Genomic DNA, 140192 nt, shown 5'->3' with positions numbered 1-140192 from the left:
CAACGACAATATTAAAGCGGTCATTGCTTACTGGCCAACACTTGACCTTTTTACTATTACACACATGGATTGACAATGTTCAATTCTTGAATAGACAAGACAAAGGATTATGGCGATGCTGGAGGACAAACTTACCTGTCTACGAGTGTATGTCTTCTGCTTTCTCTCCCGTCAACACTCATGATTGTGTTATAAGCGTAGTAGGAATACGTGAATGTGCATCTTTGCGTATGCAAGTTGTTTTCCGAGATTTTTCCTCCTACGTATATTTGTAGGAATTTATGACTCATTTGAAATTTTGGATTCAAAAAGCACTTAAAGTGCTTTTTGAAAGAAGCATCAAGTATTTGCTTCTTACAAGAAGCATTTAAGTACGTTTCCAGAATTTACTTAAATTTTTAGTAAGAATTAATTTTAAAACATTTTTTATTATTTTAAAAACATTACCAAACAAGTTCTAGTTAATCTCTACTTTAGTCCAGCTTTCTCCGTCGAACCATGATTATGGTCATGGTGGTGGGTGGGAAGTCTTAAGAGTTTTGAGGGCCATGAATTCCACTTAGGTTTCACTCCCCACGTGGATGCACATAATATATATATTTGTGAAGGGATCCCAGGAGGATTGATGATGCCTTGGCATTGGACGACATAGTTTTGATTTCTATTTCTAGTCAGCCTACTAATCAACCAAATGGCACCATCTGCCTCACCAAACCGAGCTCCACCACCGGCCACCACCACGACAATATTAAAGCGGCCAGTGCTTATTGGCCAACACATTTACCTTTTTACTTTCACACACATGGATGGACACCGACAGGCTACAAAAGCACAAATGTATTGTTAGATCCTTGAATAGACAAGACAAAGGATCATGGCGATGCCAAGTCTTTGAGAAAAGAAACTTACCCGTCTTCAGTGGTGGATTTAGAATGCGAATTTTGGAGGCTTTCAATGTTAAATACAAGTTATTAGATAGAAAGCGTGTAAAAAAAGATTCAATTTATTGGCAGAAACATTTCGTCACATACTCGGTAGACTTGTTGTCATCAGCCAAACCATGTTGCACACATGCCAATAGATATCGACATACGCTAAAACAATCTGATGAGTGATATAGAGAGAATTTGTCAAGTGATGTCGACACAACTTGTTGTGAAACTTGGGGCGAAAAGACATGAAGATGGCTAATGTGGGTTGGGTGTTTAGGCGCTTACGTGGCCCAGCAAATGTTTATGATGTGGTCTTTGCTAGTGGTCCAGTTAGTTGCTGGGCCGGCCCTAATGGTCCAACCACTTATTCAATCACAATCAAATCAAATGGGCTGGGCTCAAAGGTCCAAGCACCTCTAAGAAACCATCTTCCTTTATCTTGTGGCTTTTTAATCCAATCAAATTGCAAAGTTTACTTGTGGCTTTTTAATCCAATCAAATACCAAATCAAATTGCAAAGTTTACTTGTGGCTTTTTAATCCAATCAAATACCAAATCAAATTGCAAAGTTTACTTGTACCGTATTACGCAGTGAGAGTTTTCTTGTCAAAGATCCTTAACATGATTTTAATTGATTCGTTTACTTATATGATCAACAATTTCTCAAGTATTCTTCTATGGACTCAAATACGTTTGATAAAAACATGATAGCGAAATAATAATGTAGAATTTTTGTGCTCACTTGATGAATGTCCATATAAGCTCTTACTTATATAAGTAACATAAGTATCATGATCTCATTACTTATAAAATTAATTTTGCATTTGCTTTAGGGAATTCTGTAGAGTCAATAAGACGTACATTAAATTACCCATCCTATAAACATCTTGTTATTCGATCGTGTTGAATAAATGTTTGCTATATTTCTACCGCTGAAGAACAACTTATGGACACGAACAAATATATTTTCTTTATCGACTTGCTCTTTTACATTACAATCCTTCAAGGATATTTATTTCCTTTCTCAGGTGTGAATATAAGATACCCAATTGACATTTTTCATAGCAAATCAGATGAGATTGATAAACTTACTGTCAATTCATGTTTGACCATTTCAACACCACGCTTCGTATAATATTTCTTTTCCAAAACTAACTTGGAGTACAAATTTTCTCTCAAATAGTTTCAATGGTTCATCATAAATAATAAAGTCTTGGACTTCAAGTTCATATTATTTGAATCCATGAAATGTTATAAATTTCAGGTTCATATTAATATATATCAAAACTTTGAATTCGAGAAAGTGTATCAAACTAAGAGTATTTGGGTTTGAACTTCGGGTTCAAATTTCTACTGAAATGATATTGTACAAAGAAACAGAATTCATATAATAATACAATTGAAGAACTCAAAATCCAAATTTTCAGATAAGTTTTAGAAATTGTCTTATGTGTCCTAAATTCTTTAGATTAGGTACAATTTGAACCACAAGTTCTCCGATTGTTGAAATGTGTGTAGGACTTTAAGCCTTTGGCTATAAAATATTGAAAATTGTAACAATCAAAGTAAAACATTACCCATATCCAACGCCAAGCAAATGGGATCCGGCTTCCCTTTCAATTCTCATACACTCCTTTCTCCTCCTATTTTGTACGATTACGGTTAAATCACGTCAACATTTTATAGAGATAATAAGATAAAAAACAATAATTATATAAAATGTTGTCGTGGCTTAATCGTGACCATACAAATAGAAGGGAATGAGAATGTATGAGAACTGGAAGGGCAGAAAAGCCAAGTCCAAGCAAATGAGGTTGCGCACCGCCTTGTCCGCTTCGGCCTTTCTTCCAACACCCACTGCTTATGGTTTAAAGAACTACCAGATTTGATTGTAGATGTTTTGTTTGAAGATTGGCTCTCTGAGCGGTAATTGCTCATCTTTTGTAATTTTCCCCTATCAATGAAATGTATCTATCACTTTGGTTCAAGAAAAAAAAGAAGTGAGCTTCTTAATTTCATTCAGTTGGACTAGAAATTGAGAGGAATATATGAGAGGTAAAAATAAGTGAGTAGATATCACTACCAAAATACCAAAATAAAAAATAAATTATTGGAATGCTCGGTTCCAATATTGTTTTTTAAACAACATTATCTATACTAATGGGCCAACAATAATATATGAGAATCGAACTTAAGACCTCTAACTCACAAATAAAAATGAATACCGCTAGACCGTAGTATTAAGTGGCAATCATATGTTTTTGATATGAAGATTTTATAGCCATCATGTATGATAATTGGGTCATTCTGGTCCTCTAATAAATTAAATTAAATTAAATTAAATATAAAAAAAATATCTCCCTATGCTAGGCCCCAATGCCCAATGGTCATCTCCTTTATGAGAACTCCCTTTCTCTGTGAGCTTCTTCATGCGGTTCCTTTTCCCGGTGAGCCCTCAACCCTTCTCCTTATCTCCTTCAGATATGCCTTCTCGATCCAACATGTTCTCATGACTCTCCCTTTTTAGTCATTTCTCCTCTTATTCTTTCTAGTTCCTGCTTTCTATACAGTGCTCTTGTCCCCTCTAAAAATCTCCTCCCCGGATCCCTAGTCAAATCATCAATCTCTTCTACCTTTTCAAGCACATCTTCATATTAAAATATTTCCTTTTTGCTTGTGGAGATTTTTCTCCTCTCTCCCCTGCAATAAATTCTCTCTCCTCAGTGAAAGCAAGTCGAACCTCCTGCTAATCGAAGGAAAATTTCTTTCGATCCTTGTTGTTGTTGCCTTAGTTGTTGATGCAGATGATTGTAGCCTAGTGAGCCATCTAAGTTAATTTGGTAATTTGTCCCAAATTTCTGTAATTTTCCACAATTTTGCTAATTTTTACTTGCAAATTTCTAGGGTTTTATGTGTGATTGATTTTTTGGGTATCCTGGCCTTTGATATGTCAGGAGATAGTGTCGGAATTTTATGATGGGTATGCGTTTTGTCAACATTTTTAGAGTTATAGTGCTTGGTATTGGATGATGTTGACTCTTTGCTTACTCAATCCATATTAATTTTAAGCAATAATATAGTTGTGTGGAATTCTAAAGGATCTGACTGTACCAAATTTTAGAATAATGTTACTTATTTAAAGCAGAACCACAAAATGGAGATCCTTGCGATTTGTGAGCCTAGAATTACTAGTATAAGAGCCTTTTCTGTGGTCAAATCACTAGGCATTCCTTCATTTGAAATAGTGGATGCTAATGGGTTATCTAGAAGGCTGTGGCTTCTTTGTGATAACAACAAGAGTCATATTGATGTCATTGGCACCACTGATCAATCCATCTAGGCTTATGAGCTAGTTTTAACCCTTGGTTGTTTACGTTCATTTATGTTAGCCCTTGTACTGTGAAGAGAAGAAAATTATGGGATTATCTTAATGGTGTAGCTAACTGCCACCAAATGTCATGGATGCTAGCAAGGGATTTTAATGAAGTGTTAAAGGTAGGTGATAAACTAGGTGGTGTTTCTCTTTGTAGGATCAATGACTTTAAATCTTGGGTGGATACAAATGGTTTGCTGGACTTGGGATATGTTGGTCATAATTTCACTTGGACTAATAAAATGACTCTAGAAATAATTGATATAGGCTTATGTAATATGGCTTGGAGAAACTTGTTCATAGAAGCATGTGTTTTCCACTTACCATGTACTAAATTTGATCACTGTCCTTTCAAAATCAGTCTTCAATCTACTCATGTCTCCAATCCTCTTCAAAGACCTTTTAGATTTGAGGCTATGTGGCTTAGGCATGACACATTTGATGAGCTTATTGCAGATAATTAGGGTCATTCTCATGGTTCTACCATGGACAAAACTTGTGCTCTAGTTGAGCCTCTGAAAATATGGAACATTCATGTCTTTGGGCACCTAAAGTAAAGCAAAAGAAGAACAAGAAAAAGAAGCTCATTGGACGCATTACTGGTATCCAGGAAGCACTGTGTAGAGGCCCAAACAATTTTCTTCTTAACTTGGAGCGGGAACTAATTTCAAAGTTCAACGAAATTTTAAATCAGGAAGCTGCATTAAAAGTCTAGATTGAAATGCTTACAAGACGGTGATTATAATACCAAAATTTTTCATCTTACCACGATTGTGAGAAGAATGAGAAATCGAATTGAGGGACTGAAGAATGACCAAGGTGAATGGATTGTAGACCCTGATGGCCTGAAGAGTCTTGTTGTGAATTACTTTCAATCACTTTTCTCTCATGGGCAATGGTCTAGACATGTTACTTCTCTACCTAAACTCTTTCCGTCTGTTCATTTGGATGATATTAGATCACTTTTAAAGATTGACCTTGCTAAAGTTAAGGATAACCTTTTCAGTATTGGAGGTATTAAAGTACCAAGTATAGATAGGTTTCCTGCTTGCTTTTATCAAGCTCAATGGGGCAGATGTGCAAGTGATATTGTTGATATGGTTAAAACAGCATTTCAAACTCATAGATTGCCTCATGATTTGAACATTACGTTAATTGCTCTTATGCCTAAAATTTAGAACCTTCAAAAGATGCTGAATTTTAGACCAATCAATCTATGTTGCACGTTATATAAGGTCATAACTAAGATTATTGTAGCTAGGCTCAGTCATATTCTCCCTAAATTGATAAGCCCAAATCAAGTTAGTTTTGTGCCTGGCAGACATATAACAGATAATATTCTCATTGCACAAGAGATTCTTTATAAGTTTAGAAAGTTCAAGGGTAATAAAGGTTTTTTGGCATGGAAAATTGATTTATCCAAGGCTTATGATTGCTTAAACTGGAACTTTATCAATGGTGTGCTCTATGAAATTGGCATGCCTGAAAGCTTGATTCATCTTATTATAGACTGCATATCCTCTGTTAAATACCAGGTATGTGTTAATGGTGAATTAACTAAGAGCTTTACGCCTAGTAATGGTATTAGGCAAGGGGATCCCTTATCCCCTTATATTTTTGTACTTTGTATTGAGAAGCTATCTCACATTATTAATAATAAAGTCAATTTTGGTCAGTGGAAACCTATTAAAGCTTTTCAATTTGGTCTCGGCATCTCTTACCTTTTTTCGCAGATGATCTTATGCTCTTTGCATATGCAACACCAAAACAAGTTAGGGTGATGAAGATATGTATTGACAAATTTTGCTTAGCATCTGGCCAAGCAATCAACTTTGAGAAATCTATGTTGTATTGTTATATTAATACTTGTGCAAATGAGGCTAGAGAAATCAATGCTATTTGTGGATCTCCTTTGTCTAATAATCTTGGAAATTATTTGAGGATGCCATTGATCCAATGTAGAGTCTCTAAGTTAACTTACAAGGGTGTGATTGATAAATTTCATAGTAGAATTTCTTCTTGGAACCTTTCAATGGTTGGAAGAGCCATCTTAATCCAAGCAGTCACCTTTGCAATACCGGTGTATGCTATGCAAATCACTAAGCTCCCAGTTAGTGTATGTGAACATTTGGATAATTTAAACATAAACTTCTTTTGGTGGGACTCTCAGCAGAAAAAGAAAATTATTTTATATCAATGGAACCTTCTTTACAGGGCCAAGTGCATTGAAGTTGTGAGATTAAAGAAAGCGATAGAGATGAATCAAGCTTTGTTGGCTAAAATTGGATGGATAATTCATGCTAAGGATACATGTCTCTGGGCAAACATCTATGAGGCGAAATACTTACAAGGGAGCTTTATTTTGGATACTAAATTACATGAGAAGTTTGACTGCTCCTACACTTGGAAAGGAATTCTTTATAAAACTGATTTGTTGCGCAAAGAAATGAAATAGAGAATTGGGAAAAGTGATGGTGTCAAGTTTTGGAAAGACCATTGGGTATTGAATGATCCTTTAGTTAATCATATTGATGCTAATAACATTCCCGATGAGGACTTTCCAATCTCATCTTTCCTTTGGGATGGTTGGTGGGACGTTAGTAAGCTAAGATATGCTTTTCTAGAAAACTTGGTCCAAAAAATAATTAGTCGGCTTGTTGGGACTATTGGTGCTAGAGATGACAAACTTATATGGGGATGCACTTCAAATGGAACTTTCACGGTAAAAACGGCCTATAATGTGTATATGATTGTGAAAGAAGACCTGTTTTTTATTGGCTTGGGATTTGGACTCTCAAAATCCCCCCAAACTTAATTTCTTCCTCTGGCTCATTGGTCAAGGTAAGTTACTCATTAATGAGCAAAGAACCAAAAGAAACTTAACTGTGGATTCCTCTTGCAACCTTTGTTCTTGGCCTTTGGAGACCATCACACATATTTTGAGGGAAAGTAGCAGAGCTGAATGCATTTGGGATATTCTACATATTCCTTCTCAATTGCACAATACTTTTAATTTGGACTTGAAAGCCTGGTTGATGGCTAACATGACGTCCAAGATAATGTGGTCTAACAAGATAACATGAAATTGTTTGTTTGTCTTTGCTTGCTAGTATATCTAGAAATGGAGGAACCACCAGATTTTTGATGTGGATTTCTCCCTCCCTAGTGATCCTTAAAAGGTTATTATTGGAGGAACATATGAATGGATGGAATCCCTTCAAAAAATTGATAAACCACATTCTCGGGTGCACGTTATGTTGAAGTGGGAGCCTCCTGTTTGTGGTTGGCACAAGTTGAATGTGGATGGATCTAAGAAAATGGTTTCGAGCAATATCGGTGCTGGAGGAATTCTCCGTGATCATAATGGTGATTGCTTAGGAGGTTTCTCTATTAATCTAGGGCAATGGCAGATTAGCTGAAGTTTGGGGATTGTATTTCAGACTTCAGCTTGCTATTGAAAAAAGCATATCTAAGTTAATCATCGAGATGGACTCTTCCGCTGCTGTATTATTGTTGAACCATCCCGTGCACGATACTTTTCACCTCCTTGCTACCCTTTTGAAGAGTTGCAAGGATTTGATGAGACAAATTGAGCATTATGAGCTAAAGCATAATTTCAGGGAAGTGAATAATGTTGCAGATCAACTAACTAAGTAGAGCTACAATTTGGACCTTGGGTTGTGTTCTTTTCAGTCCCCTCCCCAATGGCTTATGCAACATCTAATGGATGATATTGTAGGTGCCCCTATGGGCTGCTCTATTGTTATTAATTATATGTTTTAGTTCATCTAGGGTGTTTTCGCCCCCTCTATTAACCAAAAAAGAAAAAATGATAATTAAATATATAATGTATGAAGATCTTCTAGTCCTCTCTTAATTTTGACAATCTATTTAAGAATGATCGATAAACTTAGAGTTTGGGTCGTTTTTATTTTCTTTCATTTTTTGTCTCTCATAATCATAATTGACGAAGTTCAAGTCGTAGCCAGATGCGGATCCAGTACTTTAGGTCATGGTTTCTTTTGTTATCTATATATATGGAGGGAGAAGGCAAAAATGGTGAAACATTTTATAAAGTCATAACTACAGGTTTGAGTTGAATTAGGTTTTAGAACTTCGGGTTCTAGATTACTACAATTTTTCAAATTAGAACTTTGGGTCTAATATGGTATTGAACTTCAACTTCAGATAATGAAATGGAGTAAAACCGTATATTCAACATTAAAAGGCAAAAACATAAATTATAGTAATTATAATATGCGAATTGAAATAGAAACATCAAACCATTAACGTATAAACCCAAAAAAATAAAGGAAAAAAAGAGAAGAAAAAAGAGAATTTTCATAAAAAGGGTTTAGACTAAGTTTATTTTAATAAAAAATTATGCTATAATTTTATTTAATGAAAAAAACTTAAATTTTAATGAAAATTATTAAATTTTAATAAAAAAGATAAAAAAACTTAAATTTCAATATTTAAAAAAAAAACTGATGCATGGACCCGCGCGCGCCCTCACATAAACTGTTTATGAAACTTACTACACAGTTTATGAAACTTATTACACTTACTACACTGTTTATGAAACTTACTATACTGTTTATGAAACTTAACGGTACTACACTTGTTAGATCCCACATCGCTTAAGGGAAAGGATCCTCTATGCCTTATATAGACATGCCCATCTCCATATAACACGAGGCTTTTTGGGAGCTCACTAACTTCGGAGTTCCAATTCTATGCCTTATATAGACATGCCTATCTCCATATAACACGAGGCTTTTTGGGAGCTCACTAACTTCGGAGTTCATTGGAACTCCGAAGTTAAGCGAGTTCGCGCGAGAACAATCCCAGGATGGGTGATCCACTGGGAAGTTTTCGTGTGAGTTCCCAGAAACAAAATCGTGAGGGCGTGGTTGGGATCCAAAGTGGACAATATCGTGCTACGGCGAAGTCGAGCCCGAGATGTGGTGTAGCCCGGGTCAGGATGTGACAACATTGTTTATGAAACTTAACGGTAAATGCTCGTCTCAGGTTTTCAAGTTCTTTCACCAGAATGCAATAAAAAGATTAAAAAAAAAACACGATAGAGATCAACGTCTACGTCATTAAAGTCATTCATGGCTAATAGCTCAATACCATTACTAGAAAAATGGGTGATGAGTCTAATGATGTTGCCCTACCTCTACCCCTAACCATCCCAACCCACACCTGACCGATTCCCTCCCAACCATACTGCCCTAGATGTGGTTCTAAATCGAAAGGAACCCACTTCAATTTGAAATTTTAATTTTAGAGAAATAAAATATGCTTGGATTAAGTCAAAGTGTTATGCAACTGAAGAATTGGTTGGGTGCTCTTTGCATGTGCCTTTAGTTAGGTTTTTTGTTTTTGTTTTTTGTCTTCTTTCTCTTGTCCTTATCATTAAATAAAGTTATATGATGATTTTTGGTTAAAACTCAAAGTTTTGAAGTTATTTTCATTAGTTTTCCTAAGAAAATATACCAAGTAAAAAACCCACCAGAGTCTCGTCTTATATTTTGTTTTTGTTTTTTGAACAAACGATGAGTGCGGGAGTGAACTAAGCCTCACAATGGACTAGTATCAAATTCTTCTTTGGCGAGAATTAAACCTAAGATCTCTCACTTATAAATAAGGAGAAATACAACTAAACCGTAATACTAAATGATCTCATTTAGTTTTAAATATTCTTACTTTTATTCAATCAGATTTGGACACATATCCATATAATTGAAATTGTAAACATAAATTAGACACGTATCCACGTCTGATTAGGTGAAAGCGGGAGTGGAGCCAAGTATTGCTCATGTGCTTACGAAAAAAGAAAAAAAAAAGTATTGCTAATGTGCTTACGAAAAAAAAAAAAGTATTGCTCATGTGATCATGGAGAGAGTAGAGAGACAATAAAATAATGAGGTCATCCACCAATTAATAGAATTATGAAAATAATTTTATTTGTAAAAAAAAAACAATTTTTTTATTTAATATATAATTAGTTTCGTGTGGCGAAGAGTAAATAGGAGAAAATGAGTCTCTGACTCACTCCCTATTATGACCCGACGAATCTCCGAGAAGCTCCGACTCTCTCTCTTCCCCTACAAGTCGACCCTTCCCTTTCTCTGCCCTCCTCCCCATCCCTCTCTCTCCTCCACGCTCCACCTCTGCAAGTCCCTCGCACGCGCCCTCGCCGCCAAAACCCTAGCCCTCTTCTCCCTCCCTTTTTCCGACCACGACCACGACCGCGACGCTATGGCCGATTCCTTCGGCGACGACTCCTTCTGGGACCTCGACTTCCGCCCCCATTTCCGCTCCCAGCGCCCCCGCCTCCACGACGACTACGACGACAACGGCGACAACGACGAGGTTTTGGGAAATGCCGTTGATAAGGTGTACCTCGTTCCTTACAGGTACGCTTTGGAACGACTACTCCCGCCGAAATTCTGTCTTTTGGGGATTTTTCCAATTGGGTTTTGGTGTCGTTTTGGTTCGGTTTCAGGTGGTGGAAGGAGGCTCGGACGGAGGATGATCGCAATGGAGGGGTCCTTTACACTGCTACGACGGAGGACGACAACGCTGGCGCTGAAATTGTATTGAATTTGAAGAAGAACGACGTCGTTGAAGAAGGGTTTTCGGGGCGCGAATACGCCTTGGTCTCTGAATCAACGTGGTGTCGCGCTCTCATACGGTGAGGATAACTTTGCGGTTCTGATTTCTCATTGAAATGCTCTGAATTATTATGGTATTTTTAAGTCGTATTGGTTAGGGCAGGAGTAGGCTAGTTTCGGGGTTCCCAAAACCCTCGAAATGTAATTAGGGCAGGTCTTAATGGAGGCTTTAATTGGGTTTTAAGGGAAGGATAGTGTGTCATTTCTCTCTTGGTGTAAGGTGTTAACTATTACTATGCTGGATAATATTTTTAGGAACTGCTAAATACACCTTAGTTCAATTGTTACAGTGGCGTACGCAAATCTTTGATTGCCCGTTTCATAAATGATTGAGCTTGGATGATATTAATAGCACATCTCCGGGAAGATGACGGCAGTTTTCTGAGTTTATATGGTGGAAAGGAAAAAGAGGGTTTATTTGGGCATCACCAATGGAGAGATGCGACTTTGAAGTGAAAAAACCCCATTTACATCCCATTTACATTTCCTGGAGATGTCAATGTGGTTTTTGCTCCAATGGGAGATGTAGTAAATTTGGCCCTCGCCTCTTTTTGAAGTCATAGGACTTTTGCTTTCATTTCTCCCTTGAGATGTATAAAAAAATGCCAATTTAAATAAGTACTTGCATCTACCGGTCAAGATCGGTATTTTGCATTCCCTTAAAATTAACCATCGGTGAGCTTCACTACCTGCTAGGGATGTATATATGTTATACATCTCCATATACACCATTGACTAGAGATGCTCTGAGAATGGATAGGGTTTGGTTATAGGCTCTTTCATGGAGTATATAGCTTTGAGGTTAGTATTCAAGGGACTAGGCAAATAAAAAATCCCCTCCAATCATACTAGTCAAATGGTCAGGCAAACAAGCCTTGTTCACTATCTTGTTCTGTTATTTATCACACTTGAAAGCAGCTGCCCAGTCCTTGTTCACTATTTTTGTACATTTTTTCAATGCGAGGAACAGTTTTATTTCTCATTAAAGAAAAAGTTGGTAAAGTGTAAACGGTGTTGATTTCGTTGTTTTGGTACTGGGCTGTCTGGGATTGCGGGAGGAAATAGAAAAATGCTTTAATATGTTTTCAGGGATTTCTTTCTTTCTTCTCCGCCTCCTCCTGAAGTATTTTAATAGATATTTATTTTTTTCTCTACATGGTTGAACAGTGATTTATGCGACCAGTGCTTTCTGTCTTTCTTATCCACAACCTTCTGGCTGCCATTTGTCTGCCACTATCTTTCTATTCTTTTCTAAGCAGTGGATTGCCTATAGTATTGGCTTTGATTTGTCCACTCTTCTTGTAGGCATAATGATTTCAACGCAGCAGCGAAGGATAACGTGAGCTTTTTCGGTGCAGAAAACTTAAACGATATTTATTGTCTACAAATTAGGCTATTTGTTTCCTGGGAAACAAATTCATTGTCCGTAAAGATCACCCAAAAGGTTAGTGACATTAGTTTTGTAGTTGAAGCTTATTTTCTTTTATCCTTTTCCCTCTTGTTATAGTCTTGTAGATGATGAATTTTGAAAACTTTGTTATGGAAGTTAGATGCTTCTTGTTCTTTGGGAAGGAAATTGTTTGAGAATCATGCTCTACGTTATAATTAGCATAATTAGTGTGGAAATTGATTTTTGTTGTTATCATTTTTCTTTTCTTTGTGATATGTATTTGCAGGTTCAAAACATTGTAGGTTTGGAAAGTTGTTAAATCATGCATGCATTCTTCCTAATTAAATTGACGTAAAAATTGACTAATTCTGTGTTGTGGACCGGAGTTCTGTGAAAGTATGGAATGATATGGTTATTGAACAAGATGCTAAGAAGACGAGTGAAAGAGCGAGATCAAGAAGAGGAGTGTGTGTTTTAGCTAGCCAAGGAGCGTAGTCCCAATAAGCGATGAACTGTTTATCATCAGTTTATCAGATATTGTATTGGGACTGTTCTGCTATGTTTCAAGGAATTTTTTCTGAGTATTTATTTGTTCTTGTGGCATGCGTCATATGAAGGAAGGTTATTTGAGTTAAGAGGAGTCAGGCTAAGAAATGCATAAAGAATGAGAATATAAAAAGTATACCGTTTATGGATTATATTGCTTCTAGTAGTTGACATTAAGTGGAAGATTTACCTTTTACGGTAAAATTTCTTGGGATTCTACTGAAATCTGGGGTGTGTCACTTGCATTTTCTTTTCTTAAACCTCTTGTATGCTTGTGACATGCATATGATTCTTACTTTTGTACTTTGATACATTCTTGTGCTCGATAGTAGCACACACTAGTGGATAGCACTTTCAGCCTGAGGTCTGTATTGCAAAACGTGATACTATTTTTCTCTGGCTTATAAGTCGTAATTACAAGTTTATAGTGACAATATGTATATCATCCATAGGTCAAGCCTTGAAACTCATTGTATATTTATGTGTGAGCTTGCTTAATAGAGTTCCTATGCTGACATGTAGACTACAATTACATCATAATTTTTTTTTATTTATTGTTCATTTACTATTCAGTTTATCAATACTCATTTAAATTCTTTAGGTTTGGATTGATTACCTTTGGTATTTGACTATTGACTACTACTTTTAGGATAATGCAATAGTTTCCTACAAAAGGGCCTGTAATGTTTTCAGTTCAGAGTATGTTCCGGTGAGTTACCAAGTGACAACTAGTCATTTAGAATTGCTCTGATAATTAAGTGGTGATATTTACTCATTCAAGAATTGATTGGCCAGTTGCATATTTGGGACTTCTCTGGGCAGACAACCCAATTTTTCATGAACGACAGAGTTAATTTGCCAAGCGATATTCCTGGACAACTGAACAAAGAGGTGAGCGATTAAATGTATGCAACATTTATTGATATATAGATTTCGTTCTCCTTTTTTGTATTTTTTGGGTGACGATCTGATTGGTCTTTTTTGGTTTGGAAACAAGGGCCAGTTTCTCATTAGCATAACTTATTTTTGGGTACTCGTATTTGCACCAAGACAAATGTCAACACGTCCAAGGTTTAAACAATTCCATTTCTTTCCATTTCTCCCCAAGCTATTTCTATGTTTGAAGTTTAAAAGTTCTTTTAAAAAGCACTGATGTGGCTGCCATTGCCCATTTTTGGTGAGGAGGGGGAAGGGGTGATAATGATGCCATTTGTCTGCATTGATTCTTTGTTAGTGTGGAGTGGATTACATCAAGTCCTGTTTTTTTTTTTTAAATAGATTACATCATGCATTCTTCTCAAGTATTCAAATTTTATAGTACAAATATCTACTAAACTTAATTTTCAATGCTCAATGTTGCTCTCTATATAATCTTTCATGCAGATTAAGTTCTACAGTTTAGTTATCCAGCCTTTCTTTTCATATTGTCTTTTCAGATTCTCCTTGAATTGCGACTCCATGGATTTTCAGACTATATGAAATGTTCAGATTGGAGGAGCGAAGAAGTGGCTGATAAAGAGTCAAGTTTGGATGGTTCTACTTATGGTGGCTCTATTAAGATGAATGGAAGCACTGACTATGTGAATCCTTATTTAACTTCAACTAACTCCTTGCAAATTGGTATAATCTATAGAAGAGTTGGGTCCTTAGGCCTTACTGGACTAGAGAATCTTGGGAATACTTGTTTTATGAACAGTGCCATCCAATGCTTGGTGCATACTCCAAAGCTGGTTGATTACTTTCTAGGAGATTACCGGAAGGACATAAATTATGCAAATCCACTAGGACTGAAAGTATGTAATTGGATTATTCCTTTAGTTTTCATTTTAGATGCCTGCCTCTCGCTGGCATCTTTCACTTACTTTGATTATTGCCTCTCCCTTTTGCTATACTTATTTTCCAGGGAGAGCTTGCTTTAGCATTTGGAGAGTTGTTGAGGAGGTTATGGGCTCCAGGTGCAAGGTCAGTGGCTCCAACGATGTTCAAGTTAAAACTTGCTAATTTTGCTCCCCAATTCAGTGGCTATAATCAGCATGATTCCCAGGTTAGTTCTTTTTATGTTTATTCTCCTTTTTTACTTGGTGGGAATGTTTAATCATGTTGTGCGGGAAATAGGTTTATAAATTGTAATTGGTTGAAGTGCCTCTTGTAGGAACTTCTTGCTTTTTTGTTGGATGGTCTCCACGAAGATCTAAATCGTGTAAAATGCAAACCTTACATTGAAGCTAAGGATGTGGAAGGTCGTCCAGATGATGAGGTAGCAGAAGAATATTGGCAAAATCACCTTGCTCGGAATGACTCAATCGTTGTCGATGTGTGCCAAGTAAGTATTCTGGTTTAAATGGATTTGTAATTTGGTGATTTTAGTTTTGCCTATATCTTCTTAAAATAAGTTTGTTGGGATCAACTTCATTCAATTATTTTCACTTTATTGCAATATCTGTTCGCTTTCCAACTGTAGGGTCAGTACCGGTCAAAATTGGTGTGCCCTGTTTGCAACAAGGTGTCTGTTATGTTTGACCCATTTATGTACCTTTCGCTACCGTTACCTTCAACATCAATGCGGACTATGACTTTGACGGTCCTAAGTACAGATGGGACTGCAATGCCATCTACATGTACGGTGACAGTGCCCCAGGGTGGGAGGTTGATGGATCTTACTAATGCCTTAAGCACTGCATGTTTCTTAAGAGATGATGAAACTCTGATGGTAGCTGAGGTATATTTCTAGAGCTAACTTTTGGGGTATTAAAACTTTGTTGCATGTCATTGTTGTGGGAATGGGGTTTTCCATATGGATGGATGACATTTATACTAGCTATGATCATGGGCCAGTTGTGTTGTTCTGCAGACTCTTGATCCTCTAGCACCATTTATTGGCTTTTTGACCATTAGGGGTCCTCTTTATGCCTTTTGCATTCTCTCTAGTAAAGTTATGCCCATGATTGTTTTTGTAACTATTTGTAACCTTGTCAAGAATCATCAGTGAAGGGTTAACAACTTGACCTTTGTTTGTAACTTTGTAGATATACAAGAGTTGTATTTACCTTTCAACTTGACCTTTGTTTGTAACTTTGTAGATATACAAGAGTCGCATTTTTCGTCTACTGGAAGATCCATTTGATTCATTAGCCTTGATCAGAGATGGTGACCTGTTGGTTGCTTATCGGTTACCAAAGGATTGTGAGTCGTCCCTTTTGGTTACGTTTATTCATCAGCAGATGGACGTGTAAGTTTTGTCTCTTAAATATATCACTGCTGCTCTATCAAATTGCTTTACTCAAATTACCTTATCAAAAAACTGAAAGTGATACTGCTGATGATTTTTCTGCTGTATTTGTATGTCAAACACGCTTAGTGAACTCAATAAGCAACCTGAAGAGTTTTATGTGATTGTAAAATAACTTGTGGCTTTTTTATAAAATGTTTGATAGAATAATCTCGTTTACAGGTGTAATGAAGGTACATTGTTTAGCTGATACAAATTTGTATATGAAAGGACACTTTATGCTAACTTCCAAGTATGGCGGTTGGATCTTAAAGTTCACTAGAAACTGCATCGAAAACATACTGTGTGATATTTCCCCATAAAATATTTTTTGCTGGTGTATGTTATCTTTCATGTGATGCAGACGTTGAGTAATGCAATTAGTTGACGTATTGGGAAAAAAGAGCAAGTGATTGATGTGGTGATTTCATATCTGTTTTATATTCATTTAAGTTTGAATTCATGGCATAGAAGAATTTGTCTTATGGGTTTGTTACTGGTCTTCAGGCTGTACAGCTATAGACATTTTTTGTCTCTTTTTATAGCTAATGACATTTTTTAATGAACTCTGTTGTACTAAAGTTGGATATGTCAGTTCCGAATTTGAATCTATGAACACATGATCTTTTAAAAAGATAAACAATTTACAGTTTTATGTTTCCGCCTCTGAAGAATTGTTATTATTGGCATTGCTTCTTTTTTTCGTTAAAAAGCCTAAATACATGTTTTTGTCTGGGATCAGGGGCTTTAATAATGGAGAGATGGGATTAGTCCCACAGGCGTTTGGCGTACCCCTCATAGCAAGGTTGCCTGATGTTTGCAATGGGTCTGATATTCGTAACAAGTTCCTGAAAGTACTAAACCCATACTTGATGCCTACTGGAGATGCATTAGATATGTTTGATTATGATGATATTGGAAATTATGCTACTGAAGATTCTAACAAGGAGGATGCTGCTACTTCTACGATTATGGATAATGATGCTTACGCGGACAGGGAATCAGGGGATGAAGCACATTTGGATAATGATTTCCAGTTTTACTTAACAGATACAAAGGGAGCAATAAGAGACACCTTGATAGACATGAATGAGCCGATAGTGGTCTCAAAGTTGCCTAAGAGGTTGAGTGTACTTGTTTTATGGTCTGATAAAATGACTAAAAAGTACGATACATGCCTTCTAAGCAATTTGCCGGAAATTTTCAAGCCCCAATTTTTGGTGAGGAGGCCTCAAGAATCCGTTTCTCTGTACAAATGCCTTGAAGCCTTTATGAAGGAGGAACCTCTAGGGCCAGAAGATATGTGGTTAGTATCTGCCTTTTATTTGAAATTACGAGAACAAAAATATTATGCATCTTGTGGGCTGTTGTTTCTTGGCATAATCTGGCTAGCGAGTCTATGTGAGAGAAAGCAATTTATTTTGTTAATCACTTATGTTATCTACGCAGTTCGACTCTTAGGTATTTTTTTGACAATTTATTAAATAATGCAGTCAAAGTCATTTTCCCGTTGCCTATATTAATTATAGCTTTTGCAATGATCTGTTATTTACAGGTACTGCCCTACCTGCAAGAAACCTCAACAAGCTAGCAAAAAGTTAGATCTTTGGAGATTGCCTGAGATTTTGGTTATTCATCTGAAAAGATTCTCGTACAGCCGTTATTTTAAGAACAAGCTAGAAACATTTGTTGACTTTCCAATTCATGATCTGGATTTTTCTTGCTACAGTGCCCACCAAAATAGCCAGTTATCCAGCCGATACATGTTGTATGCGATTAGTAATCACTATGGTGGCATGGGCGGTGGTCATTATACCGCATTTGCTCAAGTAAGTGTTTCTTCTATTGTTGGAAATTCCTTGTGTTTTGTCAAAGTATCTCAATTCAAATATTTTAGTTGGTGAAAGTTGGATTGCCGCGTAGAAGCTCCTTTTTTATTTTGTTCATTATATGCATCTATCTCAAGGGTTTTCTCAGTTTAAGGCTTTCTTAAAATATATGTATAATTAGGCATGCCTGTGCTAAAAAAATGTGTAAATGAAAAAGAACGGAAGTCATAAGAGTTAATTGTAACTTTTCAGCTTCTGTTAGTCACCGACTCACCTTGGTTAGGAGTTGTTAAGTTTTCAGACCTGATTGACAGGGCTTCTGCAAGCAAATTTGCGTTTGTTTTGTACACAGACCTTTCGAATGACACGGTTTTAATAAACAATTTTGTTCATGTGCAGCTCGGTAATGGTTTGTGGTATGAGTTTGATGATGACAGGGTTTGTCCTGTTGGGGAAGAGACAATCAAGACATCATCTGCATATGTTCTTTTCTACCGAAGAGTGGCAGATGTATAGACACCTAGGCAGTTGTATAGCTAAGTAACAATTGGGAAGCACGTTGCAGGAGGAGGGGCGACGGGCGTAGATATCGGAGGAGGGATATTTACAGAAAAATGGAGCATATGATTCATGTTGTACAGCTTTTAATGGCGCCGGTGGAAGAGGCGTATAATAGCATCACCTCTTTGATTTTGGGTTCACCTTGTATATATTACTCGACCCAGAAAAGTACTGAAATAGCATCAATTGTTCAAAGAGTTGGATTGCCCTTCCCCCCTTTCTTTGTGGCAGCAACATTTTGTTTGTCATCTCATCTTTTGGTTTTTTATTGCACATTTTAGAATTGGTAATTGTCTCCAATTTATTTGCAGGCTTGCATCTAGTTCATTTGAATTAAAATTAACATCTTCAACAAGTATGAGAGTTTTTTGGTCGTGGTCATGAAATTAAATAGTTAGGAGCGATTATGTGATCAGATTTGCATTTGTGTTATGAATTGTCGTGCGATTGTTACTAATTTACTTTTGTTATAACATGCTATTTATTTATTAATTTATATTTTTTTAACAAACAATATTATTTACGCAAAGGGGAGGGGATGAGCTTAGTCTTACAATGGACTACCAATGATATGATTCAAATTTGTTTTTGGCGAGAATCAAATCTAAGTCTTCTCACTTATAAGTAAAGATGAATATCATTAGGCAATAGTAATAAGTGACATTAATATGACAATTATATTGTCTACTTACGAAGTATCACTTTTATTGTTCAAAAAAGAACAAAAATGAAGTATCACTTTCATATATGTACAAAAAATATATATCAATTTTTATAAGAAAAACTAATGAAAATGGCTTGAAAACTTTGACTTTTAATGTAAAAATGTGATTTTTTGTTAAACTAAACAGTACTGAGGGTTTTTTGATAAAGTTCTCATTTTTACAAGATGGGGACTAATTTTGAAATTGGCAACACCATTTCAACTAGCAACTATTTGGTCCCTATCATGTGAATATATATAATTAGGAGATCATATTTAGTGGTTGAAATGTTTATTTGATAGTTTAATAGACTTGGAGGTAACATATTATTATTATTATTATATATAGTCCATTGAAATGTTGAGTTATAGATCATGATTACGGTGTAGCTAACATAAGTGCAGGTACAGCACGCGCTATCCGGTATCCATCCGTGAGTTGTGTAGAGTTCCAGATTTTCTGAGACTCTGGGTTCTACTCGCATACACATATCTCACCAAACGCAGATTCTCCCGCGACGCACCACCCTTGAAGAAACATTCAGCAAAAGCTGCCGAATACAGAGCTTTAATGGCTGCGCCCACTTCTGGTAAACTCATCTTCTCTATACTCTGCTTACTTTTTCTTACTTCTCCGAAAAAGTTAAATAAAATCCAGAAGCTTTTTTTTGTAATTTTGATATGGAAAAAGGTCTAAATTTTGAGATATGGGTAATGGGTTTTTGGACATTTGTGGTTATGAGCATGTTAGCATTACTGGTTCCTCCTGGATTTACAAAAAAGAAAAAAAGAAAAAGAAAAAAGAAGATGTTTCTTGGTTGGCCATAGGAACTTTTGGATACCCCAACCCCATCACCAATGCATAGGCCTCGTTTGGTGCCGAGGATTAGATTGGATAGGATAACTCACTAGATTGTTTGTATGTTAAATAAAGAATTGGATGCCCGCTTCCAAATTTTGCACAGGTTGAAAGGTGGAAGATGAACTAGTCATGAAGGTAACTTATCCCTCGGCGTCCTACTATTGTAGGGATTAAAAGGATAAGTTCCCGTCATGACTAATATCATCTTCGATATTCAACTCGTACATAGTTTTCAAAATTGGCATACATTTCTTTGTTCAACATTCATTCAAGCTACTTAGTTATCCAATCCAATTCAATCCTAGACAATTGAGGCCGTCATAAAGTGTAAATGAACACGAAAAGCTTCTTCTAACTACCATTGAAACTTATATTAGGAGTTGAGGGATAGTGTACTAGGAAAGTTGTCGTTTTTCCTAATGACAGTCAATTTGCATCCCCCCTCTGCACCCAAGTTCCAATCCGTTCCCCGTAGTATAAATTAGATTAATTAGCATACTGCTCGAATAAAAACAATGAAATAATGACAGTCAATTTGTATAGATTCTTGTTATCTTTTCAGTAATAATTTTATTAGGCCGTGTGTATGTTCCAAGTGAACTGTGAACATTAACATTTTTTGTGCGTCTTTCCTTTAGTGGTTGGTGTTATTGGGCAGCCATTAATGGCTAAGTATGGTTGATTTTCATTAGGAACAATACTGGAAGATGCAGCGGTAAGAGGGGGAGATAAGCTCATATTGAGGGGTTTGAAGTTCCATGGTTTCCATGGGGTGAAGCCAGAGGAAAGGAAGTTGGGTCAGAAGTTTGTGATAGATGTTGATGCTTGGATGGATCTCCGGGAGGCTGGTAAATCTGATCACTTGTCAGATACCGTTAGTTACACCGAAATCTATCGGTTAGTAATAACATAATACCACCTTTTCATTTTTCATTACCTCGAATACTGACATATAACGTCCTAGTTAAGTTCTGCAATTCTAGCATGTGCATTTTACCGGTGAAATGTTCACTTCAGTTTGCAATGGCCTTGAAAAGTTATCTTCGTTATCAGTCTACCCTGAGATCTGTTTTTGTTCTGTTTCTTTTGTCTTATAAATATGATATAATTACTAACAATTACTGAAAGATATTTCAAAATGCAAACCCAAAAGCTAGGCAGTTATGTGCACAAAAGAAAAATTTAAACTACATTCTCGTCCTATATCTAAGATTTTGTCAAACTAATACGAGATCACTTTTGATTTATTGAAATGTACACCGCAGTATTGTAAAGGAAGTTGTAGAAGGGCCTCCTCATAATCTTCTGGAGTCCGTGGCTCAACAAGTTGCGTCTACCACTCTGAAAAATTATCCCCAGATATCTGCTGTCTCTGTGAAAGTTGCGAAGCCGCATGTCGCTGTTCATGGTCCTCTTGACTACCTGGGTGTCGAGATTTTTAGATACAGAAGTATTGATGCGCCAAAGTAATATTTTACCAAGTTAATCATACGTAGGCAATCTATGTCCCCTGTGACTTCCTGACACAGGTTTTTAGTGTGGTTTTCTTTCAGTTTGAAATTTTGGCGCGGATCCTTGTTCTATATCGTGAACCAGTGCTATCACTAATTAATGGCATTGCAGTTTTATCTTGTGATTGTGCACGTTTTGACTATTGTGATTGTTTGATCTTGGTTGCTTTGGTTTTGTACTTAATACCTGTGAACTTTTCTTTTATTGGATTTCTTCATCAAGATTGCAGCAACGGGTCAGTCCCTGAACTTATGCAGCAAACAAGAGATCGGTCAGCTGCAGAGAGGGCTGGTCATGAGTGGAATAGTTAGATCAGTTAGCAAGATTTGTTGGTAGTTCAGTTGCTATGTCGAGAGTGACGCTCTCCATAACCATGTCTAGGGTTTGTCGATAACAAAACTCTCACAAGTGAATGAGTCTTGTTGTAGGGTGGTTGTGTTTCTGAACCCAGTTCTGTAGTTTTGGGTTTGGATCTGCAGAGCATTCCATGGTGTTGGACTCAGTTTTCGTCCATCGAGCGCCTAGCTTGGACCGCAGTTTAATACTACTGTTGGGTTTTGTTAAACAAGCAACCGCTGTGCAGCTTCTTTCATGAATATGATCGACAGGGAGAAATTGTTCCCTTAACTGTCGTAAACAACTGGCCGCTTCCATGCAACCCCTCGCTTTACGATCATGTGAGCCGTTTCGTGGGGTTTGTAGCATCCGGGAAGAGCAGGGAAGAATTCTTCATCGATAAGCCGGCAGCTTACAGGTACCGATTAGTTTGATAGAATGTAATTAGCCAACTGGTAAGCAGCATCTAAAACGATATATTTTCGTGTGCACGCTAAAATCCTCCAGGATTTGCTGTTCCAGATTGGAGTATTTCGACATGCTTAGTATGTGTGCGGTAACAATGTGAATAAATACAAGCGTTACTACGAGGAAAAAAAAATAAAAAAGCACTGTAAAACGAGAATCCTGCATTTCCTTCTAAACTTCAAAATTTTATTCTCTCAACAAAAGCCGACTAAGAAATGACTGAGAAAAAATTTGTAACTGCGAGCAGCCTCTACCAGAAACGAAACAAGGTTTGCTCCTACTGTGGCACTCCGTCTTTCACAATTCAACACGACAATTTGATCCAAATGCAAGGACAGGGGAGGAGTCTCAAAACTTTCTTTTAGAATGTGAATGCAAGGGAAGGAAGCTTTGCTCATGAAGCCTCACCATTTTGTTCACGATCACGACTTCTGCCTTTGCGGCCCCAAATTGGAGTTGTCTCAATAAGTTGGTGAGGAACAAGCTTTCTTTCGCGCTTAGTCATCTTGATGAAATTCTTAACCTTCAGTTTGGCTATCTCTGCCTCCTCGTCAGGGGTAATCTCCCTCACTACGACCGTAAGGCGGCATTCTGGTCTCACTTTCACTCCACATTTGCCTTTAGCATGGTAGGATAGCCTCTTTTTGAAGAATCCCTTTCCAACAAAAGCCTCGGCTACAAATAAGGAGAAAATGCAGAACAAATAAGGTTAAAACTGAAAAACTAAAAAGAAAGATAATAAAAACTAAACTTTGTTTGCAGTATTTACCAACAAGGAGACGGTCTGGATCCAACCCATGATTATGAGTTGCATTTGCTCGGGCTGAATGAATGACCTGCAAGTAGTAGTTTCTTATTTAATGTTCACATTCTGGAGTATACATACATATTTTTTCATGTGAGTATGCCACTCTCGCGCCCACCTTCTCACAAGTCACAATGAAGCATACAGGCAGCTTACCAGCTTAAAACTAATAAAACAAATACTTCTACTTCCAGACTCTACTCAGAGGCATTTTGTAGATGCGTGAATCAAAATAATAATAGTAAATCACCTTAAATGCTAATTCACTTGACTTCAACACAGATGTTTCTACATAGCATAGCATAGCTAACATATATTTATATATATGGGGTGTGCTATCCACACACCCCTTGTTGATTTCTGCCCTTTGATCTTCTTCAATTCACCCGATCCAATGGCCAAAAATTAGAAGGATGTGTAAGAAGTAAAAGGGGGTGTGTGTGTGTGTCATAAAACTGTTCTAATTAAAATAGCTCAACAAAATGCTGAGTGGCTGTATCACCTGGTACACAGTTTTTGAAGCTCGCTTTACTGTCACTTGCAACTGCAACAATGCATCTTCAACACGCATACCACGTACCAGTGCAGCAACCAAGTTGACCTTCTTAGGGCTCTGAGAGTAACAAATGAGTGAGCTAAAATCAATAAAGGTACGTTGACAATAAGGGGTAGAACATGAAATAACATAAAGTATAGAGCAGTCATTTATGCGACCCGAGATCATTCACTTTAATGTCTAAACTGCAAGAACATAAATTATCCAAGATTAAATCCAACTGTTAGGACTATTAGCAATTTAGCATCCAAGATGATCGGAAACGAATATACGTCCGTTTCAACATAAAGACAAGTGTAAAGGAACAGCTAGACTACTGTTTTCAGTACTGTCTTTCCCTAAGTGCATCACACACACCCACATAATCAGCAAAATGACTAGTGTAAAGGAACTTGTTCAACCCCCGGCCTTCTCTACGCCATTAGTTGTCCATCCTACGGTAAATTTGGTAGAACACAGAGATCAATACCCTAATACTAAATTTGCCTATTGGATAGCAAAGGAACATTAATTCAGAAAATGTGCTTCATGGCCCGATATACCTAATAAACTGAATCCGAACAAAGCATAGAATCCATTACAAACCCTTATAACGATATAACAAGAGTGCAATTTTATTACCTGCTTTATTCCCTTTAAGATGGCTTGAACTTTAGCAGGTTTAGTGAGCGATTTCTGCTTGTGCTCCTCATTCGTCGCAGTATTTGATGCCAAAACAGGAGTCAATGGAGATGGAAGAGGTGTTTCCTCAGCTCTCAAGTTTCTCGAACTAGAAATTCCCTGTAAGATGAAAACACAAATATAAATATATATACATTATATATATATATATATATATATATATATATATATATATATGTGTGTGTGTGTGTGTGTGTGTATTATATATAAATATATATGTAAATTTGAGAATTACCAAGTGCTGAAAATATTGATGAAGGGGCCTTGAAATGGTTGGAGAAGATGGTTTGCAAAGAGTTTGGAAATAAGGCAAGAGACCTGCAACATTAAGATTCTGATATTCAACAATTTCCCAAAACACCAAGTGAGAAAATTGGAGGTTTCGAAGAGCTACTGACCCTCTAAACGAGAAGAGGAAGAAGAACAGAAATTGGCTCGAGGGTTGTAACTACATTCAACCCTTTTTCCAATTTGACGGATAGCTGATTGCAGATGCCTCTGCCAGGCCGCCATGGCTGCAAAAGAGAATTGCTTACTACCTACAAAAATGGAGGAAAATACAGACATTTGTTAGTGGATTTGGGCATTTGGGGGAGAATCGGAGGTTGGGATATCTGAAAGTTGAGTTCTTTGTGCGCCACCACCTACCTCAGCCTCGTTTCAACCGCGACGGCCACCGCAAAGTGTCAAAGTGTGAAGAGTTTCAAAGCTCAGTTGCCGCGGCAAACCTAAATAACAGACCCATTTCGCCGTGTTTTTACTGGACTTCTGGAGGCTGAGCCGAAGCTTTTCGGGAAAGAAAAAAATAAAAAAAATAAATACTTTAACTAATAGAACTGTTATTAGAATTTCAAAAATCTTATTATACACGACTCATAAGTGTAATTTTCTTTTTAATTATAGAAAGTTTAGAGTTTAAAATGAGATTTTTAGAGTGTGAATAACAGTTCACTAACTAAATTGTAGCAATAATGCTAATCTACTTTCTGGCACCCTCGAGCATTTCAACCATTTTTGTACAATTTTTTTTATATTTCTCATATCATTACAACAAACTATCATATTCATATTCTTCAAAATATATTTTTCCATGTAAAATCTAATATACACTAAATATACATTTTAACATCTTGATTTAAAAAAAAAATGTACACTAAATATAAATTTTAATATCTTTATATTTTTCACTTATTTTTTTACTTTTCGGCTTAAATATTTCACTAAATCGGCTTCCTAATACATTATAAAGATTTCCTTAATGCTAAAGAAAATTTTCACACCCCAACCCGAAATGTTACTTAGACTCCGAATCGAGCTGTGTCGGCCAACACCTGGAACGTGATGAAGCCATAAAGTATAATGTGGTGGAATATGTGAATAAATTTAAACCTAAAAGTGTCTAAATATACAAGAGTGCGCGGTGAGCAGGAATGAACCCAATTCACACATGATGACAGAGCATAAGTACAATACAGTAAAATAGGGTGAGAAATTATATCATTGAAGGTAACCATCTACCCCAAGATTTGTCAAGAATCCTTGTTGATATGAAAGCTCAACTACTAAAACTTAGAGGGGCAAAAAACAAGGGTGAGTGGGCCTGAAAATAAAATTTTAATAAAAAAACCTTTGAAAACGTTATAACTCATCGCCGTAAAACATGTATAGTATCCAAAATATACATACCATGTATAGTATGAAATACTTACCGTAGCCTACAAAACGTAAATAAGGCATGACATCCAAAAATCTCAACAAGGATATAAGTAAAATCAGGTGCTCAACAACCTATGCTAGCACACCAGTTGGAGTTGCCTAATGCGACCTGTACGATTTCACCTATTGCTCATCAATATATGCTCGCACACGAGTCAAAGTCGCCTAATGCGACCTGTACGACATGACAGGGTGTAATCATAATATACGCTATAGTGCTACGATCACGTGAAGACTGGCGATAATCATAGTCACCTACGTGTCGGAGTCGCCTAATGTGACCTGCACGACAGGACTGGCACCTACTTGGATCCAAGGCGAGTGTGTGGTACATGAGGTGAACATATACATGAAGGACTGGCCTTGGCTCGGGGCGAACACTAACACCAGAATGCAACATGATGAGCAGACTACATGAATATAAGCATGCCATAATGATTCAATAATTCTAATCAACATAATAACATTCATAGCCGTAGATATAATTATGGCATCAAAGATTATAAGCATACATGTGCATCCTGTAGGATGTAGCATATTTCATAAATTTCGTCATTTCATTAATTCTTATAAACTTTAGTCTAATCCAGGCATATGTAAGAAATTCTTTTTCAAATGCATAAATGGAAACTATCAATCATATATATACTATAAAAAGGAAAAGACACACTCACCTGAAGTCCACGCTATAACTCCCAAGCATGAATATGGAGGTGTCACGAACGATCGTCACCTAAAACAATTATCAAATCACGTCTCAGAATTCTTATCTATAGAACACATAACTTACATAAAACACATCCCCAAGGATGTTCTAGAATGATTTTAAACCCATTGACCAAAAGTCAAGCGTTGGTTAAAGGTTGACTGTAGGGTCCACAACACTACGTAACTCAATCTGAAGGATCCACACTTCAGATGTCCGATCCAAAACTTCCAAAGATGCACATTATTCTTCTAGAACATCATATTAAAATTTCATTACGATCCAATGGTTGGATCTCCGCCAATTGCAAATTCAAGTGGCAGCCAACGTTTTATTTTACGAGCTTACAAATCCAATTCGGGAAGATTCGTACGTTGGATTCCCAATTTGTAAGTTTCTAATGTCCTCAAATATTACGTAAAATAATGTATTAAAGTTTGGTGATGATCCAATGGTTGGATCATTGAATCATATAACAACCAAGTGGCTGCCTTTAACGAAAATATAACCAAACGACGAAATTTCGAAAAACAGAGGGCGGATTCAGGTCCGTCATGTCGAGGAACCTAAGAAGGGATCTCGAGTTCCTCCCAACGTCGCTGCACGCGCCGCTGCAAGGTGGTTGCATAGGTAGCTACGCGCTGCATCCTCCAACCATCCACACGTGTTCATGCGCGCCACATGCCTACGAGTACGGCTGTACTCATCTTTATCGCAAAGGTTTTGCATTTTGCAAGTTGAACCTCCGACTTCCAAAGCTCCTAACGAGCTTAAATCTCAGTCATTTTCAGTGATTTTAAAACCAACATGAAGCGAGAAATGTAGGGAAGAGGATTATACAAATTCGAGGCCCAGTCATGGCCGGAGTTGATAGGGGGAACGGCCTGAAAGTGACCAAATGGTCGAGAGTTAACGTATAATGAGCAAAAGCTAACGTCGAGTGCATACTCACAATGAGAAACACCACGAGCCGAGCCGCCTCGCAACTAGCATTGCCTTCAGCTGAGCAACCGCCTGGCCACGAGTATTGCCTCTAGTTGAGCAACCTCGAAACGTGTGCTACCTCTAGCTGAGTATTGCTTCACTTTGAACATCACCTCATGTCGAGCACTGGTTTTGGACGACATCTAGTCACTTCGGCCAACACATGGATTGGATTTGAAGTCTCCAGCCAAAAGACTTTCTTGACTGAAGACTTTGGGGACTCCTGTTGTACCATATATTGGGCCCTAGTATTTGGGCCTCACGACCTAGCCCATGAAGCATGTAAGAGGTGAAGGGAACCCTTATTCTATAAAAGGGATCCTTCACCTCACTTTAGAGGATATAACAAAGAGAGCAAACCCTAGCCTCCATATTGTAACCCTCAATTTACATAGTGAAACTGAATCGACACCAATGTGGACGTAGTCCAACTTGAGGTGAACCACGATATATCTTTGTGTTCTTGTGCGTTTGTGTGATTTACGGTTGGATTTACGTTGGTCCAAGATTGACCCAATTTTGTGCATCAACATAGTACACCTGCGTTTTTTAAAAAGTTTAATTTTTTAAGTTATTAATTTTTTAAACACATATCCTACTATTTGTATAATAACACGTGATATACCATCCCATGTTCTGATCATATTGAAAAAAAATTTCCGCCACCTAGGTCATGTGGGAGGCTGATAGCCTCATCATTTTTTATTAATAAAACAAAAAGGCTTGACTTTCTAAGAAAGTCCACCCCACCCAAATTAACTCCCTAATCCTCCATTTCCTAAATCCCACCATCATCAACACACCACCCAACCGAAGTCCACCATCATCAGCACACCACCAATCTCTTCCCCAAACTTCACGTACCTATTGACACTTCAAGATCGACTTAATTAGGCATTTTATGATTAACTTGATATTTATATTTATTCTATGTGTTTGAGAAATAACTTTTCTCAATTGCAAGGAATTAATGATCTTATTAAAAATGATAGAAAATGGTTAAACTAAATTGTTGTTTGTATAAAGATTATGAATAAAAAGTTGTAATTTATCATTTAATATTTCAATGGTATTTTCATTTAATTTTTTTTTTTAGCTTGAACATAGCAAAAGATTTGGGAAAATATTAAATAGACAAATGTTATAATGTTATTAGGCCACCTGTTATAGTGAGTAAATTGAGTACTGACTAGTCAGTACTCAAATATTGTCCTCTTTTTTTTTTTCTTTTCTGACCCACCATTTTTTGTGGTTTGTTAACCCATTTCTCTCCTCTTCTTTTTTATTTTATTTTATATTATTCTTGTATGTATTTTTTTCCCTCTTTTTAAGACCCCCAGCGTATTTATCTTAAACTCTCACATTATCTATAAATATTGTATTAATTTTTTAAATAATATAAATATTGTTTAATGCTTATTTTACGATAAAAGAAATTTATTTAAATTCATCTAGGCTCCTGCCTAAATCTCAAATAGGCGCCCAGCTGCTAGGCCCCAGTCCACTGCTTGACTAGCGCCTAACGTTTTTTAGAATCTAAACCTAACCAATTTAAGCTTCTTACATGGCTTTGATATTACCGCTTACAACTGCTTTGGTGAAGAGACTGTTTTCTATTATGAATATTGACTCAAAACTTTGCACTCTCCAATGTGAAAGCAACTGCTTCGATTGAACCTTACACACTTTTGAATTTCGCCCCTTCCCTCGGCAAAACCTGACTTCGCAACTGCTGCCACGAGGTGTTACTATTGCACGTTAAATATGAGTGGGCAGCAAAGTTCCTATGTTCCACTTCTAAAGTGAATGAATGAAAAATAAGTATATATATATATATATATTATATTTTAAGTAAAATAATAACATTATATGACCGTGAATTGGGTACATCGAAATTAATCGTGTTTCCTAACTTGTAGGAAACACAAACCAAACAAAATCGTTTTTTTTTTTTTTTTTTGTTCTCCGAACAATCAAATCGTGTTTACGAGTTTGTCTTTCCACATCTTGAAATCTGGAGAACGCGTGATAAGAGAAGAAAAGATTTGGATTTAGAAACGGATGAGGAAACCTTGGGAAAGGGTTAACTGCCTAATCAAGTAGATGTTTTCACCGACTTATTTTCTGTTCATAATGTGTGTCTATACATATCCCACTCTAGGGCTCTCTAATCTCTTCCTTTATATCGTCTTCTACAAGCACAAACCTACTGTAGATCGCAAACTCCATAAACTCGCTCCATTTTTGCTAGAGATATGCCAGGCATTATTAGTACCGCTCTTCCAAATAAAAAACCTGTTCAAAGAAAACTTGTTATCAAGAAAATAGAGAAACCAAATTCCCTGCTGGTCTCGTTTTCGAAGCGGAGGGGCGGTCTTTTCAGGAAGGCTTGTCAACTCAGCCGTCTGTGTGGCGCTGAGGTGGCCGTCATTGTTTTCTCTCCGTGTGGCAGGCTGTACGTCTTTGGCCACCCATCGGCGGATTCTGTTCTCTCTCGCCTTGAACGCGTAAACAATGCCTTGCATGGCCGCCAATACATCTCCATGCATGCTAGTTCTGAGGATGAAGATCATGATACAGACAGCAGTATAAACGAGTCCAATTCAATAGAATCTTGTATGGTGTCCAAAACGAGCATAGATCTTGAAAATCTTGGCTTAGATCTTGAAATAGACACAGAGGAGATGGAGGAGGATGAGGCGAGCAAATTTTGGTGGGACCAGCCAATCGAGACTGTGAAGAAGTTGGATGAACTGAAGCAGTTCAAGAGTTCATTAGAAAAATTGAAGGCTAAAGTAATTACGCAATTGGATGAGATGGAAATGCGTAAATTGGTTGTGAGGCATTATTTGATGTGAGACCATGCGTTGCGATGTATTACTTATTTTGTTACAATTGTTATCGAGTTCTACATTTATTTTCTCAAGGAGGAAAAGGAGAGCTTTCATTGACTAGGGTTACCTCTTGTACAAGTGTCGTTATTAAACGTTTGATTCTTTTTACTGCATATATAGAGTATTTAATCTTTTGTAAACTAACTAGAGTAAGGGATTAAGGAAGAAATTGCATGTACATGTAAAACCCTATTCACAATCTTACCTTGGGATCCTACAGATAGTAATAATATTATGGCAGTCGAATTCTCGGGCAATTCCAACACCAAAAAAGAACTTCGCTTTGTCTTTATACATGCGAATACCGGCCGAGAGTATTTGTAAGACACACAAAATTGAAATTGATATACTACTTGATGCGTATTATAATCCATATACAATATTAGATTCCTCTATTATTGTAGCCAATTCTTAAAAAACGTGTGAATTTTGTATGTGCAAATATAATTATGAATCAAATAAAAAACCAATATATGATCTCTTCCGGGTGTGCTTTTCTTTTACTAATCAGTTAATGAAGTTTACACGATGTTCTTTTTTAGTATCTATTTTGCTTGTTCGTCGTCAAAATATAAATTAACGTTTGTTTTTTTTTAATTATTCTTAGTTGATCTATTTTCCACTTACATGCATGAACGTAATATCGGTACTGCATAAATTAACAAGTACAATAGGGCCAATAAATAAGAACTTTTTTTATAAGTACCAAATAAAATCTCAACATTGTTAATAAAATGACCTACTTGACATCAATATGGCGCCCTATGACCAAAGTTACCGAGTTCCCGTAAATGAATAATTGTTAACTTGATAATTTAATATACGGAAGGACAACTAGTGCAATAATTTGTAAAATCACAGATTATTTCTACCAATTTTAAAGGACGATGACCAAAATGTTCTATGCTCTTAAAACCATTGGGTAATAAGTTTCTATCATATTTTCTACATTATAGATTCCGAGTTTAAACTCTCATGAATATGATGATAGATTCAAGTTAAACGTTATGATTTTAATTTATTTTTGAGTCTACAGATTAGAATGGGCCGGGGATCATCCATTGTGGTGGAAGATCCAAAGGACACTACAATTGCACAAAGGGAATGGGGAATTGTCATTGAAGTGCTTACTAGTAACAACCCCAAATCGAAGTAATAATTAATGTTTGATTATCCTTCCCATTTTTTACTTGTTTACTAACTTCTACGAAACACAAACCGATCTGTTTCTTTCCATATTATTTGTTATTTATTTCTGCTTTCGAAGCGTACGGAGAATGCAAAATAATAGAAGGAATTTACAAGATAAATTCAAATTAGACACTAATCAATTAGAAGTCTTTGTAAGAATTTACAAGAAAATTTCTTTGTTGACCTCCCAATTTTTTGCGACAACAAGGCCGGCAAATTTTGGGTTGCACCGAGGCCTGTGCCGTAGGACTACGAGATCACCCCAAGAACGCATTCTTGATGAAAACGTGGATGGATGTAACTTAGAAGTATCTAAGGGAACTGATAATCGCGAATTCAACTTAGAACTATCTACATACTTTTTAGTTTCTCTCAAACGTTTAAGAACTGAGGCATCGAAAGACCTTTGGTTGTCTGGTCAATCTGTTTAGATAAAAAAATTCATTCTACAAATTGGTGTTTGCATTAAGAGTTCCGTAAATACTCCACCTGTGTTTTACATCTTTTCTACTGCATACAATCTATAAAATTGAGTTCTATAGAATTCGTTCCTGCAAGGGCTTTCTTCATGCACACGAAACATATTTAAACTGCATGCCGATCTCATCCCCTCAATTATCATCAATTTATGGTACGAAGTATCAGTTAATTACGGCTCACAGCCCACCCAAAGATGTTGCATAAAACATGTTAATCATGTAACATGTTATTAATCACAACCTACATCATATTCACGACTTTTACTTGAAGAAAAAGCAAGTATAATTGTCTAGCTAGCAAGGAGCCCTTTCTACAAATATTGCTAGCATTGTTCAATGTGCCCAACTTACGACTTACGAGCTACAAAACTATACCTTGTGAAGGTAATGGGAGGAGGAAGAAAGATGGATCACAGTGGACGAAGATTTCTCAGCAACCACTTCTTTCACAGAGCGGGGTGCAATGCTAAAAATATCCTGGCTCTCTTCTCATCCTCCAAAATGTCAATAGCATTTAGGACATCAGTAAATTTCTCTACGGAGATGCCTCTTTCTTCAGTTTCTTCAACGGTGACTCTGCAACTGCCATATCTCCTAGAGCATTGGCCGCAACTCCATCCGTACTTAGTGGTTTCCTAGACAGTTGTAAGGTTTGTGTGCTTACAGGACGGTGCCTTTCCTTTCGATCTGAAAAATTCTTGACATCACTTGAACCCATTGACTTCTTCTGAGCATCTCCGTCAATTTTCTTGGCACTGGTTCCCTTGTAAAGATTTCGATTGCAGCTTGATGGAACTTTTTCAAAAATCTAGCGTCATTTCCACATATGATGCACAAATCGGAATAATATGACATAGCTTTATTTCTGTACATGTGGAAACTGGGATGTGCCTGCATTTATAACAAAGTAAGGTACGAGCAATAGAATGTCTCCATTAAATTACTAATCAAGAACAATTCAAATATACCTCGACATACTTGTTCCAGACCGGATCATCAGCCACCACTACCTTCTGTTGTGTTTCGTCCCAAGTAAAACCCTTTTCATCAAGCAGAATGTTAACGCTACTGTAATGTTTCCTGAACACATTGTACCGATTTTTCAATTCCGCCCTACCATGCTGACAGTGTACCAATTTTTCAATACCGCCCTACCATGCTGAAACCCGAATTTCTCATTACAGCATGTGATCATGGTAATCCATGATTTCTTGTCGAAAGTGCGACCAACCTTATTGTGCACTCCATCCAACATTAGTTCAAGGAAGAATTGGTCCATAGTCTGTGACCAGTCAATTTTTTTAGGATCACATCTTTCTTTCTCACACATTACATCACAATCATCATGTTTACACCATCTCCGTCTCTATTTCCCCCTCCGTAGACAGAACTGCTACGACTCCACAGCTGCCATCACCATCACCGTGCCGCCCGGCACCACAACTAAATTTTCAAACCAGCTCCACCATCTCCTTATTACATTGCTCCTTTCCCCACCAAGACTGTCTCAACATAACCTTGTTCACCATTTTCTTCTGACACTGCTCCTTTCCTTCCGACTGAATTCTCATTTTTTTTTATTCTTTTCCTTCTTACATGATTCACTTTCAGCCTTACAACTCCTCACGAAATAATAACAAAAAAGCTTAGGCTGCTAAAATATTTTGACCATGGCATCCCGAGAGGTTTGCACACCACAGTTTATATATTTCTGTCCCTCAATTCTCATTTGGTATGTGCAGGAAAAGAAAAATAGTGCACGGATATCACGTCTCATTTCTTTCATTTTCGATGCTTTCTTTATTCTTATCAAAAGGAGGACACAACTAGTTTACCACAAAAAAAAAAAAAAAAAAAAAGGAAAAAAGAAAAAAAAGGGGACACAACTAAGCATATAAGAAATGTGAGTGCGCATATCCTCAAATATTTTACATATTCTTTTCATATAATTTATCCAGTGATTCCAGTCACATGCTCAACAACCAAATTTTTTATTCTAACCGACATATGGAATAATTTTCGAAAAATCCATCTGTTTTGTGTTTTTTTTTCCCTCACCGACTCACAACGACTTCGTTCTTTTGGTTTTATGTACACACCTGGAAACATTCACGCGTATTAGGTAAGAACGTCACCTGATTCACAACATTCTATTACAACATGTTGAGGCCCTTAGATTTCGATATTTTATTAAATAAGAACATCATCAACGATACAATGATGTATTTCTTCCGCAATACAATAACATGTTCAATAGAATTTAAGATAATATTTATCTTCGCCTCATATTCAGCTCTTGCGAACAATGTATGTTTATTGTAGATGTAAAGTTATTTTCCTCATTAATGTGAGATTTATTTTTAACACGACCCGCATATGGTGATTTCCAAGTCAAATGTCTAGACAGTGCAGACAGGAGTAATGTGGAGCATGTGTCACCTTTGAACTTCCTACATAGGACAACTTGCTCCTATATCATGAAAAAAAGTTGAGGTTCCCCATACTCAAAATTGCTTAATTTCTGAATCTTATTTGGAATGTCCTCTACACAAAACATCATTTGAACCAAATGTTGTTTGGTCATATAAAGATATTCAACAAATTGACAGCAAATTACATATTCATAATGAATTGCCAACTTATTTAAAACATTAATAACTAAATAATTTTTTTTTAAATGATAATGAAATAACAATTAAAAAATTACACAATTTAAAATTATCAAATTTATACAATAAAAATACGTTATTACCCAATGATTTTTTTTTAATACATTGATATTTTACATTAAGAGGAATGAAATTTCGGCTAAATCACATAATGAGTAACCTAATTTAGTATCGAATTCATCATTTATAAAATTTGAATCTAAAATCTCTCACTTTCAAATGAAAATGAACAACCTAACTTAACTAGTAAGCAATTCGAAATGTTCCTATTGAATACAGCCATAGTTTGCTTCAATTGCGCGTAGGGGCGCGAATCTAGTAGTGGCTTCCAATTCCTTCCAACCACACCTGACCGCCACGTCAATGAATGGCTAACGTCCATAACTAGTTACGAATAAATCAACGTGTCAAGCACCCTCTTGGCTTTTGGTATAATCACCATCATGTCAAGTGTATTTTATGCATCGCACCCCACGGATTTTGAATATTGACATAAATATTGATAATTGTTACTGCATTTTAAAATTATTATTTTTCACTGCAAAAATTTAATATTTGAAGGAAGAATATACTTGTAAAGAAAGAATGAATTTTTTTTTTTAAAATGTTAATAACAATTTTTTTAAATATATATCAAATAGTTTGCTCTATTTGGGTGAACTGACAAAAAAATAAAAAAAAAACCACTATAAGACTCGTTTACTTATTAGTAATGAAAAACTATAGAATCAGTTCACTTTGGAATGGGAAAGGCGAGGAAAGAGAATTGGATTAACAACTCCCCCTAGTTAATCAAACTGCTAAAATTGAGTTAATTCATTACGGATTTTAAGTAATCTCATTACAGGTTATATATAAGTAAAGGCGAAAGAAATCATGAACGGAATCCATTCCCTTTCTTTTCATTTTCATTACTAATAAGTAAACGAGCTCTGAGTATATTTAGATGTGAATGTGATGCGACAATCTCTAAAATGGTTCAACCATATATGTAACCATTTATTTCTTTTCTCCTTTTATCTAGTACTCTTGTTTGTCTCCCCTAATTCACTTTTTATTTTCTTAGTTTGTCTAAAAATGCTTTTAAAATGTTTGAAAATGCTTTTGATGAAATTATTTTTGAAATCAATTCTTAGTAAAAATAAAAATGAATTCTAAAAAAACGATTAAAATGCTGCATACAAAAGACACATAATTAATGCTTCTTCTTGATAACATTTAAAATACTTTTAAAACCTAAAAATGTTTTTTTTTAAACGCTTTCGATTATTTTGAATTCTAAACGACCACTTAAGATAATAAATTCGATAAAATTGTTACGGATCAAAACCCCTCTACCCAGTATCGTCTTATAAAAAGAAAAACAAATATGATTTTTAATTTATGATATGTATTTTAGCATGTGGTTTTAGACTTGTAGTTAGCTGCTATGCGTCTGCAATCCGTTACGCCCAAAGACCTATTTTTTCCATGTTTGAAATCCGTCTGGGTATAAAAAAATCAGCTGGCCTTGCCTCTTTTTTCAGTGCTCGGAATCATTACTTTTCCATTGAGATCTGCACAAAATCCTCAAGATTTCAGTATTCGAATTCTGGGTTCTCTTCAGACTTCACAGTTGTGAACTGGGCAGTCACTGCAACTGGTTACAGAGCTTCCTGTGAGTTAAAGTCTCAAACTTTTGACTGAAATTTCTTATGGGTTTTTATCGTTTTTGGTATCTCTGCTGCTGTTTTTTTTTTTTTTTTTTTTGATGATATTCATGCGATTTTATATGTGTAGGCACTCGAATTAGTGTTTTCTATATATATTTTTTTATCCCATCTGCCCAAAACTGAAGTTTTGTTGTTGTTGTGAATATTGGAATTTTTTGATACGAGTGATAATCCACACTAAATTCATTTAAACTCCGGGAAAGAGAGAGAGAACACTGTTCTATGCAATAAGAAAAAGCGGTATGGATATTGAACCTGAATACCCAATATGGAATATATTCAAAAGAAGTATTGGAGTTGAATGTTTTTGGTTGCTCAATACGCTTATAAATTTCAATATATAACAGTTTGTTTAATGAAAGGTTAACTGATTGTGTCTTTTTTTTTATTTTTTTTTATGGCACGTGTGATGTTTGAAGCTTTTTCTTGATTATAACAGACTCTAATCTTTGTTTTTATAAATAATTATGTGTTAAGGGAATGAAGTTTGCAAAATATTGGGAATATCTGGCTTGACTGGTAGCATAACTTTCTTAACGAGGGATCTTCGCAGTTTTTTGGAGATACGAAGATGGAGAAACCGCGAAAGATCATTCAGTACAGGGAGAGGCTGGACAGGACACTGGCATCTCCTAGTCTAAGTGATGAGGAAGCATTGAAAACCCTTGTCAAGAATCAGCTGATTCGTTCTTTGGAAAATGAAAATGAAGGTGGCTAGTTCTTAACAAATTCCTTTTTGAGTTTGACATATTTAATCCGGCAACAATCATGCACCCACCACCGATGTCTTAAAGCGGTGTAAGAAATATGTGAACACTTAATAATTTTATATTTATGGCTCCTGTAGGATGCAATGAGAATATGGTTGAAGAAAAGACGGCTGAAGTATCCAATTTACTGGATATGTTAAGGAGTGCTTCCCTTGTTAATGACAAGGGATTGAAAACCTGTGAGACCACAACCCAACCCGAATGGAAAGTATGTTATCGAATCTGCATTATGTTCTTCAAATCTTGCTTTACTCTGTAACTGTCTTCGTAGTTATAATACTTTTCTCCTTCCCTTATATATATATGTGTGTGTGTGTATGTGCGCGCCTCTCCCTCATGGCCTCAACTATAAATTTGCTTCTGTATAATCAATTCTCTTCGCTTTAATAAGGCTGCTGAGTTTCGTTGTTATCATGCACAAAGGGAAAGTGGTTCTGACTCTCTCTTTTCAATACGCACAACTTCTAAAACTTAACATCGTCATGAACATTGTAAAGTTCTAATTTTTGACCTTCGCTTGTTTGAAAAATGGTTTTTATTGTTGTTGAAATCTAATGCTATTCATTTACATCAGTATATTTGAAATTTTAAGGGGGTTTATTCAATTGGGATGTTGATCAGCAGTCATTAAATGTTATTTCATTTATATTAATGATTATTAAGTTTTTCTATTCTTTAATCAACAAGGTGTGGTGACCCCTGTGTGATGACAGTGACACTGACGTACAAAATATTTTTTTTCTTACAGTTAAAACAGGATAATGAAGAGTTCCGTGTGATGTATCGTGAGGGAATTGAAGGCAGTCCCTTTCATACATTACTTGCTGAAGGCTATGTAGATGGGCCTGTGGATGTCTGTAAGTGAAACCAAAATACTTGAAAGTTCATATGCCTCATTAACAAATATTGAACTTTAAAAGAGTGTTTTTGAGACAAACAAGGTTCCTTTTGTTGTAGGTTTATGCATCTCGTGGGAGTCAGACCTTTACAAGAAATGGTAAGTCATTTCAATCACTGCATGTGCACTTGATTTATGCATATATTTTGTAATGAGATATGGTCTGCTTGATGGAATTTATACTGAAAAAGTTGTTTTCTGTGAGAAATGGGCTACAAGTTTGCAACAACAATGTCGTTAAGGAGCTAAAAGACTGTACTGAAGGGATTTAACTCATTTAGACAATAATTGGGTTTATTTTAACTTCCTCCAGGTGGCCTCAGTCTACAGTTCCAACTTTCAAAATCCTCTCTAGCAAATGTTTGCAGAAGGTCAGGATCGGTGAACAGATATCTTTAGTGAGGTTTGTCTAAGATAAAACATAAAACTATATCATGTGTTAAAAAAATTCTTATTTGAATTCTCACGTCCGAGAATATTTCCATATGGAATGCTGAGTTTTGTTTATATTTTTGGAAGAAAGGATGAAAATTCCATGGCCACTTTCAGCTAGGGAGGCAGCTGTACACTATTTTATGTTTGAGTACTTCCAAGATGATCTGATTGTTGTGCTCTTTAAATCGGTTGGTAACCAAAATAGTCATTTGGCTTCAATATTTGTTTTGGTTTCCATAATCCCAATACTCCTGCAATTCCAAAATAGAAACCTGAATAAACTGATTTATTGCAAATGTTGTCTCAGATCTCCGACTTGGAAAGCATTGATGGTACTAATTGTCCCACCAATGAGGCTACTGCTGGAGCAAAGGATGCTGTAAGGATAGATATGGTGGGTGGCTTTGCTTTGCAGAAGGTTACCAACGAAAGAAGTTTCTTTCGGTAAGCCATGGCAACTTGAATGTAATACCTATTGACTTTGTTCTGTGGTTTGTAATTAAAGCTTTGAAGAACGTCTATTGTTGTAGGACAATATCAAGTACGGATATAAAGATGGATTTCATCCCGCCATCCCTTATAAATTTTATCTCGAGGCAGCTCATTGGCAATGGTCTCAAACTCTACCAAAAGGTTATATGTTTCGTATTTAGTATAAAACGATGCAGCTAAAGATACATAGACATGTGCAAAAAATTATATAACCAAAAGAGGTATTTCGAAAAGGAAGGGGAGGGTAGGGAAATTTCTTGAGGTTGCATGTTGGGCGTTCTGCTGAAACTGCATGCAAGCATCCCTTCATTCTAATGTATGAGATTCTATTTTTTTTACGTTTCTTCACATTTTCCAATGCTAACACTCCTACAAACTTACAGGTAGTGTCTTCTAAGCTTAACTGCAACGAAGATTACAGTAAGGCCTTGAGTGGCCCGCTGTACTCTCATATACGTGAAGCTCTTTTTTCACGTAATAAATCAAATGGGGCTTTGGAAGAAAAGAAGCTACATAATGATACATTCAGTCTCTCGGAAGAACATCTGGTAAAAGATAAGACGGATGAGAGTTTGGTAGATGTGGATCATAAAGTCAATAATGATCACCCTACAATTAATGCTTCTCCAGATGATGCACAAGTTCACCTTGCAAGTGAAGTTGCTCCAGAAGTTGCACAAGTTATAGGTGGAAACTCATTTGATGAGATTGAGGAGGTAAAGAGCGAAGAAAGCAGGCGATTTGAGGTTCGAACACCCAACAGAGTTGCTGAAGGGGATCGTGTAAATGGAAAGAGAAATGTTTTGATCAGTTCTGAAGTGGAACAAGCTCTAGGAACATTAGAAAAGGTAATTTATAAGGTTCAGCAAAATAGATTGAATGCTCAAATGCGGTCCTCTTCTGGCTTCACCAATGGAATCCCGCCAAGGGAAAATAATGTAGGTAACCCAAAATCTTTAGAAGGTGGAGTTTGTGGAAGTGGTGAACATGTTCCTGAAGCATCTAAACAAGAGGTTGTCAAGACAACTCAGCCCGTGTCCGCAAGGAATAGCTCTGTCATTCACAACTTAAGGTAATTGTGTCAAGAATACTGATCATACTTCCTTCTTGGCGGTGCAAATAATACACGTCAAAATTAGCTCAGAAACTTATCCTTGAACGTATTTTATCGCTTCATTTAGCATTACAATAAGACACCATGATCAATCTTTTACTTCCTCTCGTGATTTTATCTCGGAGCCAAAAGTTTAACGTTTTTATTTATTCATCTTACGTTGCAGCAATGCAGGTTCGAATTCCTTGTCGAAGGATGTTAACCTTAACAGAGTACTACCTACTTCCCTGGAGCAGGAACTTTCGGTTTCTCATGACAGTAACCAGGTTGCGTTGCTTTCCTTCAAGGACGGAACTACAGAGACACCTGCTGTGGATCATATTATGCATCGTTCCGACCGCATGAACTCCGAGATCAACGGTGATCAAGAAAGTCGCCCTACTAGAACAAAGAAGTCGAGGCAGCAAAAAGCGCTTCGGTTCTGTTGCTTCAGCATCAGTTAAAGACAGATTTTTAAGAGGTGGGAAGAGGCTGAACTGTAACTCTAACATGTTACTCATGAGAAAAACTTATATGATGCTTAAAGATATAGTATACTGCTTTAGGAGACTTTAAGGATGTACGATATTCTGGAATAATAATCTACAATAATAAAGTAAATCTATTTGTCACGTCTTGCGTTTTCGAAAAATAACTTCGACGACAACGAGAATACACACCCTTGACAAGTAAGTTCCCCTCCACGAAGAGTGCATACATCCGTGACATGTAAGTTATCCTCTACATTATTTCAACCTTGAGGAAACCCATGCCAAGTGACTTGTTTTCCTTCATTGCAGGAGTTGCCTTGGTCCCCAAGCCTTTAAACTCTTGTTTGATACGTACATGTAGTGATATACAGATGGTAATATAAGATGAAATCTGATTTTCACACGTATCTTCTGTAGCCTCTTAAACATTCATCTTCATTTCGGGCAATCAAATTGAATAAATAAAACAGAAATAATGGACATGGCTAAACATAGATGTGTAGTAGAAAAAAAAATGATGTGCGTTTATCATTTCTCTATAAAATTGTTTGCGCCAAAATTGTTTAGCTAATAGTAGAATGTTCTTTTACCAGATTGTCTAGCAACATAAGATACTTGCCTAATATATATACGTTGAGAATGTTACAAAATATTTATGTTATTGTCGAATTGTAATATGATCAAGTTGATTCTTTCAAATTATATGGTTACTAGCCTCTTGTCACAGACTCATGTATTTGACAATTTGCCCTTTTACATGTTATTTTTTACTTCTAATTTTATTCCTTTTATTTTTGTTATTTTTACTTGGATTGTTTGTTAAACCAAAGGGAATTTTTTTTGAAATGTCATATGAATTTGTACCAATTTTTCAATTTGTCATATAAACTAAAATTTTAAACAATTTGTCATACTAACTTTCCGAAATCATCAATTTGTCATCTTACCATAACTTTGTTAAGTTTTTCATCCAAAATAAGTCATGTGCCTCTCACATGACTTGTGTTCATGGTTATTTCTATCATTTTAACACCCTACTTCATTCTATTAAGTTGTATTCAATCAAAACAATTCTAGGGTGTTCAACTTAGCATCTCATGAAATCAAATTTTATTTGGGCTCTGTAATATGAGAAACGAGTTTAGGTTTGGTGCCAGAAATAGAGTTATAAATGTATATACGTTGCTTAAACACAACGATCCTCATGAATACCATCCAACACAAAATTTAAGGGCTTTACTAAAGAAAAGTAAAGAACTTGTAAAAAGATCTTAAATGACAGGAATAACCTTGAACACAAGTCATGTACCTCGCACATGACTTATTTTGGATGGAAAACTTATAGAGTTAAGGTGAGATGACAAATTGATGATTTTGAAAGGTTAGTATGATAAATTGCTTAAAATTTTAGTTTATATGACAAATTAAAAAATATGTACAAATTCATATGACATTTCAAAAAATACTAATTAAAAGAGGTATTTTTCGAAATTACAATTAATTCATTTTTTTTGCCGTTGTCGAATTTGTTGAAAATATCCTAAATTCGACTTTATGTATAAAAAACGTGTCAACCTTAAAAACCCCAGGGGCTAGAATCATCTCCGAAACCGAGATTACCATTTCTACCCTTCTCCTTGAGCCAACTTCCTCCTGTGTCCCAATAAACTGCCGCTTCTCACTTCCACGGTTAGAGCCTTGGAAGTTGCATTTGAACAAGTCTGTATGCTCCAACAATGTCGAAGAAGAAACTGCTCACTCCTCTCTCCGCCATTCTCCGGCGAACCCTAACTCCGACTACCGCTCTTTTCTCCTTCAATTCGTCAAGAAATTTCCAATCTCCCGCTTTTTTCACGTCCAATGTAGAAGCGGACCGCCGCCTTTTCCCGTTCGGCGGATTTGGTTTACCCGCGAATCACAGAATTCCCGGGAAATGCTTCGTCAGCTCCCAATCGGCAGAGAAAGCCGACGCTAGGTGCTGGAACTGTAGTGCCTCGCCCGAAGCGGTGCCGTTTCTGTTGTGTTCGTCTTGTCGGTGCATTCAGCCGGTGGATCAGTCGGTGGATTACTTTCAGATATTTGGACTGTAAGCAATTAAGGCTTTAACAATAATGTTTTCTCTCCCTTTGTTATTTCTGTCTGTTTGGTTGCTGAGAAAATGAGAGAGAGGTAGAAAGAAGGTGAAAGTTTTGAACTTTTAATTGTTTCTTTTTGGTATAATATATATTGGGGGTGGGGGAAAAGTCGAATTCGGGATCTCGGGTGTATGCGCGAATGCTCTTAACCAAACGAGCTACAAGTCCAAGGGAAAATTTTGAGTCTTTAATTAGTCACTGTCTGCGTGGTTATAGGAAAACAAAGCTAGTTTCTGTTATACTTATTTGAGCATTTCTCACAAACTAGAAGGATTTGTTTTCAATTTTGTTCAAATTAATATTAACAGGGAGAGAAAGTACGATACCAAAGTGGACGATCTGGAGGGGAAGTATAAGGCCTGGCAGAAAAAACTGCACCCTGATCTTGTTCATACTAAATCAGAGGTATTTGTGATAACATATCTTCATTTTCAACATATGGGAAATGTAAAAGATAACACTTTCCGGATAGAGTAAATTTTTTTTTTTTAATGTTTACCATGGTTTTAGAAAGAAAGAGAGTATGCTGCTGAACAGTCTGCTCGGGTGATTGATGCATATCGCACACTAAACCAGCCCTTGGCGAGGGCAATTTACATTGTAAGTGTGCTTTTTGCGTATGAGGTTATCGTTTGATGCATTTTTATTGTGTTCAAACGAATGTTCTGAGAACTGGACTAGTTTGGCAGAAAAGGGTCTTATTGAATGTGATTACTTGGTAAATAACTAACAATATTCGTATGATACAAATCAATCTTGACCCTAACAGTTATTTATTTACAAAGGCTTCTATGTGTGTGTATGTGGGTGTTGTGACCATGATAGAGAGGTTCTTGACACGCATAGTTAATGTTGAGAATGAGTCCCACATTCATGGGAGGAGGGACCTTGCATGGGCTTATAAGAGGTTGCGCTACTCCTCATATTGCCAGTTGGTTTTATGGTGGAACCTCAACTTTCTTCATGGTATCAGAGCCAGGTTGTCCCACGTGTGAAGCCAAATGGCCACATATGCTCTACGTCACCCCGTTGTGTTGTTCACGTGTTAGGCTGGAAAATTTGACACACGTGAAGGGGCGTGTTGAGAATGAGTCCCACATTGATAGGGGGAGGGACCTTGCATGGGCTTATAAGAGGTTGGGCTACTCCTCATATTGCCAATTGATTTTATAGTGGAATCTCAACTTTCTTCAGTTAAAACATGGATGACTTCACATTCTTCATTTGCAACAGTGTCATGATGAATAATCCTATCATTCAATAGTTCATGATGTGAATTTGTGTGTGTATTATCATTTCCCTCTGTGAGTAGCTTTCCGTACCTGCATTTAGTTTCATGGTCCCATGATTCAAAAGATAAGGGCGAGAAGATCATCTAGGCAAAGTTACTTGATCATCCAATTTATTAGTGTTTGCTATTCATATTCTACAAGTTTTGAAATTAAACTGTTATTTATTTATTTTTTTTCAGCTGAAGCTTGAAGGTGTGGACGTTGATGAAGAAGAGACACTTTCAGAATCAGAGTTGCTAACTGAGGTAATTTGAAGAAGTTGAAATCCTGTCATATTTATACAACCTATTATCTCTTTGCAATTTTACCCATAATCTGATTGTAGTGAAATATTGACTGAAAAAATGGTAAAGATCTTATTTCTGTAAGCTTGATGGATAATTTGACATATTTGGAGTGCGCATATTTGAGACGAATATCATCCATTAGAAAATTTTGTAATCTAGTTGAAGCTTGTGTCGTAAAACTTACAGTTGGGATGGTTTGTAGTTGAAGGGTTTCTTAAATTTCTTATTCTAGAATTCTTTTCCTTCAAGAAATGAAGTTTTGTTATTAATATTGGAGGAAACATTTCCCATAGACGTTTGGAGTCACTGAGTTGTTTTTCTTATGTTTTGATGGATATGCTGAAGTTGATGGGTCATTGAGTGAATATTAATTTGATTTTCTTATACCTTCTGGCTCGGAAAGTTCAGATTTTGGAAATCAGGGAAGCTGTTGAAGAGGCTGCTGACTCTCAGGCTTTGAATGAGATTCAATCTCAGGTATGAACCAAGGGTTTTTACATACATGTAGGAATAATTAGCAGGGAACTCGACAATTCTTGTCACATATCGCTTGCAGTCTAATTTGTAGAGCAATTTCCTAGAGTTTCATAGTTCTCAAAACTATCACACGTAGAAATTGCCAAAAGATAAAAAGTTAAGTGGACTAAGCTACTAAGGGGTCTTCAATGTGACGCTTTAGATTCGACCAAGGTTAATTAGTGTTTCATGATCTTCTGTTCTATTGTAACGGTTCTGTGTTTCCTCAAGGTCCATGAAGAAGAGCTTGCATTTTTACCTTTTTAATTCACCTCTTTTGTTAATAAAACTATGCGTAATGTCGACCTTATTGCCCTTTTATTCGTTTTATTTTTTATCAACTCATCTCTGTTCTTGCTCATCTAGATGAAAGAGAAACTAAAGCATTGGTCCGATGTTTTTACAAACGCATTTCGTAGCCGCAACTTTGGAGAAGCTCTAAAAGCTATCCGGAGAATGACTTACTATGAGCGTGTAAATGAAAGTGTTGTAAAGAAGCAGTAATAAAGGTAAGACTACGCAACTATTTAGCTAAATCATCAATCTTCAATAGAAAAAAAAATGAGTGTAGGAGTCAACATATAGGGCAGAAGGTGCATAATCATATCTGTGTTCATGAACGTGCCCCTGGGGAAAGGGCTCTGTTCTATCCAGTGCACATTTGTTTGGTTTTCTCTTTGGCATGGTAATGTACGAGAACACACACAGACAGAGACCTCATGGATATGGACCCGGAAACCTCACTTCCAACGGGATTATGGGAGAATGGAGGGTACCATTTGCTTTATATGGTCATGCTGTCATCCTGTAATGTCAAGTAGTAAATTGAATATTTATTTGTAAAGATATCTATATGTTTTCATTGTTAACATATTAACAGATGGATAATATGCTAACGAGGCCATCATCCGGCAACTTTCAGGCTCTTAGGATCTCAAACAGTATGGTTCTTGAACAAAGTTTAACTGCACGATTGACAAGAAGATTTTGCAACAAAGTGTGAGTATGTTAAACTTTAGATACGCTTGTTTTTTTTTTTTTCTCATTTGAACGAAAGCTGTGAACTGAGCCTAGATTGTTCATCTTTACAGCCAGGTTTTAATTGAAGACCTGGGTTGAGATTTTTCCCGCGTCCTTTGGATATAAATTAAACATTGGAAATAAGAAGATTGAGCTGAGATTTGTTGGAGCTGCGAATATTTTTCCATCGTATGATTCTGTAATCTTATGAAGATGGGCAGCTCTTAATAATCACTCATGTTTTTGTTACATTTGTAAATTTCGAAACCGCGTCTGTCGAATTACTTGAATTCAGTGGCTGTAAGCGTTGTTGCCTGATTCGGGTGCCCGCAAATTCTGCACAGGTGAAAGAGCAATTGAAACCGGGGTGGACGATGGAGTTGAATGCTTCGGGATTAATTTTTCATTTCGAAAATCCATTTGATCCTCAACGTCGATGAGCCAAAACAATGTACAGAATACGAATCTTGTCCGTGCGAGGAATATACCTGCAGTTCCTGAATCTTAACGATATGAATTCGAGGAAAATTCATGCAGAAACCAGAAAGACAAAATGTCGTTCCTGCGGGCATTCCTTTGAAGTAGGAAAGAAAATTTCTTGTTGCCCAAGCAAGCAGTCAAGTCTATAATTTTCCAACAGAAATTCAATTACATTGGAACCCTTAGAACCACATCGGTCAAGCCTCAGGACCCAATTTCAATTTGTACAGGTATGGAGACACAACCAGTTCTCCAGCAGCAACCGCATTTCGTGAGGGCGATTTTTCCTTTTTTCCCCATTGAAGTTTTCATATCTGTAGCACACAAGCCATGGTTACTACTGGATATATATATCAGATAAACAAACACAGATGAAGCATGATTTTGTAAAACTGAACAAATGGAGAAAACATAAACGTAGCACCTTGAAAATCTGTCAGCATCTTTGTCATCCTCGTCGTCATTAGTCATCATCAGCTTCATCACTGTCTTATTTTTCTTGTTTTCAGTATTATCTAGCCTATTTTCCTTTGCAAAGACATTTTCAAATCCTTTATCTTGAAAAACCGATCCTCCGTCGCAATGTTAGCTTGATGGATAATTTGACATATTTGGAGTGCACATATTTGAGACGAATATCATCCATTAGAAAATTTTGTAATCTAGTTGAAGCTTGTGTCGTAAAACTTACAGTTGGGATGGTTTGTAGTTGAAGGGTTTCTTAAATTTCTTATAGAATTCTTTTCCTTCAAGAAATGAAGTTTTGTTATTAATATTGGAGGAAACATTTCCCATAGACGTTTGGAGTCACTGAGTTGTTTTTCTTTTGTTTTGATGGATATGCTGAAGTTGATGGGTCATTGAGTGAATATTAATTTGATTTTCTTATACCTTCTGGCTCGGAAAGTTCAGATTTTGGAAATCAGGGAAGCTGTTGAAGAGGCTGCTGACTCTCAGGCTTTGAATGAGATTCAATCTCAGGTATGAACCAAGACTTTTTACATACATGTGGGAATTTACCTCCAGTTCCTGAATCTTAACGATATGAATTCGAGGAAAATTCATGCAGAAATCAGAAAGACAAAATGTCGTTCCTGCGGGTATTTCTTGCTGCCCAAGCAAGCAGCCAAGTCTATAATTCTCCAACGGAAATTCAATTACATTGGAACCCTTAGAACCACATCGGTCAAGCCTCGGCAACCAATTTCAATTTGTACAGGTATGGAGACACAACCAGTTCTCCAGCAGCAACCGCAACCGCAACCGCATTACGTGAGGGCGATTTTTCCTTTTTTCCCATTGTGTATTAGATATATATATATATATATATATCTAATACACAAACACAGATGAAGCATGATTTTGTAAAACTGAACAAATGGAGAAAACATAAATGTAGCACCTTGTAAGTCTGTCTGCATCTTTGTCATCCTCCTCCTCGTCGTTAGTCATCATCAGCTTCATCAGCTTCATCACTGTTCTTATTTTTCTTGTTTTCAGTCTTATCTAGCCTATTTTCCTTTGCAATGACTTTTTCAAATCCTTTATCTTGAAAAACCGATCCTCCGTCGCAATGTTAGCTTCACCTTTCACTTTTGGTTTCCTTTGGTCAGAGAAGAGCAAGGGAGAATGAGAAATCTTGAAAGCTAAAGTAGTCAGATCTGAAGCAACGGAGGGAAGAGTGCACACCGTGCTACTCCTACGTCACCACTACCAGCACCTCCAAATTTGAAACGAGGAATAGGAGGAATTATGCTAACACCTTGCGGCTTCTTATTAATGATAGCTTTTGCTCCATTACAGTGCGAGCCAAATCTTGCTTACCTTCTCTGTTAAGCCCGTAAAATATGGTTCGAAAATTCACCACACTCGGAACAATCCCACTTTCCAACATTTCAGTTATAAGCCGCATTGCTTCTTCAGATTTGCCCACCTTACAAAGACAAGTGATGAACATCGAATACGTTCTAAAATCCGGCAATGTTCCTGTAAGTTTCATGTTGTGAAAGACATCCCAAGCTTCGGAAACCATTTCCATGTTCATGTACCCTCGAATAAGCGCAGAATAGGTAATGACTGTTGGTTTACAACCCTTCTGTTGCATTTCCTTAAAAATTTCTAAAGCCTTTCCTATCTGCTTCTCTCTCAAGTGGTGAACTATTAAGGATGTATAAACATGGACGGTTGGATTTACACCCGCCTGCTTCATAGAATCCACCTTGGCCAGTGCTGCTTCTAGTTGTCCACTCCGCAGAAGTCCATGTACAAGGCTCCCATAAGTATACTGATCCAGTTTTGATCGGTCTTCCCCAACATTATCCATCAATGCTGAAGCTTCTTGCAACCTCCCGGCTCGACATAGAGCCCTAATGTACAAGGAATAACTAAGAGGAATCGAAAAACCAACTTTAGGAAGAGAATCTATGCACCTTCTGGCATCTGAGAGCTTACCAACTTCACATAAACAACCAAGATACGTTTCAACCAACTCTTTGTCAGGTACATGACTGGCACGGATCATCTCCTTGAAAATTCTAATTGCTTCGTCTACCTTTCTACCTTTTCTCCCACAAAGAGATATGACTAAATACTTGTAGGTACTAAGAGTTGGGTGGCAATTACTAGACTTCATCTCACCAAAAATCCGCAGAGCAATCTCTGTCATACCTGTTCGACCATATTGCATTATCATTATTGTCCATGTATCTGGTGTGATTGAGAAACCTTTTCTTCTCATTTCGTAAAAGAGGTTTCTCATGTGCTTGAAATCTTTTCCGCGCCCTGCGGTTTTGATAGCCATGTTGTAAGTATCAGTAGTGTGGCTATAACCAGTTCGCTTTCCTACCCACGCAAAAAATTGTAATGCTACGAAACCATGCACGCTGCTATTCCTCAAAATTTCCACAACGAGTCCTGGAGTGAAATCAACAGCAGAATTCTTCAAAGCTTCCCGAACTAAGGGCCAATCTGTTGAAGAGGACAGAATTTTACAAATATCTTGCAAATGATGCTCATCATAAGCCTTTGAAAGCGGCTCCACTAACGTACAATCCATCTTCGCTGGTTGTAAATAATTAAAGTCCGTCCGTGTACTGAGTTCGTCACCCCCGGATGCTTCAATATTAGAAACCTCTTCTCTTTCTCGTGGATGAAGTTTATAGATCCTCTGCAACTGCTTTACTTTTTCAAGGTTATCCATCTCTCCCTTTTTCTCCATATGATACATAGCCAAATTAAATATGTCATCTCGAATGACTATATCAGATGCTCGCATATCATCAAAGACCTTGAGAATCTCATCTGTCCTTGAAATTCTACAAAGCTCCTTAATGAATATAGAATAGGACTTCAATGTGGGCTTGATGTCTTTGTGCTTCATACTATTAAATATTTTCCATGCTTCAGATATATGGTTTTGACGAACCTGACCTGCAACCATGGCTGTGATCGCCACAATATCTGGCTCAACTTCGCTTTCCAGCATCTCATCATACAGATCACTGCCCTTTTGAAATTCATTCAACTTGAAGAGGTGTTGCATCAGTTCTGTGTAGGTAGAAGTTGTAGGCACGTATCCAGATTCTTTCATGCAATGAAACAGATCGAGCGCTTTATCAGCATCATTATTTCTTAAGTACCCATTGATGATGATCCCGTAAACCTTCCCATCAACAATATTTCTCCTCTTCATAATTTCCAAAATTTCCAAAGCATCTGTGATTCTATCAGCCATGCACAATCCTTTCACCAAAGCCTCAAAATACTCAGGGCCAAGCATAACCTCTTTATTCTTGAGCTCACGAATAAATTCCAAAGCTTCTCTGATTCTTCCAGATATGCAGAAACTCTTCAAGACACAACCATAAACAATGTGTTCTGGAATCTGCGAAACTCTAATCATGTCATCTGAAACCAAGGCAATAGAAGCAGTATCGCCGGAGCTAGCTATACCATTCAATAACAGCTTGTATAAATTTATGCTAAGTCCCATGTCCTTCTGTACCATCTCCTTGTAAAATTCCATCGCAACTTCAGGTTTTCTAGTATTACACAGTGCACGTATCATCGACCTGTAAACCACTACATCCGGTTCAAAACCTTCTTTCCTCATCTTTTCGTAGAAGAACAATGCTTTGCCAATAAACTTAGCATTTCCATACTGTGAGATGAGAATAGTCCAAGTCTTAACATCTTTCTCGCACAGATGCTTTTCCATTTCCTCCATCAACTTCTCCACCATCCCGAACTCTTTTGCATCCCCAGCTATAAACAGCATGGTATTATAAGTCTTAGTTGTATGACAGAACCCTTGTTTGAGCTTCACCCAATTGAAGAACCTCAAAGCCAAATGTGGCACTTTAAAGCACCTCTTCAACACTTTGTCAACAATATCTGAATCCAACAGAAAACCCGATTTTTCTAACATCTCCTCCATTGAAACCAAACCACTCTCCGTCCTGACAATCTTTGTAACCTCCTGAACCACGGGGCTAACATCACTTTCAGCCAAATTTTCCACCTGCGCATCCTCCAAACCTGTTATATCTTTCTTTTCTTGCAGTACACTCTCCTCCGCATTTTTACAAACAGTTTGCGTGCAAGGTTGGCAATCTTCTTCCCCAACCTCACCAACCCTCACCTGGGTTTCCTCCGAAATCAAAAACCCAGATGGGGTTTTATCCGCAGTAACGTTTTCAGCTCCCAAAATCTCAGTAATTTCAGTGAAGAGCGAGCCAAATCCGCCGGTTTCTGGTGCTTGTTTGGAGTGGGTTTTCTTATTAGGCTTTGATGGTTGAGCAACCGTTACAAAACGATTAATCTTGTACAAGTTTGAGAAGCGGAAATGGATAATCTTGCAGCTTGAGCTCGAACACAAGCGTTGTAGTTTGATTAAGCTTCTCATGCTTCGCCTTCAAATTGTATTCTGCGCGGGATTTCACAGACTAAAAGCATAGATCGACACGAAAATAAGGAGGAAGAAAGTAGTGGATACGCTGATAATTAAAGGTTAATAATTTAAGATTGTACTTCTTGAATAAAGGCGCTCGTGGCCTAATGGATAAGGCATTTGACTTCTAATCAAAGGATTGTGGGTTCGAGTCCCACCGAGCGTGCGGGAATTTTGATAATTTTTTCTATCCTGTTACAGTTTCATTGCATTATTAATGTGACGTATGTACGTACCGTCAACGGTAATTGCGTGTTGTTTTATTATTAACTTACGTTATTTTTTAAATTATTGTACACACTGAGATTAAAAGAAATTATAATTATAACGGTTTTACAACATTATCAATGCTGTATAAGTACGTATCGTTAATGATAACTACGTGTCGTTTCATTATTAATGTACATTGTTTCTGAAATTACTGTATGTACTTAAAAGAAAGTATAAGAATAACCATGTGTCATTTTATTATTAATGTACATTGTTTCTGACATCACCATACGTACTTATCTTTTTTTCAGTACATCGATATTTGTATACTTAGAGGAGGAGGAGTTCGGCTAAGCCACACAATGGGCAACTTAATTTGGTATCTCATTCACCATCAACGAGATTCGAACCTAAAACCTCTCACTTTCGAGTGAAAAAAAATTACTACCACACCGTAGTACTAAGTGACATATACATACTTTTCTTAAAAGAAAATACTAGAAGATGAGCACACTTTGTGTATGAACAATTTCATTTTCTTTTTTGTTTTTTTATTAAGGAGTGTGATTAGTTTTTAAAATTTTTAAAAAGACTATGAGATAATAATGATGAGATCTTTTAATAAAGTCATATTTTTCTTAATATTACATAATTACCATTTTTCCCTCTTTATGTAAGTATAGTACATCAAAAGTGAGGATAAAATAGGAAAAATAGGGATATGATTGTCATTTTCTCAAAAGATACAAAATTACTATTTTGCCCTCCTAATGTAAGTATTGTGTATCAAAAGTGAGGGTAAAATTGGAAAAAACTTGGTAAAAAGTTAACAATAAGGGTTCTTTTAAAAAAGTTTTAACGAAAAGCCTACGATACTGTTCGCTTTAACGAAAAACCACATTTTTACACTAAAAAGTCAATCATGATACTATTTATTTTATTCTTTATTTTATCCTTATCATTAAAACTCAAAGTTTTCAAACTATTTTCATTAGTTTTTCTTTATTTTAATAGAATAGAATAGATAGATAAGAATAACGGCTTCACTGTATCACCAATGAGAAAAGTCATTCTACATGGCATCCATTTTTGGCGGGCCGAAAACCTCCTCTCCAACTAAGCCCACAACGGCCCAATTATAGCCCAACAAGCAGCCTTGGAGCCGAAGTGAATCGATCTTCCCAAACCTTCCACCGACTTAAGCAAAAATCGCAGAGATTTTCTGAAGTTGGCGCGAACAGAGAGGTACAGAAGAAAGATGGGTTGGGTGTGGAGGGACGACGAAGAAGGCGACAGCAATTCTTCGGCGCTTGACATAAACCCTAGATCGGATGGCGAGCGATGCTCGACGAGAAAGGTGGTGAAGACGCAGTGCAAGACTGAGGAGGTGGAGCCTGGAAAGTTCATGCGGAAGTGCGAAAAGACTGAGCAGCTTCTCAGGGACTGCGCCGGCCGGTAAATCCCAATCTCTTTCTCCATCGATTTCTTCATTCCCCTAAAACCCAATGACAAATTGGGAATATTTTTATCTAGGGTTTCTGTGAATTGATAGAAATTGTCTGATGGTGTCACTTTGATTTAGTCTGGATTTAATTTTTCAGCTGAATTTTGTCATATCTATGCCAAATTTAGTTTTTTTTTTTTTTTTTTTTGAGGATTTTTTGGGGTGTTATTGTTGGGATTTATGCCTTAGGATAGAAAAATGTTGAACGTTATGATATTTGTTGGATTATAGGAATGTTGGGTTTTCTGTAGTTTTATGACAACACAGTACGAAATTGAATCCAATTTGTATGTTGTTTATAATTAAGAAAAATATTTATGGAAATATGAGACGAGAGATGAGAATGGGCCCTAATCTTTATGCCTTCGTGTATAGCTTGTTCGAGTGCCCGAGGTTTACAGTTTAGTGAAGTATAAATAGCGCGTGGTTATTTGCAGGGTTGATTGAATCTTACTCGTGTTAATAAGAGTACACATAAGACTTCTGATTTGATTGTATTTGATTCTGCATACAGAAAGCGTTGTGGCGTTGATTAGATTATGTCAGATGAATATGCTTAGAGGTCGTTTTATGGTCATGCAAAATAGGTCTTTGCGGTTCTTGTTAGAGAATGGTATCAGTTTCAGCAGTTCTTTATGCTGTTTGTTCCGTGATAAATTGTCCGAGTTTAATTTGAAGCGAGTAGAATTGGTTTAGCAGTGGATAAAACGTTTTATGCTCGTGCGAATAAAGTTTCATTGACATTAAAGCTGAACACTATAGTATATTGGTATGAGGATGAGCTACCTATGTAGTGAAACATTTATGAGCACCATGTCTCCAACTGTCTTTTGCAGCTTCTGGGACGTAATTGGAGCTATCTAGCACATGCAAAAAACTTTTCTTTTTCTTCCCTTGTTTGAGTATGGGCAGTTTTTATGTTTGTATAACGTTGACCAATGTAGAACCAATTGCTGAGTACTATGTTTTTGTTAGGCCTGTTGAAGTGGTGCAATCCAACAAAGAGTACACAGAAGATGACGTCACTGACGAGATGCTCAAACGGTCTGTCACCTTTGGATCATCACAGCATGGAGCGTTTGACTTCCCAGGGTTACAAAGTGACATTGAAGACATTGAACGCAACTTTATGGGTGGCCTCAACCGATTCTTTGAAGCAGCGGAGGAGTTGAAGAGTGGCTTCTTCAGTGCTTTTGGGACTCCACACATCTTTGACGAGGGACCTTCCCGCCCTCTACCATCTAGGAGGCGAGAGGTGCCCATGGAAGGTCATCATCAGCAGGAAGCTTTTCCTAAAGCAAGTGATGGCGACTCAGGACAAGTTGATCTCTCTGGGTTGGCGAGAGATGTTTGAAGAAGAGTTGTCCATTGTCCGTGATGTGTTTGAAGAATGACTACATCCGTTTCCCTGTTAGTATCGTTTTTTCCCTTTCTCCTTAATGTAGAATACAACTTGAAATTTCTCGTTTATAGTAGACAAGATCCTATGAAGGATTGTGTCCTGCAAGCCCATCTAAAGAATAATGTGTTCATCTTTATAAAGCAATGGTTTTGCTAATTGGTTTTAGTTTTAAGCATGAATCATCTTCCTGTAATGTTTAGAGAAATCTCATTTGCCGATTGCATTAGCTGATCATATCGTATCGGTCGAAACCATGTGTCGACCTCTTTTATCCGTGATGGGAGAGATAGACATGTGGTTGTATACAAATCGGTTGTGATAGGGCACATTTTCTCGATTCAAGTATATAATTTTATGACATCTGAGCCTAAGGACAATGCCATATTATGCTTTTCTTGTTTCGTTTTCACACGCTTCACATTAATATACAAATTCATATTGAATGAGAATCCTCTGTTTATTTCTAGAACGCGTCAATGCATGCAAAACATTGTCACATGAGCCGCTAGATTTAAATATTTTAGATGAAACCATTATATCCGACTGTCTATTGGACCACAAAACACAATCTAATGTTACTGGTTGTATACAACTACGTGTCTATCTCCCGCTCATCGCATCAATAGGTCGACGTCTGACGCTTTTTATGTTTCGTTGATTCGTTTCACATTATAAATAAACTTTCATGTGGAATGAGACTGGGGGAGTCCTCTGATTGATAGATGCAACTGCCCAAGTCTTGTACGAAGTTTCCATATAACCTACCAACCAGTACCAGAAGGCAGATAGTGGTGCAACACAACTATGTAAGCCATGATTGACCAACGAAAACCAGCCGACCTCGTGGAGTCGGTCAAACATGTTCCTACGACTACGAGATTAAGTAGGCCTATTGCTTATACTATACTCTTCCTCCCCTAAACCCATGTAATTAAGTTATATCTTATCCGCAATCGTGATTTCTTTGGAGTAAGTATGGACCGGTTAAACATGACACGCGGTGGTGGGTTGGTCCAACGAAAACCTATGATGTGTTATAAGCTCTTATTGCGATTAAAATTTACATAACATATCTAGACTCAATCTGCCACATGAAAAGAAATCATGACGTTTTATAAGCTCTTATTGCGATTAAAATTTATATAACATATTTAGACTCAATCTGCCACGTGAAAGGAAATCATCACCTAATTTGTGGCTGGTGTGACGAGCAAAAGTGGTAATTAAATTAATTTTTCTCCACCGGAATAGAGAGAAGAAATCTCACCGGCTACGGCCTGCTGCCGGCGGCGGAGTGCCCAGCCCACGCAATGACCCCCCCAGATGACCAAATCGGCTCCCGGCTGTACTTACAGTTGTCAGACCCCATTGTGGCGTGCCGGTCATATCCTACCGACCTTAAACCCTCCAAATCACAAAGATCCCAGCCGTCCATTCCGCTTCAGTGGCCATCGGGAAGGTGAAAATTTCTGTGGGTGTTTAGTCAAAATTGTTAAAAAAAAAAATTAAAAAGAAAGAAGAAAAAAAAAAAAGAAAAAGAGAGAGAGAGAGAGAGAGAGAGAGGAAACGCATCTTGACACATTCCAACAGAAAAACCTGCCCCCTTTCTCTTTCATACCACAATTTCCTTCCTTCTCCGTTCGTGTGCGGATTGCGATTATATAATATGGAAAAGGGTAGAGAGAAAATCCTAATACTCTTTCTCCACAATCTAAATAACCACACGAAACGACTGTTTTTTTGTCATTCTCTCTCTCTCTCTCTCTCTAATTCTTCCACTGTTTCTCTCTCTTCATACTCTGAAACTTTCTTCCTTGTTGACGCGGAACTTGTCAATATTTTCTGCCCCAAATATTGGGTTTTGTTGAATTTTCGGTTTCAGCCTCGGGCAGTCGTCTTCTCTGTTGGGTATACATTGGAGGGCTGATTGGTTCTGAGGAAATTTCATATTCTTTTCTAACTTGTAGGGGGAGTCCTCCTTTTGGTTAGTTCATTTTGGAGTTTCTGTTTATTTTGAGGCTCTTCCTGGGGTTAAAAGGTTGCACCTTTTTCTCCAGAGAACCTCGACGGTATGAGGGAATTACAACTTTTGTTTGAGAAGATGGTGATATTTCTTTGATTCAAGTATTTATTCTTCTTAAAGTGATTGGGATTGAGTTGGTTAAATTGGTGGATAATGCTCCATTTTTGGTCCTCCCATTTTAATATCCATTTCCTTTTTGGGAGATAAGAGAGGGGATTTTGCCCCTTATATGATATGTGTCTGCATTTGGAATTCTGACAAGAATTGAGACATCGATATCCAGATGGGGAACAACTGCGTCGGATCAACCAAGGACGCACTCATCCATTCAGTCTCGAATTCACTCTGGTGGTCTCGATCAACTGGCAGTTTTTCCAGTAGAGGAATCGATAGTACTGATGAAATGCCGCAATTGAGTAAGAATCCATCAGAAGCTACTCTCTATGTTCAAAACAAGGCCCCAGAAGCAGTTAAGATAGCTGAGGAAGAGTATAAATCCATGCAGGCTACAAGTGGGAAGGAGATGGTTCATCCAGACAAGCCTAAGGAACCGGCACAGCCTCAGAAACACAAGGAGGAGACGTTACTTGCGAGGCAAGTAACACTTCCCAAGGTAGAGGTTAAACTAGCACCACCAACAATTCACATGGGAGAGGCTAGACCGGTACAAGTAGTAGCGAAAAGGGAAGAGACTAACATGGGAGAGGCTAGACTGGTACAAGTAGTAGCGAAAAAGGAACAGACTAAGCCAGCAGTGCCAGCGAAACCCAAGAAGCCCCATAATGTCAAGAGGGTAGCAAGTGCAGGGCTTCAGGCCGAGTCTGTCTTGCAAACAAAAACAGGGCACTTGAAGGAGTACTACAATTTGGGCCAAAAGCTCGGACACGGGCAGTTTGGAATGACTTTTCTCTGTGTGGAGAAAGCCACTGGAAAGGAGTATGCTTGTAAATCCATCGCTAAAAGGAAACTCCTGACTACAGAAGATGTGGAGGATGTGAGGAGAGAAATTCAGATTATGCATCACTTGGCAGGGAATCAAAATGTAATCACAATTAAAGCAACATATGAGGATGCTGTTGCAGTTCATGTTGTCATGGAATTATGTGCAGGGGGTGAGCTTTTCGATAGGATTATCCAGCGAGGGCATTACACCGAAAGAAAGGCAGCTCAACTGACGAAGACTATAGTTGGAGTTGTAGAAGCTTGCCATTCTTTGGGTGTCATGCATCGTGATCTTAAGCCGGAGAACTTTCTTTTTGTCAACGAGCAGGAGGATTCACCGCTTAAGGCTATCGATTTTGGACTATCAATATTCTTTAAGCCAGGTACATCTTACAATTTGTTTTTTCTTTCCTTACTGATCCATCTTATGTTCATTGTTTTTCTTTCGATCCATCTCATTTCCATTTATGATTTTGTCTCTAGTTAATTTAGATCATTTTAAAATCGATACCCTTTGACCTTTCGGTAACTTATCATACGAAACACCAATCGGATTGGTATTAGTATCTGAATGATGTCAAGCACGTCCTGTTATATGTATAATATTTCTTTTACTTTGTCAAAACATTTCCAGCTCTCAGTTATTAGTTGACTTTTAGGTAATTTTCTGGTGCTACATACAAATTTTCTGTGTCTTTTATGTTACTGATACAATTAATTTACAGGGGAGAGATTCCGTGATGTGGTTGGAAGCCCCTATTATGTTGCACCAGAAGTCCTGCGCAAGCACTATGGTCCAGAAGCAGATGTTTGGAGTGCCGGTGTTATCATTTACATTCTATTATGTGGGGTTCCTCCGTTTTGGGGTGGTAAGAGTTTTAATCTGTCTACTGGACAAACTTTTGTCTTCCTGTCTCGAATATGTGTGTAATTTCACAATGCACTCTTGCTCTTTCCCCTCTTCTTATTCTTTCTATTCATTTCAAACAGAAACTGAGCAAGAGATATTTGAAGAGGTGCTGCATGGCGATCTTGACTTCTCATCGGATCCCTGGCCTAGAATTTCTGAAAGTGCCAAAGATCTCGTTAAGAGAATGCTTGTTAGAAACCCCAAAAAGCGGCTAACTGCTCATCAAGTTCTCTGTAAGTTTATATGATTGTACATAGTATGAAGAAAGTGGCACTGTAATCCCCTTGTCAATAGTATGCTTGACACACACATTCGCTCTTCATTTTGCACATTCACTTACGGTTCTCTATATAATCAGATCCTCCGTGCGATACGTTTAACTTAGAACATGGAATGAATTGTACCATTGACATGATTGATTAAAATTAAACTTTAGGGGTGAAACTTTTATAAGCGAAAAGAAATGGTTTCATTCTGTTGGAGGATTAAGTCAGCAGTTCAAACCAATAATGTATGTTCTGATTTCTTGCAGGCCACCCATGGGTTCAGGTTGATGGAGTGGCTCCAGACAAGGCTCTTGATTCCGCTGTTTTAAGTCGCTTGAAGCAGTTTTCTGCAATGAACAAATTTAAGAAAATGGCTCTTAGAGTAAGTCTTGCATTTACCATTTATACTTAAAACTTTATAAATCATTGTGAATACTATCCTATAAAATCGACTTTATTGTGTGCAGATCATTGCAGAGAACCTCTTGGAAGAAGAAATTGCTGGTTTAAAAGAAATTTTCAAGATGATAGATACTGACAATAGCGGTCAAATTACTTTTGATGAACTCAGAGATGGACTCAAAAAATTTGGAGCTAATCTAAATGAGTCCGAAATATATGATCTTATGCAAGCTGTAAGTATTATATCAGGACTATCGTTCGCTGCCTTTAGATCTTCGGAAAATGATCCCTCAGGCATGAGGAAAACTTAAAAATTGTAGATAGTCTATGACCCATCTTGTTAGTAGATTACGAGAATGCTTGCATTATTTTTCCTAGAATCTGTTCGCTATTCTATGATTCCTTATGTGGCCTACGGTGTTAATCCTTAAGTAATGTGAGAGTAAACTAGCATATCAATTTCCTTTCTTCGATTGGAGCAAATTATTTTTGTAACTTTTGAGGATTTATCTCTTGCTGTTCTCGTTTTGTTGTTCTTATATGAACGCTACTTGTTCTGAAATGCAGGCAGATATTGACAATAGCGGCACAATTGATTACGGAGAGTTTATAGCAGCAACATTGCATCTAAACAAAATAGAGAGAGAAGATCACTTATTTACAGCTTTCTCATATTTTGACAAGGATGGCAGTGGCTACATCACTCAAGAAGAACTTCAACAAGCCTGCGAGGAGTTTGGCATTGTCGACATTCAGTTGGAAGAATTGATCCGAGAAGTAGATCAGGACAATGTAAGTACACGGCGTACCCAAATCATAGGATTGATGCTAAAAACAAAATGGAAACTTTTTCAAGTACTTAATGCACTTGTTTGTTTTTTCAGGACGGGCAAATAGACTACAACGAGTTCGTTGCCATGATGAAGAAAGGCAATGCAGATTTTGATAAGAAGGGGATTCACACCAATGCCCTCAGCGTTGGATTTAGGGAGGCAGTCTCTGTTTGTTAACAATGGCTCCCTTTCTCCTTCCACCTTTTGTGAATTTCTGCAGCTTTTGAAGATTTGCAGATCAGAATTAAGGTCTTCGGTAAATACGAATAGGTGCCATCAAACTTCACGTTTGAATTTATTTATCAGTATTCAACTAATTTGTATCAAAACAGATGGTACGTACAATTTTAGGCTATCTTCTCAATGTAGTATATGATAGAAAAAACTGACTGTACATAAACACATGCATAACCTCTCTGGTTATTAGTGTTGTTTTATCTTGTGTTATTGGTTTTTACTTAATCAAAGAGGAAGGTAAGACTCCCAACTTAGTTCAACAAAAGGTTGTACATAGCTTTTATGTTATGGTGTTTGGAAGCGTTCAAAGACAAAACGCATGACGTCAGTGGTGAGGTGAATGTTCGATGAAGTTACAAAACCCCTTGCTTGCAGTTTCATTTTTTTTTCTTTGTGGAATATATTTTCCATTATATGGATGGTTCATCATAAAGATATTATTTGTTATTAAAACTGTTGATTGGTTTGACACGTATAGATGACTAAACGGTCTCCAAATTGAATGATGTTTTACAGACATAATATTTAAATGATGATAAAGATAATGGACAATTCCGATTACAATATTGATTATCGTTTTTGGAACATCTCACTACTTCTGCTTTCCTGTTTCTTAAACTTGGTTTTGCTGATTTTATTATTAACTTTTTTGTGTTGCCACGTAAGTAGATACATCGGTAACATTGAACTAACAGTCAAGCAAACGCAACAACAAACATGTATGTATTTTAGAATTAAAACATAGCCACATGCAAAACATGCCGGTGTTATGTGGCAAGTAAATTATTGCCCATTATAAAACCCTAAATTGATGTTTGAAAACAACACAACAACAGACATATAAACAACAGACATATATTACATGCATTTGGGCTGCAAGTCGCGACGGGCACGATTGCATTATTTATTGAGAGGGAGGGAGTACTGCATCTGATGAAGATATAGAAACCATTGTTATTTTGGTCCGGATGATGGAGAATATCGTTTGTGCATGCATGCATGCATGCATGATTAATTATCAACATCAAGCGGTTCTGTGAGGGAATGGAAGTCGAAGTAATCGTGTCCGGTGTAATCATCAACTTTATAATGTTTTAATAACGGCTCACGCTTTTTTAATGATCTTTTTTATGATTATGCCGGCGATGATAGGTGCCAGTCTGAATGTAGGAGAAGGGTACATCGCATATGTACCCTGCCTCGCTTGGAGGCTCAGTTTTACCTTCTTCTTTGGTGGTATTTCAACCCGGACTTGATAGTTCACCTTATCTTCTGTCGTGATTGAGTCCCCCCAACTGTGCGCATATATAGATACCCTCGACGGAAACTTCGACCCTACCTTCTAAGAGGAAAGGAACCCCCGTTTCAAAGGTGGTCTCCTTGATCGAAAAGCCATTGTCCCATCTGCTGGTCTTGGAGACTTTGTGGCAGAAGCTGACAATTACAGTGACGGGAAGATGGGTTACGTTAGAAAGAGTAATGTTATTCATACCATGTTTTTGTACCATATTTTCATACCATCTTAGGTGGCATTTGATGTAGACAGCTATATCATTTGAATTAATCAGATTTTTAAATTTAGTTCATTATTTAATAAACTAATAATTAAGAAAAACTAGTTAATTAAATGATAATTGTGGTATACAAGGAATCTTTCTTATTCCTTTCCTTGGGTTTTGCAAATTTTTCAAATGATGTGGCTGTCCACATCAGATGCCACCTAAGATGGTATAGAAATGTGGTATAAAAACATGATATGAATAACATTACTCCATTAGAAAACACAAATTCCAATAGAAAAATATAAAACACAAACTAAAAGCTATTTGATCTACAAGATTCACTCTCCACTAAAAGCATTACTGGTTGGAAATTCTACGTTCGAATCTCAGATAAAAATCACAATGATCTTAATTATTTGAAAAAATCATCTATTTCACATTATGCATGAGAAGAGTTCTACGTACTGTAAAGTTAATTTGTTGTTTATCTGTTGTTTTCGTGCACCTCAAGTTTATGGATGTTATGCGTTCATCAAAGGGCAGAACCTGCTCTACTAATTTCCAACCAGTACTATTTGACATGATAAAAGCTCGGTCACCAGTTCAAAAGTAGACATGTAAGCCTTGTCGGTGCCACAAATTTTGAGCTTCACCTCTTAAGTTCAATATTTTTAGAGCAAATGATACAGCCTTGCGGAAATTATGGGATTGGCTTAAGTGGGGCATTCAACTTATTAATTAATTTGCACAACAAGTCTTTGTATAGATCACCACCTAGGATCCAGATTCTCTTCCCTCTATTTTTTTTCCTCCATTCCAATCTTTTTTTATTTGAACGCTCACATTTAAGTTACATTAACATCTTGTGTTCACATTTAAGTTACATTAACATCTTGTGTTATCTTTTCTGTAGAGAGAGAGAAATAAAAAGAGGAAAGATAGAGAATTCTACTCCCCGATATCATGTTTAAGATTGGTCACAAATTCGATAATATAGAATAAGAGTACTACTCAACTTTTCTTTATTCATTTAACTTGGAACCGATTTCAACATTAAAAGACAAATATTAATAGATCAATAGCTAGTTGATAAGTGTTTCTCAATTTAAGACCGAAAAAATGAAGACGAGGAAGAAATAATCTAGGGCTTAAAATGTAATTACCCTTATAAATGTGAACAAATATATACCTCACATAACATACGCCTAAAGTAGAAAATGATGCTTTGGGATGCAAAGGGGGACATGGACCTTGTGGTGGCCAGTGGCCAATAAACAAAGTTGTCGAAAAACTGCAGTTTAGACTACAAACAACTCATGAGCTTCAAATTATGGAGCCAAGGCAAATACTGTGTTAATTTTTGGCCGCAGGGGCCATCCTTCTGAGACTTTATGGTCCTGTTTCTTTTTGTTTTCTTTTGTTTTGGTCTCACTGTGAAATGTGGGTTCTTGTTGTTTGTTTTTCCTTGAGATTGCACATGTTATGTATACTTTTGTTTTTATAAGCTTACGATTGTTTTGCTATTTCGAAAGATTTTTTGTGGTCGTGATTACCACACAAAAAGTTTAGAGGGAGTATATTTGTTCCTTCACTTTTTCTTTCTTTTCTTACCATATTTTTTTTTTTTGGGCTTTCTACTAAACTTCTTTTGTTTTTTTCCCTTTTTTTTTTTTTTACGGAAGCGATAGAACATTTTATAACCAAAAACAAGCAATTACAAGAGGTGCTCTATGATACATTTATCTAGTCACAAATTTCTTGAATTTGATGCACTTTCATCAAACCATTTGTCGCACATACAATAAACGCAACAAACTAGCACGGGAACCCTCACACAAAGCCATCAAAATAATGAGGCCTTACAAATCACCACATGTAGCAACACGAACAACATCTACTACCTAACCCTCACTTTCTTACTCTGTCAAAGTTTCATTTGGTCAAAAATTTATTTACCCTTTTGTTGGTGTTCTTAAATTTGATGCACTTTCATCAAACCATTTTAGTAAATTTAGTTAAAATTAAACAATGGTTGGTTCCTTTCTTATGAATTATGACACATATATGAAAAACAACTCATTCAAAATGTGAAAAAGAAAAATTTATGCTCACGTGTCAAAATGCAATATGTTTATAAAGTAGAAAGACACATTCCATGATAGAAGTCAAATAATTTTCTTTCTAAAAAATTAATGCTTATTTGATTAAATTCTGAACATGATGATAAGCAAATGATTCCATAGTTAGGGGAGATTTGAAAGATGTCAGATGGAGGAAGGGTTTTTGATAGTCGTATCCGATCAATACCAACTGTAACAGTAATATCTTTTAATTAAGTTAAAACAAATGTTACTAGACCAAATAATAATCAGTGCACTCTCTTCGATTGCTAAAATTAAAATAAAAATATTGTCAATGAATCAAATATGTGGAGATTGCATGAAAATGCATTGAGGGCCAAGAGGGGCAAAGTGCCAAATCACAAATGAAGAGGACACTTGAGAATCCAGCCTAGCCGTTGAATGCAACGCACCACCCACAAAATCCCGAGCATAAACCCAAACAATTCCATGTTCTTCCTTGATCGATCCCCAAATGGACGGCCGAGATTATCTGGCGAGTTAAAAGCAGCCGTCGGATGGCCATCTCGCACGCACGTTGTTACAGCTCACGCGCGGTTGGTGGACGTGGTAGGGTGTCCAGGTTGGCCTAACGTGAGACCAATCATGCTGCTCTGCGCTGCCACGTCATCGGGAAAGACAGCACCACCACCTGTGAACGCCACACACAATAAAAACGCAGACCCAACGTTCTCCAACAGTAACTCTCCTCCGGCTGTTTTCAATCATTGGTTGATTTGTCATTTGACCATTTTGCCCCTTCCAGTTTATTCTATTGGATTATGCTGCCTGACCATTTTGCCCTGCTATGTTTGAATCGTAAAGGTTGAACCGATCATTAAATTCTTAAATTATTACCTAAGTAAAAATTAAGTTTGTAAATTACTTTTCGATAAAGGAAGTCTAACATTTCAAAAGCTGTTAATTTCATCCTTATGAATATACTTAAAGTTATTTTATTTAATTTTTCGTCAATTTAAGTCACACTACACATTTTAGATGGTAATACTATCTTTTTTTTTTTTTTTTTTTTTTTGCTTATAAGCTCTTAACGTTGCATATAAATTGTGAATTTAACGTCTAGTTTACTCTCTAAAGTTAACTTCATACAGTAATTCTTCAAAAGGTAAGTCATGAAACTCATGAAAAACTATCAATCTCTCCCAAAGTGTATCGCATGCATGTCACGTGACTTAAATTGACGAAAAATTGAATAGAATAATTTCAAATCTAATATTAGGAATGTAATTGGCTGATTTTAATTAGTTTAAGAACTGATTTTTTTTCAAAAAAAAAATAAAGTTTACAAATTTAATTTTCACTCGGATAATAATTTAAAAATTAAATCAACAATTCTCTCGGTCATGAATAATATGATGAAACTTAATATTCTTGGATTTGATAGTCACATAACATTCAAAGTGTACGCAACGGAAAAGGATAGTTAATTTGTCTTATTATTTTTTAATTACTTTGAGTGGTGATTTGAGTAATCTCCATCTAATATTTTAATAGATGATAATAAAAAACACTCTTCAGCTTTGATTATTTTTTTTCTTTGATTTGTGTTACATTCTAATTAATTAGTATATATTTTTGTTTGTAATCTAACCATCAAGTAATTTTCTTTGTTTGGTATTGACAAGATATATTCATCAGATTGTCTATCATATCACACCCACAATTAGAAGGAGACAGACAATGAAATAAGAAAACCCCCTAATTGATTGACTAATGCTCTTAATCATCCTATTGGGGTCATGGTGAGATAGTCTGCACAATCATGTAAGGTAGACAACTTGCTTATTCACTTCTTCCATTTTAATTAGGTTTTCAATTAAGCTTTCATTTATGGATAAATTGCATTTTACATCCTTGTGGTTTAGGACAAACTATAAGGGTACCTTTGTAATTTGGTTTCTGTCATTTAGAAATTGACACATTATTATCCGGAAGTTACAAATTGTTACATTATTGATCCTTTAATTCATTGAACAAGTGTCGAAGACGATCTGCACTAACTGAAATTGAACTGACGGCTGTTAGAATGACCAAGTTGAAACTAATCTCGACTAAGAACTAATAATAAAATAATGTTGGTGTTGTAGTGGTTTGCTGCCAAACACTCTATGTAGGAAGTTTAGGGTACGAATTGTCAGAATTCGTACTTCTAAGTTTTGACATATTTTCCATAATTTCGGTCGGTTCGGTTGAATCGAATGTTTAAGGTCTTGGAATCTGCTTGATAAATGTTCGAGCTCGTTTAGTACAGAATTGAATTGAAACTGGTTTATAAATGAAAACTATGTAACGATTCAATAGTCAGAAATCCAAAATTCTCAAAAGTAAGTTCACCAAAAATTTCAATATTTCAGTATAAAACAACCGGGAAACTGTGCACTAGCCAAATACTAGAAGTTCATAATGAGTCCCAATATTCAATAACAACTAAAAATCCTCAAATTATTCAATAGTTTGTCATCGAATATAGTTTCAATAGTAAGCAACATCATCATTATAAGTCGTCATAATTTCTAGCACCACCGTCATTCATGGTAAGGAATATCACAAGAATAGAGAATTTCACTATATTTAATGATGTAGGCAACAATACTACCCTAATCAAGATCCACAATATCCTTCTCTAATAACTTTTTAATTAGTATTTTCTGATATAACATAAATTCCTCTAGCAATGTGTCTTCAAATAACATCTAGCAATGTGCCTTCAAGTAACATCTCACTTGCACATACGTAAATCTTATAACCAATTCAACGGTCGAAAAAACTTGTCATCGTTAGAAAACAATTTTTTCCTCCAAAACATAATCGCATTTCCATAAATGGTAAACGAAGTCCTCAACATTTCGCAGAATCCACAACTCAATTGCCATAATCCCAATAGAGAGGAGAGAAATATCCTAATGTGGATTTTCTAACCTTAACAAGATAAACTCTTGACACCCTCGATCTTCTTCACACAACCTCTTTCCCTCCATCACCATTCAGAATTCAAAAACTTGCTAGTAACTTCCGTAGTGGCAGTTTAGTCATTTTCCCTCACTGTTTTCTATCTCTATCCGCTTCATTGACACGGCCATCTCTCTCTCCCTCCCTCGGATTTCTCGAACCCAACCAGAGCGTGCATCACCAACTCCCTCCATAGCTTTCAAGTTCCAACCATCAGAAGCACTTACCATCACAAAGTGCTTCTAATCCAAAAGCACAATCAATATATTCCTCTGCTCTGTTCTTATCTTCTTCTCTCATAATTCAGCAGTGGAATTTTGCTTCCATTGCTATTTGGTCTCGCTATCAATCACTCTTTCAAGTGCTTATTTAAATCGTTTAGTCCCAAATTCAACAAATCAAGTTCGAAAACTGCCTGATAATCTCTGTAAGTGTTTATTTTCTATGATCTTTAAAGATTATACCTTAAATTCTTAACCTTTGAATTGCTTATGTTGTTGGGTTTCTGCGTTTTCTTTTCTGTTGCTTGCCCTTTTCTGGGTATGTTTTGAGACATTGCATATGTTGATAATTTTCTAGAAAATGTGAGTGCGCAAGAACTAAATCATGAGCCTCAGAGAGTTGTTTTGTTTTGTAATTAATTCTTCAAAAAAACTGTAGTGACAATCTCAGTTGACTAATTATACAATTGGTTTAGTTGGTTAGATTTCTTTTGCCTTTGAAGTAATTCCGAGCCGCGTATTTTCTACGAAAGGCTTGATGGGATTTTGGATTTTGTAAACGTGATGGAGTGTTGAGTGTAAAAGGGTTAGCTTCCATTGCTGTGCAGATGTTTGGTTTTTGAACGAATTTCGCAGAACTGTTGGAATGTTGAGGATTATGTGTTGTGGATCTGGAATGATATACATTATGGTCTCGAATTATCAAGCGTTTCATGACTGAAATGATGGGAACTCTTTCCCAGTAGCATGTTAGGATCATTTCATCATAAAACATTTCGTGGTGTTTTTGGTTTGTAGTTTGTCATGCCACAAATTGTGCTTTAAATTTCTCTTTTTGATGGAGGGATAAATCCAGCCAAATAGAAAATGAATATTTCGAGGGTATCTCCTCGTCTTGTTCTTTGGTACACTGGGAAATATCAGAGTAAACCCTTACCTTTCGAGAACCTGAAATGATAAGTGTTGGTTTGGGAGTGCTTATCTAGAAGTGATTTTGATATTTTAAAAGTTTCATCAAAGGCCCTGAGTGATTCTCGCTTGGGAGTGATTTATTCTCATTGAAAGCACTTTTAAATTTTTGCCAAACACTCTAGAAGTGATTTTGGCACTCCTGAAAATGATAGGAATTGTTATGACATATGAGTTCTTCTGGGGAGGATAGGATAACCATTCATGTTCGTTGCCTGCTTAACTATGTAGAATTCGGGATGTCTTAGTATTGTTATTTCCCACATGTCTTGCTGGTATATACTCAAGGTTCTAAAAGACGCCAAGCGCTAGTCAGGCGGTTGGCAGGGCTAGCGCATAGGCGGATTTAATTAAACTTATTATATGTCGTATAAATAAGTGCTTATTTATACTTAAAAAAATACATAATTGTATTGATACATAAATTGCAAAATAAAATGACATATAAATTATAAAGTATTAGAAAAGTGTATATACTAAATGATATGACTTATTTATACATTTATTACTTCAGTATATAACTTCAGTTATATCATTCATGTTAATCAAAATGGTATTAAAGATAAGATTTCTTGGTGATTTTGTTTCCTCAACTTTGCTGTGTCATTGTTCGATATTATTATTAGTTGTGTCACAAATGGAGTCTGAAAATGGGGTTACATTCGACGATGAGAGTTGTGTTATCGAGGAAAAACATGTAGATGTATCAGTACCGAGTTTGAGCAAAGAGGGAAAGAATGCTGATGGTAATGCAGAAGTTCCTGCCGTGAATGGAATATCTGAACCTGTGACAAAAGATGAAGGCATTAACTCTTCTGAAGTTGCAGTTGCAGCCTCTGCGACTGTTCCACCTGGTAAAAATTCAAAAGCTGCAAAGGTACTGCATGCCAGAATTCCTTGTCATTTGAGCTATTTCTCTTATCAATTTTCATGACACACATGTACCAATGCCCTTTCCTACTTGGGTTTTCTATTCAGAATCCTCATGCTCCGAACAATGATTTTTCAAAGAGCAAACCGGCCAAGGATAAACCTACTGTGAAAGGCGCAACTCCATTCCCTCGTAAGGAGAGGGCATTAGTTTCTCAGAGTCTTTCTTTCCCAGCAAGAGGGTCTCGTGCAGATCCTATGAAGAAGAGTATTGATGTGTACCCGGTGAAAACAGAAGTCAAACATGCTCGAGGAGCAACCAAAGCTGAGGCTCCCATTTTGGTTTCTCGTCTGAATAATCCAACTAGGCGGGCATCCACAGGAGTTCATTCAAAGGATGGGAACACAACTGGAGCTTCCATTAAGAGGACTTCTTTAGCATCAATACCCAGCGTTAGATCCTCTTCAGTAAGACTTTTTCAAGTTTTTACTTCTATATTTTACTCCTCTTATTATCCTTCTTAAATGTAGCTAATGCCTGCTCTTAATTGCATCAGTCCGGCAAGTCTGGTTCTGTGGATACATCCGCCAATAACCCATCTAATGGGATCCGGTAGGTTACAACCGCTATTCGGTACGCGAGTGTACTTTACCTTTATATTTTTTGTTCAAACATTATAGATCGTTGTACTGTTTACTTATGCGTAATTTGTGCATAGGAAAAGATTTCTCCACTGGAAACTTATTCTGCTTAATGATATTGATTAGCCATTTTATGATGCTTTATGTGATAACAGATCAGTTGATCAAAGTTTAAATGCTGTAAAAACAACTCTGCCAATCAAAGAGGATGATGATGCTCACTCCATTGCTTCGTATGCCTCATATCTCTGAGCATTAATTGTTTCACATCTCTTAATCTTTACTGCCAGTATCTAAATTATTTAATTTGTTGTACTGATACCTACATGAATTCTGTGTTATGTCAAAAGGACTACACCTAGCGGGCGGAGGATCAGTGCTTCTGGATTTTCCTTTAGGTTGGAAGAACGTGCTGAAAAACGGAAGGAGGTTGGTAGAACATACCTATAGGTTCTTATGAAGTTTATTGCTATTTTCAAGAGCTTAAAAATTCAGGATGCAAGCCAGAAATCGTTTTATATTCTAAAACATGCCCTGTTATGTGGGTCTCTATCCACTATTTGAGCGCTGCCATAGCAATATGTGGAATTCCACCTATTGGCAGGATGCAGGATCTTCTGCTCAACAATTATTTCTTATATTAACAGTTTTATTTTCAACTCGTATCACTAATGAACCTTATTCGTTGTTCATCAGTTTTTTACGAAGCTGGAAGAAAAGATACAGGCTAAGGAAGAAGAAAAAAATAACTCGCAAGCAAAATCAAAGGTGTGGAGACTAGTTTACAGCCCTCCGACGGTTATACTTTTGTTCTTCATAAATCAACTTGTTTATTTCCAACTTCTGTTTCATAATTCCGTTTCAGCATATTCGTTATATTTTCCATATGCTTATTTTGCAGGAAAGCCAGGAAGCTGAGATCAAGCGACTAAGGAAGAGCCTGACGTTTAAGGCGGCGCCCATGCCAAGTTTCTATAAAGAGCCTCCTCCGAAAGTTGAACTCAAGAAGGTAACTGTTAGACTCTTCTCCCACCTGTGCTTCATGTTGTTTGCTTTTGTATAACAACATTGTATGTGACTCTTCTCTGTCCATCAATTTAGATTCCAACCACACGGCCAAAATCTCCAAAACTTGGACGGAACAAGAGCTCCATTTCTTCGCTAAACAGTTCTTCAGAAGGTGCTGGGGCATCTCTTAGCCCACGTCTGAATCGAGAACTGAATAATTCAAAGAAAGGATTACAGTCTAAAAGCGAAAAGGACGTCATAGATCCAAATAAGCCTATTAAAAAGTCTCAAACTAGGCTTCATTCTCAGGAAAATGCTGCTACTAAAACCGAAGCAAAGCCTGCAAAGTCACCACCAAAGGGTATCAAAGAAACAAAAGACCAGAAAGCGCACACCGGAAAAACTGAAGAAGCTCAGGACCAGTCAGGGCATCAATCCGAATTCAAAGATGAGATAGAGCCTGAAGTGAGTGTTGGCCAGATCAAAGAACCAGTCCTCGGTGCACCTATCCCCGAGATCATGCCTCATGAAGTTTCGGTTGGAGTTTAACGACATTTGTGATGCCGAAGCATTGTGTTCATAGAGTCTTGAAAGGTTTAAGTTGCATATTGTTGTGAATACGGAACCATCATGGGATGCTCGTGAAAGTCGTATATCGATATCTCTAAAGGTCAATGTAGTTTGTTTTTTTATCAGTCATCAAATTACTGTGGAAATTTGAAGACAATGATCTGTGGATTATGAGTCTTTCATGTATAATTGATGATTGCTTTTTCTCCCTACATATTAAAAGGCTAAAGACTATGTTTCAAATTGCAATTGTTGGAACTCTGAACAATTTTTTTTATTACCTGCTGACACTCAGTGACGACACATATTTGACAATTGAATCCAATGGTTAACATTGAGTGATCGAGGACCATTGGATCAAATCCAAAACAGTCAAAAACGTGCGTCGACACTATACTTGCAAGTAATAAGCACTCGAGGTAAATAATTTGAAACCATTTTTTAGGTTATTGTTCTCCCCACTTTCCAAATTTGCATTAAATACCATGTCTAAGAACTAAGGATTACATCTATGCCTTTGACCTTGGAAGCCATTCTTAAGACACTGCAAGTTTCTTGAACCAGTGATAAAAGCTCATCAGGAAATGAACAAGCTCCCTCCTCTATGAAACACAACTAAATTGGCTGGGGATTATTGATTAGGCCTCCCACTGCGTAATCGCTAAGCTACACAATGTGTCACACACTAGGTATCAAACTCAACACAATATTATACGTTCTCATCATACGCACGAGTCGAACCGTAGACTTTTCACTTACAAGATAAGTATTACTACACCGTAGGACTAGTTATGAGCAGTTCGATAAGAAACATTCACCGCAATCAAAATACACACAACATAAAAAGTCTATACACTCGCATTAGCATGTGTGGAGAGGCTAGTTTGAGAATGATGCGATTATTTGTTGACAAAAAGCCAAATATTCTGTGCAACATCCAAACCCAAGCTGAAATATAAAGTGTTGAATCATTGCTCAATAACAAGTAAACAAATTCTACTGTAACCAAAAGCGATTCCGAATCGTCATCCTATCTGCTAAAACCAAAACGTAAGCGTACAGAACTTATTAGAGATCAACCTATCTTCGTTAACATTTGAAGTGCTCCTTTTTTTCTCATCTCCTCTTCCTATCAAAACAAAACCAGAACCATCCAGCAGTTCGGGTCCAATGCACGGATCTTACTTCAAAGCAATCTCTGGAGTTTTTCCTTGTCCAAACGGGTCTTGCAAGAAAATCGGAGTTCGTATTGGGCTCCAAATATGCGCTGGCGCTTTAACCAAAAGAACTTCTTTTGCAATTCATGTGTTTCTGTGTTTATGACCAGAAACTGTTTCTTGACATTCATTTCAAACTGTTCTCTGGACTTTTTATCAACATGAGGTGATCGTAACACAGTGTACAAGACTCTTGATTCTGGCAGTGCAATCTTCCGTGTGTAAGGTGGAAGTCCCCAGTTGATGTTTTCCGTCAATGGGCGACCAAATGATCGAATGGCTATGCATATCTTGGCGGCCATTACTTTAGGTGACAGTCTTTCTCCTTGGACGAGGCCCTTAACAATCACTAAACAATCTTAGTCATTGAAATCACCATGACACAAGGTAGATAACAATTCAAATAAAAAAGAACAAAAATATATATCCAATCTGGAAATTTCATGATGAATGTTGGGATATGAAATGAAAATAAACTCACAAATCAGAGCGTATACATATCTATCACACTCTTCAACAGATCATCCTTTGACAACTATCGAAAACAGTGGTGAAACCAAGAATTTAGCTCGGGACATTGCATGCCAAAAATTAAATCTTTACTAACGGTACTTCATTCAAGGATCAAGGTTGAAAACAATGTCACAAGTCATAACTTTCGACGCATTTTCATACTGTGAACGTTGCATCTCACCTCATTGTCTAACAAGAACCAAGAAAAAATGGTTAACATTTGGTAATACAACAACAACAACAACAAAGCCTTTTCCCACTAAGCGGAGTTGGTTATATGAATCCTAGAGCATTTTCCCACTAAGCGGAATCGGTTATATGAATCCTAGAACGACATTGCGCTTGGTACTGTGTCGCGTTAACATTTGGTAACGGCAGTAACTAAAAATCAAGCAATACCAAATTAACTGTTTTGTAATCCTACTCCCTTTTGAGAAGTGATAAACCGAAAATTTAGATTAAAAAGATGATCTTTATATCACATTTGCTCGAATTTTTCCATATGTTTCTACAAATCAAGTTATAAAAATCAGATAAATAAAATTAGCAAGAAAAATGAAAGGAGAAACAGGATATGAATCACTAAATCAGTCGTACAAAATCCAAAACTTGTGATTTTTAATTTCTTATTTAATTCAAAACCCTAACTGAAATTCAAGCCAAATTCTTATAAACAAAAAAACTTTAACAAAGAATTAAGAACTGAAATTAAAAAAATAAATGTAATGACAAGGATAAGCTATCAGGGCGAGAAGTTGCAGAGATGGGCGAGAGAGATAAACCCTAACCTGGATGTGGGAGCTCCAGACGGCGGTCGACAAGAAAATGGCGCCGGGAGGGAGGGGCTCGTTGAATCGGTGAGCACAAGGGAACGGCGCAGGGTAGAAGAACCCGTTAACCAAACGTAAACTTAGTAATGCTTATTCGACCAAAAGAAAAGCTGATGTGGCTCACATGTGAGCCCCACATGTATAATTTAATAAAGCCACGTGGATTAAGAAAAATGAAACTAAAGTTAAGAATTGGTGTCAAAACTTTTGCTCCAATTTAATTTTGAGATTTGGCTAAAATTCTTGTATGTAATTAATATAATCATTATTTGCATATGAGATTTTTGAGTGTACTGAAAATACGGTCAGGTACATTAAGTGTTATAATATAAGCGGTTGAATTTTTTTTTTCAAGTATCCAACCACATGTATTATGACACTTGACGTATCTGTCCGTGTTTCCAACACACTAAAATTGTTCTCCATCTTGATGGTCATATGGTGCTGTATTGAATACATATTTTCTGATGAGACCTTCAGATGGTGATTACATTAAAGCATTCATGTAATCAATAGTAAGGTTTTTATAACCCATGGCGATCTTTTCAGCGTTGATGGAGTGAAATTGAGCGACATTAGAGCGATTAATCGGTTTTGGTGAACCTCCGGAGGAAGGGTTTATGCGTGGTTTTCTGTGGAGCGATCCACAAACTAGGGCTGGAAGAGGTCCGAGCAGGCGAGCTGTAGGTGTTTCTTTTGGTGGCGATGGGATATAAGTTTGAAGCCTCACATTGTTACTTTCTCGGCAGTGCCACAACCAGACATCAAACCAATGGCATATGCAAATGCAAGTAACTTCTTCTGATTCTTTCAGTGATTTTTCGATGTCCGACGACAACTTTCCGGTTGAGTACAACTTTGTCTCCAGAAGGCTGCTAACGGAGAAGATAAGTGTGCTTCTACCATGGCAACCCTTCTAAAAGAATCAGGTGAGTCTCCAAGTAACGATATCCATGGAGGGTTGCCATTATTGAGTGCAAACGATACATCGAAAGTTCGAAACATGTGTAGAGTGTCTATGAGATTGCATAATTTGAATAAGGGATCAAATCAACCGCATCCAACGGTATAAAATTACAGGATCCAAACTAACAGATGACTGGTTTCGTAACATAAAAGGACAAAGACATGTCTCGCATTCAAGGGTATATCCGAAAAATTCTAAATAATGGGCAAAAAACAAATACGGGTACAAAATTCTCCTCCCTGCATAAATTTTTCTCGCAGCCTCTTAACGGTTAGCCTTGGCAACTCTTTCGATCTCATCCTTCTTCTTGATTGCATAACTGCACGTAGAACACCACCAATCGTCATCGAACAAACAATAAAAAAGGGGAAGAAATGAAATCAGACTGCAAATAACTTTGGAGAAAATAACATGTAATAGGCAAATAAGCGCAGTACCTGTTAGAGGAACCTTTGGCAGCATTAATAAGCTCATCAGCCAAACACTCAGCAATAGTTTTGACGTTCCTGAAAGCAGACTCACGAGCACCAGTTGTGAGGAGATAGATAGCCTGATTTACACGTCTCAAAGGTGAGATATCCACAGCTTGACGCCTAACAACTCCAGCAGATCCAATACGAGTTGCATCTTCACGTGGACCACTGATCAGCAGAAAGAAGACATACAGCATGAGGAAAAAAAAACAAGGATATGCAAATACGGAACTGAAAGAAGAAGAAAGGTCACATCCATCGTAATCCCAAGTTCCCAACAGATGTAAAAATCAACATGTAATCAGGAAAACTATACTAAAGGGCACATAAGCTTCCCCTTAAGCATCAAACAAGGGACAGAGGGCAACATATATTATTACTATGAGAAAGATATTAACATATTGGCGTATGTACCTGTTAACGACAGCATCAACAATAACTTGGATTGGGTTCAGATCAGTTAGCAAATGGATAATTTCCATCGCGTGCCTAATAATCCTGACAGCCATAAGTTTCTTTCCATTGTTTCTCCCGTGCATCATGAGTGAGTTTGTAAGCCTCTCCACAATAGGGCACTGAGCTTTCCTGAATCGTTTGACCGAGTATCTTCCAGCAGTGTGAGGTACATAAGTTGCATGCTTGGAAGGTGCAACTCCAATGTAATCTGCCAGTGAAATGTCACTGACCTAAAAGTGGCAATTCATATTATAATTAGCAGCCGTGAGTATAACAAATTAATCAATATATTCAACATAAAAATGAAATTTATCACAGGATTAGGGTCCGAGGACACATGCTTTTAACACACGTTTTGTCACCCAGTTCTAGGGTCCACTTTGTAATGTATTTCAACCATCCGAACCATATATATGTTAGTACATCATTCATAGATCATTCATTTGAAGAAAATAGACAAATCCAAAACCATTAAGACATACATTTGTAGTGAAGAAAATTGACAAATCGAGATCTACAAAGAAACACTAAATTTAAGCCAATGGTCACCTGGTTATGGATTTGGGTACTTTTTGGTAGAAATGATCTTTGAGGTAAGACATAAAAGATAGACAGTTGGATCGTTTAAATACATTACGGAGTGTTCCCCACAAAAATGTGTCAAATGCGTGTGTCACCGGATCCCTACTTGACACATAATTACCAATTAATCGATAGCAACGATTAATGGTCATGAAGAGAATCAACATATATACGAAATTAACTAAAGTGTACGTACACTTTTACGGCATCAAATACACGTGACAAGAACAAACTTGTACGTACGGCGCATCTAAGAAACAAAAGGAGGCCACAAAGATGTCTAAAATTTCTGAAAAGCAAGACAGGAACCAACAAAGATTTGCACGACAAACACAGATCCTCGAGGGCTAACCAACCATCGGTTCACTCTGAAACATTATCTCATACCACAGAGTATATGTCAACATCAAACCTAATGCACCTCTAAATATATGCCATCAATAATAACAATCCACCTAAACTTATTTTTACCAAACTCAACCACATTTCATCAAATTCATCACAGATTCTGGAAAAACAAAGTACACAATTTAAGCAAAAACGCCAGAAACCTGGACATCGTCGAAGCTCCAGCGGTTGAAGAGCTTGACATCATAGTGCGGCTGCGTTGGTTCCAATGCAGGAGCAGCTACATCAGCAGCGGCCATGGTTTCTGCACTATCGCAATTCAAGCTACAAAAGTTAGAAAACTCAATGCTATAAACCCTAGTTTGATTAAAACACCTTCACCCAGAAATGGGATTACAGAAACCTGACAACTATTTGACAATGCCTGCCTCAAATGTTCCAAATGTTCCAAATGTTGAACTAATTAATTAATTACGGGGGCTTAACCCATATATTTATACAAATCAAGTTATAAAAAAATTAGACAAATAAAATTAGGAAGCAAAATAAAAGGATAAATCACAAACTTTCAATCACATTAAGAACAATATTTGTGATTCTTTAATTTCTAATTTCAATTCAGAAACCCAACTGAAAATTGAAGCTTAATTCTCAATAAAACAATGACATAACGAAGCATTAATAAAAATAAAAATAAAAAAAATTAAGAAAATTAAAAAGTTCATAGTAAGTAGCAGATTCCATGAAACTGACCTGGAGGTTGGAGTTTCAGAGGAGGGTAGGAGAGCTTGGAGGAGACAACAAAGCGGCGCAAGATACAAGTGATCTACTAGGATTTTGGTTTTGGTTTTTTTTTTTTTTTTGGTCAAGTACTAGGGTTTGGGTTTTGGTGTTACTATTTTACCCTTCCCTATTGTATATATTTTCACTTCTTTTAATTAATTCTCGAAATTGTTTTTTCCCATCCAAACTCATGAGAGATTTTTCGATGTACCCAGATAAGTTCCATAACAATACACCACATGTCATGTTGTAAGTGGAAGGATATTGAGAAATATACATTAAAATGAGACATATCAATCATGTCGTCTACTTATATTATAACATGTGCATCTCATTTTACACGTTTATTAAACACCGAAAAAGACTATTTAGCATGAGGTGTTTGGTGCCCTTAAGTATTAAACAGGCATCAGTTAAATTAATCTTGTCCCACTTATTTTATACACCTCATGATGACTAACTTATTCGCTCCAAAATCTTTGTATAATTTAGTCAAATTTACATTAAAAAAAAAAAAAAAAAAAAACTTGTTTTGCTCATGCGCATCATTGGCAAATTGGAAATGAATCTAATCAGAGGACTGGCAATGACAGCATAAGAAAAAACAAAGACTCGATTGGCTATACCAGAGATTCCACCACCACCATTCTCTTCTTCATCTTCTTCTTCAATTTGATTCAATGAAATGACTAAGTTTTTCTCCATTTTGTTTCCTATTGGGTGTGTGGTGGTGGATAATAATTTGTATAGTACGAGTTCACCATCACAGTGCTGTCTCGTGCCAATAACAATAGAAGATGTAGATTATTAGCACGGGTGAGTCGGTGACCCAGCTCCCTCATACTCGGCCATAATTAAGTGTTATCATTCCCCAATTATTATGAATGATGTAATGGGTTTTTTCTTTGCTTGCACTTTTCTGGATTTAGAGGTCTATCCGCCTCGGCCTAGGTCCATTTTGGTTACAGCCCAATGCACTAGAATTTTAAGCCATCTTTGTTTTTGGGCTGTGAAGCCCATTCAAAATTCAATATGAATCTGCAAGGCGTTATTTATTGCGTTATGCTTTATACATACTCGTTTTTATTTCTTACATACCTCTCTCAATTTTTTTCTCAAAAAGTTTACATATCTTCATTTTCAAGAAACGATATAGTATTACATTGTAGGTATAGACACTTGAAAGAAAGGTTATTAGACTTTGAGCTTGCGATAGCTGGCTGGTAAAAAATTTCTAGCTTTGCTCTTGTTGATTAGGTACATTAAAATTCTTAATACAATCACCCATTAACAATTTGACACAATCATTGAATGTCATTACAGCATATCTAATTGTTACTAGGTGATTGTACTAGAACATCCAAGCCAAGTCCCTAATAAAAGTTTCAAACAAATTTAGTTTGCATCTTATGACTTTGTCTTCAAATCAACACATTTACATGCATGCATTTTGTTATTTTTAACAAAATGAAATGTTCCATGTAGTTGCCTATTGGGATCTTAACATTTGCTTTACAAAATCTTGGTATTTATACATGTGTGTGTGTGTAATATATTAAAGGGAACTTTAACGAAAATATCTCGATATTGTTCATTTTAACGAAAAATCACATTTTTACACTAAAAAATCAATCATGGTACTATTCACTTTTCTCTTTATTTTGTCTTTATGGTTAAAACTCAAAGTTTTCAAGCATTTTTCATTAGTTTTTCTTATATTAAATCAATGGCTAAGGAATAAGGCTTTGCTTTGACCCTAATCAAAGGAGCCCTAGCTAAAAGCTGGATGAAACGAGATCTTGATTCCATTTCCCACTGCCCTTGCTGCCGGGTACAGCTTGTCGAATTTTGAGAAAATATCTTGGAATTTTTTCTGACAAAAATAGAAGATATTGTCTAAAAGAGGTAAGAATTGATGGTGGCCTTGTCCCATATTAGAAAGTAAAAACTTGTCAAAGTTTATGAGCATGTGTTAAACTGTAAGTAGCAGGTAAGTAGACTACTTTCTACGGAATAAACCAAAGTGTTTTCTTATCATTAAAGAGAGTTCATATCAGAACGTCAAAAAAAAAAAAAAAAAATCGTTTTATCAAATTGTAATTTGTTCTTTATATATTTACAAGGGAAAAGTTTTCAATAGACTTTTGCAGTACTAATAACATCTATCTATGTTAACATCAACACAACACGGGATTTTAACATTTCAAGTCAAAATTGATAGAACAAAATTTATCAAAAGATACGAAAGAGTAGATGGACTCACCAATTTTATTTTGAAAATTGTAGAGCCTACCTTTTATCATTTATGTATAGAAAAAAATCGTTTGACACACCTTAATGAAAAAGATAAAGAAAATAAAATATAAGAGAGTTGCTCTTTTGTTTTTCTGCTTTTGATTTAGTTTAAAAAAAAAAATTGTTTTAACAATATTTGGTCACATGTTGAATAAAGTTTAAGCTTAAAGTCTGGCTAACATGAAACCCTTAACAACTAGTTTGCGACGTCATAAGAAATGCCAAATGTCAAATAATTTAATGTGTTGGCCTGTATTTGGATTCCATCTGGATTCAAATTATAGGAATCCTAAGAATTCTCACATTTTAACCATTTATCGTGTATCGTGCGGTTAGAAGTCATATGACTTTTTTTTATTTAAAATTAAACACAAATAATACCTGACGAAAATTAATCGCACGATTTACAATGAACTGTTAGAATCCTCACAAAGTGAATCTGAAGAGAATCCTTATCCGGATTGGCCTAATGGTCCTATTATAACTTTAACCAAGTACATCTCTAGCTTTGACTTTTTTTTTTTTGGTAATCAAATATATATAAACTAAATTCCAATGTAAATATGATCTTTCTTTTCATTTTCATTTTTTGGTAAAATGGTCTCTAAATTAATTTTTCAAAGTAGGCCTGAAAATTTCTTAAAACATTTCGTTAACTCAACATGAAATGATACAAAAATAATAGATTTCAAATCAATTCGTCAGCGAGTTAGGTTGTTATCAAGGTCTAGACATTAGACATGAAAATTTATTGCATAACCCTGTAACTTGACATAAAATGACACGATTCATTAATGAATCAGGTCGTTATCGAGTCAATTGTTAAGAATCCGTTAAGATCACGGATTTGATACAAAACGACCCGTTATAATAACAAATATAACATAAGAATGATACGAACAAGATAAACACAACCCGTTTTCTAGGTTTATCCCAAAGAAATTAAAACAAAAATTTGTTCCTAGCTTTGACTGTTGCTAAAGGGTCCTACTACCTAATTTGGAAAGGTGACCGGCTGGTAGCAGCTGCCACTGATCAATCAATCATGCTAAAAAGGTTGAATTTATCGGTGCAAAACCGCATTTTGTTGCTCTGAAATTTGGGTTTCTTGTCTTTACATTTTAGGTAGACTTTAGCTTTAAACCATTTTGTGCTCTTTCTTCTTCTTCGTGGGCACGAGTTGAAGGGCATCATACTTTGCTTTCTACTTGCCCTTGAGTAAAGACTAAACCACTTTAAATGTGACATGTGCTGTTAAATACATGTGTTGCAACAGTGTGAACGACGAAGTTGTGTTTTTGCGTTAATATTTACAAATTGAAAAACAAAATCAATTTTTTCAATTGGGTATTTCGTCGAACATTTGGTATGTCTGTCATAATCTATCGAATTATAATGCGTTCATGTCGACTGATATCTATATATATCGAGCTCTTCAGAAAGGCCATGCTGAGTTTTGTATAGATATATTGAGTGTTGCCGACACATCTTGTTGAGAATGTCGACGCGTCCTAAGTGCTATTGAGATATGTTGAACATGCATTCTATTGAACACTTGACGAACACAAATAAATATCGTACTAGACATTTGAAGAATATCTGGAATACCTTTACCATTATTTGTTTCTAGCTTCTGAAGGGTCTTGATGAGCATAAATAAATTACGCACGGGTTGCAATATAGTGAAGGTGGAATTTGAGTTTTAAGGTCGGTATTGATAAATAAAACACATACTGTAACACGAATGAATTAAATAATATTAAAATCATGAACATCATTATATATCGGTCAATTTCCATCTTTAGACAATAAAATGTAAAATTACATGTTCCACGTGGGGACAAGAGAGTGATGATTGCACATCTAAAGGATCTAGGTAATATGCTCCTTTTAAAAATCGAGTTTAATATGCTTATGTTTGATTAGAAAGAACAAAAAGAAATCTTATAATATATAATGAGCATGCAAAGCAGGGGTTTTATTTAATTAAACAACTACCATAATCGACCAAAATCTTTTTATTTATTTTTTCTCAATTGATTACACAGTGACAAATAATACCAACTAATCATACCATGCAACACCACCAACTTGTGATGCCTGGATTTAAATCCTGTAGCCCACCACCACCTCAATATTCTAAATTAATGCAAAAGAAATTTAACAAAAAGATCAATTCATTTATTTCTATTATTTGGAAGAAATATTGGCAAAAAAAAAAGACATATAAATAATGGCAAAATGCTATTTGCACTTGTTTTTGTAGCTAAATTTCAAGTACATAATAACTCCTCAAAGAAATTTGAGTGAAGTTTGGAAATATATATACCAACTAATTAATTCGCAGCCTATTTCTTTTATCGAGGTGTCGAATTTGAATCTTCCTCTTGTATCAAAAAGTTCAATCTCATTATGTTGGAAAATAGTAGCTTAAAATTAGTGGTAGCGCATGAAAATTTCCGGGTAAGCAGTCGGTGAACTAGAGCGACCGGTCGGCGTAGTTAGATTCAAAAAGTGGTGCACGTGTCTTAGGTGATCCGACGCCTAAGTTGTCACATCCCGGTCCGGGCTGAGGCCATTTCCCGGGCCCGCTCCACCACCATAGCACGATATTGTCCGCTTTGGGCCCCGACCACGCCCTCACGGTTTTGTTTTTGGGAACTCACGAGCAACTTCCCAGTGGGTCACCTATCATGGGATTGCTCTAGCCCCCTTCTCGCTTAACTTCGGAGTTCCTACGAAACCCGAACCCAGTGAGCTCCCAAAAAGCCTTGTGCTAGGTAGGGATGAGAATATACATATAAGGATCACTCCCCTGGGCGATGTGGGATATCATAATCCACCCCCCTTAGGGGCCCGACGTCCCCGTCGGCACATGCGCGACCAAGGTTAGGCTCTGATACCAAATTGTCACATCCCCGTCCGGGCCGAGACCACTTCCCGGGCCCACTCCACCACCGTAGCACGATATTGTCCGCTTTGGGCCCTGACCACGCCCTCACAGTTTTGTTTTTGGGAACTCACGAGCAACTTCCCAGTGGGTCACCCATCATGGGATTGTTCTAGCCCCCTTCTTGCTTAACTTCAGAGTTCCTACAAAACCCGAAGCCAGTGAGCTTCCAAAAGACCTCGTGCTAGGTAGGGATGAGAATATACATATAAGGATCACTCCCCTAGGCGATGTGGGATATCATATAAGTCACATTGTTAGTTTCATGTTTCAAGTTCGTGTGGGTTTGATTCTTGTTCATAGACAAAATTATACCGTAAAGGATTATGAGTTTATAATTTGTATTAATGCAAATGGTGGATTGCTACGGTGGCGACACATCGGCAGACAGTGCTAAAAGGACACAAGAACTTTGGTTGTTTGATGCGCAAGCAAACAGGTTGAAGTTTTGATTCACAAGCAAAGCGATGGAACAAAAAGGATGTTGTTTATGCAAACATAGTAACCCAAACAAAAGAATCAGAAAAATAAAGATAATAATTAAAGAATGAGTATGTAAATTACAGTTTTGATAACAAATCAGGGGGGAGAGAAATCAAGAGGGATATGGAGATTCTTTTGTTTGGAAGGGATATCCAAAGAAATCCCGCAAGCCAAACGCTCCCTCTGTTTATACATTCATTCATTCATTATTCCATTTCCCACTGCCCTTGCTGGGTACAGCTTGTCGAATTTTGAGAAAATATCTTGGAATTTTTTCTGACAAAAATAGAAGATATTGTCTAAAAGAGGTAAGAATTGATGGTGGCCTTGTCCTATATTAGAAAGTAAAAACTTGTCCTAAGTTTATGTGCATGTGTTAAACTGTAAGTAACAAGTAAGTGAGAATGACTACTTCAACGGATTAAACTAAAGTGTTTTCTTATCATCAAAGGAAGTTCTTATCAAAACGCCAAAAAAAAAAAAAAATTAAAAAATCATCTTATCAAACTGCAATTTGTTCTTGATACTTTTACAAGGGAAAAGTTTTAAATAGACTTTTGCAGTACTAATAACAACTATCTATGTTAACATCAACACAACACAGAGTTTTAACATTTGAGGTCAAAATTGGTAAAACAAAAGTTATCAAGATATATGAAAGAGGGACTCACCCATTTTACTTTGAAAATTGTAGAGCCTACCGTTTACCATTTTTGTCTGTAAAAAAATCGTCTAACATCACCTTAATGAAAAAGATAAAGAAAAGAAAATATAATAGAATAAGGTTTAACAATGTTTGGCCACATGTTTAATAAGGTTTAGGCGTCCATTAGGTCAAAATCTGGCTTACATGAACCCCTTAACGGAAGGGGATCCTCTCCGGATCCCTTTCACCAAATTCTACCAATTAACAAATTCGGATTTTTGAAATTTTATTCAACAGCTAAAAATCGAGGATCTCTTTAAAAGTTATAATAACTTTAGCCGTTGCATCAAATTTCAAGGATCTAGATTTGTTGATTGGTAGAATTTGGTAAAACAAATATGACACAAAATTAATACTAACATGACAAACACGATTCGTTTACCAGATATATCCCAAAGAAATTAAAACAAGAATTTGTTCCTAACTTTGACTAATGCTACAGGGTCCTACTACATAACTTGGAAGGGTGACCGGTCGGTAGCAGCTGCCACTGATCAATCAATGATGCTAGAAAGGTTGAATTTATCGGTGCAGAACCCCATTTTGTTCCTCTGAAATTTGGGTTTCTTATATTTATTCTTTAGGTGGACTTTAGCTTTAAACCAGTTTTTGTTCTTTCTTCTTTCTTCATTGGCGCGAGTTGAAGGGCATCAAACTTTGCTTTCTACAAGCCCATGAGTAAATGACTAAACCACTTTAAATGTGATACGTGATGTTATTAACACACTGTGTTGCAACAGTGTGAACGATGAATTTGTGTTTTTGCATTAATATTTTACAAAATGAAAAACAAAACCTTTTTTTTTTTTTTTTTTCGGTTGGAAATTTCATCGAGTGTTTGGTGTGCATGTTATATGTTATTGAGCTATGATGCGTGCATGTCGGCAGAACAGAACATTTGTCAAGTTCTGCCGAAAAGCCATGTTGAGTTTTGTCGAGATTCATTACCGAGTGTTGTCGACGCATCTTGTCGTAGGATTTCGACGCGTCATTTCGAGTGATGACAATATGTGTTGATCATACATTCCATCAAACAATTGATGAGCACAAATGAATTTTGTACAAGATATTCGAACAGTCCCTGAAAGACCATTACCATTATTTGTTTCTGGCTTCTTGAGGATTTCGAGAGCATCGGGGTCTCTATATGAATTTCTCCTTGTGTGTCAAGTGGTGTAATTAACACACATGTTGCAATAGAGTGAATGCTGAACTTCCGCTTTCAGGTTGGTGTTGATAAATAAAACATGTGATGTAACCAGTGTTTAAAATATCGATATCGGTGGAAATATCGATAGGTAAATTTATGAAAATATCAACGGATATATCATATATCGATATCGATATTAATTGCTTTCAATAGAAATGATGGAAATTTGCTCAAAAACATGGAAATTTAAAATTATTTGTTAGGCAATGTCATATGAAGCCACAACCAGTGTTTGAAATATCCTGGATATACTCGATATTTCCAAAGAAATATCCAAAAATTCAGGGAACGATATGGAAAGAGGGGATGAAGTCTAAAATTCACCCCATATCCACGATATTTCCAGAAATTAGTCAATTTCCTCGATAGTTTCAAGAAATATCTAGTGTTTGCAAACAATTTACAAAAAGTTTGCATGAAATATCCATGAGCCTATGCATTCTTTATTTTATTTTTTTAAATTTCTTTCTTTGTGATATTAGTTTACTTCCATAAAACTCGTGTTGCTTTTATGATGAAAATTTCAATTAAGTTATGTACAATTTATTCTTTCTAGTGAAATGTTTTATTTTATTACTTGTCATTATAAGGAAGTTTTACTTCTCACATCACATACTTATTGTTTACACAGTCTAGAGCCAAAATAATCAAGAAGAATATAGATGTGACATGTGGATTCTAGGATTAAAAGGACAAAACTACCATCGAGGAACACCGGAACTCCTACGCACGAGCACTGGATAACCATTCCTCAATCAAGTCAAAAGTGCCCAAAATAAGTATGTATTTAAAACCTATTTCATCCATCCTCATCAAATATTCTCCACAAGCTAACCCCCAAATCTTTCCTTTAAAATTATATTAATTAGCTAATTAATTGATTTATTATTTAATTAATTTATTAATTAGCTACAAATCATGAATCTCAAAAAATCATCCAAGTGGCCAGTCCATCTCCTCCCGAAGGGGCTGGCCACACCCCTATATAAACACCTTTATTTTCTCCAAAACCTAAGTTTTACACTCTTACTAAATTCTCTAAATTCTCCAAACACTTTTCCCTCAAAATTCTAATTTGGCATCGGAGGTTCTTCAGCCAAAGCCCCCCCCCCCCCACCAATTCATCGTGGGAGGCTCTTGGCCTTGACCAAATGTGTTATTTGTTTTGTAGGTGCAATTTTGTCCAAGAACAAGGAGGAAGAAATTTGCATCCACACACAGTATCTAATTATTAATTCTTGATTCATACGTGTATTATGGTCAATGTTTAAAATATTGATATTGGTGAATTGAATAATATTACGGCAAGGGATCATCTCCAGATCCCTTCCCCTTAATTCATCAAATCACGGGATCCATGCCGTTGAAATTTGATCTAATGGCTACAAACAAGGGTCCACTTTAAAAGTTATAATAACTTTAACTGTTAGATCAATTTTTGACGACATGAATTTTCTGATTTAATGGATTAAGAGGAATGGATCCTTTTAGGATCCCTTTCCGTTACTGTCACTTCCATTTTTTGACAATAAAATGCAAAATTACATGTCCCACGTGGGGACAAGTGAGTGATGATTCCACATCTAAAGGATCTTGATAATATCTTCCTTATAAAAATCGATTTTTATATGCCTAAGTTTGATTAGAAAGAACAAAAAGAAATCTTATGATATATAATGAGCATGCAAAAAAGGGGTTTTATTTAATTAAGCAACTACCATAATTGACCAAAATCTTTTTATTTATTTTTCCCCCAATTGATTACACAGTGACAAATAATACCAACTAATCATACCATGTAAAACAACCAGCTCAACCACCACCTCAAGATTCTAAATTAATGCAAAAGAAATTTGAGGTCTAAATTCATATAACAAAAAGATCAATTCAGTTATTTCTATTATTTGGAAGAAATATTGGCAAAAAAAGACTATAACACAAATAATGGTAAAATGCTATTTGCACTTTAATGTTTTTGTAGCTAAATTTCAAGTACAATATAACTCCTCAAAGAAATTTCAGTGAAGTTTGGACATATACCAACTAATTAATTCGTAGCCTATTTCTTTTATAGGTAATTTAGCCAAAAAATCAACAAAAATTTTACAATTTAATCATATATCAATGACATATTTTTATTTTGGACTTAATCAATGATATATTTTTATTAATTAGAGATAGGTCAATAATCAATGCCACATATGCTTTATGTCATTACCAATGGGGATGGAGGACATGGTGAGAAGAGCAATCGCCAAAGCAGGGAGGGCAAGCGGAAGAGGAGGAAGAAGAAAAGTGGGAGACGACGACTAAGCCCTCTATGAAGTGCCACCATAGAGGTGGGCCCACTATGTACCTGCCTATGCACATCCCAGCTATCACTAGCACTGCCTTCAATATCGACGGACTCGTCGCCATCTCTCTCCCCTCAGCTTCTGAAATCGAATTGGAATTACCAGAATTGGGAGTCGGCGACGTCGATTCTCAAGGGTTCGACTGCTGGTGTTTAGTTGGGACTTGTGGAGGTCAAAGACATGTGCTTTCTCATCCATGAAAGGCTGTGAAATTCTGTAACGTCGAAAGGTCTTTACATCTGTAAAGCACAATGGGATGATGATATTGTAAAGTCAATGTTTGAAGAAAGAATTCATTAAATTAGGAAAACATTTAGATACCAACGATGAAACTTGAGTAGGATTAAAAACCTCTTCTTTTTTTTTTTTTTTTTTTTTGTAGTCAACTTGATGTATCAGAGAGGAAATAGTTTTGCAAATTCTTGGAGCTTGACAATTTTGATTGCTAATTAAGCAATTGAAACTGTTTGGATTTTATTTCTCCCCTTTCACGAAACTGTTTCAGTACACATTCGCATTTTTTCCACCACCATTTACACACTTACAATGCGAAACTAGAAAACATACACTATGGTCAGCAATTCAAAATCAGAAAACATAGACTTCTATGATCAAAAATTGAAAACCAGGAAACAGACAATGCAATGCAATGTCTGAATTCAAATGTAAAAAATAGAACAGGAGATGAACACTGCATTGTAGTGTCTAAAAGAGTCGTGTGAGGTGTTAAGCATAGAAAGCATATGAGTGATGAAAAAAATAGAATCAGGAAACGGACACTTCAACGCAATGTCTGAATCGAAAAATAAAAAACAATACCAAGAAACAGACACTGCACTACAATGTCTGAATCCAAATATAAAAACAGGCATGTATGAGGCATGTGAGTGATGAAAAAAAACAAAACTATGAAATGGACACTGCAACACAGTGTCTAAATTTAAATGTAAAAAATAGAATTAGGAAATATGAGAAATTGGCTGTCAGTTGAAGTAGATGCCAGCTGTAATGGCAAATTCTGTAATTTTTGTTTATTTTAAATGCATTTAAGTGTCACAAATACATGATTGACCTATTTATAATTAACATAAAAATTGTTGATATAATGTCAATATGGTAACTTTGTATTGATTTTATACAAAATCACCCTTCTTTTATCGAGGTGTCGCGTTTGTATCTTCCTCCGGTATCAAAAGGTTCAACCTCAGTATGTTGGAAACTAGTAGCTTAAAATTAGTGGTACGCATGAAAATTTCCCAATAAGTAGTCGGTGAACTAGAGCGACCGGTCGGCGTAGTTAGATTCAAAAAGTGGTGCACCTATCTCAGGTGATCCGACGCTTAAGTCACTTTATTAGTTTCTTATTTCATGTTCGCGTGGGTTTGATTCTTGTTCATAGACAAAATTACACCGTAGAGGATTCCGAGTTTATAATTTGTATTAATGCAAATGGTGGATTGCTCGGGTGGGGACACATCAGCGGACGGTGCTCAAAGGACACAAGAACTCTGGTTGTTTGATGCGCAAGCAAACAGGTTGAAGTTTTGATTCACAAGCAAAGCGATGGACAAAAAGGATGTTGTTCATGCAAACATGGTCACCCAAACAAAAGAATCAGAAAAATAAAGATAATAATTAAAGAATGAGTATGTAATTACAGTTTTGATAACAAATCAGGGGAGAGAAATCAAGAGGGATATGGAGATTCTTTTGTTTGGGAGGGATATCCAAAGAAATCCCGCAAGCCAAACGCTCCCTCTGTTTATACATTCATTCATTATTCAAATCATTTATATAACATGAAGACTCATATCATCGATCATCCTACACTGCCATGCTTACCAAAACTCTGTTTTACCCCAAAAAATACCGAACGTGTTTCGAAAAACAAATTACAACGAATGCAGAAGAAAGAACGGTATTTACCATTATCGATAACTGTTTACAGTGAAATATTCATCCTTTTTTTTTTTCTTTCGTCGGGGGAGAAATTGTAATTTTGAGAGAGGGAGAGAGACCAGTATCTTCATTGACAAGTAGAGAAGTGTGAATCATGTCCAACAGCTCCAAGCATTCTACAAGCTACTTCCATCAATTTCCCTGAAAATTTAAGTCGAAAACGGAAAAAATATAAGTCAACCGAATAAAACCTGTAATATCACATGCAGATATATAATAAATACCAAGGAATCACCACTTGGAAAAAGGCATGAAATTCAATCCAAAAATATAAAAATTAAAACAAATTAAACAAATAAATAAAAAAAATGGGAAAAATTAAATAAAAATAATATGAAGGTCAGCTACTGAGCTGGGGAGATAATGTGCTTGAAAGACAGAACAAAGCCTGCCAGCTGACTTTTCAATTAGTAGGAGAGATTAGATTAAGGGACAGGCTGTGGTGTGGTGGGTCATATCTCATTAGGTCACCGCTGGGTAATGCTTGGCTGGTGTCAACATGGAAATTCCATGAATGAATAAGACCATTTCATATGATTCGGAACACACACTGGTGGAAGGGTCCCTCTCCTCCCCTGCACTCCAAGGTCCGTGATGTCAAAACTTTTATGCTTTTGCACCGACAGTCTTTGCTGCCTAACCCTACTGTCCAAGCTTCCTCCTTCTACCCCCCCAAGAAAATATTTGTAGCCCTATAATCTTAGGTATGTCCTAATATCGGCACATACAACACGAGTAAAAGCGTCCTACTTTGTGTTGCTCGTGCAAAATTAGGGAATTGATAACCGTTGATTGATGTAAATCTCAAGCTGATAGATGGTTTGAGATGGTTTACATGTTAAGAAATACTACAACTTATATAGGGTTGTTGGGTGTCACCTTCTTGGGTATGCCCAATTGCTCATGCCCATAAATCAAATGATAAATCTTAGAAAACCTCCATTAATCAATCAATGATCGCATCACTCCTAATCATTTGTCGCATTTAACATGTAATAAGCCGCCCCTTTTTTTTATGAATGAATTAGTACCAGCCCAGTTGTAAACTGATTCTCCAGAAACCAACCCACTCCGCTATCAATCAAAAACAAAACAAAATGACTAGTGAAATGTTTACTAGTTCCTAACCTAACCTCAAAAACAAATGCATTTTTATCAGCCCCTCACGACAATAACAAACATGAATTGAATCAATCAATAAAAAACGAAACAAACGAATCGCAGTAAAACAAAGCATGCAACTCCGGGAATTGCTAGCAGCAACCTTAGCAACCGTCGTGAGATGTCCGCGAAAAGCATTGGAACCGAGGATATCAACAGGGGAGGATGGGAGTGTGATCTAATCTAGGGTTCTTAGGTGCCATATCAGAAGGAAAAAGGGTGGAAGAGGGTTTTTTGGCTTTAAAAACACAGCTGCAGATGCCATTAGCCTCTCTGAAACTTCATTGACATTACGCCGATCAAACTACGGAAACTTGGAAAAATGAAGCCGATAATGAGAAAACTAGTGACAAACCATCCATAAATAAATCAATGACCACATCATCCTAATCATTGGTAACATCTAGTATAACATAACTGACCCATTTCTAAACTGTTTCAACCTACTCCACCATGAACATCAATCTCCAGTCCAATTTGACCTAATCTAACCTCAAAGAAAACATATTTTTTCATCAATTATGACACACATTACAAACCTAATTACTAGCAAACACAAATTTAAGCAAGGAATCGAAGATGCAGAGAAAGAAAAAAGTTGCTGAATATACCTCTCCTGGGCTTAGCAGCAACCTTAACAACCGGTGCAGATTTCTTCTCCGCCTTGGCCTCCTCTTCCTCCGTAGGGTAAAGCACCCCGTCGATCCCCTGCACCGATATCCTCCCGTCCGTATAAATATCGGGATCAAACAAATACGCGGAAACGTCCCCCTGCCCAAATTTCACTGACCCATCAGCCTCCTGCGCCACCACCTTATGTGGCAGCCTCAGCGTGTCGTACCGCACTTTCCCAAACCTCTTTACCGAATTATACATACTCTCCTCCGTCTGGTACTCCGGTATGATGTGGTAGTACACAATCTGCTCAGGCGCCCCCGGTTCGCTCAGCTGGTCTGTCGTCAGCTTCGCCATCGCCTCGTCGTTCGGCGCCAGCACCGTCAGCACGTACCCTTCCGAAACCAACCGCCCCATCTCCGTCGCCAAAGACGTCAGATTCACCAGAATGTCCGCCATCTCATTGTATCCGCCGTAGTGGAGGAGAGTGTGGATGAAGTCCTTCACCTGGCTCTCGCCGTCGAAGTGGTGTTTGGGCCCGCCGGGTCCGGGTGCGGGAGCTGGAGCTAGAGACGGGCCGGGAGCCAAGGCGTCGTAAACCGGCAGAACTGGTGGGGCCCCGACTGGAACCGGAGGAGCCGGTTTCTTCAAGCGGTGGGTTCTGGGGTCGACCTCGGGAGCTCCCTCGGGGTGAATGGCGGATATGGTCCGAAGATTCCGTCGCCGGTTGAAGTCGTCCTCGACGGAGCGAGGGATTAAGAGGCGCTCGATCCCGTGGATGACGCCGTCGGGCCGGGTCACATCATCGGGTCCGATGATTTGCGCGGAGTTAACCGATTTGCGGCCGGTTGGCTTGTGGGTTGTCAAATGAATGTGCTCGTGGTTACCGGAGAGGGTCTTGTGGTGGTGACCCGACCCGGAAGGCCACTGGGCCGACCCGATGCGGCTGGGGATAATGTGGAACATGAGCAGCGTCTGGAGGGACTTCAGATTGCCCGGTTCTAGCAGGAACCTCTTGAATTCCGGGTCGAGCTGACGCTCGAGGGCCTCGTTTTTTGGGGCGAAGATGGTGACGTTGTGGTTGCCTACGGCCTCCTCGAGGGTCTGGAGGAGGAGGGCCTTCTCGACGAGCTCGGCCAGCTCGGTGTAATGCGAGTCGAGGAGGGCGACGAGGACGGAGTTGGAGTTGACCGCAGCGGTGGAGGATTTGTTGGATGGCAATGTGGCGGCGGCGGCGGCGGATAGGACGAGAGCTAAGACTAAGAAGAAGCAGCGACCATAGATCTGGGAGTCCATGGCGCCCGAAAGATACGGCGAACAAGTCGGACTTGCTGCTGGGTAGCTGGCGGTGGTAATGTTGGAGTTGAAGTTTTGTAGTGGGATTGTTTGACGGCGGTGGGAAGTGGAAGTAGAGAAGTGGAGGAGGAAGAAGAAGAAGAAGAAGAAGGAATAACAGGAGTTTGGGGTTTGTGAGATTAAGAGGCTTCGGAAGAAGGTGAGAGACATGAGAGTTAATTTTGTTGACAGCTAGAGGTGGGGACCACGCGGAGACTTCCTCTTTCCCTCTCTCTCTTTCTTTCTCTAGCTTTCTCTCTCTTCTAGTACTCACCACCACCACCTGGCACCTGCTGCTGCTGCTTCTCTCTCTAAAAGCTTTGGCTTCGAGACAGTTGAGTTGTGTGGAAGTGAAGCGAAGCTGGTGGAGTTGGAGTTGAAGTCGAAGCCACGCCAGTTGTACTTGTGTTTGATATAAAAATGTTGTAATAAAGAGGGGAGTTCTGTGTTGGGTTGTCAAATGAAACAAGATATAATTTTTTTATTCAGAAAATTATATATGTTTGATGCGATCGTACCAACTCAAATGCACCGCTTCCCATCATATTTGACGTTTTCATTTACTAATATGTCAATTTATAACCAAATTGCATGGTATTAATCCAATTCATATATTGAATTATAGGAAAAAAATTATTTTTATTTTTCGACATACATCATTAGTTTGTCCATTACCTATGAGTATAAGGCAAATTGGATACCAAACATGATATATGTTGATGTGGTGGGTTATGACGACAGAGTCGCATGGTAGTTTTTAAGCGATACACTATGAGAGATTCTCTCATGCAATCAAGATATAATTTTAATAGCATCACCATCTAATAAATGTTTGTTATATATTCAAAATGTGTATTTATTGACAATTAACGCGTGATAAATTGATTACATAATAGTATATCGCATGCACTATGAGTTAAAGGTCAGCTCATGACCATATATAACTCAAATCTACCATAGTTGTAATGCATATATAGAAGTTATTATTGTTACTTGTTAACAATTTATAAACTTCATACATAAATTAAATTTATCATGCAACTAATTACTTTAATGTGCTACTTAACTACAAGTCCGCGATACAAACTTCACACCGCTGCGTTGCCTTATATCTTTTTCATTTTTCATTTCTTTTTGGTAAGGGGTCGTTTGAGGGAGTAAAAAGAGATTACATGTTTTAAGTGCTTAATTAGCTCATTTTATGCTGCAAAAACACAAATTAATTAAAAGTCCTCTATAATAAAAGATTAATTAATTTTTGGAAACTTTTATTTAAACCCATGCAACATCTTTTTACACCTAACTTAAAATTTTAAAATTTTAAATGTTAATTGTCTATTTTACCCTATTGTATAATTACAAAAATGAAACTAATAACAAAAATCAAATTCATTAATAAACTGAAACACTATAATTAAACCCTATGATCACTCTTTACTTATCTTACGTTTATTCTGGCTAAAACCCTAATAGCTCTCATAGAGAAAAATAAGTTTTTCTATTGATGGATGGTGATTTTGAAGTTTTGAATCCTCCAATCAAGGTATGACTCAATTTATGAATTTTTTGTTCATTTGATTTCAATTTTTTAGAGTTTAGAAGTTGAGTATTTTGGTTTTAATTTTTTTTTTCAATCAATCCTGCATAGTTTGTTTATCTTTTTGCAATAGCAAATGGCTGCAGTCGGTCTTCCACTGTCCATCTACACCCCAAAAAACCAAAAAGACTTGCAGATATTGCAAGGACCTTGGATTCCGTTTGCTTCTTCTGTTTTTTTTTTTTTTTTCTTCTTCTTTGTCGGTGTAGTCTGACTACACCCCAAAATCATGGCATCAATGTAGCTATTGGTGCAAATAGTATTGCCTAAAAGTCCTAATACAAAGTCTGCACCCCAAAAAACCAAGAAGACTGGTAGATATCGCCTCTCTTACTCTTAATCCACAACCACACAACAAGTTCATCACCACGAACTTTGGCCATTTGTATCCCCATTTCGTTTCTTCAACGTCATCTTTCACACCTATTCACACATGCCCAAAAATAAATAACCCAATTCCAAAAGTCAGATTCCTCTTGGTTTTTTGTTTCTTGAATTCCAAGTAATTAATTCGATGGCAAATGCCGAGACCTTGAGCCAACCATGGAGAATGTACGCGGCAGCATTTTCTGTGACTTGATCAAGGTTTGGAACATCAGAGACATGAACGCCCTTGAGAGCCATTGATTTTTATCTTGCAAATTTGCAGACTGGCAAAAATGCAAGCTATGGGAATTCAAGAAAAATGAGGACACAAAGAAAATTGGCACTCGGTTTTGAAGAACACAGAGGACAAAGCGTAGGGGTTTTGCACATCTGAAGAGCTGACAGAGGATTTAAACGTTGCATTTCCAGCACCATGCGTGAAAAATTCCTGACATGAGGACCTGAGAAATACAAAATAAGTGAGCAGCCATCATTGGTATTCCAAGATCCAACGACCTCTGATTTGGCGGTAACTATTCTGTAGTCAAGTGGCACAGCCTGCTGCGGCAGCTTTTGAGTTAAAAATCAAATGGGTGTAAAAATAAATCTACATATTGAATTGGGTTTATAGGGGCATATTAGGTATTAAATTTGGATTTAAAGAGATATTAATAATTTTGTTAAAAATCAAATGAATGCAAATAGGAAGTTTGGTAGAGGTTAGACCATCTCCAATGGTTGGGCTAAAAATCAAATTTTTTAGCCCGAAAAAATTAGTTTTTAGTCCAAAAACAGCTTTTCTACTCTAACCGTTATACCCTAAAAATTTAGTTTGGGATTATTAAAGAATGAACTTAGGCTATTTTTTTTGTTAAATTAAAATTTTTTTTAAAATAAATATGTAGACTATCGTAAATTAATTTAATTTAAAAAAATTTAAATTCCGATAAATATTGGATAAAGTCCATCCCGATTTCTGGGCTAAATTTCGGGGGGAATTTGGCATTGGTTTAACATTTAGCATTTAGCTCAAAATTTCCCCTTGGGTTGAAGTGGGTTTGGGGGAAAATTTTGGGAGGTAATTTGGTTTTTAGCCCATCATTGAAGTTGGTCTTATATGAGTGTAAATAAAAATTTTCTTAATTTTTTATTATTTTATAATCTTCCAGAGTGCATGTGAGTAGGTGAGAAGGGAGAAGCCGAAGCCGAAGCCGAAGCCGAAGCCGAAGCTTAAGCTTGTGGATAGCTAAAAAGGCTTCACGGCAAGCCGTCGGTGTCCTCCGATTTTACAAAGAAGAAAATCACGAAGAAGGCCCAAAGTTGTACGCTAAGCAACAAAAACACCCTCCACGTCACTCTCTTAAAGCGCGCGTGTCACACTTTTCTTTCTCTCGTCTCGTTTATTATTAAAGTCCAGGACGGTGACGTTTTCTCCACTGGCAGATTGCTTGTCAGCCTCATCCGGCCATCAAATTCCATTGTCCACATAAACTAAATGTTACAAATACATACGCCCGAGGATTTCATAATGTTTCGGTGTGCTAAATCAAAATTATAAATCATTTAGTATTACGGTTCGATAATATTTTTTTTTTACTTGTAAATATAAGAGGTTTTTAGGTTTAATTCTCATCAAAAACGTATTTAAACCACATTATAATGATAGATTCATTGTAAAGCTTAGCCCACTCATTCTTCCATCGTAGATACTATTGTTGGTTCAAAAAAAAAAATCAAAATTATATAACTAGAGTATGAAAAAACTAATATCATTTTTTAATTAGAGAAAATTTGAAATAAATCCAATTTTATAGGTCATCTCTTGAAATAGATCCAACTTTTAGTGGCTTTTGACTTTTGAAATAGGTCCAATTTTTAATTATTTTGGACCCATATAAAAAAAACCCTGATTGACAAAAACATCGTATGCATTAACTATGTAAAGACTTATTTTATACAAGATATTATTAAGAAATTAGTTGGTACAAAGTACTAATCAGTAGTTAAAAACACAAAAAAGATACGAATGAATTTTGCAAATGATAGTGTTGTTTAGATAATTTTTTTCATTGATATTTTCAATTTATTTAATTTAATAGTTGAAAATTAGAAAAGTATGTGATAAATAAAAATAAATGTGCAGGTAGCACTACTGTTTTGCAATTGTAGAGAGACAATCGGGTTAAAAACAACATTTTAGCCTTTTTAAGCATGAAAGTTACCCAATAAAAACCTTTAATTTTTGAAGAGCGCACATGACACACCAACTATTTTGCTTAATTTGTACCCGACTTTTTCTAACTTTTTCTAGAACGTATCTTTTTCTATTTACCAATTGTTGTGTAACGCATAGTTGGAAAATGATATATAAACTTTTGATGGGTTTCCTACACTTAATTCATATACTATAACTTTGAGGTTGAGTGTCCCCCTAACTTGGAGATAAAGTCTTTTTTCTTTTAGTTCTTTTTAATTTTAGGGGCCTAATGATTTAGGAAAAAGAAGATTGAAGTGGAGTTTGCATGTTATACACCCCTCTTTACTTTGAGAATAAGTTTTCGTCTAAACTTGCAAGCGTTGGATTTCTCTGGTGGATAAAAGATAAGTATTTAATAGTCCGGACTATTCAGTAATTCAGCGTTACATTCATTAGATTAACAAATAAGTAAAAATAGTAATTTCTCAATTCAATCATGATTGTTCATTTACTACTCAATAGTTCGTACTATTGAAGAAAATTGATGGATAAGATATATCTCTTTGTTCAACTGTATCTTGAATTCAAACTCTATTCATTCGCTTAATGCAATTTAGAGTAGAAATATTACTTCTATAAGTTCTATTAAAAAGTTTTCATGACCATTATGTCTTTAATGCTAAACAATATTTGTGGCGAACAACATGTAGACCAATAATTATTTCAAAAACGTATCAAATAAGGTGTATTTATTATGTTTTTGTTTTGTGTTTTTTGTTAGATCATATTGTTTGCGCTTTTAATGCAAAATGGAAATGCATTTCTTGCTTACAAAATTGGTTTAAAATAAAGGGTGATGCTAGGAAGACCACGTAATTATACCGTATTAGTGCACTATCACATGTATAAATCATTCGTCACATGTGATGATACATCAATGTAATACAAAACTATAGTCTCCCTAGCATTTTAACTCAAGATGTAATTTCTATTTATAACTCCTTGTACCCATTTTCTAATTTTTACACATTTTTAGTTATTTGTTACACTAAATTCCACCTTGAAGAGAACCAAATGTCTCCTCTAAACCATCATTTACAAAAGGAGATGACTATCCGTAAAAAGTACGACTACTTAGACTAAATTATACTTAGCGTAAATATATCGTTGTTTAACAAGAAAAACACTTAAATCCCGAAACATTCTCTAAAAACTTAAACATCAAACGTTCTAAATATATCGTTGTTTAAAAAGAAAAACACTTAAATCCCGAAACATTCTCTAAAAACTTAAACATCAAACGCTATGAGTGGCGATGCTAGAGCACGAGTGACAATGAAGATTAGAGATTTGACACTCAGATAGTTGATCCAAATGTAGACATCAACAATTTGCCTCCTGAGACTAATCTCAAGTCTCCGTATGGCCTCATAAACATAAAAAATCGTCACTTTAGCTCCTGAAACTCACAATCCGTCTCACTTTACCTTGTTTTCGTCCACTCGTCTAAGATTCATACGGTCGGGTTACATGCAGGGAGACCGTCAACAATTTCGCACCCGCAACCCTCCCCCACCTCACACATGCTGATGGAACCCACATATTCAATAACAACGTGCAACATGTCTAGCCAACTAAAACTATAAAAAAAAAAAAAAAACACAAAAGTGAGACAGAAGAGCATCCATCTGGACAGACACAACACGCCGACGGAAGAGCATCCATCTGGACAGACATTTTATACATGGAAAAGTGAAACAGAATGAGAGTTTAAACTCCTTTCACGAAGTGAAACAGAATGCGAGTTTCAAGAAGTTAAGTGACGATTTTGCAACGAGACTAAATGAAAGAAAGCAAGAAGAATAGAAGCATTATTTAAATATGGGCTATGTTGTAGCTCAGACCACCTTCTTAAGACCAATACGTGAAGGGGTCAAACATGAGACGTTAGTAAGAAAATGGTAATGGTGAAATTTAAATATATACATATACATTTCTATTATAACAAACGTCTTGAGGAGCGGATCCGGTTTTGTGGGATGTGAGACGGCAAGTCCATCAGCATGCAAAGCCGGAAATCCAGCTAGCTATCTCACATCCCTCAAAACGACATCCCGCTCCTCAAGTTGTCCCTGTATTAGACAAAATAACAGAAGGAACGACAAATCACAATTCGAAAGAACAACCTAGAAAGAATTTTGGCATCTTAACTAAAGGGTGGGTAGACTTTACTTTCCACTAATTTCCATCCTAAAATGTCTAAAGAAAAAAGAACCGGTCCTCATAAGGGTGTTAACGAAAATTTCAGTGCTCAATTCAAACGAATAATGTGTAACACAGCATATCGGAAAGGCTTCCATAACATTCCTCCTTAGCATCCAAACTAATTCAGTGCCAATATAGACCATCCAGACATAATTAAAGCACTATATGTTGGGTATTATATAAAAATATATACACAGATAATACCCGTTTATAATATATCTGTCCAGATCGATGCTCTTCTGTCGAGACCTTCTCTTCTTTATTCGAATTCAGACCGCAATCGAGCTAGTTTCCAAATACCCAAATTCCTTAACTCCAGCCTGAAGTGCAAAGCATCTCATCCTCAGCATCCCATGTCTGGAGAAAAGGGTAACAACCTTAAAGCCATACTAAACTCAGATAACTTGGATCAACATGATAGGTGTACATATATACATTAAGCAAGCAGATTTGTAACTTTGTAAAACTTCAAGCGAATTAGTTGAATTAAGGTCTTTCATTTGATCACAGATTTCTTCATTTCTCACTCACGCGAAAAAGAAATAAAAAACATGGTTGAACAAATGGCAGCGGAAATAACTGTCAACCTAATTGATAAAGCAGCCAGCTAGACGGCATACAGTTAAATCAGGCATGAACACGTGATTAAGAGTAAGGACTCGTTTGGAAGTGCTTCTAAAAGGACTGAAAGAGCTTTTGGTGAAATTGATTTTGGGTTACAAAATCCCTTTTACACTGGTCAGGTGAAGGGCTTACGGCACTGCACACACAAACAAATATTGCATGCAAGCACAGAATTCAAATCAAAATTGTACATTCTCACTACATACAGTGTGCCTAAGAAGTACCAATAGTGATGGAAACAAGTAGTAAATAAGGTGGCATTGGTGATGAAACTTCGATACCAGAATAATAAAACTCAAACCAACATTATTACTCACCTTAATTATGAAATGCTGAGGATAGATGCATTGCTTAAACAATGAATAGCAGATCAATGTGAAGCAGAACCTGTGGCACATGTAGTACCAGGCATATTGTTGTCACTCAAAGGGTTTTCTCCACGAATCTCTGCACGGTTCTGGTTGTTCTGCTCTGCAGCAGAACCATCTGCAGTCTGATTCACTCCAGAAGACTGGTTGTCCGTACTATTATCTCTTGTCTCAAGGCGCTCCATCATTCGAGATACGGTGGCAATTCCAGCATTAACCTCTCTACGGACTTCAGAACTGAGTTCCGACATGGAAGTGCTACGAGAGAACAGCCTCTCCTTCAATCCTCGTGTACTCCTCGAAAACGATTCCTTGTACCTAGGTACTCGTACAAAAACAAATGAGGATGGTAAAAGAGCAAACCGACTGTATACACACAAAAGCATTAAACTACTAAGGTGATGTCCAAAATGGAAGGGTGGTTACTTTATATCATACCTCATTGACATAGAATTAAACTTAGATTTCAGAGACTCTGAAAGAGAGTGAAGTTCTGATGGTCCTGCTCTGTCCTGATTCAACGAGGAGGCATGGCTAGTAGAGCTCCTACAAAAAGATACTAAATGGTCATACAAATGCCTTGCATAGAAGTGCATACAGTATACTGATCTAGACAATAACATAAATGCAACATAAGAAAATGATTATTACAAATTGCTAGAGGAATTTCCTTGACGATTTCTATGCATGCGTGAAGACCCAGATGGCAAGGAAGCAATTCCATCTGTCTGAACAGAAGGATATTGTGTGCTCATTCGTGATGTTTCGTCTCCATCTGATGTAAGTGGGGTAGATGGACTTGCTACAGTTATTTCAGCTGGTTCACTGTCTCCTCCGGGGGCATGAACAGGACCAAGAGGAGATGACCTAGAATGAGTAGAAGGTACTGAGATGTGTGGATGACCACGAGCAGATGATCGGCTCCTATGGCCTTCCCTTCTACCATGGTGGTGGGCCCTTCCCATAGAAGCAGCAGCAGCCAAGTGCTGAATTATGCGCTCTTCAAGTTCAGCATTGGTAGTACCCACAGGTAACTGCATTCCATTGCATAAACACATTTTTTTGTCAATAAATTATATCAACACATTAAAAACCATGATGAAACAATCTTAAAGTTTATACTTTTAGGGGGCGTTTGATTGACCAGACTAGGACTGGATTGGGCTATTTAACACAAATTCTAACTTGGGCCAAACATTGGGTTAATTAAGAACTGGATAAGTTGGGATTATACCTCCTCTATGTGGGTTTATTTTAGATCATTTAACATGAGGGGCCTAAACAGAACCAACCCAACCCAAGGCAAGCCAAACCAATCCAATCCAATCCCTATAATTAGTCCAAGCCAAGTCAATCCTACGTATCAAATGTTATTCCAACAACAAAAACCAAAGAAAGAAGATGACGGACATGCTGAAATTGAAAATCGCCAAGGGTGGGATGATGAAATATGGGTGCATTTCTTGCTGTCTCCCTAAATCTTCTCTCCCTTTCTACTCCCTCCAGTAATTCTTGGCTGCCAATATTCGTATGCATTTCAGTTAACTCCAGGTCAATAAATATAACATGTCAAAATAAAAAATGACAAAAAACGAACCTGCAAGGATCCTTCAAGCTAATGGGTTGCCAACACATGGGACATTGAGAGCTTCGCTGGCACCTATATGAATGTATAATATTGTTAGATTCTGAGAGTTTCTACCTTCCCCCAACAACATTATGCTGGTAATCCATTCCCAATCAATAGTTATTGATGATCTAAGTATGCTTGTAAACGTGTCTGTATGTGCATGGAGAATCTTCGTGCAAGATAAAACTTGAAACCCAAACATTGTCTTAAACCAAAGTAAGAAACTAAGTGGATATCTCATTAGCAGACAAAATCCAAAATATTAACATCTTCATGAAGTCATAGTTTAAACTTTAAATTTACATTTGCTGGGAAATGGAACCATGCATTGAAGGAAAACATATCAGCCAAGTCACCGAAACCCATATAATAAAGAACGGCGCTATCGCCACAGCCAATTCATATATCTTCACCCCAACCACAATTTAAAGAGTATTAATCAACCCTTCCACCCCCATTATTCCCAGTGTCGCATCTCTTGCTCCTTCCATATTCCTAATCTTAATCCTCGCTAAGTAAAGATGGTGGTGTCCATGAATGCTGCCCATGGTGGTGCAGTGCCCTAAAAAAATTTGTACTGCTTGGTGCAAAAAACTGGCCTCACATGGAGGTCAAAACTAGACTCGCTGAAAAGTTAAAATAAGTGTAAATGAAAGATCAATACAAATTAATTAATAAAAAGTACGATAATTGATTTTAATAAGAGCCCTAATTGAAACTAATATGCTTTGTACCACTCAAGGATGCAGTGGAGGTGAAACTCATGCTTGCAACAAGTAACCTGCAAAGCGAGACACAGAATGGAATGAACGGTACATCTATATAAGATCAACGCATGAAGACATAAGATTCTCATGTGCAAGGAGAAAACAAAAAGAAGGATACACTTCTTGATATATTACCACTGAAGGATCACCATCACAAAACTCCTCAAGGCATATGCTGCAGGCCTCGCCATAAGCCTCTTGTATTCCCCCTTCCACAAATGCAGCAGCTGATATCATATGACTTTCAGCCTCTGCCTCCATTTTATCTGGAATCTTTAACACACAAAACCAATTTCAACAATGATCAGTAGAGTACATGGTTTGTGAAAAGTAGCATAATTAAATCCCAAACGGAATGAGCATCTATTCTCAAAGAGTTAACCGATCTCAGTCCTAAATATTTTTGAAGTAAAACAAGTAACACATTTGCAGCTGCAGGCTAAGTTAAAAAATTCTCATGAGTAGCCAAAATTACAAAAAACCAGCTCAGGGAACCTCAAACTATCAACTGATGCTGGCGATACGAATATCTTAGGTCTTATCCGATTTAGCTTTATCTGGGACCCCATCCACTGTTAATTTTTGGGAAAATTGTTTCTTAGTTTACTACTGTAACCATTCCGACCTTCCTCTAGTTCCCTTTTTCTATTTGTGAAAACTAGACATTCATAAAATCGAAAACCTGTGATGGATAAATTCACACGCTGTATCATCAACACTAAAAATCAAGACCACTCCATTATTCTGTTTGGAAATTTGGATATAGAAAATCTCTTCTTGCTTAAAGAAGTTGACTGACTTAGGTAAAATTTTATATATATTTTAAAGGATCTCGAAATGTTTAGCATGCAGAACTCAAAGTGAAAAACTATATCTTTCATAGTTGTATCAGAGATTAACAAACGCTCTGGGATGTACTGTGCCGATATTTTTCCATAAGTGAAGAGAAACCTTACAACTTGCCTCTAGATATTTCAAAATTCAACAGTATCTAACATATATCCCCATGGTAGTTTGGCAGAAGTACCCTCCACAACTATAATAAAACATCCATTTACCTTTCTGCCCACCAGCAGAGAAACTACCTATAGCTAATTTCATATCAAACCATGAATAAATTTGGGAAAATCATTGTTCATAATCCCCTTTACACAAGCTCAAATCTCCCTCCCTGTGGTTTAGAGATCGCTTGAATAAAAAACAAAATAGTTCACGTAAAAACTCCTTTACACAGGATGACATTTTGTTTTAACATACACACATATCATCATTCATCCATCCATTCCATCCATTCCATCTATTTGCTTATTCGAATATACAAATACATACGCACATATATGAAACCAAGAGGAAACAATAAACTTAATAATCAAATCCCCTGGACCCAAGTTCAAATTCCCCTCCCCGTAGTTTTTATTAGATTAGAACATCGCTCAAATACAAAAGCATAGCTTCATATATAAAAAAAAAAAGATTAGAACATCGCTCGAATACAAAAGCATAGCTTCATATATATAAAAAAAATAAAAAATAAAAAATAAAAAAACTTCTTCAAACAGGATAACATTTTGTTTAACAGACACACACACATATCATCAATAATCCATCCATTCCATGATTCCATCCATAATTTCGTTCAAATACACATACATATTAGATTATATGAAACCCAGATAAAATAATACTCTGAATAACCAAATCAAAGCAACAACATAATTGAACAAAACATCAAAATTTCAATCCTAAGAACAAAAAAGATTAAAACTTCAATCAAATTCCAAATAAAAATTGATGGGTTTACCTCCATTAAGGGGATTAGAGATGGTAGTAAAGAAATTCAGAGAAGAACAGCCACGAAATTGCAGCAGATCGAGCTCTGAATTTCCCAACCAGAAAACCCCACTAGAGGTTCATAGCCAGCAAGCCGGCAGCCAAACGAAATGAACCACCCTACAATTCAGCGGTGCACAATTGATTGATCAATGGTGAAAAAACAGAAGGAAATAAAAATAAATTGAAATTAATGGTGTTTATTTCCACCTTTTTTACCTTCAAATTTTGGGTGTGCAGTTGCTGGTTCCTGGTTGTTTTGATTTTGTTTGGGAAAATTCAGGTTTTATATTGCTGTATTTTTCAGGTAAACAACCATGAATATAATATATGTTTCAACAAACATATTCATTTCACCTAATTATATGTTAAAATATTAAGATTAGGAACATCATTTATTTTCTAAATATACAACTTTTTCTTTTATGTTCCTTGCCCACTCCCCACTTTTTGGGTATTTCTTGCTTTATTTGTCTTGTCTTTTATGCGCGTTGGAATGCAGAACCCACCCCCACAAACCACGACGTATCACAATGGGCAGGGAAGGCCTCAAGATTCGACGCCGGCCATTGGATCTTTATCTTTATGGGGTCGTTTAGAAAAGTATTCAGCTCAATTTTTTTTTTTAATGATTCTGTATACATCCAAGTTTCGTTTTTAAGTATCCTTATTGTTTTGAACGCTTAATTTACTCTAAGATGGTTTTTGGAACATCTAAAATAATTTACAAAACTTCGAAGAATTCACTTCCTTTACTTTTTTATGAATTTATTTTTCTATGGACGCCCATTTTTCAATTTTTTTTACTCATTTTTCTTGTATTAATTATGAAGACTTTCTTTTAATTTTGTAATTTCCGTTGATGGCATATGTCTTTGTTCAATATGTGATTGCATGGTTCTTTTATTTCTTGAAGCAAAATTTTCACTATAGTCAGACGCAATATGAAGAACAATTGCTAACGTTAAATAAGCATGGTAAGTAAAGTTCAACAGTTGTGAAGTTCATCACTCGTTTGGTTGCCACGTTATGTGTTTCAAAACCCTATGTTTATCCAAAGAAAATAATTGTTTTGTTAAGAAATCACACAATCTTTTGTGGTAATTTTATATATAGGTATGAGAATTTTATTTATTTATTTTAATAAACTTGATGAATGTTTAGAGACAAAACTTGGGTGTAGTCACTCTTATTTTTCTCAAATATTAGGCCCACACCCTAGTGATTTGTTTTTATTTTGTACATTTTGTGTTTTTGTGATTAATAATTTGGTAGTTGGATTTGTTTCCCTTTTATATTAATACCTGGAAGATGTTAACTTATTCATCCTATTATGTTCGTTCGTTTTTATTTGATGGACAATTGACATATAGGATAATATAATTTATCCAATACAAGATTCGTACGGTATGTAATCATATATACCAACTCATTAGTGGTATTTAACCGAAGAAATTCAAAGTTTTTCAGCAAACGTAAGCTAGTTATTAGTTTATTGATAATTTTCTTCTCAATTTAGAAGTCGTCATAAGCTCGAATTTGTCCTTTGTCTAAATAGTAGCTAGTTATTAGACCCTGAATTTCTTCCCACACAAATAAAATCTCCATCATGAACAACGACGACGCAAAAGATCTCGCGAGCATTATAAATCGTGATGGCTTACGGCAACAATAGTGCTTACTATTGAACATTTTTTAATGAAGATGAAATGTTGAGGTCTTTTTTTTTTGTTGCTAGATACTTAAACATATGCAGTATTTTTGGCTGCTTGCTACCGAACACTGAGACTCGTGATGGACTTCTAGTATTTAGCATCCGACAACAGAACATCTTGAGAAATTTTTGCTGATAGCTACCGAACCATTGCATAGTTTTCAGTTAATTGCTATTGATAGGGGTAATTTTCATAACGGACCACATCGAAAACAAGCTTTTCAATTCTAATTAAAAAGAATTTTGAAATCAAATTTCAAACTTTTCTTATTATACTTTCATTTTAACCTATAGCTGTACGATTAAAATACAAAGTTATTTAGTAAAAAAATAATTAAATATTTACTAATTAGTCATATAAATTGGAAAGGGATCCTCTCCGAATCCCTTCCTTCTAATCCACCAAGTCCGGGAATCCAGATTATTGAAATTTGATCTAATCGGCTACAAATAGGGGCCCACTTTAAAAGTTGTAATAACTTTAGCCGTTGGATCAAATTTCAATGGTTCGGATCTCCGAATTTCGTGAATTAGGAAGAAGAAATCTAGAGATGATTCGTTTCTATATAAATTGTTTCAGACCTAATCAATTGTATATTTTATTAATTAAGTTTATGTCAATAAGGAAATGTCATATGAATTTCGGGCCCATATAATTAGAAAATTATTTTTCCTCCTTTCGTATTCGAAAAGATATAATGACCATCACCTATGCAACCTCGCTTAATAAGGCCATTTCTTTGTTCCTTTTCCTTTAGGAGGACGGCAACCACCACTGCTTATATGCATGGGAGAAGGAAGAAGCCTCAAATCCTTGAAGCTCAAATCAAACACTACATTGCACTGCATATACAAACTCTGCATTTGTTGAGAATAAATTTAACGTTGATGGGAGGAGAGATATTGTATGTACTTATAAGTAGTTGGATTACTACTCATTTTTCGATTGATTTTTATGATTGAACCTCAACTTCCTCATGGTATTAGAGCAGGTTGTCCCGGGTGTGAAGTCAATGGCTACACGTACTCCAAGTCACCCAATTTATCTTTTCTATATCTTAGGCTTGAAAATTCGCCACACGTGAGGCAGCGTGTTGAGAATGACACATTAATAGGAGAAAGGACCTTGCATGTACTTATAAGTAGTTGAACAAGTTTTCATATTGTCAATTAGTTTTATGGTGGGATCTCAACTTTCTTTAGTATTGCCATTTATGTTTAATGAAAAATGCTAGGGAGACTCTCTCAAAAGTGGGACTACTTGATATCTCATTTTTTGGCACAATTCTCATGCCAATATTATAAAACATTGTGCAAAAAATATGAGGTGGCGGAGAATCCATGAAGACTCCCACTTTGAGAGTCTCCTTAGCATTTCTCATGTTTTATTATAGTAAGATTAGTCACTTGTAACATTTGAATATTAGATTTGACTAATTTAACTATAAGAAAATAGCAACTTAAACACTAACTTTGAATTTAATGGTTTGCATAACATAAATTGTAATGCAGTGTATGAATCTGTATTGATCTATTTCAAAATATGATAAAGGAGGGGTGTTAGGTGTAGCGACAAATTTTGTAATTTTGTATACTTTGAGTGCATTATTGTACCACATCACTTGATTGACCAATTTATAATTAATATAAATATTATTAATATATTGTTAATATCGTAAACATTTTTTTTTAAATACTTTTATATAACAATATTTTTGTTCAAGGAGGATTTAGTGTAAATAACATAATATGTCAATTATAAATAGTCTTCATCCATATGAGTCAAATTTGAAACTTTTTCCTACTTGAATAAAATCATCACTAAACCATAGTGCGACTTTATTATATTTCCCTTATTTATAATGTTGATAATTGTATCATCCGTAATTACAAACACAAACCAAAAAATTGATGTGGTACCCTAAAAACATAAAAATATAAATAACTAAAAAAAAACAAAATAATGGGGTTGGCCAGAAGAAAAAACAGCCTCATGTGCAGCTTCATAGTTTGAGCATCTTGCATCGTTTCGAAGTACACTTATGCTTGCCACTTTCGAGTCACCCTGCAGACTAGTTCTAGTCTTTCCTCGGCAGCTAGGCCCTTCAAAGAGGACCCAGACATTTTGTTGATCAAGAACAAGAATAATCAATCTCCGTGGCCCTTATTGGCTGCTAATCATCTTTTGCCACGGATAACTGTGTAGCCTCTACTTATTAGCCACCAATAATAATACAAAAGCCATATGTACTTAAATACAGTCAAGGGAACGAAGTCTCTATCAGAAACCCTACCAAATTTAATGAGTTTGCTTATGGTTATGGCAGCTCGACCATTCTTTTCCTACCTAGCGTATGACCAAATAATGGGATAGATGGGGGCAAATGATATTTACACCATACATCTGTCTTATGAGAGTGGATTTTTATTCGACAATTGTTGTCACTTAGATTTATACGTAAAATATATCTCTTTCAAAAACTAGATACTGAATAGTGAATTTTGTTGGATCGGATAGTCATTGACTAATGAGGGTGTTTACAAGAATAACATTGGGGGGTTCAAACTCTCCCCCTCTCTTTAGACTAGTTTATAATAAAAATATCGCTCGTATTGGAAAAAAATGTGTTTTTGGATGAACAAGCTGTTGGAGTTGTTAACATATATTGATGAGAAAGACTTGGCTCTTCCCAAAATACTTAGTGGCCTATTAAAAAACTTTGTACTTATGATTGCTTCCTTATAAATCTCTTCGGAAAATCATCTCTACCAAAAATTCAATTAAAACTAAGATCGTTTAGTCATTGAACTGCCTAAAAACATATGAAGGATTTGATAAAACCATTATAAGCCGTCTATCTATTTTCTACAATTGATTGACTAAATGATCTTAGTTTTAATTGATTCTTTGTAGATATAATCTTTATAATTTACAATATGAATGGTTCATTCATAAGCACAACATTGTTTGAATAAGCTACACAGTATTTTATGAAAACTTTCCCTCCACCTTATCGATACAATGGCTGGAAAATATAGGTTATAGTTAAGCCCTTGCTTTTGAAGAACATAAATTAAAGGGTTCCAACAGCTCACACAGATTGAAGGACTAAAACATAATATTTTTGGTCTTCTTAATTATAAAGTGTTACTGTTTTTATGGGGGTCACAACTCATGACTATTGAGTGATGAGAAAAAGGCCAAAGCTGGGACAAGTTCTTCTTTTTTTGGTCCATTAGGATCTTTGAAATAATTTTGGAATCTGGTGTGTAGAAAACGAAAGAAAATGAAAGATATCATTTTAGAATTGATTTTAAAACTTTTAAAAGTGGTAAAGTTTGGTTTGAAAAAATTGAATAAAACTTCGCACAATTTCCATTCATTGACCATGATGAATACAAGATCTCTACCAATATGAAGTGCACCCTCAAAAACCCTCCTATATATGTGTTTGAGAGTGAATTTTACGTCAAGAAAAGAACAGATCTTACATATGCTTATAAGCAGTTGAGCTATTTTTCATATTACCAATTGATTTTGTGATAAAACCTTTACTTTCTTCATTATGGTTGGGTTGAATTTGGATTAAAAAAAAAAATTATTCCTAGCTTCCCACTTTTATTTTGTGTATTTTGAACACCATCCATGAAAGCGAGTAATATTTTAGTTTATTAAATCAAAGAAGAGCTTGTAGCTCACTTAGTTACAACATTCACCTTTTACAACCGAAGTTTTGAATTTGATTTTCTTCTTTGCATTATTGCTTGTATATTAATACACATCGAAACATCATATGTTCATCAATATTATAACACGTGAAATCAATCTCAAAATTTCTCCAGGAATGCAAAGTTTTATATGGTCCCATGTCACCTGAAATCTTCGAAACTTCAAATTGGACTTGGAATATTCTAGTAGGATAAAGAACAAGGACATAGATGTCCTACGACGCAAGTGGCCCTAATCCTCTCTATTATCCACTAATAAAGTTTCCTGCATGTATGATTATCACTACTTAATTTCACCCAAGACCAAAAGCATCTCCAGATTATATAATCTCGTGTAGGGGTGGGCATAAAAACCGTCAAACCGCAAAACCGCATCGAACCGTAAGAAAAAAAACCGAAAAAAACCGTGTTGACCGGAAAAGTCAACTTTGAGTGAAAAACCGAACCGAACCGTTCAAACCGGTTCCGGTTCCGGTTTCGAATGACCAAGAACCGGCCGAACCGAACCGAACCGTTTTATTAATAATAAATAAATAAATTATATACACACACACATGTCATGGTATAATAGGTTGAAAAATTGTGTACAGGAGCTGCTGCTTCTTGCTTGCTCTCTGAAGTTTGAAAAATTGCAATTTGTTTCATCATTTTTTTGTTTGTTGACTGATTGACCAGTGCATATGTATTTTAGTTGTCTCTTTTTGTTGACTTGGTGCCACTACCAAAGACATTTGCATTAAAAAATATGTGTTGTATGCAACTTTATGTAATCAGTTTTAAAAGATGTATTTGAATGCATAATGATTTGGTGTTCAAATAATTTATTATTAGGAACCGTAAACCGGCAAGAATCGAATCGGAACCGGTGTAGACCGAACCGTAATGTTCTAGTCATAAATTTAAGTGGAACCGCACCGAATCGAACCGTTAATATATTTCGGTTCCGGTTCCAATTTAGGGATGGAACCGCACCGAACCGCACCGTGCCCACCCTTAATCTCGTGTGAACCAAAAGAGTCCGTAAAACTAGTCAAACCTCTTTCTCGAATTTGTTTTACTTTCTCACATCAGTAAATTAGGATACCCTTCTTTTGTAGGGTGCCCTTCTTTTGTGGGACAGAGACAAAAGGGACAGTTTACACGCCCACGCCTGCAATTCTGACATGAACTCACGAGTCGCTATGACAGTGTATGACTGCAGTTTTGACCGAAAGCTGATGCCTCTCACCATAAAATTCACCGCTTACACTTCTCACCGACATTCCGCTCAAAAGGTGATGATGACTCTGCTATTATTGATTAATTTGTTTGTTGTAAATTTTACCATCCAAAATTATACTAATTTAATGCATCTTCAGAAACAATATATATTTCAAGTGATTAAAAATATTTGTCATGCATAATACCTTCTTTTTTGATTCCGGTTGAGTTTTAATAATTTGAGTGTCATTTTCAGTAGTATTTCTCTTCATTTGTAAGTGAAAAGTTTTAGATTCGATTATCATCAAAGACGAATTTGAACCACATTACTATTAGCCACTGTTAGGCTAAGCCCAACCCTCCCCCTAGTACTGTTGGTTAAAAAAAAAAAAAAATCTGTGTACGTGCGTTAGAGATTGTGGACGTCAGAACTCTAACGTTATTTTTCTTGTTGAAATGACATTTTCTTGTTGGTGTGAGCTGATACAAAATCTTTCTTAAATCTAAGTGATATTTTCGTAGGGCGTTTGCCTCCTATCCAATCGGGGGATCGAATTGATTGTATAAACATGCTTCTTAGCAAAAATTATTGCCGTAGGATAATGGTTAGAGAATTTTAAATGCATTTTGACATTAAGGTTTCAAACATCTAGGCTTAGCTCATGCCCCACTAATGTTACATTCAGACCAAAATATAATTTTTCAAGTTCACTCAGAAAGTTTTTTACTTTTAACGGTTGAAGACGTCTCAAATCCGTTATTAAAGAAAAAGTTAAAGAGGGAGCGTGTTGTGACTGTGAGGTTATGTTTGGTGTGAGGAAGTTTCAACCTCCAAAGGATTGATGTCAAGTTAGTCAGAGATTGATTACAAAATGTCAAAGAATTATTAGAATGCATTGTACGAGCGTAAAGACGAGATATTGCTAACCTCTCTCACATATTTTTTGATGCTGCATTTTCAATATCTCATCTATTTTTTCGGACTTGACCAAATTATTTAGGACCTAAAAATCTCTCACCTCAACATAGCCTGAGATATTTCCTTTATTTTTGTGTGAGTGTGAATTTGACCAAGGTGTGCAAAGAAAATTGTGTCAAAAGGTGAAGCAACATAGGATTTGAACAAAGCAAAGAAAAAATGGATAAACAAGATCTTAAAACAAGATCTATGGAAAAGAAGGAATATCTAGCAGCATATCGAGACCAAGAGTAGAGCCACATACACATGGCCCTACCAAGTTCCCCATGTTTTTATTTTCAACATCCAACTCTATGCCACTCCCAAATGAGCATTTTAAGAGTTACTATCATTGCCTACCATGATAGGAGGACAAAATAAAACTTCACCTTGAAACCCTTTACACACAAGCAATCAAATGCTCCCAACCTCGGGGTTGATCCTTCACCTTCCTCTTCTTCTTTTTTTCTTTTCTTTTTTTTTTTAAAAAAAACAAGCAATCAAATGGATTTTGTGTTTCTATCTTCTTTTGAGAAAAAACTATTAATCCATAAGTAAATCTTCCAAACAATTTGTACTTTCTATTCTCGCCAGTGACGAAGTCATGAATTGTCGGAAGGTGAGAGAGAGGTGAAATGTAAAAGGGTGAAAGCAATAGTGAAGTCAGAAATTGACAAATTGTGTGACAAAAAAAAAGAACAGCCAATGCACGTGTGAATCCTAAAGTACTTGAGTTATTTCTTCAAACTCAAATTATTCAACAAAGACAGTAGTAATCTTGTGAAAACAAACCAATCTTTTGCTCATCTTCTGGACATTATCCTCTTGCTACTCACGGTACATCAAGAAGAATTCCAATAGCACTTCCGGATTCACAATACCTACATTCTCGTTCTTAGGCCTGATTTCCGTCGACCAAAGATGCGGGTGCACCTCCTTACCCATATGTGGCTTCACCACTGACCCTCGCCTTTATATAATCTCAGTTAAGATATTTATGACCATGAACATTGTATAAATTGTTAGCTCATTTAACAATGGTCATATTTATACTTTTTGCTTCTGCCTTTATGTCATTCTCCTATCTTAACATATGAATACAAATATTATTTGAATCTCTCCACAGAGTTGTGAGCGTATCACATTAGCTACAACATATGTACTATTCTTAACCATTCAAGTTCAAATTGCAAACATCACTTGTGTTAGTAAAACATACGAATACGAATACGAACATTCCTTGAACAGTTACATTATTTAGCCACTATGGCCTAATTTCCCTTCTAGAAAGAACACGGACGCTTCTCCCTCAAAGTATCACCTTCCCCCGTAACCCCCACAGAAAAAGTCAGCCAAAAACGCAGTCTTAACCTCAAAACATGGTTCCAAAGAATTGTCTAGAACCATCCCAAAAACCAAAATATGGTTCCAAATAATTATCTAGAACCATCCCAAAGACCAATTTTGGAGATCCCACATGGTCTTTTTTGTTTTCTTTGCTGAGACAATTTGAATATAATCTAGAAGATATGTTAAAAATTATATAAACCAATAAAAAATAAAGCAAATATACGCCGGCAATGTATTAATTCCATTAATCTTTGAAACCTTCAACATTCTTTTTTTTTTTTTTTTTTTTTTTTTATATTTTATAAATGTGCGCAAGATCCACATTTAACCCCCAAAGTCAAACACATGACGATCAAACAATTACAATATACAAATTTCCATCACCCTGAAAAACCCAATTCAGCAATTTACATCCTCTCTATCTCTCACATCAAATGACCGATAAATCATCGGACGGTTAAATTACCGGTTACACAGCAGAAGAGCGCATTTTCCACATCCCCATATACACATAGATTTAACCACAGTAAGTTAAATTAAATTAGAAGAATAAAAAGAAAGCCCCTCAACTTTGGCAAACCCAAAACCAAGTAGACATAATGCACCACCCGGCAGCCAACCAATCAAGAGACAGATGAAACCCAAATAATCTCTGTAAATTTTATTTTGGGGGGTATTCTGGTCATTTGACTGGTCGTTAAATATTTTGATTTAATTATTTACCAGTGAGAACCTTAGGCGGTTCCCTCTGGGATGGGCTTCGCCAAAACCCGGTACTGTAAAACCGGTCCCACATCTCCTTCTCGAGCTGCATCACATCCTCATCATACGACTCGTCGTCGGAAACCTTCTGCGACATGTCGGTGATCCCCGCCACGCACTCCAAACCCACCGTGTGAAACTGGAGCTCCGAGCCGGCGAACCCGCAACTGCACTTGCGATGTTGCAGCCCCTTCTTGATGAGCCTCTGGCGGCGCCTCTTCTTCAGAACGCGGCGGCAGAGCCCCGCCGGGACCTTATAGATCACGAGGACAAGGAGGTTGGCGAGGCCGCACGGGCAGCAGCAGCACACGGCGGCGCAATCGGCAGCTGTGCCGCCTGCGACTTCAGCAAATCGGGCGCTGCTGGTTGAGACTTGGGTCCGGAGCAGCGGTTGCCGGCGCGGGGACGAAGTCTGCCGGAGAAATAGCTGCCGCGATGAGGTTATCGATGCTGACATAATTCAAATTTAAAAAAAAATTGGGAAAATAGAAAACGGAAAATGGAGAAAATTCTTATCTGGGTTTTTCAGAGTGAACGATTTCTGGCAAAACCCAGAATTTAATTTCGATTTCCGATGCGGGAATCTCAAGAATATTGCAGAATCAAATTCTCAGGAGAAATGGGAAGAAAAGGAGTAATTTTTTGGTGTTTAGTTTTGCCGGAAAAAAAAAAAAGCAAGGGTCTTGGATCCTCAGACAAGGAAGAAGAAGAAATCTGATAAGGAGAAATAAAATTCCTTGCTCGAGGATCACCGGCGACCCTTGTCGCATGCAAAAGGTTCAAAGATTGAGTAATAAGAATAATACGAGCGGCGACTCCATAGGAGGGGGAGGTTGTGGGAAATGGGGTGGCCGTGCGGGGAGGAGTGAGACGGCAAAGATATGTGTGTGGGGAGCTGTATGGGTGGTATCAGGAGGCCAAAAAACGGATGGAGGTGGAGGAGTTTGGGAAACGAGTATTGCGGTCGGGTGGAAGTTGTTGTGGAGGTTTTTGGGTATTTTCGTAGGGTTATGGGGCTTTTCTTGGAGGGGTTTCTCGCTTTATTTGATTGTTGGGGGGGAAGAAGGGAAGGGGTTTCTTGGTTTTTTCTTGGGTGTTACAAAAATGGCAAACAATGTGTTGGAAGAGAGAGAGAGAGATGGGTGGTGTTATTTGGAGGAAGAGGAGGAGGGTGTGAAGTGGATTAGTGGGGGGATTTATTTAAGTTCACAAATGGTTAAGAAGAGCAACCGAAAGGCAGAACTTAAAATAATAGAAGAGTAACCGAAAGAATAGAAAGATAAACAAGAAGGGTGAGGCAGCTCGATATGAGAGAGAGAGAGAGTCAAATAGCAATCAAATACAGAATTAGATTCTCTCCTGATATCTTCATTAAGGATCCAGATAATCAATTAATATCAACTATTTATTAAAGATTCTCAAAAGCAAAGTAAATTCGTTTTGTATGAAAAATTTATAAAAAAAAAAAATTATAGTTTAACGATCTTTGATGAACGGTTGTTATTAATTGATACCGGAATCCCCAATAAGAGGATCTGTAGAGGATCTAATTCCATCAAATACAAGTGACAAATTTTGTGAAGTTGGATTTGTGTCTTTGTTTTTGCAAAGAACCAATTTGAGGCCTTTCGGTTATGGTGAAATGAGTGAATGTGATATTAATATATTAAGTTCATAAATTATAATTTTATAATTGATGAGAAAATTTGAATATAATATTAATATAATTAACTCATAAACTTGATATATTACTCTAACTATGTCAAATATTTAGCCCACTAAACTTTTAAGATGTGCTTAAAAAATCCTGCTAAATGTTTTGTTGTCAAATTATTGTTCGATCAACTTCTTAATTGAATGCGTACGTAATTTTATATATGAGTGATTTATCGTAATTTTATTTATTTAATATATGTCAAGGCTTCCCACTTCTTGTGCCTTCCTGTTTTGTGTAGTTACGGATAAGTCACGTTAACATTTTATATTGTTTTTTTATAGAGATAATAAGACAAAAAAGAATAGTAATATAAAATATCGACGTGACTTAACTGTGATCATACAAACAGAAGAACACGGGAAATAGAAGGGCTTACAATCTGCCTTTATGTCAAACATCTGACGTAATGTGTGTGCCTTGTTGGTATGATTTGATTGATCTCCTAAAACCAATCCAGTACAAAAACAGAGTTATGCTTGCTATGTGCCTAGACCTGGCAATTTCTGACACGACCCGATAACCCGACACGACACGACACGAAATTAACAGGTGTTTGGGTCGACACGATAACGAATCGGGTCTTATCGGGTAACCCGATAAGCACCTGTTAAGATAACGGGTTGGGTCGGGTATACACGTGGGTAAACACGATACACGATAAGCAGAATATTATTTTTATAATTTTATAACCCTCAAAAAATACTGTAATAATTATATACATTAATTTTACAATTTTATACCCCTAAAAATTATAATAAATATATATATATATTAAATTAACTATAAAATTTATAATAATTATAATAATTATATATACTATAATAATTATACCCCCAAAATATTAAGTCTATCTATACTAATTATATATATATATATTAAATTTTATAAAAACTATAATAATTATTAATTAATAATTTAATATGCATGATCATGCATTGCATATTTGCATGATTTTGCATCCATTGAAATTTGATGCGTCAGGACTCATATGTGATTTGTTTCCATTCTCATATTTCAATAATCAATTTCTTGCCATTGCCATTTGCCAACTTGCCGCCCTTTTTGAAAAAAAAAATGGAGGGAAAATGAAAATGTTAAGAAAAGTTGAAAATAAAACAAAAAAGTGAGGGAATTCAATTAGGGAAAGATGTTGGAGGGAAAAGTGAAAATGATAAGAAAAAGTTGAAAAGGAAACAAAAAAGAGAGGGAAAAATGAAAATTAATAGAAGTGGTGAATCTAAGTATAAATAAACTCTAAGTGTTAGTCAATCTATCGTTTTACGAATTCTCCAAAACTAATTTCAACGATCCAAACCGTCAAAATTGTTTGTATATGCTTGGAGATCACATCAGCAAAAAATCACAAAAAAAAAAACATTCAGAGATCAAGTAAACGGGACAAAGCTTTTCAACGGTTATAAATGAAAAATCACGATTTAACGGTTATTTTAACTCCGATTTTGATGATTTTTTATAACTACACTCCTTGACCCTATATGAATACAATGAATGAATTCGATATTCAATTTAAAATATTTACACAAGTGGATACCACAAAATCTTATGTTATACTTAATAAAAGTATAAATAAACTCTAAGCGTTAGTCAATCTATCGTTTTACGAATTCTCCAAAACTAATTTCAACGATCCAAACCGTCAAAATTGTTTGTATATGCTTGGAGATCACATCAGCAAAAAATCACAAAAAAAAAACATTCAGAGATCAAGTAACAGGACAAAGCTTTTCAACGGTTATAAACGAAAAATCACGATTTAACGGTTATTTTAACTCCGATTTTGATGATTTTTTATAACTACACTCCTTGACCCTATATGAATACAATGAATGAATTAGATCTTCAATTTAAAATATTTACACAAGTGGATAACACAAAATCTTATGTTATACTTAATAAAAGTATAAATAAACTCTAAGCGTTAGTCAATCTATCGTTTTACGAATTCTCCAAAACTAATTTCAACGATCCAAACCGTCAAAATTGTTTGTATATGCTTGGAGATCACATCAGCAAAAAATCACAAAAAAAAAACATTCAGAGATCAAGTAACGGGACAAAGCTTTTCAACGGTTATAAACGAAAAATCACGATTTAACGGTTATTTTAACTCCGATTTTGATGATTTTTTATAACTACACTCCTTGACCTTATATGAATACAATGAATGAATTCGATCTTCAATTTAAAATATTTACACAAGTGGATACCACAAAATCTTATGTTATACTTAATAAAAGTATAAATAAACTCTAAGCGTTAGTCAATCTATCATTTTACGAATTCTCCAAAACTAATTTCAACGATCCAAACCGTCAAAATTGTTTGTATATGCTTGGAGATCACATCAGCAAAAAATCACAAAAAAAAAACATTCAGAGATCAAGTAACGGGACAAAGCTTTTCAACGGTTATAAACGAAAAATCACGATTTAACGGTTATTTTAACTCCGATTTTGATGATTTTTTATAACTACACTCCTTGACCCTATATGAATACAATGAATGAATTCGATCTTCAATTTAAAATATTTACACAAGTGGATACCACAAAATCTTATGTTATACTTAATAAAAGTATAAATAAACTCTAAGTGTTAGTCAATCTTAAAAACAAAAACTCTTTATCCTTGCACATTTAATATTTGTAATAGATTAGTAGTGTATGTATTATTTTTTTTATTAGGCTTTCATTTTCGAGTGTAGATATAGTACTTGAACGAGAAATGTTTTAATGTTTTCAAGTAATATTTATGTCGCAATGTGTGGTATGTGCAAATTTTAAAAAAAATATATTTTTTTCTTAACGGGTCATAACGGGTTGGGTCACTTTACCCGTTGGGTAAAGTGACACGACCTGTTAAGGACCCGTTAAGATAACGGGTGTGACACGACACGACCCGTTAAGATAACAGGTGTTACACGAAAACGACACGAACACGACATACACGACCCGTTTGCCAGGTCTATAATGTGCCGTCGCGACTCATTCCTTTTGGCATTAAGACTATTAGTTTATTTGTTAATCAATTTATTTTTTATTTTTTGAATATATATATTTTAGGGAGTTCGGCTAATCACGTTTATTTATGGATTAATGAAATAAACAAAGCAAACTCCATTCTGCGTACTTAATCCAATGACGTGTAATTTCCGCGGTTTATGTGAGTGGGAACGGGATGACACCCTCATCACGTTTAGGGTACCTGTCCTGATGTGACTAGCACTGTGTCACGAACCAACCATAGCTATTTCATTTTTCTTCTTACTTTTTTTCCTAGACAATTACTAGCAATTTCCTAGAAATTGTGGTGGGAGCATTTTTGCTCACCATCATAATTATAATTTTTGAAAAAAAATTAACCAAGATTAAGATAAAGGACACGTAATAGATGATTAGGTTTATACATCATAATTTATAATGGTGAGCAAAAATGCTCCAATTGTGGTTCAAATACAATTATTCGGAGGAGTAGCTGCTCATAAGGGTAGTCAAGAACTAGAGTCTGAATATCGGGATAGGATTCTCTCCCCTCAAAATCTCTCTTTTCTTTTTCTTTTGTTCCCTCCTATTTGAACGGTCACAAATAAGCTACGTTAACATCTTGTGTTGACATATTTATAAAGAGAGAAAGACAAAAATAAAGTATGAGAGGACAGGAGGGCAGTGAGAGAATTTGGAAGGGAGATAATCATACTCCCTGACTATCCTGCACAGTTTTCTATAGTTAGTTACATTGTTACAGACATTATACAAACACTTGAAGTCTACCGCAAAAAACTGAGCTATTTATTAGGAAATCAAATCTTCTGTACATAGGTGTATTCTCTCTGTGGTCCTAATCATTATTTGACACATATTAAATGTATGACAACAAAGTTAAGAAAAATTAAAGTTTTAAACACGTATCAGTAAATGATTGAGGCCGTAGAGATACCACTCGCGTTTTGGATTCAGAAAATTTGATCTTATTTATTTGCAATAGTTTGACACAAGGTTTCAAATCAACTTTGCATCAAAGAGAGGAGATTTTTTTTTTCTTTCCGAAATCACATACCAAATTTGAAATCGCATTGCCTAATATTTCCAACTTACTAATCCAACCATTTTCATTTTTTATTTTTATAGTTCAGATTTCAATTTTTTTCTTTCTGACACACCCCGACTCGGAATGTCCAGTTGGATTACGAATCGGGCTGTGTTGGCCGACACCTGGAAGGTGACAAAGCCATAAAGTGTAGTGTGGTGGGATATGTGAATAAATTTATACCTAAAAGTGCCTAAAAATAAGAGTGCGTTGTGAGCGGGAATGAACCTATTTCGTTCCAAAATTGAACCAAAATGAAGATAGGATGGTAGGGATTCGAATGATACCATTTTGGTTCTCAATTGTGGACGGAAAATGGCTGGCAAAAGGCCTGCAAGATACGGGTCCACCGGAAATTGGGAAATAGTTTTCCTGAATTATTTATGTCACAAAAACCTACCCAAAATCACTTATCACACTTAGATTTACACTAAGCAATTAGAGATATTCATCCCAATGTATTTTTCCGACTCACCTTCACCCAAAATTTGTGACATCTCATTGGCGCCGATGGTTGATGGTTCGATTTCATATGTGCAGTAAACGTAGGGAGAAGATAGAGGGCCTCGAGGTTTGAGATGAATAGAAGAGGGAGAGTTGGTGGGGTTAGTTGGTCGCTAACCTCGGCGCCGGTGGTTTCAATCTCACGGGACGAGTTCGACGGAGAGAGGGAGAGTTAGAGAGAGTGTGAGAACGGGAAGGGATGAGAGAAGGGGATAGTTCGAGTGATGAGATTCGGAGAGAGAGAAGGGACATGTGGTGCAAAATGGGTGGAAAGCTTGTGTGGGTATGGGTCCCACGAACCAGAAAAATTATACAATATTCAAAATATCCACTCAGAAAGTATTAAAATATTAAAATACCTAAAATTTAAATTTCACAAAACACCTTCGAGTTTCGTAGTTCCGTAAAATCTTAGTTGTAGCTTTAAATTCGATCTTGCTTGCGCCTACACGTTCGTATTGTTAGGTCACTAAAACAGTAGCTTATACACGTCACGAAAAGATGGTCAATGAAAGTCAACGATCTCGCCTCTAAGGACATTTTTGTTAATTCACTCTTATAAAATTTATAAAGTCGTAAAATTAGGGACGGGTTGTCAGGTCAACTACATTAAAACTTTATAATTTCACTAAATGGATGACAAAAACGGACTTGGGACGTCTCGATTACTTTTAGGGTTAATCGTTGACTGTTTCGTTGACTTTTTACAAAATTTGCCGGGGACCCTCTTTAGTGTATTTCGACTTCTTGATTTCAAATCCGCCGTCTATTTTCCAAAATTCGACCGTTTTAAGATAATTCATTTGTTAGTTGTACTTTGTACGAAAACGCGTAATTACATTAGTACGTTATATTTACCCAAATGATTTCGTTTCTAGGTGAAACGCTTCGCAAGGATTCTCGATGCTACGAGGTGGGTTCGACTTGACGACATGATCTGTGATTGGGTCTCTCTTTTGATATATATATATATTGGTTAGTTTCTATATATACATTCATTAATGAATTTCCTATGTGATTGCCATAATTAAATTCATGTTCATAAGAAATGCCTTATTGTTGGGAAATGATGAAATAATCCCACGGGATGTGCATGTAAGCTTACTATAAGGGGATGCCTTAATTATATTTATGTCATGAATAGTATAATATTGGCTAGAATTGTTGAATGGTTGTGGCATGATTATAGTTATGTTGTTTGCCCATTATACATTGTTACACCCGGTGTTAGTGCTTGCCCAGGGCTAGGGCCAGTCTTTCATGTGTATATTCACATTTACACCGCACGCTCGCCTTGGATCCAAGTAGGTGCCATTTCTGTCATACAAGTTGCAATAGGCAACTCCGACTCATATATGACCGTGAATAGCGCCAGTCTTCACGTGATTGTAGCATTAGAGTGTATATAATTATTACACCCAATCATGTTCATGTTAGAATAACTCTGCATGAACTCATGTGTCAGCATGTGTCGATGAGCACTTGGTTTGATATGTTTGCTTATGCGAAAATATACGATTACTGACATCATGCATTTATATATGAACTATTGTGTCATATTGGCAATTTTTTGATTTTGTAGGCTACGGTAAGTATTTTTATACTATACGTAGTATGTATATTTTGGAAACTATACTTATTTTACGGCGAGGGGTTATAACGCTTTCAAAAAGGTTTTTATAAAACTTTATTTTTAGGCCCAGTCACCTTTATTTTTCGCCCCTCCAGGTTTAACTACTAGACTTTCATATCGATGAGGATTCTTGGCAAATATGGTATTGGAGACTACCTCTGATGGTATAATTTTCAATCCATTCTATTGTACTTTATTTATGCTTTGATATCACGTGTGATATGGGTTCATTCCCGCTCACCAGCGCACTCTTATACTTAGGCACTTTTAGGTTTAAATTTATTCACATTTTCCACATCACTACACTTTATGGTTTCGTCACCCTCCGGGAGTCAGCCAGCATAGCTCGATTCGGAATCCAAGTGGACATTCAGGGTCGAGGTGTGTCACTTTCAGTTTTAGATGTTAATTTATAAATATTCATTTATTTTTTAGCTTCTTTTATTATTTTTTGAAGTTCTAATAGACCTTTAAATTTAACAGGAAACAAAAAGGACGACGTTAGTGAAAAGGATCAATGGTCCAACATATTCTTAAGTTCAAGCCGACCAAAGAAATTAATATGAGAGTTTAGAAACTTCAGTGCTACAATTAAGCCTAACCTAAATATAGGAAGAAAGTTTGTACTTGGATATAGAAGAAAAACACACTATTCCGATCAACTTATCTATTTCAAGTAGAAAAAAAAATATTTATTTATAAGAAGAACTATCGAATATGTGCCTTTTTTAATATATTTATATACGCACGCGTACTGTATCTGCATGACCAAAAATTTGGCAAAGCAAGTTTATTATCCTAATGAAAATCCCTAAAATCCAAAACGCAGGCCACGAACGCAATTGAAGCTTTGCACGATACTCGTTTGTTATTAAAGTTTAGGGCGACGACTCATGAGGGACTGGGAGTGCATGATCTCTGTCACATTCACATTATACACTTTTATCGTCCAACATTTTATTGTCTTAATTACTTGTATCCAATTGCCTCCACGAAATTGATCAATATTACGTCTACAAATTGCACAGATGATTAATCATCCAACAAAAGTCACATCATCCTTCAATTAATTAATCATTACTCCACTCTTTGAGCACAATCCAGGAAATATCTAGATTATCTAATCTAGATAATTATTATTTCATTCTAGAAATCTCTTATCTTAGTTTTGAGTGTGAAATATCGTTTTATAATTTGAAATAAATAGAACAAAACAAATAAGTAGAGACGAGAGATTTGTAGTTTAAGTGATCAATTTTTAGAAATCTCTTCTCCTCGTATTGAGCATAAAATATCGTTTTGTAATTTGAAATAAATAGAACAAAACAAATAAGTAGAGAAGAGAGATTTGTAGCTTAAGTGATCAATTTTTAGAAATCTCTTCTCCTGGATTTGAGCATACAATTTCGTTTTATAATTTGAAATAAATAGAACAAAACAAATAAGTAGAGATGAGAGAGTTGTAGTTTAAGTGATCAATTTTTCTCTTTATATGTAAGAAATATGTGTTTAAATTAAGTATTCACATATTCTCTCTCACGGGCTATGGCCTATCTTGGGTATATTGGAAAAGATATTCACCAAATCTAGGATTCTCCGAGATTGTTTAGGAAAAGATTTGTATTTAATTTGTAATTCCTTTTCTTATTAGATTTGAGATTTATTAGGAGAATGCTCCTGTATATATTGTATTATTCAGATCAATGAAATTATTGATTCGAGACAATTCTTTCTCGTAATATTCTTTCTTCACATGGTATACAGAGCAAGTTTAAAACCCTAGCTTTTTTTTCTTCTCTGGTTTAAAACCCTAGTTTTTTTTTCTTCTCCGCTACAATTTCTTTTTGCTGCACCCTAATTTTTCTCGTGCTGCAAACTTCGAAGAACAGCCCCACCATCTTCCATGGGTGATTACGCGACATGGCACAGGGCCATGACAGTTTCTCTGAATGCCAAAAATAAATTGGGTTTCGTTGATGGAACTCTCAAAGCTCCTTCACCAGATTCTGGTGAATACCCGACTTAGTCGCGTTGCAACGACATGGTTGTTGCCTGGATCGTCAACATTCTTGAAGGCGAGATTGGAGATAGTGTTCTTTACTATATGACGGCTTGTGCGGTATGGGAAGATCTCTAAGAATGATTCTCTCAAAGCAATGCTCCCCGCATCTTTCAACTTCAACGGGAGATTGGATATTTGACTCAAGAGCAGTTGTTCGTGGCTGCATATCATACAAAGTTGAAAGCCTTATGGGATGAATTGGCCTCTTATATTGAGTCATCTACATGCACTTGCGCTGCACATAATGATCAAAACAAACTCATGCAATTTTTTATGGGTCTTAATGAGTTTTACGGTGCAATCCGAGGACAAATTCTTCTAATGAATCCACTCCCATCAATTCGTCAAGCCTATGCATTAGTTTCTCAGGAGGAGAAACAACGCAATATTGGTGCGACCAAGGCAATGACAAAAGCTGCTGCCATGGCCGTTCGATCATGCCATCCTGATCACAGTCACTCCAAGGGCGATCGACAAGATTTTTCTACCAAAAAAGATAGACAAATAGGTTATTCTCGTAATCGTCCACATTGCTCTTAATGTGATCAACTTGGTCATGTTAAGGATACTTGTTGGCAACTCCATGGGTATCCACCAGGTCATAAGCTTCACAAGCCAAATCAAACTCGTGGTAGTGACCATCGTCCCAAGGCAGATGGCATGAATCCATATGCTAATAATGTTTCCCAAGAACCAACCAAAGAGGAGATGAAGTCCGTTGGTCTTATTGATGCACAGTTACAACAAATTCTTGCCTTTTTGAATGCAAAAGGAGGTGTTGGTCATACTTCTCAAGTGAACGTTGCTGCTACTTGTTCAGGTTTGTCTCAATTGCCGTTTCACCGTTGGATCATCGACAGCGGTGCAACGGACCATATTACTTCGTCTCCCAATAAGATTACCAATGGTTCTAAGAATACTTTCTTGCCATCGGTTATTTTACCTAGTGGAGAAACAGCACCTATTTTTGCTACTGGAGATTTGCCTCTGAACTCTACCTTTATATTACATGATGTGCTTTGTGTGCCCCAGTTTAAAGTTGATTTGATGTCAGTGAGCAAACTTACATAGGGATTGCATTGTTCGGTAACCTTTTTTCCCTTTTGGTGTATTTTGCAGGATTTGCCACGAAACGGATGATTGGTTTGGGTAAGCAACGCAATGGCCTTTATTACTTGGTGTCACTCGTGTCCGAAAAATCCCGCACAAACAAGCACCAACATTCACACCAGCCCACATGCAACCATAGCTTTACTACCACCGACCTCTGGCATCGTCGTTTAAGACATGTTTCCTTATATAGATTAAGTTTTATGTCAAAACAATTGTTACAATTTCCTTTTAATTATAGTCAAGTTTGTGATGTCTGCCCTTTGGCAAAACAACATCATTTACCCTTTGGTAATAGTTCAATTTCAATGTCTGCACCTTTTCAACTTATCCATTGTGATATCTAGGGACCTTATAGACATGCTTCATTTTGTGGCGCTCATTATTTTCTTACTGTTGTCGACGATTTCACCCGTTTTACTTGGGTGTTTTTGATGCGTCATAAAAATGAGACACAAAAACTTTTACAAGATTTTTTTTTCCCTTGTCCGCACACAATTTAATTTCACTATCAAACAATTTCGTACTGACAATGGAGGAGAATTTCTTTCTTTGCAAAATTTTTTTAAGGCAAACGGCGTTCTTTTTCAACATTCTTGTGTTTATACGCCTTAACAAAATGGCGCAAGCATCGCCATATTCTTGAGACGACACGGGCTTTAAAGTTTCAAGCTCATCTCCTTCCCAAATTTTGGGGGGAATGTGTTCTTACTGCTGTTCATATTATCAATCAATTGCCTACTCCAGTTTTAAATTTCAAAACCCCCTTTGAGAAACTTTTTGGCAAACCTCCAACTTATTCCCATTTGCGTGTTTTTGGCTGTCTTGCCTATGCTACTAATGTTCATATCTCTCACAAATTTGCTCATCCTGTAGTCAAAAGTACTTTCCTTGGTTATCCTATAGGTTAAAAAGCTTTTAAACTTTATGATTTATCCACTCACAAAGTTTTCACCAGCAGGGATGTAGTTTTTCATGAAAATATATTTTTGTATCATCTTGAACCGACTCCCACCACCCATTCATCATCAAATCCCCCTTCTAATCATGTATTGCCTACACCACCTGACCTTGCTTTAGACTCACCATTCCACCATTCTACTATTCCACCACTTGACATTAGCTTACCCCACTCTAATAACCATTCAATCATTCCACCGACTCACCACATTCCCCATAATTCTCCCATCAACCAGCCTTCACCAAGAATCATGTCCCAACCCATACCAGCACCTACATTAACCCTCTTAGTCGACCCCACTAACCCTATCCCTATCCCAGCCGCCATAGCTGCTCCTACCAACCCATCCGCCCTTCTCTGCCAATCCAACCGTGTCAAGACTAGTCCGTCTAAACTTAATGATTATGTTTGCTCTGTCACGTTACCCATTTCCATTTCGTCGTCTTCGTTGCTGCCAGGTCCTATACCACACAAAGGTAATCGTTATTTGCTTTGCAACTATATTTCTTATCACCGCTGTTTGCCATCACATCTCTCTTTTATTGGTCAAGTTCAGCAGGATATTGAACCCACTACATATGAGGAGGCAACACCTCATATTCATTGGCAGCAAGCTATGCAATCTGAATTGCAAGCTTTACAGGATAATCGTACTTGGATTATGACCTATTTGCCTCCTGGTAAGAAGCCTTTTGGTTGTCGTTGGGTTTATAAGATCAAACGTCATTCTAATGGTTCTATTAAGCGTTATAAGGCTCGTTTAGTTGCTAAGGGTTTCACATAAATGGAAGGCGTTGATTATCATGAAACTTTTTCTCCTATTGCCAATATGGTTACTGTTCGGTGTTTGTTATCCCTCGCAACCACATTTAATTGGTCACTTCACCAACTTGACGTTAACAACACTTTTCTTCATGGCGATTTAAATGAGGAAATTTATATGTTTCCTCCACCTGGTTTTCGGCTACAGGGGGAGAATGTTGTATGTCGCCTTCATAAATCTTTATATGGTTTAAAGCAAGCCTCGCGTCAACGGTTTGCTAAATTCTTTGAGGCCATACAATCTGCTAGTTTTACTCAGTCTAAAGTTGATTATTTGCTCTTTATGCGCCATCATGGAAAGTCTTTTACAGCCTTACTTATTTATGTGGATGATATTGTGATCACAGGTAATGACTCCATGGCAATATCGGTGCTCAAAGATTTCTTGCATGGTCACTTTCGAATCAAGGATCCTGGTGATTTGAAATACTTTTTGGGCATTGAAGTTGCTCGTTCACATAAGGGTATTTTTCTTTCTCAACGTAAATATGCATTGGAAATTCTTAAAGATGGTGGGTTGGTAGGTGCAGTACTTGTTGAGTATCCTATGGAGCGAGGACTTAAACTTTCAAATAATGGTGATTTACTCAAGGATCTGTCACAATATAGGAGGCTAGTTGGGCGTCTTATATACCTTACTATTACAAGACCTAACATCACTTATTCAGTGCACATTTTGAGTAGGTTTATGCATGAACCTCGAAAGCCCTACATGGAAGCTGCTCTACACATTTTGCGTTATCTCAAGAATGCACCGAGACAAGGTCTTTTCTTCTCTTCTCAAAATAACTTGTCTTTGCGTGCATATTGTGATTCTGACTGGGCATGTTGTCCAATTACTAGACGGTCAACTACAGGTTATTGCATTTTCTTGGGCTCTTCTTTGGTTTCATTGAAATCAAAGAGACAAAAGACCGTTTCATTGTCTTCGGCGGAAGCAGAATATAGGGCTATGACGAATACTTGCCAAGAGTTGTCATGGCTCAGATATCTTCTCAAAGATCTTCGTTTGGCTCATTCCAAACCCGCTTTGTTATATTGTGATAATAAAGCAGCTTTGCATATTGCGGCTAATTCGGTTTTTCACAAGAGAACACGACATATTGAAATTGATTGCCATTTTATTCGGCAAAAGATTCAAGAAGGGGTTGTTGCAACAAGGCATGTTTGTTCTTCATTTCAATTAGCTGATGTGCTTACTAAAGCTTTGGGAAAAGAAACGTTTATTCCTCTTGTTCGCAAGTTGGGTGTGAATGATATTCACTCTCCAACTTGAGGGGGAGTATTGGAAAAGATATTCACCAAATCTAGGATTCTCCGAGATTGTTTAGGAAAAGATTTGTATTTAATTTGTAATTCCTTTTCTTATTAGATTTGAGATTTATTAGGAGAATGCTCCTTTATATATTGTATTATTCAGATCAATGAAATTATTCATTCGAGACCATTCTTTCTCGTAATATTCTTTCTTCACAGGGTAACCTAGCTCCCATGTATGTTTTGAGTGGTGGCTGTGGTGCTGTCCACATATTTATTTTTATCTTTCACGTACTTCTTGTTAATTTATGTATTTTGATCTTGTTAATTAATTCGATCAGACGGTTGAAAATTGAAAGAGGTGTGTGGAGACAACAATCATCTAAGGACAACTTTATCATCTGCAATATCACCACTTTTATTGCTCAGCTATAAACAAAAGCCATATTTTTTCTCGCGCAAATCATGTTAATCGCAATGTTTCAAGGTCAACAAATTCTCAATTTAGATGATGTTGCCTTGAATTATTTTATTTTTGTGCTAATACCATTTAATTAGTAGAAAGTTTTATAGAAAATTAGATTTTTATCCTTAAAAAGGTGAAGTTTAGAAAAATGTTTTATACAAGATTAAAAATTAATTTTAGTACTTAGATTCTATTTAATGCTACTATATGTATTAAAGGTCTCTCTTTTTTATTTATAATTTTATGGTGTTCATAAATTAAATTTTATGAAAATATTATAAATTTTAATTCTAATTATGGTAACTATCTTATATAAGAAAATATTTTCACTGAAATTTTTCGGTAAACTTATGTTTTTGCATAGTTTCTTATGTTTTCGGTAAACTTTTGTTTTTGCATAGTTTCTTATGTGTCACTAATTCATTACAATATATTTAGGTATGAACATTTTGGTACACTAGGTTAGTATAATATGTTTAGGTACGGACATTTTGGTACACTAGTTTAATTATAGTATATTTAGGTACCGACGTTTCAATGCACTAGCTTAGTATCATATATTTAGGTTCAGAATTTTTGGTACACTTATGTTTTTGCATAATTTCTTATGTGCCACTAATTCACTACAATATATTTAGGTATGAACATTTCGGTACACTAATTTAGTAAAATATATTATAATACAAATGTTTAGGTACACTAATTAGAGTAAGTTAAATAAAATTGATGAATTAAAATGTGTATAATAATAAATTTAAAATTTAATGTAACAACATTAAATAAGAAACTATTAAATATTAAAACAAAAATATAATATGAACTTGAATTAAGTACGCATTAAAAGACTAAAATCAATATTCAATCTAATATTAGATTTTTATTAAATTTTAATATTCTTGAAGGATTAAAGTTCAAAAACTCCAGAGTTTTATATTGCTGTTTTTTGTGTTCGATTTTCTTCCAGTATCATTTGTAGTTATCAAAAGAGAAAAACAAGTAGATTGATTGACTTTTTCGACTAGAGATATTAAATGGTAAAGGGTCATCAAATTATAGCCACGTAAACTAGCAACACCACAAAACGAAAAGTATGAAATAAAATGAAGCAACTTAGAGCCACGTTGACGATAACAAAATTTGTGTCAAACCATGCTGATTAGTTATTTGATTAATGCAGATGATGAGTCATACGAGTTCCGTAAGCAACAAAATCAAAATAATTGATGAGATTAGGATATATATGATATTAAAGCATGCTAATTTGTTTGGACTTAGAGTTTGATTATATTGAATCAACCTTTTGTTGGGACAATAAAAAAATTGTATTAAGGTGATTGATTGTGTAAGGAGGTTTAGCTAATTTTTCCTTAGACTCACGGGGCACACTGAGTAGGTAGCAAACAAACTATTATTATAAAGAGCTAACAAATGAAAACCACGAAAACCATAAGCCATCGAAAGGTTCTTGTAGTGGAGAAATTTTTCAATGTGGGCAAAACACAGAGTAGAATACCATATTTTATTATATAATTGGAGGGATGCTTGAAGAAAAAATAAATTTTTTTAATTGTATAATAACATATGGTGTACCGTCTTATATTTTAAGCACACAAAAAATCGCTCCTTGTAGTGCTAACACTATTGCAAAAAACACTTTGCGCAACGAAATTTAAATCGCGCATGGTTCGTCTCGCAAAGCTCGTAATGATAGGGTTTGTGCAACAAAAATTAATCTTCATCGCGTAAAGCTACTTTGTGCAACGAAATATTTTAAAATTAAATTTTTTTTTTAATTTTTTTAATTAAAATAAATTAATCTAATATTTTGCACGACAAAATATTTTGTCGCATAAGGTTTTTGATTTTTTTTGTTTTATTATTTCTCTTATATTAATTTAATCATATTGTGTTTACGCAACGAAATATTTGGTAGCGCAAGATTTTTCGAATTTTTACTTTTTTAATTTAATTTAATTGTATGATTTTATTTTTTTAAATACTTTAATTTAAATTGACATATTCAAAATAAAATTACATATGAAAAATAGTGATCAAATTATCCAATATATATAATATATTCAAAATATACACATAAATTAACAAACTACAATAATAAAATCCTAATACAAGTCTATTGTGGTGGTAGTGGCGGGGGATGTGTTTCGATAGTGTCCAAATCCTCAAGTTTGGCCGTCAAAGTCTCGACGATTCCCCCAAAAAAAAAAAATATATATATATATATATATATATATATGGTCAAATAACAAAAAAATAACAAAAAATTGGCATAATCTCCCCTAAAATTGGTATACCCCAAATCCAACCCCAAACTCCACTCCTCATCCTATACTCGACCCCAAACCCTGCACCAAACTCAAAACTAACCCCAAAAACACATATTAATGAAACAAAATAAAATTTGGGGAGAATATACCTTTTGGCAAGATTGAGACTAAGTGAGAATGAGAGGGAGGAGTAAGTGTGAGAGAATTAGAGGTGATAGTGAGAGAGAGATGAAAGAGTGAGTGAGAGTGAGTGAGACTGAAGAGAGAGACGAGAGATTAAGTGAGAGGAGTGAGTGTGAGAGAGAGGGTCGGATTTGGGGAGAGGGAAAGAGAGAGGAGAGCTAAGGGTAGAGAAAGACATTGAGAAAATTGTGAACAAGTTATTTTGGTTTTAAAAACTGTATCACTTTGTGCGATGAAATATTGGTCGCACAAAGTCTTAAAAAAATTCCCCCGTCCTATTTTTTTGCCCGCCCAAAATTTTAGAGTTTTGCATGATGAATGGTTGCACAAAGTTTTGTGCGACGAAGTATTGGTCGTGTAAAGTTTTGAGTGACGAAAAATTGGTCGTGCAAAGTTTTGCGCAACCACTAAAAAATTGTTTTTTTTTAATTCCCACAGCCCATTTTTGGTGCCCGCCCAAATTTTCAGAGTTTTGTGCTACAAAGTGTTGGTTGCGCAAAGTTTTGTGCGACCACTTGAAAAAAATTTAAAAAAAAATTTCCTGCATCCCATGTTTGGTGGCCATCCAAACTTTTAGAGTTTGGTTGCGCAAAGTCTTAAAAAAAATTCCCGCGTCCCATTTTTTTTTTCATCCAAATTTAAGGATTTTGCGCGACGAACTATTGGTTCGTCAAGCAAAATTTATAAAAATCATTTTTATAAATAATAAAATTTACAAAAAATGTGACTTTACTCCCTTCAAATTCAATTTTTTTTACATAAAACCCACAATAATATATTTTTCTAACAAAAACCCGATCCGTACTACAATAATAAATTTAAAGCTACATAATAAATATATATACCATTCAATTTCTTATATACGTACAAAATAAATAAATTTAATGCTACTTAATACACACACACACACCATGCAACGATCAACCTTCAAACTTCTTTGTATATACTTCGATATCATATACACCAAAAATCACAAAAAGCAAATATTTAGAGATTAAGTAACGGGACAAAACTTTTCAACGGTTATAAACGAAAATTATGATTTAACGGTTATTTTAACTCCGATTTTGGTGATTTTTTACAGCTACACTTCTTGATCCTATATGAATACAATGACTGATTTCGATCTTTAATTTAAAATATTCACACTAGTGGATACTACAAAATCTTATGTTATACTTAATGAAAATATAAACAAACTCTTTAAGTGTTAGTGAATCTATTGTTTTGATGGGATTTGCATTCTACGAAACTAGTTTGAATGATTCAACCGTCAAACTTGTTTGTATATGCAAAGGTTCTAAAAAACGCTAGGCGCTAGTCGGGTGGTGGGTTGGGGCCTAGCGCCTAGGCGGATTTAGGTAAATTTCTTATATATTATATGAATTAATTAAATTTACTATATCAGATGTAAATAATTATTGAATAATATGTTATTTCTTATAGAAGAACGTACATATGTGAATGTTTTATGTACATTTCTAATATGCTTGCCTAGAAAAAAAAAATCTAATAATTTATAATTTATATAACATTTATATACATATAATATACATGCCAAACTTTTAAAATATAAAAAGCCCACGCCCATGCAAGTGGGTGGTTTTCATAATAAACTATTTGATGAAAGTAGCTGTCCACCTTACCTCTTTCACATCACCCAAGATAAACCCATCACCCACTTTTGACCTTTCAGAAACTTAAGAAGAAAATTTCGTTTCTTCTTCTTTCTTTGCCCTTTTAGAAACTCAAAATTGAATCTTTCAGTCTATCTCTCTCTCTCGGCACTCTCTTCTCCCTCATCTTCGTTCTTCTTCTTCGCCCTTTCACTTTTAGAACCTCAAAATTGGATCTCAAATCCAACTTGCGCCACCACAAATTGAAATGTTTAATACTCTCTCTCTCTCTTGACGGAGCTCTGCTGCTACGTACGAGATCGGAAGTTGTAGATTCAGTTGCGAAAATTACAGCGAGTTTGGGATTTGCAGCTAGATTCAAACCGCCTAGACTGATGCCTAGCCCGCCTAAGGCGCCTAGCAAGTGCCTAGGCGGCCGCCTAAGTCATCCCCGCCTAACTGAACGTTTTGGTCTAAATCGGGTCGAAGCTCTGCCGCCCAATGCTTAGGCCGATTTTTAGAACACTGGTATATGCTTTGAGATCATATACACCAAAAATCACAAAAAAAAAAAAAAAACATTTAGAAATCAAGTAACAAGACAAAACTTTTCGACAGTTATAAACGAAAAATCACGATTTAGCGGTAATTTTAACTCTGATTTTGATGATTTTTTACAACTACACTTCTTGACCCTATATGAATACAATGACTAAATTCGATATGCAATTAAAATATTTACACTAGTGGATACAACAAAACCTTATGTTATACTTAATGAAAATATAAGTAAACTCTTTAAGTGTTAGTGAATCTATTGTTTTGATGGGATATACATGCTACGAAACTAGTTTCAACGATCCAACTATCAAATTGTTTGTATATACTTTGAGATCATATACACCAAAAATCACAAAAATCAAACATTCAGACATCAAGTACGGGACAAAACTTTTCGACGATTATAAACGAAAAATCACGATTTAAGGGTTATTTTAACTCTGATTTTGATGATTTTTTTACAGCTACACTCCTTGACCCTATATGAATACAACGACTAAATTCGATCTTCAATTTAAAATACTTACACTAGTGGATATCTTATGTTATACTTAATGAAAATATAAATAAACTCTAAGTATTAGTGAATCTATTGTTTTGATGGGATACGCATTCTATGAAACTCATTTCAACGATCCAACCGTCAAACTTGTTTGTATATACTTCGAGATCATATACGCCAAAAATCACAAAAAACAAACATTTAGAGATCAACTAATGGGACAAAACTTTTTGACGGTTATAAACGAAAATTCACTATTTAACGGTTATTTCAACTCCGATTTTGATGATTATTTACAGATACACTCCTTGACCTTGTATGAATACAATGAAATAATTCGATCGTCAATTTAAAATATATTTTTCTAACAAAAATTCAATCCGAACTACAATAATATATTTTTATAACAAAAACCCGATCCGAACTACAATAATAAATTTAAAGCTACTTAATAAATATATATACCGTTCAATTTCTTAAGTGTTATGCGTACAAAATAAAAAACGAAAATAAATTGGTTTAGGCGACAAAATATTTGAATTACATCACGCAAAGATTTAAAATTTTATTTTATTTTATTTTATTTATTTTTGTAAAGACTTTGCGGGATGAAGTTTAAATTTTTGTCGCTCAAAATTTCGTGGCGCAAAGTCACTTTGCTCGACAATGTTTTTTCGTCGTGCAAGACTTTGAGCGACGAAGTTTAGGGTTTCGTCGCACAAGGTTTTTTTTACTAGTGTAACCATTGGATGGCATGATGCAAACAAGATGGTTGTTTTCCGATGTGAGATAACACTTCACATCCTCACACATGATTCACGTGCAACACTCAAATCAGACATGTAGACAACATATATTCATCTGAAGCATGTGACTGGTGAACTTGATTAACAATAAAGAGAGCAGCTCAACCTCATACAATGCCCTAAAAGCTTGTAAGTGAAATAGAGACGACTTGTCTAATTATGTTTGGCTTGCATGAATTCTAAACTCAACATGCAAGATGCTCAACTAGCTGATAATAATTATGAAGTGTTAATGTTTTTACACAATTTTTTTCATCTCTTACAAACTTGTGTAGTTTTATAATCGTTAGATTGAACAACTAAAGTAAAATTGATGGTTAAAATTAAGGGGGAACTTGATATAGGTCCAATTTTTTGAAGCAAATGTAGGAATAATCCAATTTATTAAAATAAGTCCAATTCCTTAAATCTTATTATTTTATTATCAATAATTATCTCTTCAATGATAAGATTTATTATAAAAATCAAATTTCTTCCTAATTATCTCTTTGATTTTTTTTATTTTTTATTTTTTGGTTCTTTCTTGTTCTTTATCCCGTTTTAAACCCCATTTATAGAAATTTTTTTTTTTCATAATCAACCTATATCACAGGTTAATTATATTTATCTACCTATATGGCAGATTCTTTTTTATAATTAATTAAGATTCATGTGTTTTGCTTGTAGATATATTATGTTTTTTTCTACCTTTTAGTTAAATTTCATATCCTACTTGTAGGTATGATATACATTCATATATTTGTTACTTGAGTTAGGGTAGAATGATTTCCAGATAGATTTATTTCAATATATATATATATATATTTTTTTTGTTATGATATTAATTATATTTTTTGGGGTTGAAAATGCATAATATTAGAAGATTTTAATTGATTTTTAATATTTTTAGAAAATATAAAATGAGCATTAAAAAAATAAATACATATATTTAGATAATTTGACTCATTCCTAAAAACCATCTATGTTTTTGGACCTGGATGGCTGGATCTAAAAGCCCCTAAAATTAACAACGGGGGTGCACAAAATTAAAAAAAAAAAAAGTGTATTCTCACGAACATTCCCTATTCGGAAGGCATATTATATAGACGGAGCATATATATATGACATGATTTTTTTTTTTTTTTTTTTTTTTGGAAAATATATATATGACATGATCCGTATATATAATATAGGCTTATTTTTTTCTTTATCCGTTGAAACTCCACTTCTCAAGGCATATTAAATAAACAGAGTACATATATATGACATTTACCCAACTTTTATGATTGCAACATCATTACCAAGTCACCTAAAAAATATTTAGAAAGCTGCTGCCGTGGGCTACATAGGTTTTTCTTCTTCCCTTTCCGTTCTCCACACTACCTTACTACCAGTATAGTTCAGAGCCACGGAAAATTTTTAGGTGTTCCGGGTACACCAAAAAAATTTGGTGTACCCACACTCATTAAAATTTAATTTTATTATTTTATTGAAAAAAAAGTGAGGGTAGGGTCCACTATTATGAGTGAGGGTACACCAAATTTTTTTGGTGTACCCGGAACACCCAAAAATTTCTCCAGAGCCACATAGGTGTAAGGACGTGCGGTTGCACTTTCGGTCGTTGGAAATTAGTGAGAATTCACCCCTTCGGTTTCTGTGAACCTACATGAAACGGTCCGTTTCTACTTTTTTTTATCCCCACAACACCATGATCTTCTTCTCTCCCTTCTCATAGATTCTTGCGACTGTGAATGTGGCCCCCATTTGCTGAGATCTCTCTTGCACTTCAAGAACACCACCAACCACGGTGAGTTTATCAAACCCACCATCCCCATTTTCAATTTTTCCCTTTTCTCTCTACATATTGAATCATTCTGCTCTTCTGCTTGTTGGGTTTTGTTTTTTTTCTTTTATTATTTTTAAATGGTTAAAAAAAAGGGTTTTTATTTTTTATTTTTTAGGTGTGTGTGTGTGTGTGTTTGTTTCGTTTGGCAGAGTTTACTAGAAGCTTGCATGTGTACGGATTGGAAGAGAGGAAGAGAAACAAGGTGGACAGAGAGTTTGTTTTCAGAGCAATATGTGGAGCCGGGTTGTATTTGAAGCTGCCAACTGAGTCGCTTCTGAGATTGATGAAAATTTCCAGCTTCTCAAGTGCTTAAAGGGCAGTCCACTAAAACAAAACAGTTCATCTACCACGTTAATTCTATCACGGACATATATAGATTGTGGTAAAAACTATTCAATTACCACGACCAAGTTTAATTCGTGATATATAACATTAATCCATCACGGTCAAATTTTAGCCCGTTGTTAAAAACGAATAATCTATAACGGACATTTATATCTATGATGAAATATCATAATTACCATGAGATATGCTCGTGGTGGTTACTTCAAACTACCACATCGTCTTTTGTGAATTTACCACACCTTCGGCCTGTGGTGGATATCTTTATCTTCATAATTGAAAACATTTGAATGAGGCGGGAGATAAAAAATTTGGAGGGCTACCAAAATTTTGGCATGGTGCCCAAAATCTCTAACTCCCTATTTTCTAAGAGAGCGCGTTAGCTTTTCCTCCTCATTTTCATTTCTCTCTTGTAGCTTCTCTTTTTCTATTCAGAAATTTCCAAAAGCCTCCACCTTTGCATACCCAAGCCCAATTCAACCTTTTCGGAATCAGAAACAAAACCATCTCTAATTGCAAACCCAACGAGTTCCTCGCGAACTCGTCCTCCCTTCCGTCGATTGCCCACCCAAGTTCGCGGCTTCTTTTGTAAGGTAAAAATCCCAAAGCTTGTTCCAATATGCTCATGTATATGTTCTGTATACGAAAATCCATACGAGAATTCTCTGAAATTCGATCATGGCGGCGGCTCCTATTTAGATGATAGGTATGGGGGATACAACCTAAGCCGATCCGATTTGGGTTCGGATCCATATGGGAAGCGGTATGATGATGGTCCCGATGTGGGTATGGCGACAGTGTTTATGATTACGGAGGTGATAAGGTGGAGCTGTATGGGTCGTGATTTTGAGCGCCCAAAATGGAATGTAGACATTCTGCATTTGAAGTCTATTTGTTTGTTAGCATAGAAGGTTTAGTGTTTAGGAGGGATAGACAATTTCAATATGATAGGTTCGTTTAATTATAATTGTCCAATAGAGGGCAAGTCCTCCCATATTTGTTTGCAAATCATCACTCTGTCACGACTAGTGAGTCATGTAAGATGATTTTTTAATGAATTACTCTGGCTTGCTTTCTTCAATTCTACTTCTGAGAAAAGCAGGTACTACACTGCGCCTTGTTGATATATGCGCTCACCACCATCAACGTTTAATCATCAAGTGAAGCATTAGAGCTTGGTTTTCAACTTTCAGACTTGCACACCAAGTGTTTGTTTTTTGTTCTCAAAGAAAACTGATTTGTTATGGTTTTCAACTTTCATTGCTTTCTTCTATTCTCCATCTTCTATTTATCCATTATCCCCATTTTTTCCCTTGACATTGTTACAAGATGTGATGTAAGTTCATTTTACTTTAGCATCAAGTTTGTTAAGGAACTTTTAATTTATGTATTGAGGTAAAAGTAATTTGTATGTTTATTTTTCTTCTCATGCAGTCAAATGGTTACACTGCCAACACCTTTTTGGATACAGTGACTGCTGCAATTGTACAGGTTGGAAACTTGGGAATTTTGCCTTTCCCCTTGTCCTGAAAGAATAATGGTCCCCCTTATTTATTGACAACATGTGATTAATTAGGGCCTAGGTGATGCTTTCCTTGTTTCTGCTCCTATTATTTGATATGTTGTCATGTAGTAAGTATAAACATTGATACTTGTTTTGAGATGTATGTGATGCTTTGGTTCTATGTGAAAATGATTGAAGACGGGCTGGAGTAGTTATGTAGTAAGTATAAACATTGCTACCTGTTATTTGATATACGTAAGGAAATTAAAATTTCAATATATATACATCACTCTACCCTCTTTAAAAATATAATTAGCTAGAGTAGTTATGATTTCGTTATGTACTCAAGTTCAAATTGTTCTTCCGTAATTTAGTGGATTTAGTGTAAAACAAATTTGCATTCCTTGTAGTTTAGATGAATTTTTGTAAAAATCGCTTATATCAAAATAAAAACAGTTTGTTATGTAACTTAAATAGTATCATAGAATTAAAATGTTGTGTTAATCATGACCTAGCTAGGGTTTGGTGCTGATATATTAGTATTGATTTGTTGAGTTAATCACATTTATGTACGTATATAACTAACTGTAGAGGAAGGCACCGGAATGGCCAAGAGCAGTAGCAACGAAGAAGATGAATGTGATTAAGGCTGCACTGCAGCAAATGCGGCATAGAAACAGGACGAGATGTCCGAGAGGAACGATTCCTATACGGCGGAGCACAGTGGATGATGTGCTGAGGACCAAGTCTATGGTTGACTTTGGCAAGAAACAGCACCGTACCCTAAACATTACTGCTGATCTTGCTTCCATACGCATCGATGCCCCTGATGTAGTCAGCGGGAATGGCCATGAGGTAAACCCTAACTAATTAAGTATTCTAAATTGAGTGTTGTTTCTTTTTACCTGTTGGGGATATGCAAAAAGGATAGAAATTTCTACAGCAAAGTCAATTTACAAACAAACAGTTCAGTGTAAAAATGTCACAGAAAATACAGATTTTCAACTTCCAAGTAAATGGTGATTAATTGACTATGTAGCATGCAATCGCGTACACTAGAACATCCAAGGAGTGTATGGCGCTCGGGCGACAATCAATGTGTGGTCCCCTTCGATCGAACACGTAAACGAGTTCAGTCTCGCACACATCCAGTTCTCAATTACTCATTGACACAATCTTATGGTTTTGTAGACTCATGTGAGAACAGAAGGTGATGATTACACGAATGCATAGAGGTATGGATGAATTCTGATATCCTGAATTTTGATTGCATTTTCATTTCTCCATTTAAGTTCCTAAGAGTTTCGCTTGCAATTTAATATAATCATTGTATATTAACGTAGCTGACAATGTGCTACATTTGACAGAGCCTAGAGTGGTTGCTAAAGTACGTATGAGGGCATCCTAGCAGGTAAGGGAACATGTAATTTTTCAAGAGTTCTATTCACTTTTCTTGATTGAGATCAAATGCATGTATATTTCTACCTATACAAGTACAAGATTTGTTTTCTTGATCCATATGTTTATGTCCATCCGGATAGAGAGAGGCAACAATTGCTGAGGCTCAAGCATTAGGGGCAGTAGTTCACTCTCAAGGTCCTTTGTTTGGAGGTGTTTAAAGAAATGTGAAGTCTTCAAGTGACAATGTTCTCGTTTGTTGGGGGTCTCTGGATGGTTTGGTATTTCTTTGTATATCTTATCATTTTGTTGTTTGTTTTAGTTTAGTGTACAACTGTAATGTTTGAATCTATGATTTTTTATTTAATTGTTATATTATAGTAAATGTGTAATTTTGTTTATAAATATTATATAATACATTTATTAAACAATATTTTAGAATTTTTTTTATTTTTAGATTTTTTTATTTTTTTTTATAACGGGCATTAGTTGTCGCCAATTTGTAATCTACAATGTTTATAGTGCACGTGGTGTTAGATCTTAATCTACAACGGGCACAATCTATGGTTATATTACAATTGACCATAGGCATAACCCGTGATAAAATATGTGACTTTCTATCAC

The 140192-nt window shown here is 36.1% G+C and overlaps 15 protein-coding genes, 1 long non-coding RNA gene, 1 other non-coding gene and 1 pseudogene across 29 annotated transcripts; 10 read left to right on the top strand and 8 right to left on the bottom strand.

The window, feature by feature from the left end:
- The first annotated feature begins 10333 nt into the window (after window positions 1-10333).
- LOC137745569 (ubiquitin carboxyl-terminal hydrolase 8) lies at window positions 10334-18937 on the top strand. Of its 2 annotated transcripts, XM_068485541.2 has the most exons (13): window positions 10334-10730; window positions 10820-11008; window positions 12294-12432; window positions 13574-13633; window positions 13720-13815; window positions 14361-14717; window positions 14828-14968; window positions 15077-15247; window positions 15386-15643; window positions 16005-16153; window positions 16935-17498; window positions 17748-18021; window positions 18421-18937. In XM_068485541.2, exons 1-13 carry the CDS (start codon window positions 10375-10377, stop codon window positions 18535-18537), a joined length of 2871 nt encoding a protein of 956 aa, XP_068341642.2. In that variant the 5' UTR covers window positions 10334-10374; the 3' UTR covers window positions 18538-18937. The 2 variants fall into 2 exon arrangements, with proteins under 2 accessions (XP_068341642.2, XP_088537422.1); XM_088681296.1 differs by lacking the exon at window positions 13574-13633 and having other exon boundaries at window positions 10342-10730.
- Window positions 18938-19690: 753 nt separating this feature from the next.
- On the top strand, window positions 19691-21778 carry LOC137745455 (dihydroneopterin aldolase 2). Its single transcript, XM_068485419.2, has 3 exons — window positions 19691-19875; window positions 20840-21044; window positions 21413-21778. The coding sequence occupies exons 1-3, from the start codon at window positions 19857-19859 to the stop codon at window positions 21615-21617; spliced, it is 429 nt and encodes a 142-aa protein (XP_068341520.2). The 5' UTR covers window positions 19691-19856; the 3' UTR covers window positions 21618-21778.
- Window positions 21779-22607: 829 nt separating this feature from the next.
- Window positions 22608-25297, bottom strand: LOC137745454 (uncharacterized). Its single transcript, XM_068485418.2, has 7 exons — window positions 25154-25297; window positions 24904-25044; window positions 24741-24823; window positions 24446-24604; window positions 23771-23881; window positions 23233-23299; window positions 22608-23138 (listed from the first exon to the last, which is right to left on the bottom strand). The coding sequence occupies exons 2-7, from the start codon at window positions 25016-25018 to the stop codon at window positions 22858-22860; spliced, it is 816 nt and encodes a 271-aa protein (XP_068341519.2). The 5' UTR covers window positions 25019-25044; window positions 25154-25297; the 3' UTR covers window positions 22608-22857.
- A 4819-nt stretch (window positions 25298-30116) lies between these two features.
- LOC137744547 (agamous-like MADS-box protein AGL62) lies at window positions 30117-30946 on the top strand. The gene has a single exon (XM_088680897.1). It carries the CDS (start codon window positions 30167-30169, stop codon window positions 30767-30769), a length of 603 nt encoding a protein of 200 aa, XP_088537023.1. The 5' UTR covers window positions 30117-30166; the 3' UTR covers window positions 30770-30946.
- Window positions 30947-32672: 1726 nt separating this feature from the next.
- On the bottom strand, window positions 32673-34046 carry LOC137744546 (uncharacterized; annotated as a pseudogene). Its single transcript, XR_015953951.1, has 3 exons — window positions 33933-34046; window positions 33444-33626; window positions 32673-33366 (listed from the first exon to the last, which is right to left on the bottom strand). The product of XR_015953951.1 is annotated as an uncharacterized LOC137744546 (transcript).
- Window positions 34047-36092: 2046 nt separating this feature from the next.
- LOC137746040 (uncharacterized) lies at window positions 36093-41176 on the top strand. 3 transcript variants are annotated; one of them, XM_068486089.2, is made up of 11 exons: window positions 36093-36801; window positions 37334-37566; window positions 37704-37834; window positions 38375-38483; window positions 38584-38623; window positions 38838-38927; window positions 39048-39147; window positions 39267-39403; window positions 39490-39592; window positions 39835-40523; window positions 40732-41176. In XM_068486089.2, the coding sequence occupies exons 2-11, from the start codon at window positions 37428-37430 to the stop codon at window positions 41006-41008; spliced, it is 1815 nt and encodes a 604-aa protein (XP_068342190.2). In that variant the 5' UTR covers window positions 36093-36801; window positions 37334-37427; the 3' UTR covers window positions 41009-41176. The 3 variants fall into 3 exon arrangements, with proteins under 3 accessions (XP_068342190.2, XP_068342192.2, XP_068342191.2); XM_068486091.2 differs by having other exon boundaries at window positions 36463-36801; window positions 37410-37566; XM_068486090.2 differs by having other exon boundaries at window positions 36567-36801; window positions 37343-37566.
- Window positions 41177-42677: 1501 nt separating this feature from the next.
- Window positions 42678-46670, top strand: LOC137746039 (iron-sulfur cluster co-chaperone protein HscB homolog). 2 transcript variants are annotated; one of them, XM_068486088.2, is made up of 8 exons: window positions 42678-43121; window positions 43479-43575; window positions 43681-43770; window positions 44642-44707; window positions 45158-45226; window positions 45632-45774; window positions 46146-46264; window positions 46357-46670. In XM_068486088.2, the coding sequence occupies exons 1-6, from the start codon at window positions 42772-42774 to the stop codon at window positions 45767-45769; spliced, it is 810 nt and encodes a 269-aa protein (XP_068342189.2). In that variant the 5' UTR covers window positions 42678-42771; the 3' UTR covers window positions 45770-45774; window positions 46146-46264; window positions 46357-46670. The 2 variants fall into 2 exon arrangements, with proteins under 2 accessions (XP_068342189.2, XP_068342188.2); XM_068486087.2 differs by having other exon boundaries at window positions 42681-43121; window positions 46188-46264.
- A 199-nt stretch (window positions 46671-46869) lies between these two features.
- Window positions 46870-47320, bottom strand: LOC148692508 (uncharacterized). Its single transcript, XR_015953832.1, has 2 exons — window positions 47190-47320; window positions 46870-47079 (listed from the first exon to the last, which is right to left on the bottom strand). It is a non-coding gene; the product is annotated as an uncharacterized LOC148692508 (long non-coding RNA).
- Window positions 47321-48249: 929 nt separating this feature from the next.
- On the bottom strand, window positions 48250-51699 carry LOC137746038 (Pentatricopeptide repeat (PPR) superfamily protein). The gene has a single exon (XM_068486086.2). It carries the CDS (start codon window positions 51666-51668, stop codon window positions 48516-48518), a length of 3153 nt encoding a protein of 1050 aa, XP_068342187.2. The 5' UTR covers window positions 51669-51699; the 3' UTR covers window positions 48250-48515.
- A 107-nt stretch (window positions 51700-51806) lies between these two features.
- TRNAR-UCU (transfer RNA arginine (anticodon UCU)) lies at window positions 51807-51879 on the top strand. The gene has a single exon. It is a non-coding gene; the product is annotated as a tRNA-Arg (tRNA).
- A 1224-nt stretch (window positions 51880-53103) lies between these two features.
- On the top strand, window positions 53104-54985 carry LOC137746037 (fra a 1-associated protein). The gene is made up of 2 exons (XM_068486085.2): window positions 53104-53378; window positions 54403-54985. Exons 1-2 carry the CDS (start codon window positions 53182-53184, stop codon window positions 54779-54781), a joined length of 576 nt encoding a protein of 191 aa, XP_068342186.2. The 5' UTR covers window positions 53104-53181; the 3' UTR covers window positions 54782-54985.
- Window positions 54986-56471: 1486 nt separating this feature from the next.
- On the top strand, window positions 56472-60707 carry LOC137746036 (calcium-dependent protein kinase 26). Of its 2 annotated transcripts, XM_068486083.2 has the most exons (7): window positions 56472-58177; window positions 58520-58663; window positions 58785-58937; window positions 59237-59352; window positions 59438-59605; window positions 59940-60164; window positions 60257-60707. In XM_068486083.2, the coding sequence occupies exons 1-7, from the start codon at window positions 57136-57138 to the stop codon at window positions 60380-60382; spliced, it is 1974 nt and encodes a 657-aa protein (XP_068342184.2). In that variant the 5' UTR covers window positions 56472-57135; the 3' UTR covers window positions 60383-60707. The 2 variants fall into 2 exon arrangements, with proteins under 2 accessions (XP_068342184.2, XP_088536921.1); XM_088680795.1 differs by lacking the exon at window positions 59438-59605 and having other exon boundaries at window positions 56991-58177; window positions 60257-60526.
- Window positions 60708-67042: 6335 nt separating this feature from the next.
- On the top strand, window positions 67043-71557 carry LOC137744899 (protein WVD2-like 4). The gene is made up of 9 exons (XM_068484711.2): window positions 67043-67461; window positions 68851-69101; window positions 69203-69562; window positions 69652-69707; window positions 69892-69969; window positions 70087-70165; window positions 70433-70504; window positions 70638-70745; window positions 70838-71557. The coding sequence occupies exons 2-9, from the start codon at window positions 68862-68864 to the stop codon at window positions 71291-71293; spliced, it is 1449 nt and encodes a 482-aa protein (XP_068340812.2). The 5' UTR covers window positions 67043-67461; window positions 68851-68861; the 3' UTR covers window positions 71294-71557.
- Window positions 71558-74882: 3325 nt separating this feature from the next.
- LOC137745020 (small ribosomal subunit protein uS7) lies at window positions 74883-77582 on the bottom strand. Of its 3 annotated transcripts, none has more exons than XM_068484871.2 (5): window positions 77454-77582; window positions 76904-77004; window positions 75729-76000; window positions 75279-75482; window positions 74883-75160 (listed from the first exon to the last, which is right to left on the bottom strand). In XM_068484871.2, exons 2-5 carry the CDS (start codon window positions 76997-76999, stop codon window positions 75106-75108), a joined length of 627 nt encoding a protein of 208 aa, XP_068340972.1. In that variant the 5' UTR covers window positions 77000-77004; window positions 77454-77582; the 3' UTR covers window positions 74883-75105. The 3 variants fall into 3 exon arrangements, with proteins under 3 accessions (XP_068340972.1, XP_068340973.1, XP_068340971.1); XM_068484872.2 differs by having other exon boundaries at window positions 76904-77009; window positions 77454-77557; XM_068484870.2 differs by having other exon boundaries at window positions 76904-77024; window positions 77454-77552.
- An 11577-nt stretch (window positions 77583-89159) lies between these two features.
- LOC137745073 (fasciclin-like arabinogalactan protein 16) lies at window positions 89160-92714 on the bottom strand. Its single transcript, XM_068484946.2, has 2 exons — window positions 91213-92714; window positions 89160-89581 (listed from the first exon to the last, which is right to left on the bottom strand). The coding sequence occupies exons 1-2, from the start codon at window positions 92510-92512 to the stop codon at window positions 89508-89510; spliced, it is 1374 nt and encodes a 457-aa protein (XP_068341047.2). The 5' UTR covers window positions 92513-92714; the 3' UTR covers window positions 89160-89507.
- A 6289-nt stretch (window positions 92715-99003) lies between these two features.
- LOC137745132 (E3 ubiquitin-protein ligase RHF2A) lies at window positions 99004-104651 on the bottom strand. 3 transcript variants are annotated; one of them, XM_088681175.1, is made up of 10 exons: window positions 104415-104651; window positions 104167-104315; window positions 102501-102638; window positions 102333-102379; window positions 101566-101628; window positions 101379-101484; window positions 100620-101002; window positions 100407-100514; window positions 99918-100286; window positions 99004-99353 (listed from the first exon to the last, which is right to left on the bottom strand). In XM_088681175.1, the coding sequence occupies exons 2-9, from the start codon at window positions 104170-104172 to the stop codon at window positions 99971-99973; spliced, it is 1167 nt and encodes a 388-aa protein (XP_088537301.1). In that variant the 5' UTR covers window positions 104173-104315; window positions 104415-104651; the 3' UTR covers window positions 99004-99353; window positions 99918-99970. The 3 variants fall into 3 exon arrangements, with proteins under 3 accessions (XP_088537301.1, XP_068341121.2, XP_068341122.2); XM_068485020.2 differs by having other exon boundaries at window positions 99004-99333; XM_068485021.2 differs by having other exon boundaries at window positions 99004-99333; window positions 104406-104537.
- An 8704-nt stretch (window positions 104652-113355) lies between these two features.
- On the bottom strand, window positions 113356-115214 carry LOC137745766 (uncharacterized). Its single transcript, XM_068485774.2, has one exon. The coding sequence runs from the start codon at window positions 114363-114365 to the stop codon at window positions 113862-113864; it is 504 nt and encodes a 167-aa protein (XP_068341875.1). The 5' UTR covers window positions 114366-115214; the 3' UTR covers window positions 113356-113861.
- A 20959-nt stretch (window positions 115215-136173) lies between these two features.
- LOC137746188 (uncharacterized) lies at window positions 136174-139953 on the top strand. 3 transcript variants are annotated; one of them, XR_015953980.1, is made up of 8 exons: window positions 136174-136289; window positions 136440-137259; window positions 137769-137872; window positions 138101-138157; window positions 138762-139025; window positions 139362-139405; window positions 139538-139581; window positions 139712-139953. XR_015953980.1 is itself a non-coding variant. In XM_088681034.1 (6 exons), the coding sequence occupies exons 1-4, from the start codon at window positions 137910-137912 to the stop codon at window positions 139401-139403; spliced, it is 456 nt and encodes a 151-aa protein (XP_088537160.1). In that variant the 5' UTR covers window positions 137863-137909; the 3' UTR covers window positions 139404-139405; window positions 139538-139581; window positions 139712-139953. The 3 variants fall into 3 exon arrangements, 1 of the variants encoding a protein (XP_088537160.1); XR_015953979.1 differs by lacking the exons at window positions 136174-136289; window positions 136440-137259 and having other exon boundaries at window positions 137863-138002; window positions 139210-139405; XM_088681034.1 differs by lacking the exons at window positions 136174-136289; window positions 136440-137259 and having other exon boundaries at window positions 137863-138002.
- Window positions 139954-140192: the final 239 nt, after the last annotated feature.

Source organism: Pyrus communis, chromosome 12 (genome assembly GCF_041283825.1).
Source record: "Pyrus communis isolate YQ-2024b chromosome 12, ASM4128382v1, whole genome shotgun sequence".
Classification (NCBI taxonomy): domain Eukaryota; kingdom Viridiplantae; phylum Streptophyta; class Magnoliopsida; order Rosales; family Rosaceae; genus Pyrus; species Pyrus communis.
This window is presented reverse-complemented; position numbering and strand designations above follow the sequence as displayed.

What these genes read in the sequence shown, in the direction of transcription:
- LOC137745569 (XM_068485541.2), top strand. Translation starts at nt 10,375, where the DNA reads ATGACCCGACGAATCTCCGAGAAGCTCCGACTCTCTCTCTTCCCCTAC. An exon ending in AAACTCTGATGGTAGCTGAG is followed by an intron (nt 15,644 to 16,004) that starts GTATATTTCTAG and finishes GTAACTTTGTAG; the next exon opens with ATATACAAGAGTCGCATTTT. An exon ending in CTAGGGCCAGAAGATATGTG is followed by an intron (nt 17,499 to 17,747) that starts GTTAGTATCTGC and finishes TGTTATTTACAG; the next exon opens with GTACTGCCCTACCTGCAAGA.
- LOC137745455 (XM_068485419.2), top strand. An exon ending in AGTTACACCGAAATCTATCG is followed by an intron (nt 21,045 to 21,412) that starts GTTAGTAATAAC and finishes TGTACACCGCAG; the next exon opens with TATTGTAAAGGAAGTTGTAG.
- LOC137745454 (XM_068485418.2), bottom strand. Translation starts at nt 25,018, where the DNA reads ATGGCGGCCTGGCAGAGGCATCTGCAATCAGCTATCCGTCAAATTGGA. An exon ending in ATCAATATTTTCAGCACTTG is followed by an intron (nt 24,605 to 24,740) that starts GTAATTCTCAAA and finishes TTCATCTTACAG; the next exon opens with GGAATTTCTAGTTCGAGAAA. An exon ending in TCTTAAAGGGAATAAAGCAG is followed by an intron (nt 23,882 to 24,445) that starts GTAATAAAATTG and finishes TGTTACTCTCAG; the next exon opens with AGCCCTAAGAAGGTCAACTT.
- LOC137744547 (XM_088680897.1), top strand. Translation starts at nt 30,167, where the DNA reads ATGCCAGGCATTATTAGTACCGCTCTTCCAAATAAAAAACCTGTTCAA.
- LOC137746040 (XM_068486089.2), top strand. Translation starts at nt 37,428, where the DNA reads ATGGAGAAACCGCGAAAGATCATTCAGTACAGGGAGAGGCTGGACAGG. An exon ending in CAACCCAACCCGAATGGAAA is followed by an intron (nt 37,835 to 38,374) that starts GTATGTTATCGA and finishes TTTTTCTTACAG; the next exon opens with TTAAAACAGGATAATGAAGA. An exon ending in AACGAAAGAAGTTTCTTTCG is followed by an intron (nt 39,404 to 39,489) that starts GTAAGCCATGGC and finishes CTATTGTTGTAG; the next exon opens with GACAATATCAAGTACGGATA.
- LOC137746039 (XM_068486088.2), top strand. Translation starts at nt 42,772, where the DNA reads ATGTCGAAGAAGAAACTGCTCACTCCTCTCTCCGCCATTCTCCGGCGA. An exon ending in TGGCGAGGGCAATTTACATT is followed by an intron (nt 43,771 to 44,641) that starts GTAAGTGTGCTT and finishes ATTTTTTTTCAG; the next exon opens with CTGAAGCTTGAAGGTGTGGA. An exon ending in TGAATGAGATTCAATCTCAG is followed by an intron (nt 45,227 to 45,631) that starts GTATGAACCAAG and finishes TTGCTCATCTAG; the next exon opens with ATGAAAGAGAAACTAAAGCA.
- LOC137746038 (XM_068486086.2), bottom strand. Translation starts at nt 51,668, where the DNA reads ATGAGAAGCTTAATCAAACTACAACGCTTGTGTTCGAGCTCAAGCTGC.
- LOC137746037 (XM_068486085.2), top strand. Translation starts at nt 53,182, where the DNA reads ATGGGTTGGGTGTGGAGGGACGACGAAGAAGGCGACAGCAATTCTTCG. An exon ending in CTCAGGGACTGCGCCGGCCG is followed by an intron (nt 53,379 to 54,402) that starts GTAAATCCCAAT and finishes TGTTTTTGTTAG; the next exon opens with GCCTGTTGAAGTGGTGCAAT.
- LOC137746036 (XM_068486083.2), top strand. Translation starts at nt 57,136, where the DNA reads ATGGGGAACAACTGCGTCGGATCAACCAAGGACGCACTCATCCATTCA. An exon ending in ATCAATATTCTTTAAGCCAG is followed by an intron (nt 58,178 to 58,519) that starts GTACATCTTACA and finishes ATTAATTTACAG; the next exon opens with GGGAGAGATTCCGTGATGTG. An exon ending in GAGAAGTAGATCAGGACAAT is followed by an intron (nt 60,165 to 60,256) that starts GTAAGTACACGG and finishes TTGTTTTTTCAG; the next exon opens with GACGGGCAAATAGACTACAA.
- LOC137744899 (XM_068484711.2), top strand. Translation starts at nt 68,862, where the DNA reads ATGGAGTCTGAAAATGGGGTTACATTCGACGATGAGAGTTGTGTTATC. An exon ending in AACCCATCTAATGGGATCCG is followed by an intron (nt 69,708 to 69,891) that starts GTAGGTTACAAC and finishes ATGTGATAACAG; the next exon opens with ATCAGTTGATCAAAGTTTAA. An exon ending in GTGCTGAAAAACGGAAGGAG is followed by an intron (nt 70,166 to 70,432) that starts GTTGGTAGAACA and finishes GTTGTTCATCAG; the next exon opens with TTTTTTACGAAGCTGGAAGA.
- LOC137745020 (XM_068484871.2), bottom strand. Translation starts at nt 76,999, where the DNA reads ATGGCCGCTGCTGATGTAGCTGCTCCTGCATTGGAACCAACGCAGCCG. An exon ending in GGAGCTTCGACGATGTCCAG is followed by an intron (nt 76,001 to 76,903) that starts GTTTCTGGCGTT and finishes TGCCACTTTTAG; the next exon opens with GTCAGTGACATTTCACTGGC. An exon ending in GCCAAAGGTTCCTCTAACAG is followed by an intron (nt 75,161 to 75,278) that starts GTACTGCGCTTA and finishes TTCTACGTGCAG; the next exon opens with TTATGCAATCAAGAAGAAGG.
- LOC137745073 (XM_068484946.2), bottom strand. Translation starts at nt 92,512, where the DNA reads ATGGACTCCCAGATCTATGGTCGCTGCTTCTTCTTAGTCTTAGCTCTC. An exon ending in TGCTGCTAAGCCCAGGAGAG is followed by an intron (nt 89,582 to 91,212) that starts GTATATTCAGCA and finishes TTAAATTTTCAG; the next exon opens with GGAAATTGATGGAAGTAGCT.
- LOC137745132 (XM_088681175.1), bottom strand. An exon ending in GCGATTTTCAATTTCAGCAT is followed by an intron (nt 101,003 to 101,378) that starts GTCCGTCATCTT and finishes AATGGAATGCAG; the next exon opens with TTACCTGTGGGTACTACCAA. An exon ending in TTTAATTCTATGTCAATGAG is followed by an intron (nt 100,287 to 100,406) that starts GTATGATATAAA and finishes ACGAGTACCTAG; the next exon opens with GTACAAGGAATCGTTTTCGA.
- LOC137745766 (XM_068485774.2), bottom strand. Translation starts at nt 114,365, where the DNA reads ATGTCAGCATCGATAACCTCATCGCGGCAGCTATTTCTCCGGCAGACT.
- LOC137746188 (XM_088681034.1), top strand. Translation starts at nt 137,910, where the DNA reads ATGGTTTTCAACTTTCATTGCTTTCTTCTATTCTCCATCTTCTATTTA. An exon ending in ACATTGTTACAAGATGTGAT is followed by an intron (nt 138,003 to 138,100) that starts GTAAGTTCATTT and finishes CTTCTCATGCAG; the next exon opens with TCAAATGGTTACACTGCCAA. An exon ending in TGACTGCTGCAATTGTACAG is followed by an intron (nt 138,158 to 138,761) that starts GTTGGAAACTTG and finishes AACTAACTGTAG; the next exon opens with AGGAAGGCACCGGAATGGCC.